Raw genomic sequence first — 118,101 nt, 5'->3', positions numbered from 1 at the left:
AAGTCTGTCCTGGTTAATTCTCCTAATTTTTGATGTCTTATTAGCAAGGATGAGATTCGGTTTTCGAGTTGCGGTGTCAGCTCTATCACCACGTGCTGGTAAGTGTTGGTTTCTGCAAGTGGATTATTTGCCTTTTTACCAGAAGATGGTGGTAGTCTCACTCTAATGGTCTCCTTTGATGTTACACCACCCACTTCACATTCAGTCGAAAAACCTACAAACAAATCAATGGAACACCCATGGGATCACCAATATCAGGACTCATAGCGGAAGCAGTAATGCAGAGACGAGAACAAGCTGCCCTTCCATCTATCCAACCCAAACTTTGGGTCCACTACGTGGATGACACCTTTGTCATCACAAAACAGAACAAATCAGAGGAAACATACAACACCATCGACAACATCCTGACAGGCATAAAATTCATAAAAGTGGAGGAAAATGAAAACAGACTTCAATTCCTAGATGTGACAGTTGAATGTACAATTGATGTACAAAAGCTTTTAACCAGCGTCACCAGAAAAACAACAAAAACAGGCCGAATACTTTAGAAGCAATCATCTCAACATCCACAAACAGAGCTGCATCAAGACAGTATTTCATCGAGCGACGTCACACTGCAGCACCCATGAACCACAAACAGCAGAAGAAAAATACCTATACAATGTTTTCAGAAAACAATGGGTACCTAATAAACACAATCCTCCAATACCTCAGAAACAAACCCAAACAAGCAGGCAATGCAACCAAAACTACAGCCACATTACTTTATATCAAAGACAGATCAGAAATGACTTCCAGACTACTTATATCCCTTGGCATCATGGTAGCCCACAAACCTACCAACACACACATCAGAGGACAAGTGAAACAAGAACACACATGAGAGTTCCTAGAGGCATGGCATTCTAACCAGAACTCCACTAATAAACACATTGATTTAGATCCTATCTACCTTTCCTTGAAAAAAAGAACCAGAAATGACATCATCTACCTTAAGAAACCAAGACCTATAAGTAGAGAGGCAGGACATACTACCAACGCTTCACTGGAGGCTCTCACTGATGATGTTACCTAGTCATGGTGACCAAACATCTGAAAATAAACCTTCCAGCTCAGTGAGCTAATTTACATCCAAGAATATATCATTCTTGGGAGTTTTGTTAGGGCAGATATGGAGAAGTTGCACCCCCATATGGGGAGAGTCTAGGACCAGAGGACAGATTCTCAGAGTAAGGGATCACCTGCTTAAAACAGAGATGAGGAGTTTTTTTTTCTCTCAAAGGGAAATGAATCTGTGAAATTCTTTAGGACACAGGGTTGTCGAGATTGGGTCATTAAGTATATTCAAGAATGAGTTAGATTTTTAATCAGTAAGGGAATCAAGTGTATGAGGAAAAGGCAGAGAAGTGGATTTGAGAATTATGACATCAGCCGTGATCTCATTGAATGGCTTGGTAGGCTCGATGGTATGAATGGCCTACTATTGCTCCTACATCTTATGGCCTTATGGAATTAACCTGCCTTGCAGCTTCAAAAACTAATGCAAATATACACTTAGATTCTGCTCCTCCTGTATCTCTTTTCAATTTGTAGATTTATTTATTATTGTCTCTCCATGTTCTTCTGACCAAAAAGAATCACTTTACATTTCTAAATATTGAATTTCATCTGCTACTTGTCCACTAATTCTCCCAACTTCTCCATGTCTTACTATTCACAATGCTTTCACAGTTTGCATCATCTACATCTCATTGAGGAAAAACCCTTTCACCCCAAGGCTAGAACGAATGACATTTTTCTGACTTGCTTCCTTCAAGGCAAAAGCTACACACTATATTATAGATGTGATCTCACCAAAGCCCCATGTAATTATAACGTAACTTAATTATTTCTGAATTTCAAACATCTTCCAATGTGTCAATATGTCATTTGTTTTCCTATAAAAACAAAATGCTGTAGATGCTAGAAATATGAAACTAACTCAGAAAGTGTTACAGAAACTCAGTAGGTCTGGCAATATTCTCTTAAATCCTTGGAGAGAGAAATAGAGTTAATAAAACAAATGCAGTATGGTTCAAATTCAAAACTTCAACTTTTGACAGCACTTTCAGATAGAAAGAGGAGAAGAAATGTGTTCTCTGATAGGATTATTAGTGTTTAGAATTCTCTTCTACAGAGTCAGTGCAGAAGATGTCAATGAATATATTTGAGACTGAATGAAACAGTTTTTTTGAGTGACAAGCGAGTTAAGGGTTATGGGATGTTGGTTAGAATGTGGAGTTACAGCTGCAATAGCTCAGCAATGATCTTACTGAATTGTACAGCACGTTCAACATGCCAATAGCCTTCTTCTGCTCAGATTTCTGATATTTTATTTTCTTGAGGTACAAACAGTCCATCATAAACAGGCCCATCCTGATTCCAACTGGTCCCAATGACCCTGAAATCTGAAACTAATTCTTTAACTATACCCAATAGAAAGTAGCAGTAAGAGTAATCAAAGGTTGATGCATTTGAGATAATAATTATTAAAGTTTGCTTTGCTCTTAAAACTCTGACTTCAAGCTCTGAATTCTTTTTCTATCAGACATTATTGATATGTACAAAGATCACAACTTAAGGTTGCTCAGTTTCCTTCTCAAATGTTCAACATTCTCTCATTGATTACCTTTGCCCTGTACAAAGTAGGCATCATGTCAGTGGTTGCTTCTGTGTCTTTCTATTGAACCCCATATGACCACTCCATTTTTACAGACATCAGTAGTCTCATGCAGTCATTTGCCCTACATTTTCTTAGATGACTGTAGACTGCAAACTCCCAATGCATCCTCACTGATACACAAATTGACAGCATGTTTGAAAGTGTTGCATCTACTGGATAATTCCTGCACTGTCTTCCTCTTCCAAATCTGTCAGATGGCCATCCATTTTTTTTATTGCATTCATGAGACATGGATGTTGCTGGCTGCTCAGTAGTTATTGCCTGTCCCAAGTTGCCCTTGAGACGGTGGGAGTGAGCTGCCTTCTTGAACCATTTTAGTCCATGTTCTATGGGTTGAGCCACAATGGCCCTAGGGAGGAATTTCAGGATTTTGACCCAGCGGCATTGAAGGAGCGCCAATATATTGCCAAATTTGGATGGCGAATGACTTGGAGGGGATATTGCAGGTGATGGTATTCCCATGTACCTGCTGCCCTTGTCCTTCTAAGTGGATGTGGTAATGGGTTTGGAAGGTGTTACCTAAGGATCTTTGGGGAATTTCTGCAGTGCATCTTGCAGGTAGCACACACTGCTCCGACGAGGAGAAAGTAAGGACTGCAGATGCTGGAGATTAGAGTCAAAAAGTGTGGTGCTGAAAAAGTACAGCCAGTCAGGCAGCATCCAAGGAACAGGAGAGTAGATGTTGATAAGCTCGTCATCAGGAATGTTATTGGGACTACACTCATCCAGGCAAGAGGGGAGTATTCGATACTTGTGCCTTGTAGTTGGTGGAGTCAGGAGGTGAGTTACTTGCTGCAATATTCCTAGACTCTGATCTGCTCTTATGTGGCAAGTACAGTTGATTTTTTGATCAACAGCACCCTCAAGACATTGATAGTCGGGGATTCAGTGATCGCAACATCATTAAATATCAAAGGGCAGTGGTTAGATTGCCTCTCATTGGAGATGGTCAATGTTTGCCATTTCCATGGTGCAAATGTTACTTGCCACTTGTCAGTCCAAGCCTGGATATTAACCAGATCTTGTTGCATTTGAACACGGATTGCTTCAGTACATGAGGAGTTGTGAATGGCGCTGGACATTTTGCAGTTTTATCAGTGACGATCTCCACTTATGATGGAGGGAAAGTCATTGATGAAGCAGCAACCTGGTTCAGCGGAGAATTGAGCTGAGAACACTTCCCTGAGGAACTCCTGCAGAGATGTTCGAGAGCTGAGATGACTGATCTCCAACAACCACAACCATCTTTCCTATGTGCCAGGTATGACTCCAACAATGGGGAGTTTGCCCCCGATATCCATTGAATTCAGTTTTACAAGAACTTCTTGATATCAGACTTGGTAAATGTGGCCTTAATGTCAAGGCTATCACGCTCATTTCACTTCTAAAATTCAGCTCTTTCGTCCATGTTTGAACCAAAGCTGTAATGAGGTCAGGAGCCAAAGCTGGGCATCTGTAAGGAGGTTATTGCTGAGCAGGTTTTAGTGCTATTTAGGATACCTTCCATCACTTTATGAATGATCGAAAGTAGAGTTATGGGTCAGTAATTGGCTGAGTCAGATTTCTCTTGCTTTTTGTGTCCAGAATATACCTAGGCGATTTTACACATTGTCGGGTAGATGTCAGTGTTGTAACTGATCTCACTTCATCCCACCTTATCCTGGATCCAACCTCCAACGCGGCACCACCATTTTGAACTGTCCTATCTGTCCATCTTATTTCCCACCTATCCGCTCCACCCTCCACTCTGACCTATCATCATCCTCCTCCACCTTCCCAACTTCATCTACCTATCGCATTCCCAGCTACCTTTCCGCCAACCTCACTTCCTCCCATTTATCTCTCAGCCCCCTTGTCCCCTCCCCCACCCACCTTCCTGATGAAGGGCTTATGCTCGAAATGTCAACTCTCCTGCTCCTTGGATGCTGCCTGACTGGCTGTGCTTTTCCAGCACCACACTTTTTGACTCTGACTTCCAGCATCTGCAATCCTCACTTTCTCCTTAGATTTGATCTGTTAGTTGTGGGATTGCTTAGCTCTATCACTTGCTGCTTTGGTTCTTTGGCACAGAAGTAGTCCTTTTTGATGGCTTCACCAAGTTGACACCTCATCTTCAGGTATACCTGGTGCTGCTCCTGGCAAGACCTCCTGCACTCTCCATTGAACCAGTTTTGATCCCCTGGCTTGATAATAATCATTGAGTGGCCGATATGCCAGGCTATGAGGTTACAAATTGTGCTGGTGTACAATTCTGCTGTTGTTGATGGCCTCATGGACATCCTCATGAATATTCAATCTTAAGTCACTAGATCTGTTCACAGTCTCTCCCATTTAGCACAGTGATATTGCCATCCAACACGGAGGTTATTCTCCATGTGAAGGTGGTACTTTGTTTCCACATGGGCAGTATGGTGTTCACTTTTACCAATACTATCGTGCACAAGTGCATCTGCAGCCATCAGATTGGTAAGGTTGAGGGCAAGTAGGATTTCCCCTCTTGGTTCCCTCACCACCTGTTGCAGACCCATTTAATATGCACCTTCACAGTTGACAATTCAAGAAATTTCGAGAGTCCTTGATACCTTGTCACGACTCTCGAATCTTGAGTTTGACCAATTGGAGCTCATTTCTGTATATATGCTTTCCTAGGACACATGAAACATCCTGGAGTTCTCACATAGCATAGGAACCACAGGCTCTTAGCTGTCTCTTCAGTGCATGGAAAATTGAATTCATTTCCCTGATTATATCAAATTTAGTGTTTTCTCTTGGTTTATCTTGCTTAGTATCTCCTTCTTCAGCCATGAAGGATCAAAATTCTGTGTTACTTGAAAGGTTTAAGTATTCATTTTCGCTAAGCTAGAAGAAGTATAATTTAAGGAGCATCTTGAAAACAGTGGTATTTTTCTCTGAAAGGGCAAATTTACAATTTAAACATGCAGTTTTGAAAATGTGTCCAATGTACATTTTAAGGATCCATTTTCCATCACAGTATTGATGGTTTCAGTGTCAACTGTGAAACGATCTTCCAATTTTGAAAGGGAGAGAAAGGGATAACCTATCCATCGACCTGAGCTGATGAAGGAAGTCACAATCCATATAAATTATTGACATGATAAATACAATCACCATGAATCGCAATTTAGTTTATTGGTCTAGATTGCTGTTTCGGCAGTGTTGGGCTCATTCTGTTCCTCCTGTAAATTAGCACCATCTTCAGGAGAGGATTTTGGTTGGTAAAAGAAGGCAAGAGATAAAAGAATTAGCTTTAATGATCCTTTCCATGTGAAGTGTGAATTCTGTTTTTAGATATTGTATGAAGTGTGCAGATTATTTTTAGACAAAGGCAGCAAATAACAAAGGACAAATGTGAGATGAGAAGGACTGCCTTTCATATCCAGGTTATACGTGACCCTGTATAGATGAGGAAAAAGGCTCTGGACAGGCCTCTAATCCACTCTAATCCAATTCTTTGCCATTCTGTACTGATCCAGGCCTCTAATGCAGACTCATCCAGCTCTCAGCCATTCTGTACTGACACAGGCCTCAAATCCTGCCCCACCCAGCTCTCAGCCATTCTGTACTGATACAGGCCTCTAATCCACTCCAATCCAACTTTCAGCCATTCTGTACTGATATAGGCCTCTAATTCTGTACTGATCCAGGCCTCTAATCCTGTCCCATCCAGCTCTCAGCCATTCTGTACTGATCCATTCTGTACTGATCCAGGCCTCGAATGCAGACTCATGCAGCTTTCAGCCATTCTGTACTGACACAGGCCTCTAATCTGCTCCAATCCAGCTCTCAGTCATCCTGTGCTAATCCGGGCCTCGAATCAGCTCCAATCCAGCTCTCAGCCATTCGAGACTGTTGCATCTCTCCATCGGCTCCTCTTCAGCTCTCAGCTGCTCCGCACTGATCCAGGCCTCTGGCTCACTGTGTTCTGCCTCACATCTGCTCCATACTGATCCAGGCCTCCAGCCCACTCTGATCTGCCTCTCAGCCTCTCCACACCACACTAGGCCTCCAGCCCACTCTGATCTGCCTCTCAGCCTCTCCACACCACACTAGGCCTCCAGTCCACTGTGTGCTGGGTCACAGCAGCCCCGCACTGATCCAGGTCTCCAGCCCACTTTGTTCTGCCTCATGGTTGCTCTGCACTGATCCAGGCCTCTGGCTCACTCTGTCCTTCCTCATAACTGCTCCACACTAATCCAGGCCTCCAGCCTACTCTGTTCTGCCTCTCAGCCTCACCACACCACTCTAGGCCTCCAGCCCAATGTGTGCTGGCTCACAGCTGCCCTGCACTGATCCAGGTCTCCAGCCCACTTTGTTCTGCTGCACAGCTGCTCCGCAGTAATCCAGGTATCCTAATTTAATCTTGTCCCATTTGTCAGCACTTGGCCCTTATCCCTCTGAACCCTTCCTATTCAGATGCCTTTCGCATGTTGTAATTGTACCAACCTCCATCATTGCGTCCACGCAGCACCCCTCTGTGTGAAATAGTTGCCCCCTAGATCCCTTTGAAATCTTTCCCTTCTCACCCGAAACCTATGCCCTCTAAATTTGGAATCCTTTGCCCCAGGGAAAGCAGCAGGTAAATCAGACATTTTAATCACAGGCCAGTTTATTTTACACAGAGGGTGGTGAGTGCTCGGAATGTGCAGCCAGACGAGGCGGTGGTCTCAGTTTCGTGTCTCATCCAACATAATGTTGAGAAATATGTTTCCCTGGCACCCTTAATCTTGCATGTGATTTCAAACTGAAGTCACTAATCTGATTGAAGAGAGATTTGCAAAGCTGCAGCTAGACATTGTAGAAAGTCGAGGTAAATTGGTTTTAAAAACTGCTTCCAGTTTCACAATCAAAGATTGGAAGTTGCTTTTATTCGCGTTGACATCAAATTCGGACGAGTGTTTGAAAAGAAAGTTGGAACTTTCCCTCCTCTTTTTCCGCGAATCAGGAGGCAGCCTGAAGGAAACAGGGGCGGGGCGCGTCCTTTGAAGGGATACATGCAGATAAGCAGTGCAGGCGCAGCCGTGGGTGGTATTTGAGTAAAACGGGAGTCCTGGAGACATTCGGTGATCCATTTGAAGAATGAAGCTGATCGACAGGCAGGGCAGGTTGAGTAAGTGAATGTCCGATGTTGCAAAAGTGAGTGAGTGTGAGAGTGAGAGGGAGCGGCTGTTGTGGGGTGTGAGCAAGTGTGAGCGCTGAGTATACTTACCTGGCAGGGGAGCTGACATGATCAGTGAGGTGGCGTGACGCGGGACTCCGTGCTCTACGGCCTGTTCCCCGGGACTCACACCGAGACGAACATTAACTGCGCCTGGAGGATCATCAACTCGGTGAAGGACGCTCTCTGGGCGGTCCGAAACCTGTTGATCTTCCAGCTGAAGGAGTTGACCCCGACCGAGTGTTGCAGACTGGCACATTCCAAGGTCCAAGACTACGTGTTGAGGGACGCGCTGAAGCTTGGGGCAGCTGCCGCCAAGGCGCGGTGGGGAAAGACCACTGTGTAAGATCGGCCTGCCGAAAGAAGAACAGGGGGCCCATACAGACGTTTTTTTGGGCTCTGCTGATGCCTCAGCCAAATATATGTATATATACAAGATTGAAAAAATGCACAGGATTGTAAAGGACAAGAATAAAGTCGAATCTGTGTTTGTAAATATGGACATATGTATGGCATGATCCAATGTACAGACCATCAAATCATTTATGAATAAAGTATATTTTTGAAATAAAAAAAAAAGTGGCGCTGTGTCACTACGTACTGAGGTTCTACCTGTCCCCGGTGTTGCGAAGGATGGGCCTGGCCTCGCTGCCGCGGAACGCTCCGAGTAGTTGGACCGTTCCGTATCACCTGTCCTTCGTGGAGATATTTATGAGGAAAAACACCTTTGACCACAAGTCCATCAGGAAGTGGTCAGCACGTAGCGTCCTTGAGACCCTTCGGGAAAAGGAGAGGGCGGATCCTGTCGAGCGGTTCCCTGAGCAGACTGTCAAAGCCATTTGGCAGAATGCCTCATCGCCAGAACTTTCCAACAAGCACCAAGACGTGGCTTGGCTGGTGGTGAGAAGGGCTCTGCCTGTGAGATCCTTTATGCACGCCCGGACTCTCTGCCGCACCGCACGCTGCCCTCGAAGTGGCTGCGGGGGGGACGAGACTGTCACACACCTCCTTCTGGAATGTGCCTATGCAGAGGAAGTCTGGAGAGGAATGCAGTGGTGCTTGTCGAGGTTCGTCCCGAGCAGCGCCGTGACGCGGGACTCCGTGCTCTACGGCCTGTTCCCCGGGACTCACACCGAGACGAACATTAACTGCGCCTGGAGGATCATCAACTCGGTGAAGGACGCTCTCTGGGCGGTCCGAAACCTGTTGATCTTCCAGCTGAAGGAGTTGACCCCGACCGAGTGTTGCAGACTGGCACATTCCAAGGTCCAAGACTACGTGTTGAGGGACGCGCTGAAGCTTGGGGCAGCTGCCGCCAAGGCGCGGTGGGGAAAGACCACTGTGTAAGATCGGCCTGCCGAAAGAAGAACAGGGGGCCCATACAGACGTTTTTTTGGGCTCTGCTGATGCCTCAGCCAAATATATGTATATATACAAGATTGAAAAAATGCACAGGATTGTAAAGGACAAGAATAAAGTCGAATCTGTGTTTGTAAATATGGACATATGTATGGCATGATCCAATGTACAGACCATCAAATCATTTATGAATAAAGTATATTTTTGAAATAAAAAAAAAATGAGGCTATCCCATTGCACTTTGGGTGTGCTGACGCCTGCGATGTCCCCAAATGCGGGATACTCGACTGCAAAATTTGTGGTAGTGGGGGACTGCGTTCGCGCTCTCCCCTGATTTACAAACTAACGACAGAACGTGAATTGCAATTTTTCTGTAGGCAGTGGTGTTATACTGCAACTTGCCTTCTCACGGCTCTGTTCACGCCCAAGTTTGCCCGGGCAGTCTTTGGTATACCTTTCTTCCCACTCCAAGCAAGAGCCGTCCTAACTTTAAAACCGTTAAGTCTACCAAACTTCTGCTGCATATGTGACCATTTCCGTCTATTTCCTCACGATATCTCTCGACATGCTGCTTAAACACCTTCCCTCTTAACTGCTCTCAGTCACCATCTGCTCCATGTCATACCACCGTTTGCTTCTTCTCCAACCTATCAAGCAAGGGCACCAACACCCTGAGCTACAAAGTGCAAAATCCAGCCCACCTCACGCCTGGGGGGAGCAATGCCTCATCTTCCGCCTTCGGACCCTCCAACCACACAGCATCAATGTTGACTTCAACCGTTTCCTCATCTTCCAAACCCCATCTCATTTCAGACCCGACCCTCCACTTGACTTGTCCCACCTGTCCATTTTCTTTCCACCAATCCACTCCCCATCAATGCTCCTCAACCCCCACCCACTTGCATGTACCTCTCACCTTCACAGCAAGCTTTCCCCAGCTCCACAACCACCTCCAGTCCAATTACCGCTTTCGCTCTGCTCCAAGTCTCCAGTCTGCTCCAATTCAGCTCTCAGCCATTCTGTCCTGATACAGGCCTCTAATCCGCCCCCCAACCCCCCCATCCAGCTGTCACCCATTCTGTAGTGATCCAGGCCTGAAATCCGCTCCAATCCAGCTCTCAGCCATCCTGTACTGATCCAGCCCTCTAATCTGCTCCAATCCAGCTCTCAGTCATCCTGTGCTAATCCGGGCCTCGAATCAGCTCCAATCCAGCTCTCAGCCATTCGAGACTGTTGCATCTCTCCATCGGCACCTCCTCAGCTCTCAGCTGCTCCGCACTGATCCAGGCCTCTGGCTCACTGTGTTCTGCCTCACATCTGCTCCACACTGATCCAGGTCTCCAGCCTACCCTGTTGTGCCTCCCAGCCTCTCCACACCACACTAGGCCTCCAGCCCACTGTGTGCTGGGTCACAGCAGCCCCGCACTGATCCAGGTCTCCAGCCCACTTTGTTCTGCCTCATAGTTGCTCTGCACTGATCCAGGCCTCTGGCTCACTCTGTCCTTCCTCATAACTGCTCCACACTAATCCAGGCCTCCAGCCTACTCTGTTCTGCCTCTCAGCGTCACCACACCACACTAGGCCTCCAGCCCACTGTGTGCTGGCTCACAGCTGCCCTGCACTGATCCAGGTCTCCAGCCCACTTTGTTCTGCTGCACAGCTGCTTCGCAGTAATCCAGGTATCCTAATTTAATCTTGTCCCATTTGTCAGCACTTGGCCCTTATCCCTCTGAACCCTTCCTATTCAGATGCCTTTCGCATGTTGTAATTGTACCAACCTCCATCATTGCGTCCACGCAGCACCCCTCTGTGTGAAATAGTTGCCCCCTAGATCCCTTTGAAATCTTTCCCTTCTCACCCGAAACCTATGCCCTCTAAATTTGGAATCCTTTGCCCCAGGGAAAGCAGCAGGTAAATCAGACATTTTAATCACAGGCCAGTTTATTTTACACAGAGGGTGGTGAGTGCTCGGAATGTGCAGCCAGACGAGGCGGTGGTCTCAGTTTCGTGTCTCATCCAACATAATGTTGAGAAATATGTTTCCCTGGCACCCTTAATCTTGCATGTGATTTCAAACTGAAGTCACTAATCTGATTGAAGAGAGATTTGCAAAGCTGCAGCTAAACATTGTAGAAAGTCGAGGTAAATTGGTTTTAAAAACTGCTTCCAGTTTCACAATCAAAGATTGGAAGTTGCTTTTATTCGCGTTGACATCAAATTCGGACGAGTGTTTGAAAAGAAAGTTGGAACTTTCCCTCCTCTTTTTCCGCGAATCAGGAGGCAGCCTGAAGGAAACAGGGGCGGGGCGCGTCCTTTGAAGGGATACATGCAGATAAGCAGTGCAGGCGCAGCCGTGGGTGGTATTTGAGTAAAACGGGAGTCCTGGAGACATTCGGTGATCCATTTGAAGAATGAAGCTGATCGACAGGCAGGGCAGGTTGAGTAAGTGAATGTCCGATGTTGCAAAAGTGAGTGAGTGTGAGAGTGAGAGGGAGCGGCTGTTGTGGGGTGTGAGCGAGTGTGAGCGCTGAGTATACTTACCTGGCAGGGGAGCTGACATGATCAGTGAGGTGGCGCTCCCAGGATGAGGCTATCCCATTGCACTTTGGGTGTGCTGACGCCTGCGATGTCCCCAAATGCGGGATACTCGACTGCAAAATTTGTGGTAGTGGGGGACTGCGTTCGCGCTCTCCCCTGATTTACAAACTAACGACAGAACGTGAATTGCAATTTTTCTGTAGGCAGTGGTGTTATACTGCAACTTGCCTTCTCACGGCTCTGTTTACGCCCAAGTTTGCCCGGGCAGTCTTTGGTACACCTTTCTTCCCACTCCAAGCAAGAGCCGTCCTAACTTTAAAACCGTTAAGTCTACCAAACTTCTGCTGCATATGTGACCATTTCCGTCTATTTCCTCACGATATCTCTCGACATGCTGCTTAAACACCTTCCCTCTTAACTGCTCTCAGTCACCATCTGCTCCATGTCTTACCACCGTTTGCTTCTTCTCCAACCTACCAAGCAAGGGCACCAACACCCTGAGCTACAAAGTGCAAAATTCAGCCCACCTCACGCCTGGGGGGAGCAATGCCTCATCTTCCGCCTTCGGACCCTCCAACCACACAGCATCAATGTTGACTTCAACCGTTTCCTCATCTTCCAAACTCCATCTCATTTCAGACCCGACCCTCCACTTGACTTGTCCCACCTGTCCATTTTCTTTCCACCAATCCACTCCCCATCAATGCTCCTCAACCCCCACCCACTTGCATGTACCTCTCACCTTCACAGCAAGCTTTCCCCAGCTCCACAACCACCTCCAGTCCAATTACCGCTTTCGCTCTGCTCCAAGTCTCCAGTCTGCTCCAATTCAGCTCTCAGCCATTCTGTCCTGATACAGGCCTCTAATCCGCCCCCCAACCCCCCCATCCAGCTGTCACCCATTCTGTAGTGATCCAGGCCTGAAATCCGCTCCAATCCAGCTCTCAGCCATCCTGTACTGATCCAGCCCTCTAATCTGCTCCAATCCAGCTCTCAGTCATCCTGTGCTAATCCGGGCCTCGAATCAGCTCCAATCCAGCTCTCAGCCATTCGAGACTGTTGCATCTCTCCATCGGCACCTCCTCAGCTCTCAGCTGCTCCGCACTGATCCAGGCCTCTGGCTCACTGTGTTCTGCCTCACATCTGCTCCACACTGATCCAGGCCTCCAGCCTACCCTGTTGTGCCTCCCAGCCTCTCCACACCACACTAGGCCTCCAGCCCACTGTGTGCTGGGTCACAGCAGCCCCGCACTGATCCAGGTCTCCAGCCCACTTTGTTCTGCCTCATAGTTGCTCTGCACTGATCCAGGCCTCTGGCTCACTCTGTCCTTCCTCATAACTGCTCCACACTAATCCAGGCCTCCAGCCTACTCTGTTCTGCCTCTCAGCGTCACCACACCACACTAGGCCTCCAGCCCACTGTGTGCTGGCTCACAGCTGCCCTGCACTGATCCAGGTCTCCAGCCCACTTTGTTCTGCTGCACAGCTGCTTCGCAGTAATCCAGGTATCCTAATTTAATCTTGTCCCATTTGTCAGCACTTGGCCCTTATCCCTCTGAACCCTTCCTATTCAGATGCCTTTCGCATGTTGTAATTGTACCAACCTCCATCATTGCGTCCACGCAGCACCCCTCTGTGTGAAATAGTTGCCCCCTAGATCCCTTTGAAATCTTTCCCTTCTCACCCGAAACCTATGCCCTCTAAATTTGGAATCCTTTGCCCCAGGGAAAGCAGCAGGTAAATCAGACATTTTAATCACAGGCCAGTTTATTTTACACAGAGGGTGGTGAGTGCTCGGAATGTGCAGCCAGACGAGGCGGTGGTCTCAGTTTCGTGTCTCATCCAACATAATGTTGAGAAATATGTTTCCCTGGCACCCTTAATCTTGCATGTGATTTCAAACTGAAGTCACTAATCTGATTGAAGAGAGATTTGCAAAGCTGCAGCTAAACATTGTAGAAAGTCGAGGTAAATTGGTTTTAAAAACTGCTTCCAGTTTCACAATCAAAGATTGGAAGTTGCTTTTATTCGCGTTGACATCAAATTCGGACGAGTGTTTGAAAAGAAAGTTGGAACTTTCCCTCCTCTTTTTCCGCGAATCAGGAGGCAGCCTGAAGGAAACAGGGGCGGGGCGCGTCCTTTGAAGGGATACATGCAGATAAGCAGTGCAGGCGCAGCCGTGGGTGGTATTTGAGTAAAACGGGAGTCCTGGAGACATTCGGTGATCCATTTGAAGAATGAAGCTGATCGACAGGCAGGGCAGGTTGAGTAAGTGAATGTCCGATGTTGCAAAAGTGAGTGAGTGTGAGAGTGAGAGGGAGCGGCTGTTGTGGGGTGTGAGCGAGTGTGAGCGCTGAGTATACTTACCTGGCAGGGGAGCTGACATGATCAGTGAGGTGGCGCTCCCAGGATGAGGCTATCCCATTGCACTTTGGGTGTGCTGACGCCTGCGATGTCCCCAAATGCGGGATACTCGACTGCAAAATTTGTGGTAGTGGGGGACTGCGTTCGCGCTCTCCCCTGATTTACAAACTAACGACAGAACGTGAATTGCAATTTTTCTGTAGGCAGTGGTGTTATACTGCAACTTGCCTTCTCACGGCTCTGTTTACGCCCAAGTTTGCCCGGGCAGTCTTTGGTATACCTTTCTTCCCACTCCAAGCAAGAGCCGTCCTAACTTTAAAACCGTAAAGTCTACCAAACTTCTGCTGCATATGTGACCATTTCCGTCTATTTCCTCACGATATCTCTCGACATGCTGCTTAAACACCTTCCCTCTTAACTGCTCTCAGTCACCATCTGCTCCATGTCTTACCACCGTTTGCTTCTTCTCCAACCTATCAAGCAAGGGCACCAACACCCTGAGCTACAAAGTGCAAAATCCAGCCCACCTCAGGCCTGGGGGGAGCAATGCCTCATCTTCCGCCTTCGGACCCTCCAACCACACAGCATCAATGTTGACTTCAACCGTTTCCTCATCTTCCAAACCCCATCTCATTTCAGACCCGACCCTCCACTTGACTTGTCCCACCTGTCCATTTTCTTTCCACCAATCCACTCCCCATCAATGCTCCTCAACCCCCACCCACTTGCATGTACCTCTCACCTTCACAGCAAGCTTTCCCCAGCTCCACAACCACCTCCAGTCCAATTACCGCTTTCGCTCTGCTCCAAGTCTCCAGTCTGCTCCAATTCAGCTCTCAGCCATTCTGTCCTGATACAGGCCTCTAATCCGCCCCCCAACCCCCCCATCCAGCTGTCACCCATTCTGTAGTGATCCAGGCCTGAAATCCGCTCCAATCCAGCTCTCAGCCATCCTGTACTGATCCAGCCCTCTAATCTGCTCCAATCCAGCTCTCAGTCATCCTGTGCTAATCCGGGCCTCGAATCAGCTCCAATCCAGCTCTCAGCCATTCGAGACTGTTGCATCTCTCCATCGGCACCTCCTCAGCTCTCAGCTGCTCCGCACTGATCCAGGCCTCTGGCTCACTGTGTTCTGCCTCACATCTGCTCCATACTGATCCAGGCCTCCAGCCCACTCTGATCTGCCTCTCAGCCTCTCCACACCACACTAGGCCTCCAGCCCACTGTGTGCTGGGTCACAGCAGCCCCGCACTGATCCAGGTCTCCAGCCCACTTTGTTCTGCCTCATAGTTGCTCTGCACTGATCCAGGCCTCTGGCTCACTCTGTCCTTCCTCATAACTGCTCCACACTAATCCAGGCCTCCAGCCTACTCTGTTCTGCCTCTCAGCGTCACCACACCACACTAGGCCTCCAGCCCACTGTGTGCTGGCTCACAGCTGCCCTGCACTGATCCAGGTCTCCAGCCCACTTTGTTCTGCTGCACAGCTGCTTCGCAGTAATCCAGGTATCCTAATTTAATCTTGTCCCATTTGTCAGCACTTGGCCCTTATCCCTCTGAACCCTTCCTATTCAGATGCCTTTCGCATGTTGTAATTGTACCAACCTCCATCATTGCGTCCACGCAGCACCCCTCTGTGTGAAATAGTTGCCCCCTAGATCCCTTTGAAATCTTTCCCTTCTCACCCGAAACCTATGCCCTCTAAATTTGGAATCCTTTGCCCCAGGGAAAGCAGCAGGTAAATCAGACATTTTAATCACAGGCCAGTTTATTTTACACAGAGGGTGGTGAGTGCTCGGAATGTGCAGCCAGACGAGGCGGTGGTCTCAGTTTCGTGTCTCATCCAACATAATGTTGAGAAATATGTTTCCCTGGCACCCTTAATCTTGCATGTGATTTCAAACTGAAGTCACTAATCTGATTGAAGAGAGATTTGCAAAGCTGCAGCTAAACATTGTAGAAAGTCGAGGTAAATTGGTTTTAAAAACTGCTTCCAGTTTCACAATCAAAGATTGGAAGTTGCTTTTATTCGCGTTGACATCAAATTCGGACGAGTGTTTGAAAAGAAAGTTGGAACTTTCCCTCCTCTTTTTCCGCGAATCAGGAGGCAGCCTGAAGGAAACAGGGGCGGGGCGCGTCCTTTGAAGGGATACATGCAGATAAGCAGTGCAGGCGCAGCCGTGGGTGGTATTTGAGTAAAACGGGAGTCCTGGAGACATTCGGTGATCCATTTGAAGAATGAAGCTGATCGACAGGCAGGGCAGGTTGAGTAAGTGAATGTCCGATGTTGCAAAAGTGAGTGAGTGTGAGAGTGAGAGGGAGCGGCTGTTGTGGGGTGTGAGCGAGTGTGAGCGCTGAGTATACTTACCTGGCAGGGGAGCTGACATGATCAGTGAGGTGGCGCTCCCAGGATGAGGCTATCCCATTGCACTTTGGGTGTGCTGACGCCTGCGATGTCCCCAAATGCGGGATACTCGACTGCAAAATTTGTGGTAGTGGGGGACTGCGTTCGCGCTCTCCCCTGATTTACAAACTAACGACAGAACGTGAATTGCAATTTTTCTGTAGGCAGTGGTGTTATACTGCAACTTGCCTTCTCACGGCTCTGTTTACGCCCAAGTTTGCCCGGGCAGTCTTTGGTACACCTTTCTTCCCACTCCAAGCAAGAGCCGTCCTAACTTTAAAACCGTTAAGTCTACCAAACTTCTGCTGCATATGTGACCATTTCCGTCTATTTCCTCACGATATCTCTCGACATGCTGCTTAAACACCTTCCCTCTTAACTGCTCTCAGTCACCATCTGCTCCATGTCTTACCACCGTTTGCTTCTTCTCCAACCTACCAAGCAAGGGCACCAACACCCTGAGCTACAAAGTGCAAAATTCAGCCCACCTCACGCCTGGGGGGAGCAATGCCTCATCTTCCGCCTTCGGACCCTCCAACCACACAGCATCAATGTTGACTTCAACCGTTTCCTCATCTTCCAAACTCCATCTCATTTCAGACCCGACCCTCCACTTGACTTGTCCCACCTGTCCATTTTCTTTCCACCAATCCACTCCCCATCAATGCTCCTCAACCCCCACCCACTTGCATGTACCTCTCACCTTCACAGCAAGCTTTCCCCAGCTCCACAACCACCTCCAGTCCAATTACCGCTTTCGCTCTGCTCCAAGTCTCCAGTCTGCTCCAATTCAGCTCTCAGCCATTCTGTCCTGATACAGGCCTCTAATCCGCCCCCCAACCCCCCCATCCAGCTGTCACCCATTCTGTAGTGATCCAGGCCTGAAATCCGCTCCAATCCAGCTCTCAGCCATCCTGTACTGATCCAGCCCTCTAATCTGCTCCAATCCAGCTCTCAGTCATCCTGTGCTAATCCGGGCCTCGAATCAGCTCCAATCCAGCTCTCAGCCATTCGAGACTGTTGCATCTCTCCATCGGCACCTCCTCAGCTCTCAGCTGCTCCGCACTGATCCAGGCCTCTGGCTCACTGTGTTCTGCCTCACATCTGCTCCACACTGATCCAGGCCTCCAGCCTACCCTGTTGTGCCTCCCAGCCTCTCCACACCACACTAGGCCTCCAGCCCACTGTGTGCTGGGTCACAGCAGCCCCGCACTGATCCAGGTCTCCAGCCCACTTTGTTCTGCCTCATAGTTGCTCTGCACTGATCCAGGCCTCTGGCTCACTCTGTCCTTCCTCATAACTGCTCCACACTAATCCAGGCCTCCAGCCTACTCTGTTCTGCCTCTCAGCGTCACCACACCACACTAGGCCTCCAGCCCACTGTGTGCTGGCTCACAGCTGCCCTGCACTGATCCAGGTCTCCAGCCCACTTTGTTCTGCTGCACAGCTGCTTCGCAGTAATCCAGGTATCCTAATTTAATCTTGTCCCATTTGTCAGCACTTGGCCCTTATCCCTCTGAACCCTTCCTATTCAGATGCCTTTCGCATGTTGTAATTGTACCAACCTCCATCATTGCGTCCACGCAGCACCCCTCTGTGTGAAATAGTTGCCCCCTAGATCCCTTTGAAATCTTTCCCTTCTCACCCGAAACCTATGCCCTCTAAATTTGGAATCCTTTGCCCCAGGGAAAGCAGCAGGTAAATCAGACATTTTAATCACAGGCCAGTTTATTTTACACAGAGGGTGGTGAGTGCTCGGAATGTGCAGCCAGACGAGGCGGTGGTCTCAGTTTCGTGTCTCATCCAACATAATGTTGAGAAATATGTTTCCCTGGCACCCTTAATCTTGCATGTGATTTCAAACTGAAGTCACTAATCTGATTGAAGAGAGATTTGCAAAGCTGCAGCTAAACATTGTAGAAAGTCGAGGTAAATTGGTTTTAAAAACTGCTTCCAGTTTCACAATCAAAGATTGGAAGTTGCTTTTATTCGCGTTGACATCAAATTCGGACGAGTGTTTGAAAAGAAAGTTGGAACTTTCCCTCCTCTTTTTCCGCGAATCAGGAGGCAGCCTGAAGGAAACAGGGGCGGGGCGCGTCCTTTGAAGGGATACATGCAGATAAGCAGTGCAGGCGCAGCCGTGGGTGGTATTTGAGTAAAACGGGAGTCCTGGAGACATTCGGTGATCCATTTGAAGAATGAAGCTGATCGACAGGCAGGGCAGGTTGAGTAAGTGAATGTCCGATGTTGCAAAAGTGAGTGAGTGTGAGAGTGAGAGGGAGCGGCTGTTGTGGGGTGTGAGCGAGTGTGAGCGCTGAGTATACTTACCTGGCAGGGGAGCTGACATGATCAGTGAGGTGGCGCTCCCAGGATGAGGCTATCCCATTGCACTTTGGGTGTGCTGACGCCTGCGATGTCCCCAAATGCGGGATACTCGACTGCAAAATTTGTGGTAGGGGGGGACTGCGTTCGCGCTCTCCCCTGATTTACAAACTAACGACAGAACGTGAATTGCAATTTTTCTGTAGGCAGTGGTGTTATACTGCAACTTGCCTTCTCACGACTCTGTTCACGCCCAAGTTTGCCCGGGCAGTCTTTGGTATACCTTTCTTCCCACTCCAAGCAAGAGCCGTCCTAACTTTAAAACCGTTAAGCCTACCAAACTTCTGCTGCATATGTGACCATTTCCCTCTATTTCCTCACGATATCTCTCGACATGCTGCTTAAACACCTTCCCTCTTAACTGCTCTCAGTCACCATCTGCTCCATGTCTTACCACCGTTTGCTTCTTCTCCAACCTATCAAGCAAGGGCACCAACACCCTGAGCTACAAAGTGCAAAATCCAGCCCACCTCAGGCCTGGGGGGAGCAATGCCTCATCTTCCGCCTTCGGACCCTCCAACCACACAGCATCAATGTTGACTTCAACCGTTTCCTCATCTTCCAAACCCCATCTCATTTCAGACCCGACCCTCCACTTGACTTGTCCCACCTGTCCATTTTCTTTCCACCAATCCACTCCCCATCAATGCTCCTCAACCCCCACCCACTTGCATGTACCTCTCACCTTCACAGCAAGCTTTCCCCAGCTCCACAACCACCTCCAGTCCAATTACCGCTTTCGCTCTGCTCCAAGTCTCCAGTCTGCTCCAATTCAGCTCTCAGCCATTCTGTCCTGATACAGGCCTCTAATCCGCCCCCCAACCCCCCCATCCAGCTGTCACCCATTCTGTAGTGATCCAGGCCTGAAATCCGCTCCAATCCAGCTCTCAGCCATCCTGTACTGATCCAGCCCTCTAATCTGCTCCAATCCAGCTCTCAGTCATCCTGTGCTAATCCGGGCCTCGAATCAGCTCCAATCCAGCTCTCAGCCATTCGAGACTGTTGCATCTCTCCATCGGCACCTCCTCAGCTCTCAGCTGCTCCGCACTGATCCAGGCCTCTGGCTCACTGTGTTCTGCCTCACATCTGCTCCATACTGATCCAGGCCTCCAGCCCACTCTGATCTGCCTCTCAGCCTCTCCACACCACACTAGGCCTCCAGCCCACTGTGTGCTGGGTCACAGCAGCCCCGCACTGATCCAGGTCTCCAGCCCACTTTGTTCTGCCTCATAGTTGCTCTGCACTGATCCAGGCCTCTGGCTCACTCTGTCCTTCCTCATAACTGCTCCACACTAATCCAGGCCTCCAGCCTACTCTGTTCTGCCTCTCAGCGTCACCACACCACACTAGGCCTCCAGCCCACTGTGTGCTGGCTCACAGCTGCCCTGCACTGATCCAGGTCTCCAGCCCACTTTGTTCTGCTGCACAGCTGCTTCGCAGTAATCCAGGTATCCTAATTTAATCTTGTCCCATTTGTCTGCACTTGGCCCTTATCCCTCTGAACCCTTCCTATTCAGATGCCTTTCGCATGTTGTAATTGTACCAACCTCCATCATTGCGTCCACGCAGCACCCCTCTGTGTGAAATAGTTGCCCCCTAGATCCCTTTGAAATCTTTCCCTTCTCACCCGAAACCTATGCCCTCTAAATTTGGAATCCTTTGCCCCAGGGAAAGCAGCAGGTAAATCAGACATTTTAATCACAGGCCAGTTTATTTTACACAGAGGGTGGTGAGTGCTCGGAATGTGCAGCCAGACGAGGCGGTGGTCTCAGTTTCGTGTCTCATCCAACATAATGTTGAGAAATATGTTTCCCTGGCACCCTTAATCTTGCATGTGATTTCAAACTGAAGTCACTAATCTGATTGAAGAGAGATTTGCAAAGCTGCAGCTAAACATTGTAGAAAGTCGAGGTAAATTGGTTTTAAAAACTGCTTCCAGTTTCACAATCAAAGATTGGAAGTTGCTTTTATTCGCGTTGACATCAAATTCGGACGAGTGTTTGAAAAGAAAGTTGGAACTTTCCCTCCTCTTTTTCCGCGAATCAGGAGGCAGCCTGAAGGAAACAGGGGCGGGGCGCGTCCTTTGAAGGGATACATGCAGATAAGCAGTGCAGGCGCAGCCGTGGGTGGTATTTGAGTAAAACGGGAGTCCTGGAGACATTCGGTGATCCATTTGAAGAATGAAGCTGATCGACAGGCAGGGCAGGTTGAGTAAGTGAATGTCCGATGTTGCAAAAGTGAGTGAGTGTGAGAGTGAGAGGGAGCGGCTGTTGTGGGGTGTGAGCGAGTGTGAGCGCTGAGTATACTTACCTGGCAGGGGAGCTGACATGATCAGTGAGGTGGCGCTCCCAGGATGAGGCTATCCCATTGCACTTTGGGTGTGCTGACGCCTGCGATGTCCCCAAATGCGGGATACTCGACTGCAAAATTTGTGGTAGTGGGGGACTGCGTTCGCGCTCTCCCCTGATTTACAAACTAACGACAGAACGTGAATTGCAATTTTTCTGTAGGCAGTGGTGTTATACTGCAACTTGCCTTCTCACGGCTCTGTTTACGCCCAAGTTTGCCCGGGCAGTCTTTGGTATACCTTTCTTCCCACTCCAAGCAAGAGCCGTCCTAACTTTAAAACCGTTAAGTCTACCAAACTTCTGCTGCATATGTGACCATTTCCGTCTATTTCCTCACGATATCTCTCGACATGCTGCTTAAACACCTTCCCTCTTAACTGCTCTCAGTCACCATCTGCTCCATGTCTTACCACCGTTTGCTTCTTCTCCAACCTATCAAGCAAGGGCACCAACACCCTGAGCTACAAAGTGCAAAATCCAGCCCACCTCAGGCCTGGGGGGAGCAATGCCTCATCTTCCGCCTTCGGACCCTCCAACCACACAGCATCAATGTTGACTTCAACCGTTTCCTCATCTTCCAAACCCCATCTCATTTCAGACCCGACCCTCCACTTGACTTGTCCCACCTGTCCATTTTCTTTCCACCAATCCACTCCCCATCAATGCTCCTCAACCCCCACCCACTTGCATGTACCTCTCACCTTCACAGCAAGCTTTCCCCAGCTCCACAACCACCTCCAGTCCAATTACCGCTTTCGCTCTGCTCCAAGTCTCCAGTCTGCTCCAATTCAGCTCTCAGCCATTCTGTCCTGATACAGGCCTCTAATCCGCCCCCCAACCCCCCCATCCAGCTGTCACCCATTCTGTAGTGATCCAGGCCTGAAATCCGCTCCAATCCAGCTCTCAGCCATCCTGTACTGATCCAGCCCTCTAATCTGCTCCAATCCAGCTCTCAGTCATCCTGTGCTAATCCGGGCCTCGAATCAGCTCCAATCCAGCTCTCAGCCATTCGAGACTGTTGCATCTCTCCATCGGCACCTCCTCAGCTCTCAGCTGCTCCGCACTGATCCAGGCCTCTGGCTCACTGTGTTCTGCCTCACATCTGCTCCATACTGATCCAGGCCTCCAGCCCACTCTGATCTGCCTCTCAGCCTCTCCACACCACACTAGGCCTCCAGCCCACTGTGTGCTGGGTCACAGCAGCCCCGCACTGATCCAGGTCTCCAGCCCACTTTGTTCTGCCTCATAGTTGCTCTGCACTGATCCAGGCCTCTGGCTCACTCTGTCCTTCCTCATAACTGCTCCACACTAATCCAGGCCTCCAGCCTACTCTGTTCTGCCTCTCAGCGTCACCACACCACACTAGGCCTCCAGCCCACTGTGTGCTGGCTCACAGCTGCCCTGCACTGATCCAGGTCTCCAGCCCACTTTGTTCTGCTGCACAGCTGCTTCGCAGTAATCCAGGTATCCTAATTTAATCTTGTCCCATTTGTCAGCACTTGGCCCTTATCCCTCTGAACCCTTCCTATTCAGATGCCTTTCGCATGTTGTAATTGTACCAACCTCCATCATTGCGTCCACGCAGCACCCCTCTGTGTGAAATAGTTGCCCCCTAGATCCCTTTGAAATCTTTCCCTTCTCACCCGAAACCTATGCCCTCTAAATTTGGAATCCTTTGCCCCAGGGAAAGCAGCAGGTAAATCAGACATTTTAATCACAGGCCAGTTTATTTTACACAGAGGGTGGTGAGTGCTCGGAATGTGCAGCCAGACGAGGCGGTGGTCTCAGTTTCGTGTCTCATCCAACATAATGTTGAGAAATATGTTTCCCTGGCACCCTTAATCTTGCATGTGATTTCAAACTGAAGTCACTAATCTGATTGAAGAGAGATTTGCAAAGCTGCAGCTAAACATTGTAGAAAGTCGAGGTAAATTGGTTTTAAAAACTGCTTCCAGTTTCACAATCAAAGATTGGAAGTTGCTTTTATTCGCGTTGACATCAAATTCGGACGAGTGTTTGAAAAGAAAGTTGGAACTTTCCCTCCTCTTTTTCCGCGAATCAGGAGGCAGCCTGAAGGAAACAGGGGCGGGGCGCGTCCTTTGAAGGGATACATGCAGATAAGCAGTGCAGGCGCAGCCGTGGGTGGTATTTGAGTAAAACGGGAGTCCTGGAGACATTCGGTGATCCATTTGAAGAATGAAGCTGATCGACAGGCAGGGCAGGTTGAGTAAGTGAATGTCCGATGTTGCAAAAGTGAGTGAGTGTGAGAGTGAGAGGGAGCGGCTGTTGTGGGGTGTGAGCGAGTGTGAGCGCTGAGTATACTTACCTGGCAGGGGAGCTGACATGATCAGTGAGGTGGCGCTCCCAGGATGAGGCTATCCCATTGCACTTTGGGTGTGCTGACGCCTGCGATGTCCCCAAATGCGGGATACTCGACTGCAAAATTTGTGGTAGTGGGGGACTGCGTTCGCGCTCTCCCCTGATTTACAAACTAACGACAGAACGTGAATTGCAATTTTTCTGTAGGCAGTGGTGTTATACTGCAACTTGCCTTCTCACGGCTCTGTTTACGCCCAAGTTTGCCCGGGCAGTCTTTGGTACACCTTTCTTCCCACTCCAAGCAAGAGCCGTCCTAACTTTAAAACCGTTAAGTCTACCAAACTTCTGCTGCATATGTGACCATTTCCGTCTATTTCCTCACGATATCTCTCGACATGCTGCTTAAACACCTTCCCTCTTAACTGCTCTCAGTCACCATCTGCTCCATGTCATATCACCGTTTGCTTCTTCTCCAACCTATCAAGCAAGGGCACCAACACCCTGAGCTACAAAGTGCAAAATCCAGCCCACCTCAGGCCTGGGGGGAGCAATGCCTCATCTTCCGCCTTCGGACCCTCCAACCACACAGCATCAATGTTGACTTCAACCGTTTCCTCATCTTCCAAACCCCATCTCATTTCAGACCCGACCCTCCACTTGACTTGTCCCACCTGTCCATTTTCTTTCCACCAATCCACTCCCCATCAATGCTCCTCAACCCCCACCCACTTGCATGTACCTCTCACCTTCACAGCAAGCTTTCCCCAGCTCCACAACCACCTCCAGTCCAATTACCGCTTTCGCTCTGCTCCAAGTCTCCAGTCTGCTCCAATTCAGCTCTCAGCCATTCTGTCCTGATACAGGCCTCTAATCCGCCCCCCAACCCCCCCATCCAGCTGTCACCCATTCTGTAGTGATCCAGGCCTGAAATCCGCTCCAATCCAGCTCTCAGCCATCCTGTACTGATCCAGCCCTCTAATCTGCTCCAATCCAGCTCTCAGTCATCCTGTGCTAATCCGGGCCTCGAATCAGCTCCAATCCAGCTCTCAGCCATTCGAGACTGTTGCATCTCTCCATCGGCACCTCCTCAGCTCTCAGCTGCTCCGCACTGATCCAGGCCTCTGGCTCACTGTGTTCTGCCTCACATCTGCTCCATACTGATCCAGGCCTCCAGCCCACTCTGATCTGCCTCTCAGCCTCTCCACACCACACTAGGCCTCCAGCCCACTGTGTGCTGGGTCACAGCAGCCCCGCACTGATCCAGGTCTCCAGCCCACTTTGTTCTGCCTCATAGTTGCTCTGCACTGATCCAGGCCTCTGGCTCACTCTGTCCTTCCTCATAACTGCTCCACACTAATCCAGGCCTCCAGCCTACTCTGTTCTGCCTCTCAGCGTCACCACACCACACTAGGCCTCCAGCCCACTGTGTGCTGGCTCACAGCTGCCCTGCACTGATCCAGGTCTCCAGCCCACTTTGTTCTGCTGCACAGCTGCTTCGCAGTAATCCAGGTATCCTAATTTAATCTTGTCCCATTTGTCAGCACTTGGCCCTTATCCCTCTGAACCCTTCCTATTCAGATGCCTTTCGCATGTTGTAATTGTACCAACCTCCATCATTGCGTCCACGCAGCACCCCTCTGTGTGAAATAGTTGCCCCCTAGATCCCTTTGAAATCTTTCCCTTCTCACCCGAAACCTATGCCCTCTAAATTTGGAATCCTTTGCCCCAGGGAAAGCAGCAGGTAAATCAGACATTTTAATCACAGGCCAGTTTATTTTACACAGAGGGTGGTGAGTGCTCGGAATGTGCAGCCAGACGAGGCGGTGGTCTCAGTTTCGTGTCTCATCCAACATAATGTTGAGAAATATGTTTCCCTGGCACCCTTAATCTTGCATGTGATTTCAAACTGAAGTCACTAATCTGATTGAAGAGAGATTTGCAAAGCTGCAGCTAAACATTGTAGAAAGTCGAGGTAAATTGGTTTTAAAAACTGCTTCCAGTTTCACAATCAAAGATTGGAAGTTGCTTTTATTCGCGTTGACATCAAATTCGGACGAGTGTTTGAAAAGAAAGTTGGAACTTTCCCTCCTCTTTTTCCGCGAATCAGGAGGCAGCCTGAAGGAAACAGGGGCGGGGCGCGTCCTTTGAAGGGATACATGCAGATAAGCAGTGCAGGCGCAGCCGTGGGTGGTATTTGAGTAAAACGGGAGTCCTGGAGACATTCGGTGATCCATTTGAAGAATGAAGCTGATCGACAGGCAGGGCAGGTTGAGTAAGTGAATGTCCGATGTTGCAAAAGTGAGTGAGTGTGAGAGTGAGAGGGAGCGGCTGTTGTGGGGTGTGAGCGAGTGTGAGCGCTGAGTATACTTACCTGGCAGGGGAGATGACATGATCAGTGAGGTGGCGCTCCCAGGATGAGGCTATCCCATTGCACTTTGGGTGTGCTGACGCCTGCGATGTCCCCAAATGCGGGATACTCGACTGCAAAATTTGTGGTAGGGGGGGACTGCGTTCGCGCTCTCCCCTGATTTACAAACTAACGACAGAACGTGAATTGCAATTTTTCTGTAGGCAGTGGTGTTATACTGCAACTTGCCTTCTCACGACTCTGTTCACGCCCAAGTTTGCCCGGGCAGTCTTTGGTATACCTTTCTTCCCACTCCAAGCAAGAGCCGTCCTAACTTTAAAACCGTTAAGCCTACCAAACTTCTGCTGCATATGTGACCATTTCCCTCTATTTCCTCACGATATCTCTCGACATGCTGCTTAAACACCTTCCCTCTTAACTGCTCTCAGTCACCATCTGCTCCATGTCTTACCACCGTTTGCTTCTTCTCCAACCTATCAAGCAAGGGCACCAACACCCTGAGCTACAAAGTGCAAAATCCAGCCCACCTCAGGCCTGGGGGGAGCAATGCCTCATCTTCCGCCTTCGGACCCTCCAACCACACAGCATCAATGTTGACTTCAACCGTTTCCTCATCTTCCAAACCCCATCTCATTTCAGACCCGACCCTCCACTTGACTTGTCCCACCTGTCCATTTTCTTTCCACCAATCCACTCCCCATCAATGCTCCTCAACCCCCACCCACTTGCATGTACCTCTCACCTTCACAGCAAGCTTTCCCCAGCTCCACAACCACCTCCAGTCCAATTACCGCTTTCGCTCTGCTCCAAGTCTCCAGTCTGCTCCAATTCAGCTCTCAGCCATTCTGTCCTGATACAGGCCTCTAATCCGCCCCCCAACCCCCCCATCCAGCTGTCACCCATTCTGTAGTGATCCAGGCCTGAAATCCGCTCCAATCCAGCTCTCAGCCATCCTGTACTGATCCAGCCCTCTAATCTGCTCCAATCCAGCTCTCAGTCATCCTGTGCTAATCCGGGCCTCGAATCAGCTCCAATCCAGCTCTCAGCCATTCGAGACTGTTGCATCTCTCCATCGGCACCTCCTCAGCTCTCAGCTGCTCCGCACTGATCCAGGCCTCTGGCTCACTGTGTTCTGCCTCACATCTGCTCCATACTGATCCAGGCCTCCAGCCCACTCTGATCTGCCTCTCAGCCTCTCCACACCACACTAGGCCTCCAGCCCACTGTGTGCTGGGTCACAGCAGCCCCGCACTGATCCAGGTCTCCAGCCCACTTTGTTCTGCCTCATAGTTGCTCTGCACTGATCCAGGCCTCTGGCTCACTCTGTCCTTCCTCATAACTGCTCCACACTAATCCAGGCCTCCAGCCTACTCTGTTCTGCCTCTCAGCGTCACCACACCACACTAGGCCTCCAGCCCACTGTGTGCTGGCTCACAGCTGCCCTGCACTGATCCAGGTCTCCAGCCCACTTTGTTCTGCTGCACAGCTGCTTCGCAGTAATCCAGGTATCCTAATTTAATCTTGTCCCATTTGTCAGCACTTGGCCCTTATCCCTCTGAACCCTTCCTATTCAGATGCCTTTCGCATGTTGTAATTGTACCAACCTCCATCATTGCGTCCACGCAGCACCCCTCTGTGTGAAATAGTTGCCCCCTAGATCCCTTTGAAATCTTTCCCTTCTCACCCGAAACCTATGCCCTCTAAATTTGGAATCCTTTGCCCCAGGGAAAGCAGCAGGTAAATCAGACATTTTAATCACAGGCCAGTTTATTTTACACAGAGGGTGGTGAGTGCTCGGAATGTGCAGCCAGACGAGGCGGTGGTCTCAGTTTCGTGTCTCATCCAACATAATGTTGAGAAATATGTTTCCCTGGCACCCTTAATCTTGCATGTGATTTCAAACTGAAGTCACTAATCTGATTGAAGAGAGATTTGCAAAGCTGCAGCTAAACATTGTAGAAAGTCGAGGTAAATTGGTTTTAAAAACTGCTTCCAGTTTCACAATCAAAGATTGGAAGTTGCTTTTATTCGCGTTGACATCAAATTCGGACGAGTGTTTGAAAAGAAAGTTGGAACTTTCCCTCCTCTTTTTCCGCGAATCAGGAGGCAGCCTGAAGGAAACAGGGGCGGGGCGCGTCCTTTGAAGGGATACATGCAGATAAGCAGTGCAGGCGCAGCCGTGGGTGGTATTTGAGTAAAACGGGAGTCCTGGAGACATTCGGTGATCCATTTGAAGAATGAAGCTGATCGACAGGCAGGGCAGGTTGAGTAAGTGAATGTCCGATGTTGCAAAAGTGAGTGAGTGTGAGAGTGAGAGGGAGCGGCTGTTGTGGGGTGTGAGCGAGTGTGAGCGCTGAGTATACTTACCTGGCAGGGGAGCTGACATGATCAGTGAGGTGGCGCTCCCAGGATGAGGCTATCCCATTGCACTTTGGGTGTGCTGACGCCTGCGATGTCCCCAAATGCGGGATACTCGACTGCAAAATTTGTGGTAGTGGGGGACTGCGTTCGCGCTCTCCCCTGATTTACAAACTAACGACAGAACGTGAATTGCAATTTTTCTGTAGGCAGTGGTGTTATACTGCAACTTGCCTTCTCACGGCTCTGTTTACGCCCAAGTTTGCCCGGGCAGTCTTTGGTATACCTTTCTTCCCACTCCAAGCAAGAGCCGTCCTAACTTTAAAACCGTAAAGTCTACCAAACTTCTGCTGCATATGTGACCATTTCCGTCTATTTCCTCACGATATCTCTCGACATGCTGCTTAAACACCTTCCCTCTTAACTGCTCTCAGTCACCATCTGCTCCATGTCTTACCACCGTTTGCTTCTTCTCCAACCTATCAAGCAAGGGCACCAACACCCTGAGCTACAAAGTGCAAAATCCAGCCCACCTCAGGCCTGGGGGGAGCAATGCCTCATCTTCCGCCTTCGGACCCTCCAACCACACAGCATCAATGTTGACTTCAACCGTTTCCTCATCTTCCAAACCCCATCTCATTTCAGACCCGACCCTCCACTTGACTTGTCCCACCTGTCCATTTTCTTTCCACCAATCCACTCCCCATCAATGCTCCTCAACCCCCACCCACTTGCATGTACCTCTCACCTTCACAGCAAGCTTTCCCCAGCTCCACAACCACCTCCAGTCCAATTACCGCTTTCGCTCTGCTCCAAGTCTCCAGTCTGCTCCAATTCAGCTCTCAGCCATTCTGTCCTGATACAGGCCTCTAATCCGCCCCCCAACCCCCCCATCCAGCTGTCACCCATTCTGTAGTGATCCAGGCCTGAAATCCGCTCCAATCCAGCTCTCAGCCATCCTGTACTGATCCAGCCCTCTAATCTGCTCCAATCCAGCTCTCAGTCATCCTGTGCTAATCCGGGCCTCGAATCAGCTCCAATCCAGCTCTCAGCCATTCGAGACTGTTGCATCTCTCCATCGGCACCTCCTCAGCTCTCAGCTGCTCCGCACTGATCCAGGCCTCTGGCTCACTGTGTTCTGCCTCACATCTGCTCCATACTGATCCAGGCCTCCAGCCCACTCTGATCTGCCTCTCAGCCTCTCCACACCACACTAGGCCTCCAGCCCACTGTGTGCTGGGTCACAGCAGCCCCGCACTGATCCAGGTCTCCAGCCCACTTTGTTCTGCCTCATAGTTGCTCTGCACTGATCCAGGCCTCTGGCTCACTCTGTCCTTCCTCATAACTGCTCCACACTAATCCAGGCCTCCAGCCTACTCTGTTCTGCCTCTCAGCGTCACCACACCACACTAGGCCTCCAGCCCACTGTGTGCTGGCTCACAGCTGCCCTGCACTGATCCAGGTCTCCAGCCCACTTTGTTCTGCTGCACAGCTGCTTCGCAGTAATCCAGGTATCCTAATTTAATCTTGTCCCATTTGTCAGCACTTGGCCCTTATCCCTCTGAACCCTTCCTATTCAGATGCCTTTCGCATGTTGTAATTGTACCAACCTCCATCATTGCGTCCACGCAGCACCCCTCTGTGTGAAATAGTTGCCCCCTAGATCCCTTTGAAATCTTTCCCTTCTCACCCGAAACCTATGCCCTCTAAATTTGGAATCCTTTGCCCCAGGGAAAGCAGCAGGTAAATCAGACATTTTAATCACAGGCCAGTTTATTTTACACAGAGGGTGGTGAGTGCTCGGAATGTGCAGCCAGACGAGGCGGTGGTCTCAGTTTCGTGTCTCATCCAACATAATGTTGAGAAATATGTTTCCCTGGCACCCTTAATCTTGCATGTGATTTCAAACTGAAGTCACTAATCTGATTGAAGAGAGATTTGCAAAGCTGCAGCTAAACATTGTAGAAAGTCGAGGTAAATTGGTTTTAAAAACTGCTTCCAGTTTCACAATCAAAGATTGGAAGTTGCTTTTATTCGCGTTGACATCAAATTCGGACGAGTGTTTGAAAAGAAAGTTGGAACTTTCCCTCCTCTTTTTCCGCGAATCAGGAGGCAGCCTGAAGGAAACAGGGGCGGGGCGCGTCCTTTGAAGGGATACATGCAGATAAGCAGTGCAGGCGCAGCCGTGGGTGGTATTTGAGTAAAACGGGAGTCCTGGAGACATTCGGTGATCCATTTGAAGAATGAAGCTGATCGACAGGCAGGGCAGGTTGAGTAAGTGAATGTCCGATGTTGCAAAAGTGAGTGAGTGTGAGAGTGAGAGGGAGCGGCTGTTGTGGGGTGTGAGCGAGTGTGAGCGCTGAGTATACTTACCTGGCAGGGGAGCTGACATGATCAGTGAGGAATGTACAGACCATCAAATCATTTATGAATAAAGTATATTTTTGAAATAAAAAAAAAAAAAAAAGGCGCTCCCAGGATGAGGCTATCCCATTGCACTTTGGGTGTGCTGACGCCTGCGATGTCCCCAAATGCGGGATACTCGACTGCAAAATTTGTGGTAGTGGGGGACTGCGTTCGCGCTCTCCCCTGATTTACAAACTAACGACAGAACGTGAATTGCAATTTTTCTGTAGGCAGTGGTGTTATACTGCAACTTGCCTTCTCACGGCTCTGTTTACGCCCAAGTTTGCCCGGGCAGTCTTTGGTACACCTTTCTTCCCACTCCAAGCAAGAGCCGTCCTAACTTTAAAACCGTTAAGTCTACCAAACTTCTGCTGCATATGTGACCATTTCCGTCTATTTCCTCACGATATCTCTCGACATGCTGCTTAAACACCTTCCCTCTTAACTGCTCTCAGTCACCATCTGCTCCATGTCATATCACCGTTTGCTTCTTCTCCAACCTATCAAGCAAGGGCACCAACACCCTGAGCTACAAAGTGCAAAATCCAGCCCACCTCACGCCTGGGGGGAGCAATGCCTCATCTTCCGCCTTCGGACCCTCCAACCACACAGCATCAATGTTGACTTCAACCGTTTCCTCATCTTCCAAACCCCATCTCATTTCAGACCCGACCCTCCACTTGACTTGTCCCACCTGTCCATTTTCTTTCCACCAATCCACTCCCCATCAATGCTCCTCAACCCCCACCCACTTGCATGTACCTCTCACCTTCACAGCAAGCTTTCCCCAGCTCCACAACCACCTCCAGTCCAATTACCGCTTTCGCTCTGCTCCAAGTCTCCAGTCTGCTCCAATTCAGCTCTCAGCCATTCTGTCCTGATACAGGCCTCTAATCCGCCCCCCAACCCCCCCATCCAGCTGTCACCCATTCTGTAGTGATCCAGGCCTGAAATCCGCTCCAATCCAGCTCTCAGCCATCCTGTACTGATCCAGCCCTCTAATCTGCTCCAATCCAGCTCTCAGTCATCCTGTGCTAATCCGGGCCTCGAATCAGCTCCAATCCAGCTCTCAGCCATTCGAGACTGTTGCATCTCTCCATCGGCACCTCCTCAGCTCTCAGCTGCTCCGCACTGATCCAGGCCTCTGGCTCACTGTGTTCTGCCTCACATCTGCTCCATACTGATCCAGGCCTCCAGCCCACTCTGATCTGCCTCTCAGCCTCTCCACACCACACTAGGCCTCCAGCCCACTGTGTGCTGGGTCACAGCAGCCCCGCACTGATCCAGGTCTCCAGCCCACTTTGTTCTGCCTCATAGTTGCTCTGCACTGATCCAGGCCTCTGGCTCACTCTGTCCTTCCTCATAACTGCTCCACACTAATCCAGGCCTCCAGCCTACTCTGTTCTGCCTCTCAGCGTCACCACACCACACTAGGCCTCCAGCCCACTGTGTGCTGGCTCACAGCTGCCCTGCACTGATCCAGGTCTCCAGCCCACTTTGTTCTGCTGCACAGCTGCTTCGCAGTAATCCAGGTATCCTAATTTAATCTTGTCCCATTTGTCAGCACTTGGCCCTTATCCCTCTGAACCCTTCCTATTCAGATGCCTTTCGCATGTTGTAATTGTACCAACCTCCATCATTGCGTCCACGCAGCACCCCTCTGTGTGAAATAGTTGCCCCCTAGATCCCTTTGAAATCTTTCCCTTCTCACCCGAAACCTATGCCCTCTAAATTTGGAATCCTTTGCCCCAGGGAAAGCAGCAGGTAAATCAGACATTTTAATCACAGGCCAGTTTATTTTACACAGAGGGTGGTGAGTGCTCGGAATGTGCAGCCAGACGAGGCGGTGGTCTCAGTTTCGTGTCTCATCCAACATAATGTTGAGAAATATGTTTCCCTGGCACCCTTAATCTTGCATGTGATTTCAAACTGAAGTCACTAATCTGATTGAAGAGAGATTTGCAAAGCTGCAGCTAAACATTGTAGAAAGTCGAGGTAAATTGGTTTTAAAAACTGCTTCCAGTTTCACAATCAAAGATTGGAAGTTGCTTTTATTCGCGTTGACATCAAATTCGGACGAGTGTTTGAAAAGAAAGTTGGAACTTTCCCTCCTCTTTTTCCGCGAATCAGGAGGCAGCCTGAAGGAAACAGGGGCGGGGCGCGTCCTTTGAAGGGATACATGCAGATAAGCAGTGCAGGCGCAGCCGTGGGTGGTATTTGAGTAAAACGGGAGTCCTGGAGACATTCGGTGATCCATTTGAAGAATGAAGCTGATCGACAGGCAGGGCAGGTTGAGTAAGTGAATGTCCGATGTTGCAAAAGTGAGTGAGTGTGAGAGTGAGAGGGAGCGGCTGTTGTGGGGTGTGAGCGAGTGTGAGCGCTGAGTATACTTACCTGGCAGGGGAGCTGACATGATCAGTGAGGTGGCGCTCCCAGGATGAGGCTATCCCATTGCACTTTGGGTGTGCTGACGCCTGCGATGTCCCCAAATGCGGGATACTCGACTGCAAAATTTGTGGTAGTGGGGGACTGCGTTCGCGCTCTCCCCTGATTTACAAACTAACGACAGAACGTGAATTGCAATTTTTCTGTAGGCAGTGGTGTTATACTGCAACTTGCCTTCTCACGGCTCTGTTTACGCCCAAGTTTGCCCGGGCAGTCTTTGGTATACCTTTCTTCCCACTCCAAGCAAGAGCCGTCCTAACTTTAAAACCGTAAAGTCTACCAAACTTCTGCTGCATATGTGACCATTTCCGTCTATTTCCTCACGATATCTCTCGACATGCTGCTTAAACACCTTCCCTCTTAACTGCTCTCAGTCACCATCTGCTCCATGTCTTACCACCGTTTGCTTCTTCTCCAACCTATCAAGCAAGGGCACCAACACCCTGAGCTACAAAGTGCAAAATCCAGCCCACCTCAGGCCTGGGGGGAGCAATGCCTCATCTTCCGCCTTCGGACCCTCCAACCACACAGCATCAATGTTGACTTCAACCGTTTCCTCATCTTCCAAACCCCATCTCATTTCAGACCCGACCCTCCACTTGACTTGTCCCACCTGTCCATTTTCTTTCCACCAATCCACTCCCCATCAATGCTCCTCAACCCCCACCCACTTGCATGTACCTCTCACCTTCACAGCAAGCTTTCCCCAGCTCCACAACCACCTCCAGTCCAATTACCGCTTTCGCTCTGCTCCAAGTCTCCAGTCTGCTCCAATTCAGCTCTCAGCCATTCTGTCCTGATACAGGCCTCTAATCCGCCCCCCAACCCCCCCATCCAGCTGTCACCCATTCTGTAGTGATCCAGGCCTGAAATCCGCTCCAATCCAGCTCTCAGCCATCCTGTACTGATCCAGCCCTCTAATCTGCTCCAATCCAGCTCTCAGTCATCCTGTGCTAATCCGGGCCTCGAATCAGCTCCAATCCAGCTCTCAGCCATTCGAGACTGTTGCATCTCTCCATCGGCACCTCCTCAGCTCTCAGCTGCTCCGCACTGATCCAGGCCTCTGGCTCACTGTGTTCTGCCTCACATCTGCTCCACACTGATCCAGGTCTCCAGCCTACCCTGTTGTGCCTCCCAGCCTCTCCACACCACACTAGGCCTCCAGCCCACTGTGTGCTGGGTCACAGCAGCCCCGCACTGATCCAGGTCTCCAGCCCACTTTGTTCTGCCTCATAGTTGCTCTGCACTGATCCAGGCCTCTGGCTCACTCTGTCCTTCCTCATAACTGCTCCACACTAATCCAGGCCTCCAGCCTACTCTGTTCTGCCTCTCAGCGTCACCACACCACACTAGGCCTCCAGCCCACTGTGTGCTGGCTCACAGCTGCCCTGCACTGATCCAGGTCTCCAGCCCACTTTGTTCTGCTGCACAGCTGCTTCGCAGTAATCCAGGTATCCTAATTTAATCTTGTCCCATTTGTCAGCACTTGGCCCTTATCCCTCTGAACCCTTCCTATTCAGATGCCTTTCGCATGTTGTAATTGTACCAACCTCCATCATTGCGTCCACGCAGCACCCCTCTGTGTGAAATAGTTGCCCCCTAGATCCCTTTGAAATCTTTCCCTTCTCACCCGAAACCTATGCCCTCTAAATTTGGAATCCTTTGCCCCAGGGAAAGTAGCAGGTAAATCAGACATTTTAATCACAGGCCAGTTTATTTTACACAGAGGGTGGTGAGTGCTCGGAATGTGCAGCCAGACGAGGCGGTGGTCTCAGTTTCGTGTCTCATCCAACATAATGTTGAGAAATATGTTTCCCTGGCACCCTTAATCTTGCATGTGATTTCAAACTGAAGTCACTAATCTGATTGAAGAGAGATTTGCAAAGCTGCAGCTAAACATTGTAGAAAGTCGAGGTAAATTGGTTTTAAAAACTGCTTCCAGTTTCACAATCAAAGATTGGAAGTTGCTTTTATTCGCGTTGACATCAAATTCGGACGAGTGTTTGAAAAGAAAGTTGGAACTTTCCCTCCTCTTTTTCCGCGAATCAGGAGGCAGCCTGAAGGAAACAGGGGCGGGGCGCGTCCTTTGAAGGGATACATGCAGATAAGCAGTGCAGGCGCAGCCGTGGGTGGTATTTGAGTAAAACGGGAGTCCTGGAGACATTCGGTGATCCATTTGAAGAATGAAGCTGATCGACAGGCAGGGCAGGTTGAGTAAGTGAATGTCCGATGTTGCAAAAGTGAGTGAGTGTGAGAGTGAGAGGGAGCGGCTGTTGTGGGGTGTGAGCGAGTGTGAGCGCTGAGTATACTTACCTGGCAGGGGAGATGACATGATCAGTGAGGTGGCGCTCCCAGGATGAGGCTATCCCATTGCACTTTGGGTGTGCTGACGCCTGCGATGTCCCCAAATGCGGGATACTCGACTGCAAAATTTGTGGTAGTGGGGGACTGCGTTCGCGCTCTCCCCTGATTTACAAACTAACGACAGAACGTGAATTGCAATTTTTCTGTAGGCAGTGGTGTTATACTGCAACTTGCCTTCTCACGGCTCTGTTTACGCCCAAGTTTGCCCGGGCAGTCTTTGGTATACCTTTCTTCCCACTCCAAGCAAGAGCCGTCCTAACTTTAAAACCGTAAAGTCTACCAAACTTCTGCTGCATATGTGACCATTTCCGTCTATTTCCTCACGATATCTCTCGACATGCTGCTTAAACACCTTCCCTCTTAACTGCTCTCAGTCACCATCTGCTCCATGTCTTACCACCGTTTGCTTCTTCTCCAACCTATCAAGCAAGGGCACCAACACCCTGAGCTACAAAGTGCAAAATCCAGCCCACCTCAGGCCTGGGGGGAGCAATGCCTCATCTTCCGCCTTCGGACCCTCCAACCACACAGCATCAATGTTGACTTCAACCGTTTCCTCATCTTCCAAACCCCATCTCATTTCAGACCCGACCCTCCACTTGACTTGTCCCACCTGTCCATTTTCTTTCCACCAATCCACTCCCCATCAATGCTCCTCAACCCCCACCCACTTGCATGTACCTCTCACCTTCACAGCAAGCTTTCCCCAGCTCCACAACCACCTCCAGTCCAATTACCGCTTTCGCTCTGCTCCAAGTCTCCAGTCTGCTCCAATTCAGCTCTCAGCCATTCTGTCCTGATACAGGCCTCTAATCCGCCCCCCAACCCCCCCATCCAGCTGTCACCCATTCTGTAGTGATCCAGGCCTGAAATCCGCTCCAATCCAGCTCTCAGCCATCCTGTACTGATCCAGCCCTCTAATCTGCTCCAATCCAGCTCTCAGTCATCCTGTGCTAATCCGGGCCTCGAATCAGCTCCAATCCAGCTCTCAGCCATTCGAGACTGTTGCATCTCTCCATCGGCACCTCCTCAGCTCTCAGCTGCTCCGCACTGATCCAGGCCTCTGGCTCACTGTGTTCTGCCTCACATCTGCTCCATACTGATCCAGGCCTCCAGCCCACTCTGATCTGCCTCTCAGCCTCTCCACACCACACTAGGCCTCCAGCCCACTGTGTGCTGGGTCACAGCAGCCCCGCACTGATCCAGGTCTCCAGCCCACTTTGTTCTGCCTCATAGTTGCTCTGCACTGATCCAGGCCTCTGGCTCACTCTGTCCTTCCTCATAACTGCTCCACACTAATCCAGGCCTCCAGCCTACTCTGTTCTGCCTCTCAGCGTCACCACACCACACTAGGCCTCCAGCCCACTGTGTGCTGGCTCACAGCTGCCCTGCACTGATCCAGGTCTCCAGCCCACTTTGTTCTGCTGCACAGCTGCTTCGCAGTAATCCAGGTATCCTAATTTAATCTTGTCCCATTTGTCAGCACTTGGCCCTTATCCCTCTGAACCCTTCCTATTCAGATGCCTTTCGCATGTTGTAATTGTACCAACCTCCATCATTGCGTCCACGCAGCACCCCTCTGTGTGAAATAGTTGCCCCCTAGATCCCTTTGAAATCTTTCCCTTCTCACCCGAAACCTATGCCCTCTAAATTTGGAATCCTTTGCCCCAGGGAAAGCAGCAGGTAAATCAGACATTTTAATCACAGGCCAGTTTATTTTACACAGAGGGTGGTGAGTGCTCGGAATGTGCAGCCAGACGAGGCGGTGGTCTCAGTTTCGTGTCTCATCCAACATAATGTTGAGAAATATGTTTCCCTGGCACCCTTAATCTTGCATGTGATTTCAAACTGAAGTCACTAATCTGATTGAAGAGAGATTTGCAAAGCTGCAGCTAAACATTGTAGAAAGTCGAGGTAAATTGGTTTTAAAAACTGCTTCCAGTTTCACAATCAAAGATTGGAAGTTGCTTTTATTCGCGTTGACATCAAATTCGGACGAGTGTTTGAAAAGAAAGTTGGAACTTTCCCTCCTCTTTTTCCGCGAATCAGGAGGCAGCCTGAAGGAAACAGGGGCGGGGCGCGTCCTTTGAAGGGATACATGCAGATAAGCAGTGCAGGCGCAGCCGTGGGTGGTATTTGAGTAAAACGGGAGTCCTGGAGACATTCGGTGATCCATTTGAAGAATGAAGCTGATCGACAGGCAGGGCAGGTTGAGTAAGTGAATGTCCGATGTTGCAAAAGTGAGTGAGTGTGAGAGTGAGAGGGAGCGGCTGTTGTGGGGTGTGAGCGAGTGTGAGCGCTGAGTATACTTACCTGGCAGGGGAGCTGACATGATCAGTGAGGTGGCGCTCCCAGGATGAGGCTATCCCATTGCACTTTGGGTGTGCTGACGCCTGCGATGTCCCCAAATGCGGGATACTCGACTGCAAAATTTGTGGTAGTGGGGGACTGCGTTCGCGCTCTCCCCTGATTTACAAACTAACGACAGAACGTGAATTGCAATTTTTCTGTAGGCAGTGGTGTTATACTGCAACTTGCCTTCTCACGGCTCTGTTTACGCCCAAGTTTGCCCGGGCAGTCTTTGGTATACCTTTCTTCCCACTCCAAGCAAGAGCCGTCCTAACTTTAAAACCGTAAAGTCTACCAAACTTCTGCTGCATATGTGACCATTTCCGTCTATTTCCTCACGATATCTCTCGACATGCTGCTTAAACACCTTCCCTCTTAACTGCTCTCAGTCACCATCTGCTCCATGTCTTACCACCGTTTGCTTCTTCTCCAACCTATCAAGCAAGGGCACCAACACCCTGAGCTACAAAGTGCAAAATCCAGCCCACCTCAGGCCTGGGGGGAGCAATGCCTCATCTTCCGCCTTCGGACCCTCCAACCACACAGCATCAATGTTGACTTCAACCGTTTCCTCATCTTCCAAACCCCATCTCATTTCAGACCCGACCCTCCACTTGACTTGTCCCACCTGTCCATTTTCTTTCCACCAATCCACTCCCCATCAATGCTCCTCAACCCCCACCCACTTGCATGTACCTCTCACCTTCACAGCAAGCTTTCCCCAGCTCCACAACCACCTCCAGTCCAATTACCGCTTTCGCTCTGCTCCAAGTCTCCAGTCTGCTCCAATTCAGCTCTCAGCCATTCTGTCCTGATACAGGCCTCTAATCCGCCCCCCAACCCCCCCATCCAGCTGTCACCCATTCTGTAGTGATCCAGGCCTGAAATCCGCTCCAATCCAGCTCTCAGCCATCCTGTACTGATCCAGCCCTCTAATCTGCTCCAATCCAGCTCTCAGTCATCCTGTGCTAATCCGGGCCTCGAATCAGCTCCAATCCAGCTCTCAGCCATTCGAGACTGTTGCATCTCTCCATCGGCACCTCCTCAGCTCTCAGCTGCTCCGCACTGATCCAGGCCTCTGGCTCACTGTGTTCTGCCTCACATCTGCTCCATACTGATCCAGGCCTCCAGCCCACTCTGATCTGCCTCTCAGCCTCTCCACACCACACTAGGCCTCCAGCCCACTGTGTGCTGGGTCACAGCAGCCCCGCACTGATCCAGGTCTCCAGCCCACTTTGTTCTGCCTCATAGTTGCTCTGCACTGATCCAGGCCTCTGGCTCACTCTGTCCTTCCTCATAACTGCTCCACACTAATCCAGGCCTCCAGCCTACTCTGTTCTGCCTCTCAGCGTCACCACACCACACTAGGCCTCCAGCCCACTGTGTGCTGGCTCACAGCTGCCCTGCACTGATCCAGGTCTCCAGCCCACTTTGTTCTGCTGCACAGCTGCTTCGCAGTAATCCAGGTATCCTAATTTAATCTTGTCCCATTTGTCAGCACTTGGCCCTTATCCCTCTGAACCCTTCCTATTCAGATGCCTTTCGCATGTTGTAATTGTACCAACCTCCATCATTGCGTCCACGCAGCACCCCTCTGTGTGAAATAGTTGCCCCCTAGATCCCTTTGAAATCTTTCCCTTCTCACCCGAAACCTATGCCCTCTAAATTTGGAATCCTTTGCCCCAGGGAAAGCAGCAGGTAAATCAGACATTTTAATCACAGGCCAGTTTATTTTACACAGAGGGTGGTGAGTGCTCGGAATGTGCAGCCAGACGAGGCGGTGGTCTCAGTTTCGTGTCTCATCCAACATAATGTTGAGAAATATGTTTCCCTGGCACCCTTAATCTTGCATGTGATTTCAAACTGAAGTCACTAATCTGATTGAAGAGAGATTTGCAAAGCTGCAGCTAAACATTGTAGAAAGTCGAGGTAAATTGGTTTTAAAAACTGCTTCCAGTTTCACAATCAAAGATTGGAAGTTGCTTTTATTCGCGTTGACATCAAATTCGGACGAGTGTTTGAAAAGAAAGTTGGAACTTTCCCTCCTCTTTTTCCGCGAATCAGGAGGCAGCCTGAAGGAAACAGGGGCGGGGCGCGTCCTTTGAAGGGATACATGCAGATAAGCAGTGCAGGCGCAGCCGTGGGTGGTATTTGAGTAAAACGGGAGTCCTGGAGACATTCGGTGATCCATTTGAAGAATGAAGCTGATCGACAGGCAGGGCAGGTTGAGTAAGTGAATGTCCGATGTTGCAAAAGTGAGTGAGTGTGAGAGTGAGAGGGAGCGGCTGTTGTGGGGTGTGAGCGAGTGTGAGCGCTGAGTATACTTACCTGGCAGGGGAGCTGACATGATCAGTGAGGTGGCGCTCCCAGGATGAGGCTATCCCATTGCACTTTGGGTGTGCTGACGCCTGCGATGTCCCCAAATGCGGGATACTCGACTGCAAAATTTGTGGTAGTGGGGGACTGCGTTCGCGCTCTCCCCTGATTTACAAACTAACGACAGAACGTGAATTGCAATTTTTCTGTAGGCAGTGGTGTTATACTGCAACTTGCCTTCTCACGGCTCTGTTTACGCCCAAGTTTGCCCGGGCAGTCTTTGGTATACCTTTCTTCCCACTCCAAGCAAGAGCCGTCCTAACTTTAAAACCGTAAAGTCTACCAAACTTCTGCTGCATATGTGACCATTTCCGTCTATTTCCTCACGATATCTCTCGACATGCTGCTTAAACACCTTCCCTCTTAACTGCTCTCAGTCACCATCTGCTCCATGTCTTACCACCGTTTGCTTCTTCTCCAACCTATCAAGCAAGGGCACCAACACCCTGAGCTACAAAGTGCAAAATCCAGCCCACCTCAGGCCTGGGGGGAGCAATGCCTCATCTTCCGCCTTCGGACCCTCCAACCACACAGCATCAATGTTGACTTCAACCGTTTCCTCATCTTCCAAACCCCATCTCATTTCAGACCCGACCCTCCACTTGACTTGTCCCACCTGTCCATTTTCTTTCCACCAATCCACTCCCCATCAATGCTCCTCAACCCCCACCCACTTGCATGTACCTCTCACCTTCACAGCAAGCTTTCCCCAGCTCCACAACCACCTCCAGTCCAATTACCGCTTTCGCTCTGCTCCAAGTCTCCAGTCTGCTCCAATTCAGCTCTCAGCCATTCTGTCCTGATACAGGCCTCTAATCCGCCCCCCAACCCCCCCATCCAGCTGTCACCCATTCTGTAGTGATCCAGGCCTGAAATCCGCTCCAATCCAGCTCTCAGCCATCCTGTACTGATCCAGCCCTCTAATCTGCTCCAATCCAGCTCTCAGTCATCCTGTGCTAATCCGGGCCTCGAATCAGCTCCAATCCAGCTCTCAGCCATTCGAGACTGTTGCATCTCTCCATCGGCACCTCCTCAGCTCTCAGCTGCTCCGCACTGATCCAGGCCTCTGGCTCACTGTGTTCTGCCTCACATCTGCTCCATACTGATCCAGGCCTCCAGCCCACTCTGATCTGCCTCTCAGCCTCTCCACACCACACTAGGCCTCCAGCCCACTGTGTGCTGGGTCACAGCAGCCCCGCACTGATCCAGGTCTCCAGCCCACTTTGTTCTGCCTCATAGTTGCTCTGCACTGATCCAGGCCTCTGGCTCACTCTGTCCTTCCTCATAACTGCTCCACACTAATCCAGGCCTCCAGCCTACTCTGTTCTGCCTCTCAGCGTCACCACACCACACTAGGCCTCCAGCCCACTGTGTGCTGGCTCACAGCTGCCCTGCACTGATCCAGGTCTCCAGCCCACTTTGTTCTGCTGCACAGCTGCTTCGCAGTAATCCAGGTATCCTAATTTAATCTTGTCCCATTTGTCAGCACTTGGCCCTTATCCCTCTGAACCCTTCCTATTCAGATGCCTTTCGCATGTTGTAATTGTACCAACCTCCATCATTGCGTCCACGCAGCACCCCTCTGTGTGAAATAGTTGCCCCCTAGATCCCTTTGAAATCTTTCCCTTCTCACCCGAAACCTATGCCCTCTAAATTTGGAATCCTTTGCCCCAGGGAAAGCAGCAGGTAAATCAGACATTTTAATCACAGGCCAGTTTATTTTACACAGAGGGTGGTGAGTGCTCGGAATGTGCAGCCAGACGAGGCGGTGGTCTCAGTTTCGTGTCTCATCCAACATAATGTTGAGAAATATGTTTCCCTGGCACCCTTAATCTTGCATGTGATTTCAAACTGAAGTCACTAATCTGATTGAAGAGAGATTTGCAAAGCTGCAGCTAAACATTGTAGAAAGTCGAGGTAAATTGGTTTTAAAAACTGCTTCCAGTTTCACAATCAAAGATTGGAAGTTGCTTTTATTCGCGTTGACATCAAATTCGGACGAGTGTTTGAAAAGAAAGTTGGAACTTTCCCTCCTCTTTTTCCGCGAATCAGGAGGCAGCCTGAAGGAAACAGGGGCGGGGCGCGTCCTTTGAAGGGATACATGCAGATAAGCAGTGCAGGCGCAGCCGTGGGTGGTATTTGAGTAAAACGGGAGTCCTGGAGACATTCGGTGATCCATTTGAAGAATGAAGCTGATCGACAGGCAGGGCAGGTTGAGTAAGTGAATGTCCGATGTTGCAAAAGTGAGTGAGTGTGAGAGTGAGAGGGAGCGGCTGTTGTGGGGTGTGAGCGAGTGTGAGCGCTGAGTATACTTACCTGGCAGGGGAGCTGACATGATCAGTGAGGTGGCGCTCCCAGGATGAGGCTATCCCATTGCACTTTGGGTGTGCTGACGCCTGCGATGTCCCCAAATGCGGGATACTCGACTGCAAAATTTGTGGTAGTGGGGGACTGCGTTCGCGCTCTCCCCTGATTTACAAACTAACGACAGAACGTGAATTGCAATTTTTCTGTAGGCAGTGGTGTTATACTGCAACTTGCCTTCTCACGGCTCTGTTTACGCCCAAGTTTGCCCGGGCAGTCTTTGGTATACCTTTCTTCCCACTCCAAGCAAGAGCCGTCCTAACTTTAAAACCGTAAAGTCTACCAAACTTCTGCTGCATATGTGACCATTTCCGTCTATTTCCTCACGATATCTCTCGACATGCTGCTTAAACACCTTCCCTCTTAACTGCTCTCAGTCACCATCTGCTCCATGTCTTACCACCGTTTGCTTCTTCTCCAACCTATCAAGCAAGGGCACCAACACCCTGAGCTACAAAGTGCAAAATCCAGCCCACCTCAGGCCTGGGGGGAGCAATGCCTCATCTTCCGCCTTCGGACCCTCCAACCACACAGCATCAATGTTGACTTCAACCGTTTCCTCATCTTCCAAACCCCATCTCATTTCAGACCCGACCCTCCACTTGACTTGTCCCACCTGTCCATTTTCTTTCCACCAATCCACTCCCCATCAATGCTCCTCAACCCCCACCCACTTGCATGTACCTCTCACCTTCACAGCAAGCTTTCCCCAGCTCCACAACCACCTCCAGTCCAATTACCGCTTTCGCTCTGCTCCAAGTCTCCAGTCTGCTCCAATTCAGCTCTCAGCCATTCTGTCCTGATACAGGCCTCTAATCCGCCCCCCAACCCCCCCATCCAGCTGTCACCCATTCTGTAGTGATCCAGGCCTGAAATCCGCTCCAATCCAGCTCTCAGCCATCCTGTACTGATCCAGCCCTCTAATCTGCTCCAATCCAGCTCTCAGTCATCCTGTGCTAATCCGGGCCTCGAATCAGCTCCAATCCAGCTCTCAGCCATTCGAGACTGTTGCATCTCTCCATCGGCACCTCCTCAGCTCTCAGCTGCTCCGCACTGATCCAGGCCTCTGGCTCACTGTGTTCTGCCTCACATCTGCTCCATACTGATCCAGGCCTCCAGCCCACTCTGATCTGCCTCTCAGCCTCTCCACACCACACTAGGCCTCCAGCCCACTGTGTGCTGGGTCACAGCAGCCCCGTACTGATCCAGGTCTCCAGCCCACTTTGTTCTGCCTCATAGTTGCTCTGCACTGATCCAGGCCTCTGGCTCACTCTGTCCTTCCTCATAACTGCTCCACACTAATCCAGGCCTCCAGCCTACTCTGTTCTGCCTCTCAGCGTCACCACACCACACTAGGCCTCCAGCCCACTGTGTGCTGGCTCACAGCTGCCCTGCACTGATCCAGGTCTCCAGCCCACTTTGTTCTGCTGCACAGCTGCTTCGCAGTAATCCAGGTATCCTAATTTAATCTTGTCCCATTTGTCAGCACTTGGCCCTTATCCCTCTGAACCCTTCCTATTCAGATGCCTTTCGCATGTTGTAATTGTACCAACCTCCATCATTGCGTCCACGCAGCACCCCTCTGTGTGAAATAGTTGCCCCCTAGATCCCTTTGAAATCTTTCCCTTCTCACCCGAAACCTATGCCCTCTAAATTTGGAATCCTTTGCCCCAGGGAAAGCAGCAGGTAAATCAGACATTTTAATCACAGGCCAGTTTATTTTACACAGAGGGTGGTGAGTGCTCGGAATGTGCAGCCAGACGAGGCGGTGGTCTCAGTTTCGTGTCTCATCCAACATAATGTTGAGAAATATGTTTCCCTGGCACCCTTAATCTTGCATGTGATTTCAAACTGAAGTCACTAATCTGATTGAAGAGAGATTTGCAAAGCTGCAGCTAAACATTGTAGAAAGTCGAGGTAAATTGGTTTTAAAAACTGCTTCCAGTTTCACAATCAAAGATTGGAAGTTGCTTTTATTCGCGTTGACATCAAATTCGGACGAGTGTTTGAAAAGAAAGTTGGAACTTTCCCTCCTCTTTTTCCGCGAATCAGGAGGCAGCCTGAAGGAAACAGGGGCGGGGCGCGTCCTTTGAAGGGATACATGCAGATAAGCAGTGCAGGCGCAGCCGTGGGTGGTATTTGAGTAAAACGGGAGTCCTGGAGACATTCGGTGATCCATTTGAAGAATGAAGCTGATCGACAGGCAGGGCAGGTTGAGTAAGTGAATGTCCGATGTTGCAAAAGTGAGTGAGTGTGAGAGTGAGAGGGAGCGGCTGTTGTGGGGTGTGAGCGAGTGTGAGCGCTGAGTATACTTACCTGGCAGGGGAGCTGACATGATCAGTGAGGTGGCGCTCCCAGGATGAGGCTATCCCATTGCACTTTGGGTGTGCTGACGCCTGCGATGTCCCCAAATGCGGGATACTCGACTGCAAAATTTGTGGTAGTGGGGGACTGCGTTCGCGCTCTCCCCTGATTTACAAACTAACGACAGAACGTGAATTGCAATTTTTCTGTAGGCAGTGGTGTTATACTGCAACTTGCCTTCTCACGGCTCTGTTTACGCCCAAGTTTGCCCGGGCAGTCTTTGGTACACCTTTCTTCCCACTCCAAGCAAGAGCCGTCCTAACTTTAAAACCGTTAAGTCTACCAAACTTCTGCTGCATATGTGACCATTTCCGTCTATTTCCTCACGATATCTCTCGACATGCTGCTTAAACACCTTCCCTCTTAACTGCTCTCAGTCACCATCTGCTCCATGTCATATCACCGTTTGCTTCTTCTCCAACCTATCAAGCAAGGGCACCAACACCCTGAGCTACAAAGTGCAAAATCCAGCCCACCTCACGCCTGGGGGGAGCAATGCCTCATCTTCCGCCTTCGGACCCTCCAACCACACAGCATCAATGTTGACTTCAACCGTTTCCTCATCTTCCAAACCCCATCTCATTTCAGACCCGACCCTCCACTTGACTTGTCCCACCTGTCCATTTTCTTTCCACCAATCCACTCCCCATCAATGCTCCTCAACCCCCACCCACTTGCATGTACCTCTCACCTTCACAGCAAGCTTTCCCCAGCTCCACAACCACCTCCAGTCCAATTACCGCTTTCGCTCTGCTCCAAGTCTCCAGTCTGCTCCAATTCAGCTCTCAGCCATTCTGTCCTGATACAGGCCTCTAATCCGCCCCCCAACCCCCCCATCCAGCTGTCACCCATTCTGTAGTGATCCAGGCCTGAAATCCGCTCCAATCCAGCTCTCAGCCATCCTGTACTGATCCAGCCCTCTAATCTGCTCCAATCCAGCTCTCAGTCATCCTGTGCTAATCCGGGCCTCGAATCAGCTCCAATCCAGCTCTCAGCCATTCGAGACTGTTGCATCTCTCCATCGGCACCTCCTCAGCTCTCAGCTGCTCCGCACTGATCCAGGCCTCTGGCTCACTGTGTTCTGCCTCACATCTGCTCCATACTGATCCAGGCCTCCAGCCCACTCTGATCTGCCTCTCAGCCTCTCCACACCACACTAGGCCTCCAGCCCACTGTGTGCTGGGTCACAGCAGCCCCGCACTGATCCAGGTCTCCAGCCCACTTTGTTCTGCCTCATAGTTGCTCTGCACTGATCCAGGCCTCTGGCTCACTCTGTCCTTCCTCATAACTGCTCCACACTAATCCAGGCCTCCAGCCTACTCTGTTCTGCCTCTCAGCGTCACCACACCACACTAGGCCTCCAGCCCACTGTGTGCTGGCTCACAGCTGCCCTGCACTGATCCAGGTCTCCAGCCCACTTTGTTCTGCTGCACAGCTGCTTCGCAGTAATCCAGGTATCCTAATTTAATCTTGTCCCATTTGTCAGCACTTGGCCCTTATCCCTCTGAACCCTTCCTATTCAGATGCCTTTCGCATGTTGTAATTGTACCAACCTCCATCATTGCGTCCACGCAGCACCCCTCTGTGTGAAATAGTTGCCCCCTAGATCCCTTTGAAATCTTTCCCTTCTCACCCGAAACCTATGCCCTCTAAATTTGGAATCCTTTGCCCCAGGGAAAGCAGCAGGTAAATCAGACATTTTAATCACAGGCCAGTTTATTTTACACAGAGGGTGGTGAGTGCTCGGAATGTGCAGCCAGACGAGGCGGTGGTCTCAGTTTCGTGTCTCATCCAACATAATGTTGAGAAATATGTTTCCCTGGCACCCTTAATCTTGCATGTGATTTCAAACTGAAGTCACTAATCTGATTGAAGAGAGATTTGCAAAGCTGCAGCTAAACATTGTAGAAAGTCGAGGTAAATTGGTTTTAAAAACTGCTTCCAGTTTCACAATCAAAGATTGGAAGTTGCTTTTATTCGCGTTGACATCAAATTCGGACGAGTGTTTGAAAAGAAAGTTGGAACTTTCCCTCCTCTTTTTCCGCGAATCAGGAGGCAGCCTGAAGGAAACAGGGGCGGGGCGCGTCCTTTGAAGGGATACATGCAGATAAGCAGTGCAGGCGCAGCCGTGGGTGGTATTTGAGTAAAACGGGAGTCCTGGAGACATTCGGTGATCCATTTGAAGAATGAAGCTGATCGACAGGCAGGGCAGGTTGAGTAAGTGAATGTCCGATGTTGCAAAAGTGAGTGAGTGTGAGAGTGAGAGGGAGCGGCTGTTGTGGGGTGTGAGCGAGTGTGAGCGCTGAGTATACTTACCTGGCAGGGGAGCTGACATGATCAGTGAGGTGGCGCTCCCAGGATGAGGCTATCCCATTGCACTTTGGGTGTGCTGACGCCTGCGATGTCCCCAAATGCGGGATACTCGACTGCAAAATTTGTGGTAGTGGGGGACTGCGTTCGCGCTCTCCCCTGATTTACAAACTAACGACAGAACGTGAATTGCAATTTTTCTGTAGGCAGTGGTGTTATACTGCAACTTGCCTTCTCACGGCTCTGTTTACGCCCAAGTTTGCCCGGGCAGTCTTTGGTATACCTTTCTTCCCACTCCAAGCAAGAGCCGTCCTAACTTTAAAACCGTAAAGTCTACCAAACTTCTGCTGCATATGTGACCATTTCCGTCTATTTCCTCACGATATCTCTCGACATGCTGCTTAAACACCTTCCCTCTTAACTGCTCTCAGTCACCATCTGCTCCATGTCTTACCACCGTTTGCTTCTTCTCCAACCTATCAAGCAAGGGCACCAACACCCTGAGCTACAAAGTGCAAAATCCAGCCCACCTCAGGCCTGGGGGGAGCAATGCCTCATCTTCCGCCTTCGGACCCTCCAACCACACAGCATCAATGTTGACTTCAACCGTTTCCTCATCTTCCAAACCCCATCTCATTTCAGACCCGACCCTCCACTTGACTTGTCCCACCTGTCCATTTTCTTTCCACCAATCCACTCCCCATCAATGCTCCTCAACCCCCACCCACTTGCATGTACCTCTCACCTTCACAGCAAGCTTTCCCCAGCTCCACAACCACCTCCAGTCCAATTACCGCTTTCGCTCTGCTCCAAGTCTCCAGTCTGCTCCAATTCAGCTCTCAGCCATTCTGTCCTGATACAGGCCTCTAATCCGCCCCCCAACCCCCCCATCCAGCTGTCACCCATTCTGTAGTGATCCAGGCCTGAAATCCGCTCCAATCCAGCTCTCAGCCATCCTGTACTGATCCAGCCCTCTAATCTGCTCCAATCCAGCTCTCAGTCATCCTGTGCTAATCCGGGCCTCGAATCAGCTCCAATCCAGCTCTCAGCCATTCGAGACTGTTGCATCTCTCCATCGGCACCTCCTCAGCTCTCAGCTGCTCCGCACTGATCCAGGCCTCTGGCTCACTGTGTTCTGCCTCACATCTGCTCCACACTGATCCAGGTCTCCAGCCTACCCTGTTGTGCCTCCCAGCCTCTCCACACCACACTAGGCCTCCAGCCCACTGTGTGCTGGGTCACAGCAGCCCCGCACTGATCCAGGTCTCCAGCCCACTTTGTTCTGCCTCATAGTTGCTCTGCACTGATCCAGGCCTCTGGCTCACTCTGTCCTTCCTCATAACTGCTCCACACTAATCCAGGCCTCCAGCCTACTCTGTTCTGCCTCTCAGCGTCACCACACCACACTAGGCCTCCAGCCCACTGTGTGCTGGCTCACAGCTGCCCTGCACTGATCCAGGTCTCCAGCCCACTTTGTTCTGCTGCACAGCTGCTTCGCAGTAATCCAGGTATCCTAATTTAATCTTGTCCCATTTGTCAGCACTTGGCCCTTATCCCTCTGAACCCTTCCTATTCAGATGCCTTTCGCATGTTGTAATTGTACCAACCTCCATCATTGCGTCCACGCAGCACCCCTCTGTGTGAAATAGTTGCCCCCTAGATCCCTTTGAAATCTTTCCCTTCTCACCCGAAACCTATGCCCTCTAAATTTGGAATCCTTTGCCCCAGGGAAAGTAGCAGGTAAATCAGACATTTTAATCACAGGCCAGTTTATTTTACACAGAGGGTGGTGAGTGCTCGGAATGTGCAGCCAGACGAGGCGGTGGTCTCAGTTTCGTGTCTCATCCAACATAATGTTGAGAAATATGTTTCCCTGGCACCCTTAATCTTGCATGTGATTTCAAACTGAAGTCACTAATCTGATTGAAGAGAGATTTGCAAAGCTGCAGCTAAACATTGTAGAAAGTCGAGGTAAATTGGTTTTAAAAACTGCTTCCAGTTTCACAATCAAAGATTGGAAGTTGCTTTTATTCGCGTTGACATCAAATTCGGACGAGTGTTTGAAAAGAAAGTTGGAACTTTCCCTCCTCTTTTTCCGCGAATCAGGAGGCAGCCTGAAGGAAACAGGGGCGGGGCGCGTCCTTTGAAGGGATACATGCAGATAAGCAGTGCAGGCGCAGCCGTGGGTGGTATTTGAGTAAAACGGGAGTCCTGGAGACATTCGGTGATCCATTTGAAGAATGAAGCTGATCGACAGGCAGGGCAGGTTGAGTAAGTGAATGTCCGATGTTGCAAAAGTGAGTGAGTGTGAGAGTGAGAGGGAGCGGCTGTTGTGGGGTGTGAGCGAGTGTGAGCGCTGAGTATACTTACCTGGCAGGGGAGCTGACATGATCAGTGAGGTGGCGCTCCCAGGATGAGGCTATCCCATTGCACTTTGGGTGTGCTGACGCCTGCGATGTCCCCAAATGCGGGATACTCGACTGCAAAATTTGTGGTAGTGGGGGACTGCGTTCGCGCTCTCCCCTGATTTACAAACTAACGACAGAACGTGAATTGCAATTTTTCTGTAGGCAGTGGTGTTATACTGCAACTTGCCTTCTCACGGCTCTGTTTACGCCCAAGTTTGCCCGGGCAGTCTTTGGTATACCTTTCTTCCCACTCCAAGCAAGAGCCGTCCTAACTTTAAAACCGTAAAGTCTACCAAACTTCTGCTGCATATGTGACCATTTCCGTCTATTTCCTCACGATATCTCTCGACATGCTGCTTAAACACCTTCCCTCTTAACTGCTCTCAGTCACCATCTGCTCCATGTCTTACCACCGTTTGCTTCTTCTCCAACCTATCAAGCAAGGGCACCAACACCCTGAGCTACAAAGTGCAAAATCCAGCCCACCTCAGGCCTGGGGGGAGCAATGCCTCATCTTCCGCCTTCGGACCCTCCAACCACACAGCATCAATGTTGACTTCAACCGTTTCCTCATCTTCCAAACCCCATCTCATTTCAGACCCGACCCTCCACTTGACTTGTCCCACCTGTCCATTTTCTTTCCACCAATCCACTCCCCATCAATGCTCCTCAACCCCCACCCACTTGCATGTACCTCTCACCTTCACAGCAAGCTTTCCCCAGCTCCACAACCACCTCCAGTCCAATTACCGCTTTCGCTCTGCTCCAAGTCTCCAGTCTGCTCCAATTCAGCTCTCAGCCATTCTGTCCTGATACAGGCCTCTAATCCGCCCCCCAACCCCCCCATCCAGCTGTCACCCATTCTGTAGTGATCCAGGCCTGAAATCCGCTCCAATCCAGCTCTCAGCCATCCTGTACTGATCCAGCCCTCTAATCTGCTCCAATCCAGCTCTCAGTCATCCTGTGCTAATCCGGGCCTCGAATCAGCTCCAATCCAGCTCTCAGCCATTCGAGACTGTTGCATCTCTCCATCGGCACCTCCTCAGCTCTCAGCTGCTCCGCACTGATCCAGGCCTCTGGCTCACTGTGTTCTGCCTCACATCTGCTCCATACTGATCCAGGCCTCCAGCCCACTCTGATCTGCCTCTCAGCCTCTCCACACCACACTAGGCCTCCAGCCCACTGTGTGCTGGGTCACAGCAGCCCCGCACTGATCCAGGTCTCCAGCCCACTTTGTTCTGCCTCATAGTTGCTCTGCACTGATCCAGGCCTCTGGCTCACTCTGTCCTTCCTCATAACTGCTCCACACTAATCCAGGCCTCCAGCCTACTCTGTTCTGCCTCTCAGCGTCACCACACCACACTAGGCCTCCAGCCCACTGTGTGCTGGCTCACAGCTGCCCTGCACTGATCCAGGTCTCCAGCCCACTTTGTTCTGCTGCACAGCTGCTTCGCAGTAATCCAGGTATCCTAATTTAATCTTGTCCCATTTGTCAGCACTTGGCCCTTATCCCTCTGAACCCTTCCTATTCAGATGCCTTTCGCATGTTGTAATTGTACCAACCTCCATCATTGCGTCCACGCAGCACCCCTCTGTGTGAAATAGTTGCCCCCTAGATCCCTTTGAAATCTTTCCCTTCTCACCCGAAACCTATGCCCTCTAAATTTGGAATCCTTTGCCCCAGGGAAAGCAGCAGGTAAATCAGACATTTTAATCACAGGCCAGTTTATTTTACACAGAGGGTGGTGAGTGCTCGGAATGTGCAGCCAGACGAGGCGGTGGTCTCAGTTTCGTGTCTCATCCAACATAATGTTGAGAAATATGTTTCCCTGGCACCCTTAATCTTGCATGTGATTTCAAACTGAAGTCACTAATCTGATTGAAGAGAGATTTGCAAAGCTGCAGCTAAACATTGTAGAAAGTCGAGGTAAATTGGTTTTAAAAACTGCTTCCAGTTTCACAATCAAAGATTGGAAGTTGCTTTTATTCGCGTTGACATCAAATTCGGACGAGTGTTTGAAAAGAAAGTTGGAACTTTCCCTCCTCTTTTTCCGCGAATCAGGAGGCAGCCTGAAGGAAACAGGGGCGGGGCGCGTCCTTTGAAGGGATACATGCAGATAAGCAGTGCAGGCGCAGCCGTGGGTGGTATTTGAGTAAAACGGGAGTCCTGGAGACATTCGGTGATCCATTTGAAGAATGAAGCTGATCGACAGGCAGGGCAGGTTGAGTAAGTGAATGTCCGATGTTGCAAAAGTGAGTGAGTGTGAGAGTGAGAGGGAGCGGCTGTTGTGGGGTGTGAGCGAGTGTGAGCGCTGAGTATACTTACCTGGCAGGGGAGCTGACATGATCAGTGAGGTGGCGCTCCCAGGATGAGGCTATCCCATTGCACTTTGGGTGTGCTGACGCCTGCGATGTCCCCAAATGCGGGATACTCGACTGCAAAATTTGTGGTAGTGGGGGACTGCGTTCGCGCTCTCCCCTGATTTACAAACTAACGACAGAACGTGAATTGCAATTTTTCTGTAGGCAGTGGTGTTATACTGCAACTTGCCTTCTCACGGCTCTGTTTACGCCCAAGTTTGCCCGGGCAGTCTTTGGTATACCTTTCTTCCCACTCCAAGCAAGAGCCGTCCTAACTTTAAAACCGTAAAGTCTACCAAACTTCTGCTGCATATGTGACCATTTCCGTCTATTTCCTCACGATATCTCTCGACATGCTGCTTAAACACCTTCCCTCTTAACTGCTCTCAGTCACCATCTGCTCCATGTCTTACCACCGTTTGCTTCTTCTCCAACCTATCAAGCAAGGGCACCAACACCCTGAGCTACAAAGTGCAAAATCCAGCCCACCTCAGGCCTGGGGGGAGCAATGCCTCATCTTCCGCCTTCGGACCCTCCAACCACACAGCATCAATGTTGACTTCAACCGTTTCCTCATCTTCCAAACCCCATCTCATTTCAGACCCGACCCTCCACTTGACTTGTCCCACCTGTCCATTTTCTTTCCACCAATCCACTCCCCATCAATGCTCCTCAACCCCCACCCACTTGCATGTACCTCTCACCTTCACAGCAAGCTTTCCCCAGCTCCACAACCACCTCCAGTCCAATTACCGCTTTCGCTCTGCTCCAAGTCTCCAGTCTGCTCCAATTCAGCTCTCAGCCATTCTGTCCTGATACAGGCCTCTAATCCGCCCCCCAACCCCCCCATCCAGCTGTCACCCATTCTGTAGTGATCCAGGCCTGAAATCCGCTCCAATCCAGCTCTCAGCCATCCTGTACTGATCCAGCCCTCTAATCTGCTCCAATCCAGCTCTCAGTCATCCTGTGCTAATCCGGGCCTCGAATCAGCTCCAATCCAGCTCTCAGCCATTCGAGACTGTTGCATCTCTCCATCGGCACCTCCTCAGCTCTCAGCTGCTCCGCACTGATCCAGGCCTCTGGCTCACTGTGTTCTGCCTCACATCTGCTCCATACTGATCCAGGCCTCCAGCCCACTCTGATCTGCCTCTCAGCCTCTCCACACCACACTAGGCCTCCAGCCCACTGTGTGCTGGGTCACAGCAGCCCCGCACTGATCCAGGTCTCCAGCCCACTTTGTTCTGCCTCATAGTTGCTCTGCACTGATCCAGGCCTCTGGCTCACTCTGTCCTTCCTCATAACTGCTCCACACTAATCCAGGCCTCCAGCCTACTCTGTTCTGCCTCTCAGCGTCACCACACCACACTAGGCCTCCAGCCCACTGTGTGCTGGCTCACAGCTGCCCTGCACTGATCCAGGTCTCCAGCCCACTTTGTTCTGCTGCACAGCTGCTTCGCAGTAATCCAGGTATCCTAATTTAATCTTGTCCCATTTGTCAGCACTTGGCCCTTATCCCTCTGAACCCTTCCTATTCAGATGCCTTTCGCATGTTGTAATTGTACCAACCTCCATCATTGCGTCCACGCAGCACCCCTCTGTGTGAAATAGTTGCCCCCTAGATCCCTTTGAAATCTTTCCCTTCTCACCCGAAACCTATGCCCTCTAAATTTGGAATCCTTTGCCCCAGGGAAAGCAGCAGGTAAATCAGACATTTTAATCACAGGCCAGTTTATTTTACACAGAGGGTGGTGAGTGCTCGGAATGTGCAGCCAGACGAGGCGGTGGTCTCAGTTTCGTGTCTCATCCAACATAATGTTGAGAAATATGTTTCCCTGGCACCCTTAATCTTGCATGTGATTTCAAACTGAAGTCACTAATCTGATTGAAGAGAGATTTGCAAAGCTGCAGCTAAACATTGTAGAAAGTCGAGGTAAATTGGTTTTAAAAACTGCTTCCAGTTTCACAATCAAAGATTGGAAGTTGCTTTTATTCGCGTTGACATCAAATTCGGACGAGTGTTTGAAAAGAAAGTTGGAACTTTCCCTCCTCTTTTTCCGCGAATCAGGAGGCAGCCTGAAGGAAACAGGGGCGGGGCGCGTCCTTTGAAGGGATACATGCAGATAAGCAGTGCAGGCGCAGCCGTGGGTGGTATTTGAGTAAAACGGGAGTCCTGGAGACATTCGGTGATCCATTTGAAGAATGAAGCTGATCGACAGGCAGGGCAGGTTGAGTAAGTGAATGTCCGATGTTGCAAAAGTGAGTGAGTGTGAGAGTGAGAGGGAGCGGCTGTTGTGGGGTGTGAGCGAGTGTGAGCGCTGAGTATACTTACCTGGCAGGGGAGCTGACATGATCAGTGAGGTGGCGCTCCCAGGATGAGGCTATCCCATTGCACTTTGGGTGTGCTGACGCCTGCGATGTCCCCAAATGCGGGATACTCGACTGCAAAATTTGTGGTAGGGGGGGACTGCGTTCGCGCTCTCCCCTGATTTACAAACTAACGACAGAACGTGAATTGCAATTTTTCTGTAGGCAGTGGTGTTATACTGCAACTTGCCTTCTCACGGCTCTGTTTACGCCCAAGTTTGCCCGGGCAGTCTTTGGTATACCTTTCTTCCCACTCCAAGCAAGAGCCGTCCTAACTTTAAAACCGTAAAGTCTACCAAACTTCTGCTGCATATGTGACCATTTCCGTCTATTTCCTCACGATATCTCTCGACATGCTGCTTAAACACCTTCCCTCTTAACTGCTCTCAGTCACCATCTGCTCCATGTCTTACCACCGTTTGCTTCTTCTCCAACCTATCAAGCAAGGGCACCAACACCCTGAGCTACAAAGTGCAAAATCCAGCCCACCTCAGGCCTGGGGGGAGCAATGCCTCATCTTCCGCCTTCGGACCCTCCAACCACACAGCATCAATGTTGACTTCAACCGTTTCCTCATCTTCCAAACCCCATCTCATTTCAGACCCGACCCTCCACTTGACTTGTCCCACCTGTCCATTTTCTTTCCACCAATCCACTCCCCATCAATGCTCCTCAACCCCCACCCACTTGCATGTACCTCTCACCTTCACAGCAAGCTTTCCCCAGCTCCACAACCACCTCCAGTCCAATTACCGCTTTCGCTCTGCTCCAAGTCTCCAGTCTGCTCCAATTCAGCTCTCAGCCATTCTGTCCTGATACAGGCCTCTAATCCGCCCCCCAACCCCCCCATCCAGCTGTCACCCATTCTGTAGTGATCCAGGCCTGAAATCCGCTCCAATCCAGCTCTCAGCCATCCTGTACTGATCCAGCCCTCTAATCTGCTCCAATCCAGCTCTCAGTCATCCTGTGCTAATCCGGGCCTCGAATCAGCTCCAATCCAGCTCTCAGCCATTCGAGACTGTTGCATCTCTCCATCGGCACCTCCTCAGCTCTCAGCTGCTCCGCACTGATCCAGGCCTCTGGCTCACTGTGTTCTGCCTCACATCTGCTCCATACTGATCCAGGCCTCCAGCCCACTCTGATCTGCCTCTCAGCCTCTCCACACCACACTAGGCCTCCAGCCCACTGTGTGCTGGGTCACAGCAGCCCCGCACTGATCCAGGTCTCCAGCCCACTTTGTTCTGCCTCATAGTTGCTCTGCACTGATCCAGGCCTCTGGCTCACTCTGTCCTTCCTCATAACTGCTCCACACTAATCCAGGCCTCCAGCCTACTCTGTTCTGCCTCTCAGCGTCACCACACCACACTAGGCCTCCAGCCCACTGTGTGCTGGCTCACAGCTGCCCTGCACTGATCCAGGTCTCCAGCCCACTTTGTTCTGCTGCACAGCTGCTTCGCAGTAATCCAGGTATCCTAATTTAATCTTGTCCCATTTGTCAGCACTTGGCCCTTATCCCTCTGAACCCTTCCTATTCAGATGCCTTTCGCATGTTGTAATTGTACCAACCTCCATCATTGCGTCCACGCAGCACCCCTCTGTGTGAAATAGTTGCCCCCTAGATCCCTTTGAAATCTTTCCCTTCTCACCCGAAACCTATGCCCTCTAAATTTGGAATCCTTTGCCCCAGGGAAAGCAGCAGGTAAATCAGACATTTTAATCACAGGCCAGTTTATTTTACACAGAGGGTGGTGAGTGCTCGGAATGTGCAGCCAGACGAGGCGGTGGTCTCAGTTTCGTGTCTCATCCAACATAATGTTGAGAAATATGTTTCCCTGGCACCCTTAATCTTGCATGTGATTTCAAACTGAAGTCACTAATCTGATTGAAGAGAGATTTGCAAAGCTGCAGCTAAACATTGTAGAAAGTCGAGGTAAATTGGTTTTAAAAACTGCTTCCAGTTTCACAATCAAAGATTGGAAGTTGCTTTTATTCGCGTTGACATCAAATTCGGACGAGTGTTTGAAAAGAAAGTTGGAACTTTCCCTCCTCTTTTTCCGCGAATCAGGAGGCAGCCTGAAGGAAACAGGGGCGGGGCGCGTCCTTTGAAGGGATACATGCAGATAAGCAGTGCAGGCGCAGCCGTGGGTGGTATTTGAGTAAAACGGGAGTCCTGGAGACATTCGGTGATCCATTTGAAGAATGAAGCTGATCGACAGGCAGGGCAGGTTGAGTAAGTGAATGTCCGATGTTGCAAAAGTGAGTGAGTGTGAGAGTGAGAGGGAGCGGCTGTTGTGGGGTGTGAGCGAGTGTGAGCGCTGAGTATACTTACCTGGCAGGGGAGCTGACATGATCAGTGAGGTGGCGCTCCCAGGATGAGGCTATCCCATTGCACTTTGGGTGTGCTGACGCCTGCGATGTCCCCAAATGCGGGATACTCGACTGCAAAATTTGTGGTAGTGGGGGACTGCGTTCGCGCTCTCCCCTGATTTACAAACTAACGACAGAACGTGAATTGCAATTTTTCTGTAGGCAGTGGTGTTATACTGCAACTTGCCTTCTCACGGCTCTGTTTACGCCCAAGTTTGCCCGGGCAGTCTTTGGTATACCTTTCTTCCCACTCCAAGCAAGAGCCGTCCTAACTTTAAAACCGTAAAGTCTACCAAACTTCTGCTGCATATGTGACCATTTCCGTCTATTTCCTCACGATATCTCTCGACATGCTGCTTAAACACCTTCCCTCTTAACTGCTCTCAGTCACCATCTGCTCCATGTCTTACCACCGTTTGCTTCTTCTCCAACCTATCAAGCAAGGGCACCAACACCCTGAGCTACAAAGTGCAAAATCCAGCCCACCTCAGGCCTGGGGGGAGCAATGCCTCATCTTCCGCCTTCGGACCCTCCAACCACACAGCATCAATGTTGACTTCAACCGTTTCCTCATCTTCCAAACCCCATCTCATTTCAGACCCGACCCTCCACTTGACTTGTCCCACCTGTCCATTTTCTTTCCACCAATCCACTCCCCATCAATGCTCCTCAACCCCCACCCACTTGCATGTACCTCTCACCTTCACAGCAAGCTTTCCCCAGCTCCACAACCACCTCCAGTCCAATTACCGCTTTCGCTCTGCTCCAAGTCTCCAGTCTGCTCCAATTCAGCTCTCAGCCATTCTGTCCTGATACAGGCCTCTAATCCGCCCCCCAACCCCCCCATCCAGCTGTCACCCATTCTGTAGTGATCCAGGCCTGAAATCCGCTCCAATCCAGCTCTCAGCCATCCTGTACTGATCCAGCCCTCTAATCTGCTCCAATCCAGCTCTCAGTCATCCTGTGCTAATCCGGGCCTCGAATCAGCTCCAATCCAGCTCTCAGCCATTCGAGACTGTTGCATCTCTCCATCGGCACCTCCTCAGCTCTCAGCTGCTCCGCACTGATCCAGGCCTCTGGCTCACTGTGTTCTGCCTCACATCTGCTCCATACTGATCCAGGCCTCCAGCCCACTCTGATCTGCCTCTCAGCCTCTCCACACCACACTAGGCCTCCAGCCCACTGTGTGCTGGGTCACAGCAGCCCCGCACTGATCCAGGTCTCCAGCCCACTTTGTTCTGCCTCATAGTTGCTCTGCACTGATCCAGGCCTCTGGCTCACTCTGTCCTTCCTCATAACTGCTCCACACTAATCCAGGCCTCCAGCCTACTCTGTTCTGCCTCTCAGCGTCACCACACCACACTAGGCCTCCAGCCCACTGTGTGCTGGCTCACAGCTGCCCTGCACTGATCCAGGTCTCCAGCCCACTTTGTTCTGCTGCACAGCTGCTTCGCAGTAATCCAGGTATCCTAATTTAATCTTGTCCCATTTGTCAGCACTTGGCCCTTATCCCTCTGAACCCTTCCTATTCAGATGCCTTTCGCATGTTGTAATTGTACCAACCTCCATCATTGCGTCCACGCAGCACCCCTCTGTGTGAAATAGTTGCCCCCTAGATCCCTTTGAAATCTTTCCCTTCTCACCCGAAACCTATGCCCTCTAAATTTGGAATCCTTTGCCCCAGGGAAAGCAGCAGGTAAATCAGACATTTTAATCACAGGCCAGTTTATTTTACACAGAGGGTGGTGAGTGCTCGGAATGTGCAGCCAGACGAGGCGGTGGTCTCAGTTTCGTGTCTCATCCAACATAATGTTGAGAAATATGTTTCCCTGGCACCCTTAATCTTGCATGTGATTTCAAACTGAAGTCACTAATCTGATTGAAGAGAGATTTGCAAAGCTGCAGCTAAACATTGTAGAAAGTCGAGGTAAATTGGTTTTAAAAACTGCTTCCAGTTTCACAATCAAAGATTGGAAGTTGCTTTTATTCGCGTTGACATCAAATTCGGACGAGTGTTTGAAAAGAAAGTTGGAACTTTCCCTCCTCTTTTTCCGCGAATCAGGAGGCAGCCTGAAGGAAACAGGGGCGGGGCGCGTCCTTTGAAGGGATACATGCAGATAAGCAGTGCAGGCGCAGCCGTGGGTGGTATTTGAGTAAAACGGGAGTCCTGGAGACATTCGGTGATCCATTTGAAGAATGAAGCTGATCGACAGGCAGGGCAGGTTGAGTAAGTGAATGTCCGATGTTGCAAAAGTGAGTGAGTGTGAGAGTGAGAGGGAGCGGCTGTTGTGGGGTGTGAGCGAGTGTGAGCGCTGAGTATACTTACCTGGCAGGGGAGCTGACATGATCAGTGAGGTGGCGCTCCCAGGATGAGGCTATCCCATTGCACTTTGGGTGTGCTGACGCCTGCGATGTCCCCAAATGCGGGATACTCGACTGCAAAATTTGTGGTAGTGGGGGACTGCGTTCGCGCTCTCCCCTGATTTACAAACTAACGACAGAACGTGAATTGCAATTTTTCTGTAGGCAGTGGTGTTATACTGCAACTTGCCTTCTCACGGCTCTGTTTACGCCCAAGTTTGCCCGGGCAGTCTTTGGTATACCTTTCTTCCCACTCCAAGCAAGAGCCGTCCTAACTTTAAAACCGTAAAGTCTACCAAACTTCTGCTGCATATGTGACCATTTCCGTCTATTTCCTCACGATATCTCTCGACATGCTGCTTAAACACCTTCCCTCTTAACTGCTCTCAGTCACCATCTGCTCCATGTCTTACCACCGTTTGCTTCTTCTCCAACCTATCAAGCAAGGGCACCAACACCCTGAGCTACAAAGTGCAAAATCCAGCCCACCTCAGGCCTGGGGGGAGCAATGCCTCATCTTCCGCCTTCGGACCCTCCAACCACACAGCATCAATGTTGACTTCAACCGTTTCCTCATCTTCCAAACCCCATCTCATTTCAGACCCGACCCTCCACTTGACTTGTCCCACCTGTCCATTTTCTTTCCACCAATCCACTCCCCATCAATGCTCCTCAACCCCCACCCACTTGCATGTACCTCTCACCTTCACAGCAAGCTTTCCCCAGCTCCACAACCACCTCCAGTCCAATTACCGCTTTCGCTCTGCTCCAAGTCTCCAGTCTGCTCCAATTCAGCTCTCAGCCATTCTGTCCTGATACAGGCCTCTAATCCGCCCCCCAACCCCCCCATCCAGCTGTCACCCATTCTGTAGTGATCCAGGCCTGAAATCCGCTCCAATCCAGCTCTCAGCCATCCTGTACTGATCCAGCCCTCTAATCTGCTCCAATCCAGCTCTCAGTCATCCTGTGCTAATCCGGGCCTCGAATCAGCTCCAATCCAGCTCTCAGCCATTCGAGACTGTTGCATCTCTCCATCGGCACCTCCTCAGCTCTCAGCTGCTCCGCACTGATCCAGGCCTCTGGCTCACTGTGTTCTGCCTCACATCTGCTCCATACTGATCCAGGCCTCCAGCCCACTCTGATCTGCCTCTCAGCCTCTCCACACCACACTAGGCCTCCAGCCCACTGTGTGCTGGGTCACAGCAGCCCCGCACTGATCCAGGTCTCCAGCCCACTTTGTTCTGCCTCATAGTTGCTCTGCACTGATCCAGGCCTCTGGCTCACTCTGTCCTTCCTCATAACTGCTCCACACTAATCCAGGCCTCCAGCCTACTCTGTTCTGCCTCTCAGCGTCACCACACCACACTAGGCCTCCAGCCCACTGTGTGCTGGCTCACAGCTGCCCTGCACTGATCCAGGTCTCCAGCCCACTTTGTTCTGCTGCACAGCTGCTTCGCAGTAATCCAGGTATCCTAATTTAATCTTGTCCCATTTGTCAGCACTTGGCCCTTATCCCTCTGAACCCTTCCTATTCAGATGCCTTTCGCATGTTGTAATTGTACCAACCTCCATCATTGCGTCCACGCAGCACCCCTCTGTGTGAAATAGTTGCCCCCTAGATCCCTTTGAAATCTTTCCCTTCTCACCCGAAACCTATGCCCTCTAAATTTGGAATCCTTTGCCCCAGGGAAAGCAGCAGGTAAATCAGACATTTTAATCACAGGCCAGTTTATTTTACACAGAGGGTGGTGAGTGCTCGGAATGTGCAGCCAGACGAGGCGGTGGTCTCAGTTTCGTGTCTCATCCAACATAATGTTGAGAAATATGTTTCCCTGGCACCCTTAATCTTGCATGTGATTTCAAACTGAAGTCACTAATCTGATTGAAGAGAGATTTGCAAAGCTGCAGCTAAACATTGTAGAAAGTCGAGGTAAATTGGTTTTAAAAACTGCTTCCAGTTTCACAATCAAAGATTGGAAGTTGCTTTTATTCGCGTTGACATCAAATTCGGACGAGTGTTTGAAAAGAAAGTTGGAACTTTCCCTCCTCTTTTTCCGCGAATCAGGAGGCAGCCTGAAGGAAACAGGGGCGGGGCGCGTCCTTTGAAGGGATACATGCAGATAAGCAGTGCAGGCGCAGCCGTGGGTGGTATTTGAGTAAAACGGGAGTCCTGGAGACATTCGGTGATCCATTTGAAGAATGAAGCTGATCGACAGGCAGGGCAGGTTGAGTAAGTGAATGTCCGATGTTGCAAAAGTGAGTGAGTGTGAGAGTGAGAGGGAGCGGCTGTTGTGGGGTGTGAGCGAGTGTGAGCGCTGAGTATACTTACCTGGCAGGGGAGCTGACATGATCAGTGAGGTGGCGCTCCCAGGATGAGGCTATCCCATTGCACTTTGGGTGTGCTGACGCCTGCGATGTCCCCAAATGCGGGATACTCGACTGCAAAATTTGTGGTAGTGGGGGACTGCGTTCGCGCTCTCCCCTGATTTACAAACTAACGACAGAACGTGAATTGCAATTTTTCTGTAGGCAGTGGTGTTATACTGCAACTTGCCTTCTCACGGCTCTGTTCACGCCCAAGTTTGCCCGGGCAGTCTTTGGTATACCTTTCTTCCCACTCCAAGCAAGAGCCGTCCTAACTTTAAAACCGTTAAGTCTACCAAACTTCTGCTGCATATGTGACCATTTCCGTCTATTTCCTCACGATATCTCTCGACATGCTGCTTAAACACCTTCCCTCTTAACTGCTCTCAGTCACCATCTGCTCCATGTCATACCACCGTTTGCTTCTTCTCCAACCTATCAAGCAAGGGCACCAACACCCTGAGCTACAAAGTGCAAAATCCAGCCCACCTCACGCCTGGGGGGAGCAATGCCTCATCTTCCGCCTTCGGACCCTCCAACCACACAGCATCAATGTTGACTTCAACCGTTTCCTCATCTTCCAAACCCCATCTCATTTCAGACCCGACCCTCCACTTGACTTGTCCCACCTGTCCATTTTCTTTCCACCAATCCACTCCCCATCAATGCTCCTCAACCCCCACCCACTTGCATGTACCTCTCACCTTCACAGCAAGCTTTCCCCAGCTCCACAACCACCTCCAGTCCAATTACCGCTTTCGCTCTGCTCCAAGTCTCCAGTCTGCTCCAATTCAGCTCTCAGCCATTCTGTCCTGATACAGGCCTCTAATCCGCCCCCCAACCCCCCCATCCAGCTGTCACCCATTCTGTAGTGATCCAGGCCTGAAATCCGCTCCAATCCAGCTCTCAGCCATCCTGTACTGATCCAGCCCTCTAATCTGCTCCAATCCAGCTCTCAGTCATCCTGTGCTAATCCGGGCCTCGAATCAGCTCCAATCCAGCTCTCAGCCATTCGAGACTGTTGCATCTCTCCATCGGCACCTCCTCAGCTCTCAGCTGCTCCGCACTGATCCAGGCCTCTGGCTCACTGTGTTCTGCCTCACATCTGCTCCACACTGATCCAGGTCTCCAGCCTACCCTGTTGTGCCTCCCAGCCTCTCCACACCACACTAGGCCTCCAGCCCACTGTGTGCTGGGTCACAGCAGCCCCGCACTGATCCAGGTCTCCAGCCCACTTTGTTCTGCCTCATAGTTGCTCTGCACTGATCCAGGCCTCTGGCTCACTCTGTCCTTCCTCATAACTGCTCCACACTAATCCAGGCCTCCAGCCTACTCTGTTCTGCCTCTCAGCGTCACCACACCACACTAGGCCTCCAGCCCACTGTGTGCTGGCTCACAGCTGCCCTGCACTGATCCAGGTCTCCAGCCCACTTTGTTCTGCTGCACAGCTGCTTCGCAGTAATCCAGGTATCCTAATTTAATCTTGTCCCATTTGTCAGCACTTGGCCCTTATCCCTCTGAACCCTTCCTATTCAGATGCCTTTCGCATGTTGTAATTGTACCAACCTCCATCATTGCGTCCACGCAGCACCCCTCTGTGTGAAATAGTTGCCCCCTAGATCCCTTTGAAATCTTTCCCTTCTCACCCGAAACCTATGCCCTCTAAATTTGGAATCCTTTGCCCCAGGGAAAGTAGCAGGTAAATCAGACATTTTAATCACAGGCCAGTTTATTTTACACAGAGGGTGGTGAGTGCTCGGAATGTGCAGCCAGACGAGGCGGTGGTCTCAGTTTCGTGTCTCATCCAACATAATGTTGAGAAATATGTTTCCCTGGCACCCTTAATCTTGCATGTGATTTCAAACTGAAGTCACTAATCTGATTGAAGAGAGATTTGCAAAGCTGCAGCTAAACATTGTAGAAAGTCGAGGTAAATTGGTTTTAAAAACTGCTTCCAGTTTCACAATCAAAGATTGGAAGTTGCTTTTATTCGCGTTGACATCAAATTCGGACGAGTGTTTGAAAAGAAAGTTGGAACTTTCCCTCCTCTTTTTCCGCGAATCAGGAGGCAGCCTGAAGGAAACAGGGGCGGGGCGCGTCCTTTGAAGGGATACATGCAGATAAGCAGTGCAGGCGCAGCCGTGGGTGGTATTTGAGTAAAACGGGAGTCCTGGAGACATTCGGTGATCCATTTGAAGAATGAAGCTGATCGACAGGCAGGGCAGGTTGAGTAAGTGAATGTCCGATGTTGCAAAAGTGAGTGAGTGTGAGAGTGAGAGGGAGCGGCTGTTGTGGGGTGTGAGCGAGTGTGAGCGCTGAGTATACTTACCTGGCAGGGGAGCTGACATGATCAGTGAGGTGGCGCTCCCAGGATGAGGCTATCCCATTGCACTTTGGGTGTGCTGACGCCTGCGATGTCCCCAAATGCGGGATACTCGACTGCAAAATTTGTGGTAGTGGGGGACTGCGTTCGCGCTCTCCCCTGATTTACAAACTAACGACAGAACGTGAATTGCAATTTTTCTGTAGGCAGTGGTGTTATACTGCAACTTGCCTTCTCACGGCTCTGTTTACGCCCAAGTTTGCCCGGGCAGTCTTTGGTATACCTTTCTTCCCACTCCAAGCAAGAGCCGTCCTAACTTTAAAACCGTAAAGTCTACCAAACTTCTGCTGCATATGTGACCATTTCCGTCTATTTCCTCACGATATCTCTCGACATGCTGCTTAAACACCTTCCCTCTTAACTGCTCTCAGTCACCATCTGCTCCATGTCTTACCACCGTTTGCTTCTTCTCCAACCTATCAAGCAAGGGCACCAACACCCTGAGCTACAAAGTGCAAAATCCAGCCCACCTCAGGCCTGGGGGGAGCAATGCCTCATCTTCCGCCTTCGGACCCTCCAACCACACAGCATCAATGTTGACTTCAACCGTTTCCTCATCTTCCAAACCCCATCTCATTTCAGACCCGACCCTCCACTTGACTTGTCCCACCTGTCCATTTTCTTTCCACCAATCCACTCCCCATCAATGCTCCTCAACCCCCACCCACTTGCATGTACCTCTCACCTTCACAGCAAGCTTTCCCCAGCTCCACAACCACCTCCAGTCCAATTACCGCTTTCGCTCTGCTCCAAGTCTCCAGTCTGCTCCAATTCAGCTCTCAGCCATTCTGTCCTGATACAGGCCTCTAATCCGCCCCCCAACCCCCCCATCCAGCTGTCACCCATTCTGTAGTGATCCAGGCCTGAAATCCGCTCCAATCCAGCTCTCAGCCATCCTGTACTGATCCAGCCCTCTAATCTGCTCCAATCCAGCTCTCAGTCATCCTGTGCTAATCCGGGCCTCGAATCAGCTCCAATCCAGCTCTCAGCCATTCGAGACTGTTGCATCTCTCCATCGGCACCTCCTCAGCTCTCAGCTGCTCCGCACTGATCCAGGCCTCTGGCTCACTGTGTTCTGCCTCACATCTGCTCCATACTGATCCAGGCCTCCAGCCCACTCTGATCTGCCTCTCAGCCTCTCCACACCACACTAGGCCTCCAGCCCACTGTGTGCTGGGTCACAGCAGCCCCGCACTGATCCAGGTCTCCAGCCCACTTTGTTCTGCCTCATAGTTGCTCTGCACTGATCCAGGCCTCTGGCTCACTCTGTCCTTCCTCATAACTGCTCCACACTAATCCAGGCCTCCAGCCTACTCTGTTCTGCCTCTCAGCGTCACCACACCACACTAGGCCTCCAGTCCACTGTGTGCTGGCTCACAGCTGCCCTGCACTGATCCAGGTCTCCAGCCCACTTTGTTCTGCTGCACAGCTGCTTCGCAGTAATCCAGGTATCCTAATTTAATCTTGTCCCATTTGTCAGCACTTGGCCCTTATCCCTCTGAACCCTTCCTATTCAGATGCCTTTCGCATGTTGTAATTGTACCAACCTCCATCATTGCGTCCACGCAGCACCCCTCTGTGTGAAATAGTTGCCCCCTAGATCCCTTTGAAATCTTTCCCTTCTCACCCGAAACCTATGCCCTCTAAATTTGGAATCCTTTGCCCCAGGGAAAGCAGCAGGTAAATCAGACATTTTAATCACAGGCCAGTTTATTTTACACAGAGGGTGGTGAGTGCTCGGAATGTGCAGCCAGACGAGGCGGTGGTCTCAGTTTCGTGTCTCATCCAACATAATGTTGAGAAATATGTTTCCCTGGCACCCTTAATCTTGCATGTGATTTCAAACTGAAGTCACTAATCTGATTGAAGAGAGATTTGCAAAGCTGCAGCTAAACATTGTAGAAAGTCGAGGTAAATTGGTTTTAAAAACTGCTTCCAGTTTCACAATCAAAGATTGGAAGTTGCTTTTATTCGCGTTGACATCAAATTCGGACGAGTGTTTGAAAAGAAAGTTGGAACTTTCCCTCCTCTTTTTCCGCGAATCAGGAGGCAGCCTGAAGGAAACAGGGGCGGGGCGCGTCCTTTGAAGGGATACATGCAGATAAGCAGTGCAGGCGCAGCCGTGGGTGGTATTTGAGTAAAACGGGAGTCCTGGAGACATTCGGTGATCCATTTGAAGAATGAAGCTGATCGACAGGCAGGGCAGGTTGAGTAAGTGAATGTCCGATGTTGCAAAAGTGAGTGAGTGTGAGAGTGAGAGGGAGCGGCTGTTGTGGGGTGTGAGCGAGTGTGAGCGCTGAGTATACTTACCTGGCAGGGGAGCTGACATGATCAGTGAGGTGGCGCTCCCAGGATGAGGCTATCCCATTGCACTTTGGGTGTGCTGACGCCTGCGATGTCCCCAAATGCGGGATACTCGACTGCAAAATTTGTGGTAGTGGGGGACTGCGTTCGCGCTCTCCCCTGATTTACAAACTAACGACAGAACGTGAATTGCAATTTTTCTGTAGGCAGTGGTGTTATACTGCAACTTGCCTTCTCACGGCTCTGTTTACGCCCAAGTTTGCCCGGGCAGTCTTTGGTACACCTTTCTTCCCACTCCAAGCAAGAGCCGTCCTAACTTTAAAACCGTTAAGTCTACCAAACTTCTGCTGCATATGTGACCATTTCCGTCTATTTCCTCACGATATCTCTCGACATGCTGCTTAAACACCTTCCCTCTTAACTGCTCTCAGTCACCATCTGCTCCATGTCATATCACCGTTTGCTTCTTCTCCAACCTATCAAGCAAGGGCACCAACACCCTGAGCTACAAAGTGCAAAATCCAGCCCACCTCACGCCTGGGGGGAGCAATGCCTCATCTTCCGCCTTCGGACCCTCCAACCACACAGCATCAATGTTGACTTCAACCGTTTCCTCATCTTCCAAACCCCATCTCATTTCAGACCCGACCCTCCACTTGACTTGTCCCACCTGTCCATTTTCTTTCCACCAATCCACTCCCCATCAATGCTCCTCAACCCCCACCCACTTGCATGTACCTCTCACCTTCACAGCAAGCTTTCCCCAGCTCCACAACCACCTCCAGTCCAATTACCGCTTTCGCTCTGCTCCAAGTCTCCAGTCTGCTCCAATTCAGCTCTCAGCCATTCTGTCCTGATACAGGCCTCTAATCCGCCCCCCAACCCCCCCATCCAGCTGTCACCCATTCTGTAGTGATCCAGGCCTGAAATCCGCTCCAATCCAGCTCTCAGCCATCCTGTACTGATCCAGCCCTCTAATCTGCTCCAATCCAGCTCTCAGTCATCCTGTGCTAATCCGGGCCTCGAATCAGCTCCAATCCAGCTCTCAGCCATTCGAGACTGTTGCATCTCTCCATCGGCACCTCCTCAGCTCTCAGCTGCTCCGCACTGATCCAGGCCTCTGGCTCACTGTGTTCTGCCTCACATCTGCTCCATACTGATCCAGGCCTCCAGCCCACTCTGATCTGCCTCTCAGCCTCTCCACACCACACTAGGCCTCCAGCCCACTGTGTGCTGGGTCACAGCAGCCCCGCACTGATCCAGGTCTCCAGCCCACTTTGTTCTGCCTCATAGTTGCTCTGCACTGATCCAGGCCTCTGGCTCACTCTGTCCTTCCTCATAACTGCTCCACACTAATCCAGGCCTCCAGCCTACTCTGTTCTGCCTCTCAGCGTCACCACACCACACTAGGCCTCCAGCCCACTGTGTGCTGGCTCACAGCTGCCCTGCACTGATCCAGGTCTCCAGCCCACTTTGTTCTGCTGCACAGCTGCTTCGCAGTAATCCAGGTATCCTAATTTAATCTTGTCCCATTTGTCAGCACTTGGCCCTTATCCCTCTGAACCCTTCCTATTCAGATGCCTTTCGCATGTTGTAATTGTACCAACCTCCATCATTGCGTCCACGCAGCACCCCTCTGTGTGAAATAGTTGCCCCCTAGATCCCTTTGAAATCTTTCCCTTCTCACCCGAAACCTATGCCCTCTAAATTTGGAATCCTTTGCCCCAGGGAAAGCAGCAGGTAAATCAGACATTTTAATCACAGGCCAGTTTATTTTACACAGAGGGTGGTGAGTGCTCGGAATGTGCAGCCAGACGAGGCGGTGGTCTCAGTTTCGTGTCTCATCCAACATAATGTTGAGAAATATGTTTCCCTGGCACCCTTAATCTTGCATGTGATTTCAAACTGAAGTCACTAATCTGATTGAAGAGAGATTTGCAAAGCTGCAGCTAAACATTGTAGAAAGTCGAGGTAAATTGGTTTTAAAAACTGCTTCCAGTTTCACAATCAAAGATTGGAAGTTGCTTTTATTCGCGTTGACATCAAATTCGGACGAGTGTTTGAAAAGAAAGTTGGAACTTTCCCTCCTCTTTTTCCGCGAATCAGGAGGCAGCCTGAAGGAAACAGGGGCGGGGCGCGTCCTTTGAAGGGATACATGCAGATAAGCAGTGCAGGCGCAGCCGTGGGTGGTATTTGAGTAAAACGGGAGTCCTGGAGACATTCGGTGATCCATTTGAAGAATGAAGCTGATCGACAGGCAGGGCAGGTTGAGTAAGTGAATGTCCGATGTTGCAAAAGTGAGTGAGTGTGAGAGTGAGAGGGAGCGGCTGTTGTGGGGTGTGAGCGAGTGTGAGCGCTGAGTATACTTACCTGGCAGGGGAGCTGACATGATCAGTGAGGTGGCGCTCCCAGGATGAGGCTATCCCATTGCACTTTGGGTGTGCTGACGCCTGCGATGTCCCCAAATGCGGGATACTCGACTGCAAAATTTGTGGTAGTGGGGGACTGCGTTCGCGCTCTCCCCTGATTTACAAACTAACGACAGAACGTGAATTGCAATTTTTCTGTAGGCAGTGGTGTTATACTGCAACTTGCCTTCTCACGGCTCTGTTTACGCCCAAGTTTGCCCGGGCAGTCTTTGGTACACCTTTCTTCCCACTCCAAGCAAGAGCCGTCCTAACTTTAAAACCGTTAAGTCTACCAAACTTCTGCTGCATATGTGACCATTTCCGTCTATTTCCTCACGATATCTCTCGACATGCTGCTTAAACACCTTCCCTCTTAACTGCTCTCAGTCACCATCTGCTCCATGTCATACCACCGTTTGCTTCTTCTCCAACCTATCAAGCAAGGGCACCAACACCCTGAGCTACAAAGTGCAAAATCCAGCCCACCTCACGCCTGGGGGGAGCAATGCCTCATCTTCCGCCTTCGGACCCTCCAACCACACAGCATCAATGTTGACTTCAACCGTTTCCTCATCTTCCAAACCCCATCTCATTTCAGACCCGACCCTCCACTTGACTTGTCCCACCTGTCCATTTTCTTTCCACCAATCCACTCCCCATCAATGCTCCTCAACCCCCACCCACTTGCATGTACCTCTCACCTTCACAGCAAGCTTTCCCCAGCTCCACAACCACCTCCAGTCCAATTACCGCTTTCGCTCTGCTCCAAGTCTCCAGTCTGCTCCAATTCAGCTCTCAGCCATTCTGTCCTGATACAGGCCTCTAATCCGCCCCCCAACCCCCCCCATCCAGCTGTCACCCATTCTGTAGTGATCCAGGCCTGAAATCCGCTCCAATCCAGCTCTCAGCCATCCTGTACTGATCCAGCCCTCTAATCTGCTCCAATCCAGCTCTCAGTCATCCTGTGCTAATCCGGGCCTCGAATCAGCTCCAATCCAGCTCTCAGCCATTCGAGACTGTTGCATCTCTCCATCGGCACCTCCTCAGCTCTCAGCTGCTCCGCACTGATCCAGGCCTCTGGCTCACTGTGTTCTGCCTCACATCTGCTCCATACTGATCCAGGCCTCCAGCCCACTCTGATCTGCCTCTCAGCCTCTCCACACCACACTAGGCCTCCAGCCAACTGTGTGCTGGGTCACAGCAGCCCCGCACTGATCCAGGTCTCCAGCCCACTTTGTTCTGCCTCATAGTTGCTCTGCACTGATCCAGGCCTCTGGCTCACTCTGTCCTTCCTCATAACTGCTCCACACTAATCCAGGCCTCCAGCCTACTCTGTTCTGCCTCTCAGCGTCACCACACCACACTAGGCCTCCAGTCCACTGTGTGCTGGCTCACAGCTGCCCTGCACTGATCCAGGTCTCCAGCCCACTTTGTTCTGCTGCACAGCTGCTTCGCAGTAATCCAGGTATCCTAATTTAATCTTGTCCCATTTGTCAGCACTTGGCCCTTATCCCTCTGAACCCTTCCTATTCAGATGCCTTTCGCATGTTGTAATTGTACCAACCTCCATCATTGCGTCCACGCAGCACCCCTCTGTGTGAAATAGTTGCCCCCTAGATCCCTTTGAAATCTTTCCCTTCTCACCCGAAACCTATGCCCTCTAAATTTGGAATCCTTTGCCCCAGGGAAAGCAGCAGGTAAATCAGACATTTTAATCACAGGCCAGTTTATTTTACACAGAGGGTGGTGAGTGCTCGGAATGTGCAGCCAGACGAGGCGGTGGTCTCAGTTTCGTGTCTCATCCAACATAATGTTGAGAAATATGTTTCCCTGGCACCCTTAATCTTGCATGTGATTTCAAACTGAAGTCACTAATCTGATTGAAGAGAGATTTGCAAAGCTGCAGCTAAACATTGTAGAAAGTCGAGGTAAATTGGTTTTAAAAACTGCTTCCAGTTTCACAATCAAAGATTGGAAGTTGCTTTTATTCGCGTTGACATCAAATTCGGACGAGTGTTTGAAAAGAAAGTTGGAACTTTCCCTCCTCTTTTTCCGCGAATCAGGAGGCAGCCTGAAGGAAACAGGGGCGGGGCGCGTCCTTTGAAGGGATACATGCAGATAAGCAGTGCAGGCGCAGCCGTGGGTGGTATTTGAGTAAAACGGGAGTCCTGGAGACATTCGGTGATCCATTTGAAGAATGAAGCTGATCGACAGGCAGGGCAGGTTGAGTAAGTGAATGTCCGATGTTGCAAAAGTGAGTGAGTGTGAGAGTGAGAGGGAGCGGCTGTTGTGGGGTGTGAGCGAGTGTGAGCGCTGAGTATACTTACCTGGCAGGGGAGCTGACATGATCAGTGAGGTGGCGCTCCCAGGATGAGGCTATCCCATTGCACTTTGGGTGTGCTGACGCCTGCGATGTCCCCAAATGCGGGATACTCGACTGCAAAATTTGTGGTAGTGGGGGACTGCGTTCGCGCTCTCCCCTGATTTACAAACTAACGACAGAACGTAAATTGCATTTTTTCTGTAGGCAGTGGTGTTATACTGCAACTTGCCTTCTCACGGCTCTGTTCACGCCCAAGTTTGCCCGGGCAGTCTTTGGTATACCTTTCTTCCCACTCCAAGCAAGAGCCGTCCTAACTTTAAAACCGTTAAGTCTACCAAACTTCTGCTGCATATGTGACCATTTCCGTCTATTTCCTCACGATATCTCTCGACATGCTGCTTAAACACCTTCCCTCTTAACTGCTCTCAGTCACCATCTGCTCCATGTCATACCACCGTTTGCTTCTTCTCCAACCTATCAAGCAAGGGCACCAACACCCTGAGCTACAAAGTGCAAAATCCAGCCCACCTCACGCCTGGGGGGAGCAATGCCTCATCTTCCGCCTTCGGACCCTCCAACCACACAGCATCAATGTTAACTTCAACCGTTTCCTCATCTTCCAAACCCCATCTCATTTCAGACCCGACCCTCCACTTGACTTGTCCCACCTGTCCATTTTCTTTCCACCAATCCACTCCCCATCAATGCTCCTCAACCCCCACCCACTTGCATGTACCTCTCACCTTCACAGCAAGCTTTCCCCAGCTCCACAACCACCTCCAGTCCAATTACCGCTTTCGCTCTGCTCCAAGTCTCCAGTCTGCTCCAATTCAGCTCTCAGCCATTCTGTCCTGATACAGGCCTCTAATCCGCCCCCCAACCCCCCCATCCAGCTGTCACCCATTCTGTAGTGATCCAGGCCTGAAATCCGCTCCAATCCAGCTCTCAGCCATCCTGTACTGATCCAGCCCTCTAATCTGCTCCAATCCAGCTCTCAGTCATCCTGTGCTAATCCGGGCCTCGAATCAGCTCCAATCCAGCTCTCAGCCATTCGAGACTGTTGCATCTCTCCATCGGCACCTCCTCAGCTCTCAGCTGCTCCGCACTGATCCAGGCCTCTGGCTCACTGTGTTCTGCCTCACATCTGCTCCACACTGATCCAGGTCTCCAGCCTACCCTGTTGTGCCTCCCAGCCTCTCCACACCACACTAGGCCTCCAGCCCACTGTGTGCTGGGTCACAGCAGCCCCGCACTGATCCAGGTCTCCAGCCCACTTTGTTCTGCCTCATAGTTGCTCTGCACTGATCCAGGCCTCTGGCTCACTCTGTCCTTCCTCATAACTGCTCCACACTAATCCAGGCCTCCAGCCTACTCTGTTCTGCCTCTCAGCGTCACCACACCACACTAGGCCTCCAGTCCACTGTGTGCTGGCTCACAGCTGCCCTGCACTGATCCAGGTCTCCAGCCCACTTTGTTCTGCTGCACAACTGCTTCGCAGTAATCCAGGTATCCTAATTTAATCTTGTCCCATTTGTCAGCACTTGGCCCTTATCCCTCTGAACCCTTCCTATTCAGATGCCTTTCGCATGTTGTAATTGTACCAACCTCCATCATTGCGTCCACGCAGCACCCCTCTGTGTGAAATAGTTGCCCCCTAGATCCCTTTGAAATCTTTCCCTTCTCACCCGAAACCTATGCCCTCTAAATTTGGAATCCTTTGCCCCAGGGAAAGCAGCAGGTAAATCAGACATTTTAATCACAGGCCAGTTTATTTTACACAGAGGGTGGTGAGTGCTCGGAATGTGCAGCCAGACGAGGCGGTGGTCTCAGTTTCGTGTCTCATCCAACATAATGTTGAGAAATATGTTTCCCTGGCACCCTTAATCTTGCATGTGATTTCAAACTGAAGTCACTAATCTGATTGAAGAGAGATTTGCAAAGCTGCAGCTAAACATTGTAGAAAGTCGAGGTAAATTGGTTTTAAAAACTGCTTCCAGTTTCACAATCAAAGATTGGAAGTTGCTTTTATTCGCGTTGACATCAAATTCGGACGAGTGTTTGAAAAGAAAGTTGGAACTTTCCCTCCTCTTTTTCCGCGAATCAGGAGGCAGCCTGACGGAAACAGGGGCGGGGCGCGTCCTTTGAAGGGATACATGCAGATAAGTAGTGCAGGCGCAGCCGTGGGTGGTATTTGAGTAAAACGGGAGTCCTGGAGACATTCGGTGATCCATTTGAAGAATGAAGCTGATCGACAGGCAGGGCAGGTTGAGTAAGTGAATGTCCGATGTTGCAAAAGTGAGTGAGTGTGAGAGTGAGAGGGAGCGGCTGTTGTGGGGTGTGAGCGAGTGTGAGCGCTGAGTATACTTACCTGGCAGGGGAGCTGACATGATCAGTGAGGTGGCGCTCCCAGGATGAGGCTATCCCATTGCACTTTGGGTGTGCTGACGCCTGCGATGTCCCCAAATGCGGGATACTCGACTGCAAAATTTGTGGTAGTGGGGGACTGCGTTCGCGCTCTCCCCTGATTTACAAACTAACGACAGAACGTGAATTGCAATTTTTCTGTAGGCAGTGGTGTTATACTGCAACTTGCCTTCTCACGGCTCTGTTTACGCCCAAGTTTGCCCGGGCAGTCTTTGGTACACCTTTCTTCCCACTCCAAGCAAGAGCCGTCCTAACTTTAAAACCGTTAAGTCTACCAAACTTCTGCTGCATATGTGACCATTTCCGTCTATTTCCTCACGATATCTCTCGACATGCTGCTTAAACACCTTCCCTCTTAACTGCTCTCAGTCACCATCTGCTCCATGTCATACCACCGTTTGCTTCTTCTCCAACCTATCAAGCAAGGGCACCAACACCCTGAGCTACAAAGTGCAAAATCCAGCCCACCTCACGCCTGGGGGGAGCAATGCCTCATCTTCCGCCTTCGGACCCTCCAACCACACAGCATCAATGTTGACTTCAACCGTTTCCTCATCTTCCAAACCCCATCTCATTTCAGACCCGACCCTCCACTTGACTTGTCCCACCTGTCCATTTTCTTTCCACCAATCCACTCCCCATCAATGCTCCTCAACCCCCACCCACTTGCATGTACCTCTCACCTTCACAGCAAGCTTTCCCCAGCTCCACAACCACCTCCAGTCCAATTACCGCTTTCGCTCTGCTCCAAGTCTCCAGTCTGCTCCAATTCAGCTCTCAGCCATTCTGTCCTGATACAGGCCTCTAATCCGCCCCCCAACCCCCCCATCCAGCTGTCACCCATTCTGTAGTGATCCAGGCCTGAAATCCGCTCCAATCCAGCTCTCAGCCATCCTGTACTGATCCAGCCCTCTAATCTGCTCCAATCCAGCTCTCAGTCATCCTGTGCTAATCCGGGCCTCGAATCAGCTCCAATCCAGCTCTCAGCCATTCGAGACTGTTGCATCTCTCCATCGGCACCTCCTCAGCTCTCAGCTGCTCCGCACTGATCCAGGCCTCTGGCTCACTGTGTTCTGCCTCACATCTGCTCCACACTGATCCAGGTCTCCAGCCTACCCTGTTGTGCCTCCCAGCCTCTCCACACCACACTAGGCCTCCAGCCCACTGTGTGCTGGGTCACAGCAGCCCCGCACTGATCCAGGTCTCCAGCCCACTTTGTTCTGCCTCATAGTTGCTCTGCACTGATCCAGGCCTCTGGCTCACTCTGTCCTTCCTCATAACTGCTCCACACTAATCCAGGCCTCCAGCCTACTCTGTTCTGCCTCTCAGCGTCACCACACCACACTAGGCCTCCAGCCCACTGTGTGCTGGCTCACAGCTGCCCTGCACTGATCCAGGTCTCCAGCCCACTTTGTTCTGCTGCACAGCTGCTCCGCAGTAATCCAGGTATCCTAATTTAATCTTGTCCCATTTGTCAGCACTTGGCCCTTATCCCTCTGAACCCTTCCTATTCAGATGCCTTTCGCATGTTGTAATTGTACCAACCTCCATCATTGCGTCCACGCAGCACCCCTCTGTGTGAAATAGTTGCCCCCTAGATCCCTTTGAAATCTTTCCCTTCTCACCCGAAACCTATGCCCTCTAAATTTGGAATCCTTTGCCCCAGGGAAAGCAGCAGGTAAATCAGACATTTTAATCACAGGCCAGTTTATTTTACACAGAGGGTGGTGAGTGCTCGGAATGTGCAGCCAGACGAGGCGGTGGTCTCAGTTTCGTGTCTCATCCAACATAATGTTGAGAAATATGTTTCCCTGGCACCCTTAATCTTGCATGTGATTTCAAACTGAAGTCACTAATCTGATTGAAGAGAGATTTGCAAAGCTGCAGCTAAACATTGTAGAAAGTCGAGGTAAATTGGTTTTAAAAACTGCTTCCAGTTTCACAATCAAAGATTGGAAGTTGCTTTTATTCGCGTTGACATCAAATTCGGACGAGTGTTTGAAAAGAAAGTTGGAACTTTCCCTCCTCTTTTTCCGCGAATCAGGAGGCAGCCTGAAGGAAACAGGGGCGGGGCGCGTCCTTTGAAGGGATACATGCAGATAAGCAGTGCAGGCGCAGCCGTGGGTGGTATTTGAGTAAAACGGGAGTCCTGGAGACATTCGGTGATCCATTTGAAGAATGAAGCTGATCGACAGGCAGGGCAGGTTGAGTAAGTGAATGTCCGATGTTGCAAAAGTGAGTGAGTGTGAGAGTGAGAGGGAGCGGCTGTTGTGGGGTGTGAGCGAGTGTGAGCGCTGAGTATACTTACCTGGCAGGGGAGCTGACATGATCAGTGAGGTGGCGCTCCCAGGATGAGGCTATCCCATTGCACTTTGGGTGTGCTGACGCCTGCGATGTCCCCAAATGCGGGATACTCGACTGCAAAATTTGTGGTAGTGGGGGACTGCGTTCGCGCTCTCCCCTGATTTACAAACTAACGACAGAACGTGAATTGCAATTTTTCTGTAGGCAGTGGTGTTATACTGCAACTTGCCTTCTCACGGCTCTGTTTACGCCCAAGTTTGCCCGGGCAGTCTTTGGTACACCTTTCTTCCCACTCCAAGCAAGAGCCGTCCTAACTTTAAAACCGTTAAGTCTACCAAACTTCTGCTGCATATGTGACCATTTCCGTCTATTTCCTCACGATATCTCTCGACATGCTGCTTAAACACCTTCCCTCTTAACTGCTCTCAGTCACCATCTGCTCCATGTCATACCACCGTTTGCTTCTTCTCCAACCTATCCACCCTGAGCTACAAAGTGCAAAATCCAGCCCACCTCACGCCTGGGGGGAGCAATGCCTCATCTTCCGCCTTCGGACCCTCCAACCACACAGCATCAATGTTGACTTCAACCGTTTCCTCATCTTCCAAACCCCATCTCATTTCAGACCCGACCCTCCACTTGACTTGTCCCACCTGTCCATTTTCTTTCCACCAATCCACTCCCCATCAATGCTCCTCAACCCCCACCCACTTGCATGTACCTCTCACCTTCACAGCAAGCTTTCCCCAGCTCCACAACCACCTCCAGTCCAATTACCGCTTTCGCTCTGCTCCAAGTCTCCAGTCTGCTCCAATTCAGCTCTCAGCCATTCTGTCCTGATACAGGCCTCTAATCCGCCCCCCAACCCCCCCATCCAGCTGTCACCCATTCTGTAGTGATCCAGGCCTGAAATCCGCTCCAATCCAGCTCTCAGCCATCCTGTACTGATCCAGCCCTCTAATCTGCTCCAATCCAGCTCTCAGTCATCCTGTGCTAATCCGGGCCTCGAATCAGCTCCAATCCAGCTCTCAGCCATTCGAGACTGTTGCATCTCTCCATCGGCACCTCCTCAGCTCTCAGCTGCTCCGCACTGATCCAGGCCTCTGGCTCACTGTGTTCTGCCTCACATCTGCTCCACACTGATCCAGGTCTCCAGCCTACCCTGTTGTGCCTCCCAGCCTCTCCACACCACACTAGGCCTCCAGCCCACTGTGTGCTGGGTCACAGCAGCCCCGCACTGATCCAGGTCTCCAGCCCACTTTGTTCTGCCTCATAGTTGCTCTGCACTGATCCAGGCCTCTGGCTCACTCTGTCCTTCCTCATAACTGCTCCACACTAATCCAGGCCTCCAGCCTACTCTGTTCTGCCTCTCAGCGTCACCACACCACACTAGGCCTCCAGCCCACTGTGTGCTGGCTCACAGCTGCCCTGCACTGATCCAGGTCTCCAGCCCACTTTGTTCTGCTGCACAGCTGCTCCGCAGTAATCCAGGTATCCTAATTTAATCTTGTCCCATTTGTCAGCACTTGGCCCTTATCCCTCTGAACCCTTCCTATTCAGATGCCTTTCGCATGTTGTAATTGTACCAACCTCCATCATTGCGTCCACGCAGCACCCCTCTGTGTGAAATAGTTGCCCCCTAGATCCCTTTGAAATCTTTCCCTTCTCACCCGAAACCTATGCCCTCTAAATTTGGAATCCTTTGCCCCAGGGAAAGCAGCAGGTAAATCAGACATTTTAATCACAGGCCAGTTTATTTTACACAGAGGGTGGTGAGTGCTCGGAATGTGCAGCCAGACGAGGCGGTGGTCTCAGTTTCGTGTCTCATCCAACATAATGTTGAGAAATATGTTTCCCTGGCACCCTTAATCTTGCATGTGATTTCAAACTGAAGTCACTAATCTGATTGAAGAGAGATTTGCAAAGCTGCAGCTAAACATTGTAGAAAGTCGAGGTAAATTGGTTTTAAAAACTGCTTCCAGTTTCACAATCAAAGATTGGAAGTTGCTTTTATTCGCGTTGACATCAAATTCGGACGAGTGTTTGAAAAGAAAGTTGGAACTTTCCCTCCTCTTTTTCCGCGAATCAGGAGGCAGCCTGAAGGAAACAGGGGCGGGGCGCGTCCTTTGAAGGGATACATGCAGATAAGCAGTGCAGGCGCAGCCGTGGGTGGTATTTGAGTAAAACGGGAGTCCTGGAGACATTCGGTGATCCATTTGAAGAATGAAGCTGATCGACAGGCAGGGCAGGTTGAGTAAGTGAATGTCCGATGTTGCAAAAGTGAGTGAGTGTGAGAGTGAGAGGGAGCGGCTGTTGTGGGGTGTGAGCGAGTGTGAGCGCTGAGTATACTTACCTGGCAGGGGAGCTGACATGATCAGTGAGGTGGCGCTCCCAGGATGAGGCTATCCCATTGCACTTTGGGTGTGCTGACGCCTGCGATGTCCCCAAATGCGGGATACTCGACTGCAAAATTTGTGGTAGTGGGCGACTGCGTTCGCGCTCTCCCTTGATTTACAAACTAACGACAGAACGTGAATTGCAATTTTTCTGTAGGCAGTGGTGTTATACTGCAACTTGCCTTCTCACGGCTCTGTTTACGCCCAAGTTTGCCCGGGCAGTCTTTGGTACACCTTTCTTCCCACTCCAAGCAAGAGCCGTCCTAACTTTAAAACCGTTAAGTCTACCAAACTTCTGCTGCATATGTGACCATTTCCGTCTATTTCCTCACGATATCTCTCGACATGCTGCTTAAACACCTTCCCTCTTAACTGCTCTCAGTCACCATCTGCTCCATGTCTTACCACCGTTTGCTTCTTCTCCAACCTACCAAGCAAGGGCACCAACACCCTGAGCTACAAAGTGCAAAATCCAGCCCACCTCACGCCTGGGGGGAGCAATGCCTCATCTTCCGCCTTCGGACCCTCCAACCACACAGCATCAATGTTGACTTCAACCGTTTCCTCATCTTCCAAACCCCATCTCATTTCAGACCCGACCCTCCACTTGACTTGTCCCACCTGTCCATTTTCTTTCCACCAATCCACTCCCCATCAATGCTCCTCAACCCCCACCCACTTGCATGTACCTCTCACCTTCACAGCAAGCTTTCCCCAGCTCCACAACCACCTCCAGTCCAATTACCGCTTTCGCTCTGCTCCAAGTCTCCAGTCTGCTCCAATTCAGCTCTCAGCCATTCTGTCCTGATACAGGCCTCTAATCCGCCCCCCAACCCCCCCATCCAGCTGTCACCCATTCTGTAGTGATCCAGGCCTGAAATCCGCTCCAATCCAGCTCTCAGCCATCCTGTACTGATCCAGCCCTCTAATCTGCTCCAATCCAGCTCTCAGTCATCCTGTGCTAATCCGGGCCTCGAATCAGCTCCAATCCAGCTCTCAGCCATTCGAGACTGTTGCATCTCTCCATCGGCACCTCCTCAGCTCTCAGCTGCTCCGCACTGATCCAGGCCTCTGGCTCACTGTGTTCTGCCTCACATCTGCTCCACACTGATCCAGGTCTCCAGCCTACCCTGTTGTGCCTCCCAGCCTCTCCACACCACACTAGGCCTCCAGCCCACTGTGTGCTGGGTCACAGCAGCCCCGCACTGATCCAGGTCTCCAGCCCACTTTGTTCTGCCTCATAGTTGCTCTGCACTGATCCAGGCCTCTGGCTCACTCTGTCCTTCCTCATAACTGCTCCACACTAATCCAGGCCTCCAGCCTACTCTGTTCTGCCTCTCAGCGTCACCACACCACACTAGGCCTCCAGCCCACTGTGTGCTGGCTCACAGCTGCCCTGCACTGATCCAGGTCTCCAGCCCACTTTGTTCTGCTGCACAGCTGCTTCGCAGTAATCCAGGTATCCTAATTTAATCTTGTCCCATTTGTCAGCACTTGGCCCTTATCCCTCTGAACCCTTCCTATTCAGATGCCTTTCGCATGTTGTAATTGTACCAACCTCCATCATTGCGTCCACGCAGCACCCCTCTGTGTGAAATAGTTGCCCCCTAGATCCCTTTGAAATCTTTCCCTTCTCACCCGAAACCTATGCCCTCTAAATTTGGAATCCTTTGCCCCAGGGAAAGCAGCAGGTAAATCAGACATTTTAATCACAGGCCAGTTTATTTTACACAGAGGGTGGTGAGTGCTCGGAATGTGCAGCCAGACGAGGCGGTGGTCTCAGTTTCGTGTCTCATCCAACATAATGTTGAGAAATATGTTTCCCTGGCACCCTTAATCTTGCATGTGATTTCAAACTGAAGTCACTAATCTGATTGAAGAGAGATTTGCAAAGCTGCAGCTAAACATTGTAGAAAGTCGAGGTAAATTGGTTTTAAAAACTGCTTCCAGTTTCACAATCAAAGATTGGAAGTTGCTTTTATTCGCGTTGACATCAAATTCGGACGAGTGTTTGAAAAGAAAGTTGGAACTTTCCCTCCTCTTTTTCCGCGAATCAGGAGGCAGCCTGAAGGAAACAGGGGCGGGGCGCGTCCTTTGAAGGGATACATGCAGATAAGCAGTGCAGGCGCAGCCGTGGGTGGTATTTGAGTAAAACGGGAGTCCTGGAGACATTCGGTGATCCATTTGAAGAATGAAGCTGATCGACAGGCAGGGCAGGTTGAGTAAGTGAATGTCCGATGTTGCAAAAGTGAGTGAGTGTGAGAGTGAGAGGGAGCGGCTGTTGTGGGGTGTGAGCGAGTGTGAGCGCTGAGTATACTTACCTGGCAGGGGAGCTGACATGATCAGTGAGGTGGCGCTCCCAGGATGAGGCTATCCCATTGCACTTTGGGTGTGCTGACGCCTGCGATGTCCCCAAATGCGGGATACTCGACTGCAAAATTTGTGGTAGTGGGGGACTGCGTTCGCGCTCTCCCCTGATTTACAAACTAACGACAGAACGTGAATTGCAATTTTTCTGTAGGCAGTGGTGTTATACTGCAACTTGCCTTCTCACGGCTCTGTTTACGCCCAAGTTTGCCCGGGCAGTCTTTGGTACACCTTTCTTCCCACTCCAAGCAAGAGCCGTCCTAACTTTAAAACCGTTAAGTCTACCAAACTTCTGCTGCATATGTGACCATTTCCGTCTATTTCCTCACGATATCTCTCGACATGCTGCTTAAACACCTTCCCTCTTAACTGCTCTCAGTCACCATCTGCTCCATGTCATACCACCGTTTGCTTCTTCTCCAACCTATCCACCCTGAGCTACAAAGTGCAAAATCCAGCCCACCTCACGCCTGGGGGGAGCAATGCCTCATCTTCCGCCTTCGGACCCTCCAACCACACAGCATCAATGTTGACTTCAACCGTTTCCTCATCTTCCAAACCCCATCTCATTTCAGACCCGACCCTCCACTTGACTTGTCCCACCTGTCCATTTTCTTTCCACCAATCCACTCCCCATCAATGCTCCTCAACCCCCACCCACTTGCATGTACCTCTCACCTTCACAGCAAGCTTTCCCCAGCTCCACAACCACCTCCAGTCCAATTACCGCTTTCGCTCTGCTCCAAGTCTCCAGTCTGCTCCAATTCAGCTCTCAGCCATTCTGTCCTGATACAGGCCTCTAATCCGCCCCCCAACCCCCCCATCCAGCTGTCACCCATTCTGTAGTGATCCAGGCCTGAAATCCGCTCCAATCCAGCTCTCAGCCATCCTGTACTGATCCAGCCCTCTAATCTGCTCCAATCCAGCTCTCAGTCATCCTGTGCTAATCCGGGCCTCGAATCAGCTCCAATCCAGCTCTCAGCCATTCGAGACTGTTGCATCTCTCCATCGGCACCTCCTCAGCTCTCAGCTGCTCCGCACTGATCCAGGCCTCTGGCTCACTGTGTTCTGCCTCACATCTGCTCCACACTGATCCAGGTCTCCAGCCTACCCTGTTGTGCCTCCCAGCCTCTCCACACCACACTAGGCCTCCAGCCCACTGTGTGCTGGGTCACAGCAGCCCCGCACTGATCCAGGTCTCCAGCCCACTTTGTTCTGCCTCATAGTTGCTCTGCACTGATCCAGGCCTCTGGCTCACTCTGTCCTTCCTCATAACTGCTCCACACTAATCCAGGCCTCCAGCCTACTCTGTTCTGCCTCTCAGCGTCACCACACCACACTAGGCCTCCAGCCCACTGTGTGCTGGCTCACAGCTGCCCTGCACTGATCCAGGTCTCCAGCCCACTTTGTTCTGCTGCACAGCTGCTCCGCAGTAATCCAGGTATCCTAATTTAATCTTGTCCCATTTGTCAGCACTTGGCCCTTATCCCTCTGAACCCTTCCTATTCAGATGCCTTTCGCATGTTGTAATTGTACCAACCTCCATCATTGCGTCCACGCAGCACCCCTCTGTGTGAAATAGTTGCCCCCTAGATCCCTTTGAAATCTTTCCCTTCTCACCCGAAACCTATGCCCTCTAAATTTGGAATCCTTTGCCCCAGGGAAAGCAGCAGGTAAATCAGACATTTTAATCACAGGCCAGTTTATTTTACACAGAGGGTGGTGAGTGCTCGGAATGTGCAGCCAGACGAGGCGGTGGTCTCAGTTTCGTGTCTCATCCAACATAATGTTGAGAAATATGTTTCCCTGGCACCCTTAATCTTGCATGTGATTTCAAACTGAAGTCACTAATCTGATTGAAGAGAGATTTGCAAAGCTGCAGCTAAACATTGTAGAAAGTCGAGGTAAATTGGTTTTAAAAACTGCTTCCAGTTTCACAATCAAAGATTGGAAGTTGCTTTTATTCGCGTTGACATCAAATTCGGACGAGTGTTTGAAAAGAAAGTTGGAACTTTCCCTCCTCTTTTTCCGCGAATCAGGAGGCAGCCTGAAGGAAACAGGGGCGGGGCGCGTCCTTTGAAGGGATACATGCAGATAAGCAGTGCAGGCGCAGCCGTGGGTGGTATTTGAGTAAAACGGGAGTCCTGGAGACATTCGGTGATCCATTTGAAGAATGAAGCTGATCGACAGGCAGGGCAGGTTGAGTAAGTGAATGTCCGATGTTGCAAAAGTGAGTGAGTGTGAGAGTGAGAGGGAGCGGCTGTTGTGGGGTGTGAGCGAGTGTGAGCGCTGAGTATACTTACCTGGCAGGGGAGCTGACATGATCAGTGAGGTGGCGCTCCCAGGATGAGGCTATCCCATTGCACTTTGGGTGTGCTGACGCCTGCGATGTCCCCAAATGCGGGATACTCGACTGCAAAATTTGTGGTAGTGGGCGACTGCGTTCGCGCTCTCCCTTGATTTACAAACTAACGACAGAACGTGAATTGCAATTTTTCTGTAGGCAGTGGTGTTATACTGCAACTTGCCTTCTCACGGCTCTGTTTACGCCCAAGTTTGCCCGGGCAGTCTTTGGTACACCTTTCTTCCCACTCCAAGCAAGAGCCGTCCTAACTTTAAAACCGTTAAGTCTACCAAACTTCTGCTGCATATGTGACCATTTCCGTCTATTTCCTCACGATATCTCTCGACATGCTGCTTAAACACCTTCCCTCTTAACTGCTCTCAGTCACCATCTGCTCCATGTCTTACCACCGTTTGCTTCTTCTCCAACCTACCAAGCAAGGGCACCAACACCCTGAGCTACAAAGTGCAAAATCCAGCCCACCTCACGCCTGGGGGGAGCAATGCCTCATCTTCCGCCTTCGGACCCTCCAACCACACAGCATCAATGTTGACTTCAACCGTTTCCTCATCTTCCAAACCCCATCTCATTTCAGACCCGACCCTCCACTTGACTTGTCCCACCTGTCCATTTTCTTTCCACCAATCCACTCCCCATCAATGCTCCTCAACCCCCACCCACTTGCATGTACCTCTCACCTTCACAGCAAGCTTTCCCCAGCTCCACAACCACCTCCAGTCCAATTACCGCTTTCGCTCTGCTCCAAGTCTCCAGTCTGCTCCAATTCAGCTCTCAGCCATTCTGTCCTGATACAGGCCTCTAATCCGCCCCCCAACCCCCCCATCCAGCTGTCACCCATTCTGTAGTGATCCAGGCCTGAAATCCGCTCCAATCCAGCTCTCAGCCATCCTGTACTGATCCAGCCCTCTAATCTGCTCCAATCCAGCTCTCAGTCATCCTGTGCTAATCCGGGCCTCGAATCAGCTCCAATCCAGCTCTCAGCCATTCGAGACTGTTGCATCTCTCCATCGGCACCTCCTCAGCTCTCAGCTGCTCCGCACTGATCCAGGCCTCTGGCTCACTGTGTTCTGCCTCACATCTGCTCCACACTGATCCAGGTCTCCAGCCTACCCTGTTGTGCCTCCCAGCCTCTCCACACCACACTAGGCCTCCAGCCCACTGTGTGCTGGGTCACAGCAGCCCCGCACTGATCCAGGTCTCCAGCCCACTTTGTTCTGCCTCATAGTTGCTCTGCACTGATCCAGGCCTCTGGCTCACTCTGTCCTTCCTCATAACTGCTCCACACTAATCCAGGCCTCCAGCCTACTCTGTTCTGCCTCTCAGCGTCACCACACCACACTAGGCCTCCAGCCCACTGTGTGCTGGCTCACAGCTGCCCTGCACTGATCCAGGTCTCCAGCCCACTTTGTTCTGCTGCACAGCTGCTTCGCAGTAATCCAGGTATCCTAATTTAATCTTGTCCCATTTGTCAGCACTTGGCCCTTATCCCTCTGAACCCTTCCTATTCAGATGCCTTTCGCATGTTGTAATTGTACCAACCTCCATCATTGCGTCCACGCAGCACCCCTCTGTGTGAAATAGTTGCCCCCTAGATCCCTTTGAAATCTTTCCCTTCTCACCCGAAACCTATGCCCTCTAAATTTGGAATCCTTTGCCCCAGGGAAAGCAGCAGGTAAATCAGACATTTTAATCACAGGCCAGTTTATTTTACACAGAGGGTGGTGAGTGCTCGGAATGTGCAGCCAGACGAGGCGGTGGTCTCAGTTTCGTGTCTCATCCAACATAATGTTGAGAAATATGTTTCCCTGGCACCCTTAATCTTGCATGTGATTTCAAACTGAAGTCACTAATCTGATTGAAGAGAGATTTGCAAAGCTGCAGCTAAACATTGTAGAAAGTCGAGGTAAATTGGTTTTAAAAACTGCTTCCAGTTTCACAATCAAAGATTGGAAGTTGCTTTTATTCGCGTTGACATCAAATTCGGACGAGTGTTTGAAAAGAAAGTTGGAACTTTCCCTCCTCTTTTTCCGCGAATCAGGAGGCAGCCTGAAGGAAACAGGGGCGGGGCGCGTCCTTTGAAGGGATACATGCAGATAAGCAGTGCAGGCGCAGCCGTGGGTGGTATTTGAGTAAAACGGGAGTCCTGGAGACATTCGGTGATCCATTTGAAGAATGAAGCTGATCGACAGGCAGGGCAGGTTGAGTAAGTGAATGTCCGATGTTGCAAAAGTGAGTGAGTGTGAGAGTGAGAGGGAGCGGCTGTTGTGGGGTGTGAGCGAGTGTGAGCGCTGAGTATACTTACCTGGCAGGGGAGCTGACATGATCAGTGAGGTGGCGCTCCCAGGATGAGGCTATCCCATTGCACTTTGGGTGTGCTGACGCCTGCGATGTCCCCAAATGCGGGATACTCGACTGCAAAATTTGTGGTAGTGGGGGACTGCGTTCGCGCTCTCCCCTGATTTACAAACTAACGACAGAACGTGAATTGCAATTTTTCTGTAGGCAGTGGTGTTATACTGCAACTTGCCTTCTCACGGCTCTGTTTACGCCCAAGTTTGCCCGGGCAGTCTTTGGTACACCTTTCTTCCCACTCCAAGCAAGAGCCGTCCTAACTTTAAAACCGTTAAGTCTACCAAACTTCTGCTGCATATGTGACCATTTCCGTCTATTTCCTCACGATATCTCTCGACATGCTGCTTAAACACCTTCCCTCTTAACTGCTCTCAGTCACCATCTGCTCCATGTCTTACCACCGTTTGCTTCTTCTCCAACCTACCAAGCAAGGGCACCAACACCCTGAGCTACAAAGTGCAAAATCCAGCCCACCTCACGCCTGGGGGGAGCAATGCCTCATCTTCCGCCTTCGGACCCTCCAACCACACAGCATCAATGTTGACTTCAACCGTTTCCTCATCTTCCAAACTCCATCTCATTTCAGACCCGACCCTCCACTTGACTTGTCCCACCTGTCCATTTTCTTTCCACCAATCCACTCCCCATCAATGCTCCTCAACCCCCACCCACTTGCATGTACCTCTCACCTTCACAGCAAGCTTTCCCCAGCTCCACAACCACCTCCAGTCCAATTACCGCTTTCGCTCTGCTCCAAGTCTCCAGTCTGCTCCAATTCAGCTCTCAGCCATTCTGTCCTGATACAGGCCTCTAATCCGCCCCCCAACCCCCCCATCCAGCTGTCACCCATTCTGTAGTGATCCAGGCCTGAAATCCGCTCCAATCCAGCTCTCAGCCATCCTGTACTGATCCAGCCCTCTAATCTGCTCCAATCCAGCTCTCAGTCATCCTGTGCTAATCCGGGCCTCGAATCAGCTCCAATCCAGCTCTCAGCCATTCGAGACTGTTGCATCTCTCCATCGGCACCTCCTCAGCTCTCAGCTGCTCCGCACTGATCCAGGCCTCTGGCTCACTGTGTTCTGCCTCACATCTGCTCCACACTGATCCAGGTCTCCAGCCTACCCTGTTGTGCCTCCCAGCCTCTCCACACCACACTAGGCCTCCAGCCCACTGTGTGCTGGGTCACAGCAGCCCCGCACTGATCCAGGTCTCCAGCCCACTTTGTTCTGCCTCATAGTTGCTCTGCACTGATCCAGGCCTCTGGCTCACTCTGTCCTTCCTCATAACTGCTCCACACTAATCCAGGCCTCCAGCCTACTCTGTTCTGCCTCTCAGCGTCACCACACCACACTAGGCCTCCAGCCCACTGTGTGCTGGCTCACAGCTGCCCTGCACTGATCCAGGTCTCCAGCCCACTTTGTTCTGCTGCACAGCTGCTTCGCAGTAATCCAGGTATCCTAATTTAATCTTGTCCCATTTGTCAGCACTTGGCCCTTATCCCTCTGAACCCTTCCTATTCAGATGCCTTTCGCATGTTGTAATTGTACCAACCTCCATCATTGCGTCCACGCAGCACCCCTCTGTGTGAAATAGTTGCCCCCTAGATCCCTTTGAAATCTTTCCCTTCTCACCCGAAACCTATGCCCTCTAAATTTGGAATCCTTTGCCCCAGGGAAAGCAGCAGGTAAATCAGACATTTTAATCACAGGCCAGTTTATTTTACACAGAGGGTGGTGAGTGCTCGGAATGTGCAGCCAGACGAGGCGGTGGTCTCAGTTTCGTGTCTCATCCAACATAATGTTGAGAAATATGTTTCCCTGGCACCCTTAATCTTGCATGTGATTTCAAACTGAAATCACTAATCTGATTGAAGAGAGATTTGCAAAGCTGCAGCTAAACATTGTAGAAAGTCGAGGTAAATTGGTTTTAAAAACTGCTTCCAGTTTCACAATCAAAGATTGGAAGTTGCTTTTATTCGCGTTGACATCAAATTCGGACGAGTGTTTGAAAAGAAAGTTGGAACTTTCCCTCCTCTTTTTCCGCGAATCAGGAGGCAGCCTGAAGGAAACAGGGGCGGGGCGCGTCCTTTGAAGGGATACATGCAGATAAGCAGTGCAGGCGCAGCCGTGGGTGGTATTTGAGTAAAACGGGAGTCCTGGAGACATTCGGTGATCCATTTGAAGAATGAAGCTGATCGACAGGCAGGGCAGGTTGAGTAAGTGAATGTCCGATGTTGCAAAAGTGAGTGAGTGTGAGAGTGAGAGGGAGCGGCTGTTGTGGGGTGTGAGCGAGTGTGAGCGCTGAGTATACTTACCTGGCAGGGGAGCTGACATGATCAGTGAGGTGGCGCTCCCAGGATGAGGCTATCCCATTGCACTTTGGGTGTGCTGACGCCTGCGATGTCCCCAAATGCGGGATACTCGACTGCAAAATTTGTGGTAGTGGGCGACTGCGTTCGCGCTCTCCCTTGATTTACAAACTAACGACAGAACGTGAATTGCAATTTTTCTGTAGGCAGTGGTGTTATACTGCAACTTGCCTTCTCACGGCTCTGTTTACGCCCAAGTTTGCCCGGGCAGTCTTTGGTACACCTTTCTTCCCACTCCAAGCAAGAGCCGTCCTAACTTTAAAACCGTTAAGTCTACCAAACTTCTGCTGCATATGTGACCATTTCCGTCTATTTCCTCACGATATCTCTCGACATGCTGCTTAAACACCTTCCCTCTTAACTGCTCTCAGTCACCATCTGCTCCATGTCTTACCACCGTTTGCTTCTTCTCCAACCTACCAAGCAAGGGCACCAACACCCTGAGCTACAAAGTGCAAAATCCAGCCCACCTCACGCCTGGGGGGAGCAATGCCTCATCTTCCGCCTTCGGACCCTCCAACCACACAGCATCAATGTTGACTTCAACCGTTTCCTCATCTTCCAAACCCCATCTCATTTCAGACCCGACCCTCCACTTGACTTGTCCCACCTGTCCATTTTCTTTCCACCAATCCACTCCCCATCAATGCTCCTCAACCCCCACCCACTTGCATGTACCTCTCACCTTCACAGCAAGCTTTCCCCAGCTCCACAACCACCTCCAGTCCAATTACCGCTTTCGCTCTGCTCCAAGTCTCCAGTCTGCTCCAATTCAGCTCTCAGCCATTCTGTCCTGATACAGGCCTCTAATCCGCCCCCCAACCCCCCCATCCAGCTGTCACCCATTCTGTAGTGATCCAGGCCTGAAATCCGCTCCAATCCAGCTCTCAGCCATCCTGTACTGATCCAGCCCTCTAATCTGCTCCAATCCAGCTCTCAGTCATCCTGTGCTAATCCGGGCCTCGAATCAGCTCCAATCCAGCTCTCAGCCATTCGAGACTGTTGCATCTCTCCATCGGCACCTCCTCAGCTCTCAGCTGCTCCGCACTGATCCAGGCCTCTGGCTCACTGTGTTCTGCCTCACATCTGCTCCACACTGATCCAGGTCTCCAGCCTACCCTGTTGTGCCTCCCAGCCTCTCCACACCACACTAGGCCTCCAGCCCACTGTGTGCTGGGTCACAGCAGCCCCGCACTGATCCAGGTCTCCAGCCCACTTTGTTCTGCCTCATAGTTGCTCTGCACTGATCCAGGCCTCTGGCTCACTCTGTCCTTCCTCATAACTGCTCCACACTAATCCAGGCCTCCAGCCTACTCTGTTCTGCCTCTCAGCGTCACCACACCACACTAGGCCTCCAGCCCACTGTGTGCTGGCTCACAGCTGCCCTGCACTGATCCAGGTCTCCAGCCCACTTTGTTCTGCTGCACAGCTGCTTCGCAGTAATCCAGGTATCCTAATTTAATCTTGTCCCATTTGTCAGCACTTGGCCCTTATCCCTCTGAACCCTTCCTATTCAGATGCCTTTCGCATGTTGTAATTGTACCAACCTCCATCATTGCGTCCACGCAGCACCCCTCTGTGTGAAATAGTTGCCCCCTAGATCCCTTTGAAATCTTTCCCTTCTCACCCGAAACCTATGCCCTCTAAATTTGGAATCCTTTGCCCCAGGGAAAGCAGCAGGTAAATCAGACATTTTAATCACAGGCCAGTTTATTTTACACAGAGGGTGGTGAGTGCTCGGAATGTGCAGCCAGACGAGGCGGTGGTCTCAGTTTCGTGTCTCATCCAACATAATGTTGAGAAATATGTTTCCCTGGCACCCTTAATCTTGCATGTGATTTCAAACTGAAGTCACTAATCTGATTGAAGAGAGATTTGCAAAGCTGCAGCTAAACATTGTAGAAAGTCGAGGTAAATTGGTTTTAAAAACTGCTTCCAGTTTCACAATCAAAGATTGGAAGTTGCTTTTATTCGCGTTGACATCAAATTCGGACGAGTGTTTGAAAAGAAAGTTGGAACTTTCCCTCCTCTTTTTCCGCGAATCAGGAGGCAGCCTGAAGGAAACAGGGGCGGGGCGCGTCCTTTGAAGGGATACATGCAGATAAGCAGTGCAGGCGCAGCCGTGGGTGGTATTTGAGTAAAACGGGAGTCCTGGAGACATTCGGTGATCCATTTGAAGAATGAAGCTGATCGACAGGCAGGGCAGGTTGAGTAAGTGAATGTCCGATGTTGCAAAAGTGAGTGAGTGTGAGAGTGAGAGGGAGCGGCTGTTGTGGGGTGTGAGCGAGTGTGAGCGCTGAGTATACTTACCTGGCAGGGGAGCTGACATGATCAGTGAGGTGGCGCTCCCAGGATGAGGCTATCCCATTGCACTTTGGGTGTGCTGACGCCTGCGATGTCCCCAAATGCGGGATACTCGACTGCAAAATTTGTGGTAGTGGGGGACTGCGTTCGCGCTCTCCCCTGATTTACAAACTAACGACAGAACGTGAATTGCAATTTTTCTGTAGGCAGTGGTGTTATACTGCAACTTGCCTTCTCACGGCTCTGTTTACGCCCAAGTTTGCCCGGGCAGTCTTTGGTACACCTTTCTTCCCACTCCAAGCAAGAGCCGTCCTAACTTTAAAACCGTTAAGTCTACCAAACTTCTGCTGCATATGTGACCATTTCCGTCTATTTCCTCACGATATCTCTCGACATGCTGCTTAAACACCTTCCCTCTTAACTGCTCTCAGTCACCATCTGCTCCATGTCTTACCACCGTTTGCTTCTTCTCCAACCTACCAAGCAAGGGCACCAACACCCTGAGCTACAAAGTGCAAAATTCAGCCCACCTCACGCCTGGGGGGAGCAATGCCTCATCTTCCGCCTTCGGACCCTCCAACCACACAGCATCAATGTTGACTTCAACCGTTTCCTCATCTTCCAAACTCCATCTCATTTCAGACCCGACCCTCCACTTGACTTGTCCCACCTGTCCATTTTCTTTCCACCAATCCACTCCCCATCAATGCTCCTCAACCCCCACCCACTTGCATGTACCTCTCACCTTCACAGCAAGCTTTCCCCAGCTCCACAACCACCTCCAGTCCAATTACCGCTTTCGCTCTGCTCCAAGTCTCCAGTCTGCTCCAATTCAGCTCTCAGCCATTCTGTCCTGATACAGGCCTCTAATCCGCCCCCCAACCCCCCCATCCAGCTGTCACCCATTCTGTAGTGATCCAGGCCTGAAATCCGCTCCAATCCAGCTCTCAGCCATCCTGTACTGATCCAGCCCTCTAATCTGCTCCAATCCAGCTCTCAGTCATCCTGTGCTAATCCGGGCCTCGAATCAGCTCCAATCCAGCTCTCAGCCATTCGAGACTGTTGCATCTCTCCATCGGCACCTCCTCAGCTCTCAGCTGCTCCGCACTGATCCAGGCCTCTGGCTCACTGTGTTCTGCCTCACATCTGCTCCACACTGATCCAGGCCTCCAGCCTACCCTGTTGTGCCTCCCAGCCTCTCCACACCACACTAGGCCTCCAGCCCACTGTGTGCTGGGTCACAGCAGCCCCGCACTGATCCAGGTCTCCAGCCCACTTTGTTCTGCCTCATAGTTGCTCTGCACTGATCCAGGCCTCTGGCTCACTCTGTCCTTCCTCATAACTGCTCCACACTAATCCAGGCCTCCAGCCTACTCTGTTCTGCCTCTCAGCGTCACCACACCACACTAGGCCTCCAGCCCACTGTGTGCTGGCTCACAGCTGCCCTGCACTGATCCAGGTCTCCAGCCCACTTTGTTCTGCTGCACAGCTGCTTCGCAGTAATCCAGGTATCCTAATTTAATCTTGTCCCATTTGTCAGCACTTGGCCCTTATCCCTCTGAACCCTTCCTATTCAGATGCCTTTCGCATGTTGTAATTGTACCAACCTCCATCATTGCGTCCACGCAGCACCCCTCTGTGTGAAATAGTTGCCCCCTAGATCCCTTTGAAATCTTTCCCTTCTCACCCGAAACCTATGCCCTCTAAATTTGGAATCCTTTGCCCCAGGGAAAGCAGCAGGTAAATCAGACATTTTAATCACAGGCCAGTTTATTTTACACAGAGGGTGGTGAGTGCTCGGAATGTGCAGCCAGACGAGGCGGTGGTCTCAGTTTCGTGTCTCATCCAACATAATGTTGAGAAATATGTTTCCCTGGCACCCTTAATCTTGCATGTGATTTCAAACTGAAGTCACTAATCTGATTGAAGAGAGATTTGCAAAGCTGCAGCTAAACATTGTAGAAAGTCGAGGTAAATTGGTTTTAAAAACTGCTTCCAGTTTCACAATCAAAGATTGGAAGTTGCTTTTATTCGCGTTGACATCAAATTCGGACGAGTGTTTGAAAAGAAAGTTGGAACTTTCCCTCCTCTTTTTCCGCGAATCAGGAGGCAGCCTGAAGGAAACAGGGGCGGGGCGCGTCCTTTGAAGGGATACATGCAGATAAGCAGTGCAGGCGCAGCCGTGGGTGGTATTTGAGTAAAACGGGAGTCCTGGAGACATTCGGTGATCCATTTGAAGAATGAAGCTGATCGACAGGCAGGGCAGGTTGAGTAAGTGAATGTCCGATGTTGCAAAAGTGAGTGAGTGTGAGAGTGAGAGGGAGCGGCTGTTGTGGGGTGTGAGCGAGTGTGAGCGCTGAGTATACTTACCTGGCAGGGGAGATGACATGATCAGTGAGGTGGCGCTCCCAGGATGAGGCTATCCCATTGCACTTTGGGTGTGCTGACGCCTGCGATGTCCCCAAATGCGGGATACTCGACTGCAAAATTTGTGGTAGTGGGGGACTGCGTTCGCGCTCTCCCCTGATTTACAAACTAACGACAGAACGTGAATTGCAATTTTTCTGTAGGCAGTGGTGTTATACTGCAACTTGCCTTCTCACGGCTCTGTTTACGCCCAAGTTTGCCCGGGCAGTCTTTGGTATACCTTTCTTCCCACTCCAAGCAAGAGCCGTCCTAACTTTAAAACCGTAAAGTCTACCAAACTTCTGCTGCATATGTGACCATTTCCGTCTATTTCCTCACGATATCTCTCGACATGCTGCTTAAACACCTTCCCTCTTAACTGCTCTCAGTCACCATCTGCTCCATGTCTTACCACCGTTTGCTTCTTCTCCAACCTATCAAGCAAGGGCACCAACACCCTGAGCTACAAAGTGCAAAATCCAGCCCACCTCAGGCCTGGGGGGAGCAATGCCTCATCTTCCGCCTTCGGACCCTCCAACCACACAGCATCAATGTTGACTTCAACCGTTTCCTCATCTTCCAAACCCCATCTCATTTCAGACCCGACCCTCCACTTGACTTGTCCCACCTGTCCATTTTCTTTCCACCAATCCACTCCCCATCAATGCTCCTCAACCCCCACCCACTTGCATGTACCTCTCACCTTCACAGCAAGCTTTCCCCAGCTCCACAACCACCTCCAGTCCAATTACCGCTTTCGCTCTGCTCCAAGTCTCCAGTCTGCTCCAATTCAGCTCTCAGCCATTCTGTCCTGATACAGGCCTCTAATCCGCCCCCCAACCCCCCCATCCAGCTGTCACCCATTCTGTAGTGATCCAGGCCTGAAATCCGCTCCAATCCAGCTCTCAGCCATCCTGTACTGATCCAGCCCTCTAATCTGCTCCAATCCAGCTCTCAGTCATCCTGTGCTAATCCGGGCCTCGAATCAGCTCCAATCCAGCTCTCAGCCATTCGAGACTGTTGCATCTCTCCATCGGCACCTCCTCAGCTCTCAGCTGCTCCGCACTGATCCAGGCCTCTGGCTCACTGTGTTCTGCCTCACATCTGCTCCATACTGATCCAGGCCTCCAGCCCACTCTGATCTGCCTCTCAGCCTCTCCACACCACACTAGGCCTCCAGCCCACTGTGTGCTGGGTCACAGCAGCCCCGCACTGATCCAGGTCTCCAGCCCACTTTGTTCTGCCTCATAGTTGCTCTGCACTGATCCAGGCCTCTGGCTCACTCTGTCCTTCCTCATAACTGCTCCACACTAATCCAGGCCTCCAGCCTACTCTGTTCTGCCTCTCAGCGTCACCACACCACACTAGGCCTCCAGCCCACTGTGTGCTGGCTCACAGCTGCCCTGCACTGATCCAGGTCTCCAGCCCACTTTGTTCTGCTGCACAGCTGCTTCGCAGTAATCCAGGTATCCTAATTTAATCTTGTCCCATTTGTCAGCACTTGGCCCTTATCCCTCTGAACCCTTCCTATTCAGATGCCTTTCGCATGTTGTAATTGTACCAACCTCCATCATTGCGTCCACGCAGCACCCCTCTGTGTGAAATAGTTGCCCCCTAGATCCCTTTGAAATCTTTCCCTTCTCACCCGAAACCTATGCCCTCTAAATTTGGAATCCTTTGCCCCAGGGAAAGCAGCAGGTAAATCAGACATTTTAATCACAGGCCAGTTTATTTTACACAGAGGGTGGTGAGTGCTCGGAATGTGCAGCCAGACGAGGCGGTGGTCTCAGTTTCGTGTCTCATCCAACATAATGTTGAGAAATATGTTTCCCTGGCACCCTTAATCTTGCATGTGATTTCAAACTGAAGTCACTAATCTGATTGAAGAGAGATTTGCAAAGCTGCAGCTAAACATTGTAGAAAGTCGAGGTAAATTGGTTTTAAAAACTGCTTCCAGTTTCACAATCAAAGATTGGAAGTTGCTTTTATTCGCGTTGACATCAAATTCGGACGAGTGTTTGAAAAGAAAGTTGGAACTTTCCCTCCTCTTTTTCCGCGAATCAGGAGGCAGCCTGAAGGAAACAGGGGCGGGGCGCGTCCTTTGAAGGGATACATGCAGATAAGCAGTGCAGGCGCAGCCGTGGGTGGTATTTGAGTAAAACGGGAGTCCTGGAGACATTCGGTGATCCATTTGAAGAATGAAGCTGATCGACAGGCAGGGCAGGTTGAGTAAGTGAATGTCCGATGTTGCAAAAGTGAGTGAGTGTGAGAGTGAGAGGGAGCGGCTGTTGTGGGGTGTGAGCGAGTGTGAGCGCTGAGTATACTTACCTGGCAGGGGAGCTGACATGATCAGTGAGGTGGCGCTCCCAGGATGAGGCTATCCCATTGCACTTTGGGTGTGCTGACGCCTGCGATGTCCCCAAATGCGGGATACTCGACTGCAAAATTTGTGGTAGTGGGGGACTGCGTTCGCGCTCTCCCCTGATTTACAAACTAACGACAGAACGTGAATTGCAATTTTTCTGTAGGCAGTGGTGTTATACTGCAACTTGCCTTCTCACGGCTCTGTTTACGCCCAAGTTTGCCCGGGCAGTCTTTGGTATACCTTTCTTCCCACTCCAAGCAAGAGCCGTCCTAACTTTAAAACCGTAAAGTCTACCAAACTTCTGCTGCATATGTGACCATTTCCGTCTATTTCCTCACGATATCTCTCGACATGCTGCTTAAACACCTTCCCTCTTAACTGCTCTCAGTCACCATCTGCTCCATGTCTTACCACCGTTTGCTTCTTCTCCAACCTATCAAGCAAGGGCACCAACACCCTGAGCTACAAAGTGCAAAATCCAGCCCACCTCAGGCCTGGGGGGAGCAATGCCTCATCTTCCGCCTTCGGACCCTCCAACCACACAGCATCAATGTTGACTTCAACCGTTTCCTCATCTTCCAAACCCCATCTCATTTCAGACCCGACCCTCCACTTGACTTGTCCCACCTGTCCATTTTCTTTCCACCAATCCACTCCCCATCAATGCTCCTCAACCCCCACCCACTTGCATGTACCTCTCACCTTCACAGCAAGCTTTCCCCAGCTCCACAACCACCTCCAGTCCAATTACCGCTTTCGCTCTGCTCCAAGTCTCCAGTCTGCTCCAATTCAGCTCTCAGCCATTCTGTCCTGATACAGGCCTCTAATCCGCCCCCCAACCCCCCCATCCAGCTGTCACCCATTCTGTAGTGATCCAGGCCTGAAATCCGCTCCAATCCAGCTCTCAGCCATCCTGTACTGATCCAGCCCTCTAATCTGCTCCAATCCAGCTCTCAGTCATCCTGTGCTAATCCGGGCCTCGAATCAGCTCCAATCCAGCTCTCAGCCATTCGAGACTGTTGCATCTCTCCATCGGCACCTCCTCAGCTCTCAGCTGCTCCGCACTGATCCAGGCCTCTGGCTCACTGTGTTCTGCCTCACATCTGCTCCATACTGATCCAGGCCTCCAGCCCACTCTGATCTGCCTCTCAGCCTCTCCACACCACACTAGGCCTCCAGCCCACTGTGTGCTGGGTCACAGCAGCCCCGCACTGATCCAGGTCTCCAGCCCACTTTGTTCTGCCTCATAGTTGCTCTGCACTGATCCAGGCCTCTGGCTCACTCTGTCCTTCCTCATAACTGCTCCACACTAATCCAGGCCTCCAGCCTACTCTGTTCTGCCTCTCAGCGTCACCACACCACACTAGGCCTCCAGCCCACTGTGTGCTGGCTCACAGCTGCCCTGCACTGATCCAGGTCTCCAGCCCACTTTGTTCTGCTGCACAGCTGCTTCGCAGTAATCCAGGTATCCTAATTTAATCTTGTCCCATTTGTCAGCACTTGGCCCTTATCCCTCTGAACCCTTCCTATTCAGATGCCTTTCGCATGTTGTAATTGTACCAACCTCCATCATTGCGTCCACGCAGCACCCCTCTGTGTGAAATAGTTGCCCCCTAGATCCCTTTGAAATCTTTCCCTTCTCACCCGAAACCTATGCCCTCTAAATTTGGAATCCTTTGCCCCAGGGAAAGCAGCAGGTAAATCAGACATTTTAATCACAGGCCAGTTTATTTTACACAGAGGGTGGTGAGTGCTCGGAATGTGCAGCCAGACGAGGCGGTGGTCTCAGTTTCGTGTCTCATCCAACATAATGTTGAGAAATATGTTTCCCTGGCACCCTTAATCTTGCATGTGATTTCAAACTGAAGTCACTAATCTGATTGAAGAGAGATTTGCAAAGCTGCAGCTAAACATTGTAGAAAGTCGAGGTAAATTGGTTTTAAAAACTGCTTCCAGTTTCACAATCAAAGATTGGAAGTTGCTTTTATTCGCGTTGACATCAAATTCGGACGAGTGTTTGAAAAGAAAGTTGGAACTTTCCCTCCTCTTTTTCCGCGAATCAGGAGGCAGCCTGAAGGAAACAGGGGCGGGGCGCGTCCTTTGAAGGGATACATGCAGATAAGCAGTGCAGGCGCAGCCGTGGGTGGTATTTGAGTAAAACGGGAGTCCTGGAGACATTCGGTGATCCATTTGAAGAATGAAGCTGATCGACAGGCAGGGCAGGTTGAGTAAGTGAATGTCCGATGTTGCAAAAGTGAGTGAGTGTGAGAGTGAGAGGGAGCGGCTGTTGTGGGGTGTGAGCGAGTGTGAGCGCTGAGTATACTTACCTGGCAGGGGAGATGACATGATCAGTGAGGTGGCGCTCCCAGGATGAGGCTATCCCATTGCACTTTGGGTGTGCTGACGCCTGCGATGTCCCCAAATGCGGGATACTCGACTGCAAAATTTGTGGTAGGGGGGGACTGCGTTCGCGCTCTCCCCTGATTTACAAACTAACGACAGAACGTGAATTGCCATTTTTCTGTAGGCAGTGGTGTTATACTGCAACTTGCCTTCTCACGACTCTGTTCACGCCCAAGTTTGCCCGGGCAGTCTTTGGTATACCTTTCTTCCCACTCCAAGCAAGAGCCGTCCTAACTTTAAAACCGTTAAGCCTACCAAACTTCTGCTGCATATGTGACCATTTCCCTCTATTTTCTCACGATATCTCTCAACACCTTCCCTCTTAACTGCTCTCAGTCACCATCTGCTCCATGTCTTACCACCACTTGCTGCTTGTCAACCTTCATGCTTTTTAAATAAAGGCCCCCAACTCCACCTCTTGTTTAATGTTGAAATGCCCGGAGTACCAATATACCTGTCCCTAAACTCCCCACCCACCATCCCCTTCTGCTTTGTGAATACTGGTGCAAAGTATTCGCCACCAGCTCCACACAGATTTTTTTCTACTGTGTCACGTGTACTCAAGTACAGGAGTACGGTGGATAGTATATAATGTCGCCACACACAGGGTCACCTTCCAAATAAACTGTAGTACTAACTATTAAAAGTTTAAACGAAAAACACCACCCAACACCAGGTTATAGTCCAACAGGGTTTATTTGGAAACACAAGCTTTCGGAGCAGAGATAGAGGACACAGAATTTGTACCAAAAACACCGGCGTCTCCAAATCATCACCGAACATAGTTCGAGGCTGGGGATCAGGCCTTGATCGCGGATGGAGATAAGTCCTTGATCGCGGATGGAGATAAGTCCTTGATCGCGGATGGAGATCAGCCGTTGATTGGAGAGTTGAGTCTTTCACACCCAGAGCTAGATACCAGGCAGGGATCAGCAAACAATCTGGCGCCTTCGGTGACCTGTGGGGAAAGGAAACAAAGTGGTTAAGGTTTCAACTTGTATCTGGACAGCATTATCACGGCCGCACTGCTCGAGTAACTAACGTAACTAACTCAGTCATAACAGAAAAGTCAACCTTCCCCCAGCACCGCCTCCATCAGACACACTTGGGAAAGGGACAGCACCTGGTTAAGGAAAAGGAAAGTAAAAGGAAACATCCATTAATCTCGAATTGAAGTCAAAGTTGTAGTGACTCTGAAATAACCAAATAAGATAGCTTACCTCGAACTCTGTCCCCACCAACCACGAGTAGCCAGACCTGTGGAAAACATTCGGCCCCTCGCTGAGCTCCAACATGTCCTGCTGGAACGAAGAACTGCAGCCGCTGGAAACCTGAAACAGAAAAGACTGGAGAAGGGAAAAAGTGTAGTTCAGTTGGAGACTCCCAACTCGAAACCGGTTACTTTCTGAGCTAACCTTTCAAAAAAAAAGAGGAAGTAAGATGGAAGAGAATGGCAGAAGATAGGGTAGAAGTAGAGGGAAAGAATGAAGGTAATCCATACAGGCTGGATCCCAGCTGAGACTAGCAGAGGAGGGATTTCGGTTGGAAAGCCACAGCAAATCCTCCTGAGCTGAGTCTCCAGCTGCAGATGCAGATATTGACGTGTTGAGCAGCTGGATTTCGTCCAAGTGAAGTGAAGAGAGCGCTGAGCTTGGGTAAAGCCTTTGCTTGATGCAGCCGCCCGAGTGGTTGGTGTCCTCGAAGAGTCCCAGCAGGCAAAGTCTGGCTGGCTTCTTGCAGGACCATGAGGGCCGAGCTCTGGAAGCGCAGGTGGGTCTTGAAGCCCTGGGCGATGTCCCGTCGCAGGCGCTGGAAGGGCAGCTTGCGGATCAGCAGCTCGGTGGGGTTCTGGTAGCGGCGGATCTCTGGCAGTCCCACGGTCCTTTCCCCTCCCAGTGAACTTCAGCGCCGTCTGCTTCGTCCTCGCCACACACTCTCTCCCATCCCCACCCAGTCTCTCTCAACCCCTCCCACTCTCTCCCAACACCCCCCCCCAACTCTCTCCCAACCCCCCCCCACTCTCTCCCATCCCCCCCCCCACTCTCTCCCATCCCCTCCCACTCTCTGTCGTTTTCCCGCCCAGTCGCTCTCGTTTTCCCGCTGAGTCTCTCCCATCCCCTCCCAGTCGCTCCCGTTTTCCCGCTGAGTCTCTTCCATCCCCTCCCAGTCGCTCCGGTTTTCCCGCCGAGTCTCTCCTCTTCCCGCTCAGTGTCTCACTCACACCGCCCCTCCTTTTATATTAGGCTGAGCCGCTGGCGGCTGGCGCCCGGCGTTTTGTGATTGGTCCAGTAAAGCCCGCGTCTGATTGGCGCATAAAGCACCCCCGCTGATCTCATTGATTTGTGATTGGACGGTTTGACAATCCGGGAACAATCACCCCCATATTTGGGAAACTCTGTGTTGCTGGACAGAATTGCATCAGGCTGCCTTATTAGGTTATGATGCTCGTGTTCAGCACAGGGTGCTGTTGTTTTGAGCGCAAAACTTTGTTTCTATTTTGTATACTTTGTTCATACAAATCTTTGTGAGATTCACAGCTGATGGTGCCATTCACATTCAGAGAACAGGTTCAGTCGTGGATATCACTGGATTAAATGCCCATCCTCTTGGCTTCAGGTTGGGTCACTCAGCACATCGTCCTGGACCTTGGAATGTGCCAGTCTGCAACACTCAGTCAGGGACTGGGAGATTTGTCAGAACCAAAGCAGTTATTTTGTCACATACTAAAAGCCTGGAAACCATTTTGAATCTTATGTTAGTGTCTGTCTGTCATACACTGTTCCCTGGCTCAGTGAGGTGGTTGAACTTGCAGCTGCACAAATACCTAACAGTGAAGTCTTTCCCAGCTCTTCCTTTACAAGAACCTCTTGTGTACAGACACTTGCTTATCAGCAACTAACCAACACTGTCCAGACACTATGTGACTGAGGCTAGTGACTGGGCAAAGTGCCTGAACTCGCCTTATCCTGCAATTAACAGTTGATGCTGCTAGATTAGCAGGACGCATGATGTGGTGGGGGAGGTCTTGGGCTGGGATGAACAAAGTTAAATATCACACAACATCAGGTTCTGCTGCAAGAGGTTTACTTAGATCACTAGCTTTCAGAGTGCTGCTCCATCATCAGGTTGCTGTGGAGAGTAGGACCAAGACACATAATTTATCGTGAAAGATTACAGTGTCATGCAACTGAAATGATATATTGAACAAACCTGGATTGTTGTTAAGTCTTTCATCATTTAGAATATTTTGATTCATTAATATGTAAATCCCAGAACTTCTTTTAAGTCACCTTTTCAAGATAACTTAAGGTTTCATAACAAATGGTGACAACTCAACTCAGACAATGCATTCAAGGTGTGAGGTTAGAGTCTGTCTGTATCCCAACCTTTCCTGAAGAAAGGCTTATGCCCGAAATGTCGATTCTCCTGCTCCTCGGATGCTGCCTGACTTGCTGTGCTTTTTCAGCACCACACTCTCGACTCTGATCTCCAGCATCTGCAGTCCTCACTTTCTCCCACATTTCCTAATTTTGAGTCAGACTGGTTCTATTTCCAAAGTGGAATTTACAAAATGTTACATATATTGACTGCCTACAGATTATGCATTTTGTGAGCAAAATAGAATGTGAGAGGGTGTGAATATGGGAGGTGTATGTTTGTGTGTATGTATGAGAGAGAGCTTGTGTATAAGAGAGGATCTGCATGACTGTGTGAGTATGTAAGAGTGTTTGTGTAAATGTGAGAGAGTGTGTATCGTGTAGTGGGGTCACCTGTGGTCCAGGTTGAAGCCATTCCCATGGGTACCGAACTTAGTTATCAGCCTCTGCGAGGCCACTCTGAGTTGTTGTATATCCCAAAGTCCTCCTTGGAGGATGTTCACCCGATGATCTGAGGCCAAATTTCCCTGACTGCTGAAGTGTTCCCCAATTGGGAGCGAACACCCCTGCCTGGTGATTGCTGTGTGGTGTCATCTGTTGTTGTAGTGTCTGCTTGGTCTCACCAATGAACCATACCTCGGGGCATCCTTGCCTGCAGTGTATGAGGTAGACAGCGCTGGTCGAGACAAAGATTGGGATACAGCCAGACCTGCTGCGTACACGATGCATGATGTCCCCACGTATAATGGTGGTATCTGACATGTCTTGCAGGGTTGCCATGAAAGGGCTGTACAGTATTGTGGTCGATGTTATCCTGCATGCTGGGCAGTTTGCTGTGAATAATGGTCTGTTTAAGGTTTGGCAGTTGTCTAAAGGTGAGAAGTGGAGGCGTAGGGAAGGTCTTGGCGATAACGTGTTGCTTTTACCAGCCTGAAAAAGAAGTCCTTAACTCCACTCCTTGTTTCTTGCCCAATAGTCAATTCTGTAGCCAGGTCAAAATGCGTCAATGTGCACATCCTAACCAAACCCAACCCCTACCTACCCTATAACCCTGCATTTCCCGAGGGTGGAACCGAACCTGGATTCCTGGCGCTGTGAGGCTGCAGTGCTAACCACTGAGCCACTGTACCACCCATGTTTCCATATCATTGATTCAGGTTAAGGAGCTGCCACAGACAGGAAATGATGTCAAGCTCGGAGTTTTTAACAAATGGGCATCTTTAAATTTGGGAGGAACTGGGCGTACAGAAACCATTCCTGTTTTTCGGATAACTCCAGAGGAAACCCTGACAATTATTGCTTGGGAAAGAGCATGGAACTTTGGAGGATTTGTTTCCATGTCGTGTTGCAGGTAGGGAATTCCCCACAGAATGGAGCGTTTGAAGCAGTCTCCATCCATCATTTTGACAGAAAGTTTGATCCATTCGTGGCATAAAAGGGAAAAAGAGCGTGGCTTTTTGGGGAGGCGATGGGATATTGGGACTAACCACAGCTCAGGAGATGTTCTGAGGCGGAGGTTCCAATCCCCTTGTGACAGATGCTGGAATTTGAATCCTCAAAAAAAAATCAGGAATTAGATGTCCTTAAAGGTTAGATTTTGAAGTATCACTGGTAAAAGGGATTATGGTGGTAGTGCGAGTAAATGGGAACTGTTCAATCAGCCATGGCTACGTTAAATGGCGGGATAAATGGTCTGCTATCCCTGTGTTCCTGGGGATGGGAGGTGGTAATCAAAACAGGAGCAGGTTTGTGAGGTGTACTGATAATAACATAGGAGAATGTGAGGACTGCAGATGCTGAAGAGTCAGAGTTGAAGAGTGTGGTGCTGGAAAAGTACAGCCGGTCAGGCAGCATCCGAGGGGCAGGAGAGTGGACGTTTCAGGCATAAGCCCTTCATGAGGAAGGGCTTTTCACTTGTTTTGGGGCTGGAACTTCAACTGGCCCTAATGTGCAGTGCAGGGGCTACTCCAGCAGAGGGAGGCAGTGGTCCATCTGCTGCGGTCTGTGGAGCTGACTGTGTCTGGAGCTGACCGTTTTCCAGCGTTAAGGAAGATATTCACCCCAGCTGCCTGCACAGTTACAATGCTCCCCTCACAAGATAGCAACAGGAGTAGAATGGCATTAAGAAAGATGAATCCATGAGATGGGCACAAGGTTTAAACTGCTTGTCAGTGTGAGGGGACGGGGGGGAGGGGGGTGGGTGGTTAATATGGATAACTAGCAAGTGCTGACAAATAATGGAGAGGCTGAGGCAGACACCAGGAGGCAGTGGATCGACTGGCAAATTCTGGAGACTCCCAACTGGCTGAGGCCTTGACCTGCTGGATTTCCCGGGAGGTTTGTGCATCACGTTTCCCGAACCAACGTTCGAGCTCTGGCGAGGTGTGCCCCGTTCCCCCTTCCCCCTTCCCCCAAACCCGTTACAGTTTCACGTGGCACAGTTTGAGGGGCTCGGAGTTCCTGGCGTTTAACCAGGGGTTGAAGAAGGGGAATAGTTTGCCGTTGAAGGTGTCGGTGAAAGTGTAGAGGTGGGTCATGCTGTCGGCATCGTAAAAGGAGATTTGCCCTCCCTCGTAATCCAGGTAGACCCCTACCTTCTTGGGCTTGGCGCCCAGTTTGAGGAGGGTGGAGGGAGCAGTCAGGGTCCTGTAGATGTGCTCTCGCCTCTGACATATGGTCCAATAGCCAACCGAGGGCATCAGTGTGATCTGGCCCTTCCTTTGGGCATTCTCCCGGGCCAAGCCCAAGTCCCAGTCGGTCTTGTTGGCCCAGTAGTGCCGGCCGGAGCTGAAGCCCTGGCTGCTCAGCACGCAGGTGCAGGGCTCGAACCTCTCCCTGTTGTTCGGTAGGTTTCTCCTCTCATCGCCAGCGTGGACCGTGGTCAGGTCCTCGGACAGCAGGAGCCTGGCCTGCGCTGTGCTGGGATCCAGGGTGAGCGGCGCCGGCACTTTGTGAGAATAACAAGAAGGTTAGAAACGCACGACACGGGAACAATCAAAACCAGACACCATCAAGAGAAGAGCTGTCAACTGTTGTGGTGACAGGGTGGCTCAGTGATCAGCACTGCTGCCTCACAGCCCCAGGGACCCGGGTTCAATTCCCACCTCGGGCAACTGTCTGTGTGGCGTTTGCACATTCTCCCCGAGTCTGTGTGGGTTTCTACCGGGTGCTCTGGTTTCTTCCCACAGGCTAAACATGCGCGGGTTCAGTGAACTGGCCATGCTAAATTGTCCCATAGTGTTCAGGAATGTGTAGGCTAGGTACATTAGTCAGGGTAAGTATAGGGGAATGGACAATGGGTTTGGGTGGGATACTCTTCAGAGGGTCAGTGTGGACTTGTTGGGCCAAAGGGCCTGTTTCCACACTGTAGGGATTATTTAAAATCCAGGGAAATCAACTGGTTGGCAAGTTTAGATTTCATGGAATACACAGGGGAACTAGCCAGAACTGGCTTAAAGGTAGAAGACAGAGGGTGGTGGTGGAGGGTTGTTTTTCAGACTGGAGGCCTGTGACCAGTGGAGTGTCACAAGGATCAGTGCTGGGTCCTCTACTTTTCGTCATATTTATAAATGATTTGGATGCAAGCATAAGAGGTACAGTTTGTAAGTTTGCAGATGACACCAAAATTGGAGGTGTAGTGGACAGCGAAGAGGGTTACCTCAGATTACAACAGGATCTTGACCAGATGGGCCAATGGGCTGAGAAGTGGCAGATGGAGTTTAATTCAGATAAATGCGAGATGCTGCATTTTTGGGAAACAAATCTTAGCAGGACTTATACACTTAATGGTAAGGTCCTAGGGAGTGTTGCTGAACAAAGAGACCTTGGAGTGCAGGTTCATAGCTCCTTGAAAGTGGAGTCGCAGGTAGATAGGATAGTGAAGAAGGCGTTTGGTATGCTTTCCTTTATTGGTCAGAGTATTGAGGACAGGAGTTGGGAGGTCATGTTGTGGCTGTACAGGACATTGGTTAGGCCACTATTGGAATATTGCGTGCAATTCTGGTCTCCTTCCTATCGGAAAGATGATGTGAAACTTGAAAGGGTTCAGAAAAGATTTACAAGGATGTTGCCAGGGTTGGAGGATCTGAGCTATAGGGAGAGACTGACAGGCTGGGACTGGAGCATCGGAGGCTGAGGGGTGATGTTATAGAGGTTTACAAATTTATGAGGGGCATGGATAGGGTAGAGAGGCAAAGTCTTTTCACGGGGGTGGGGGAGTCCAGAACGAGAGGTTTTGGGTGAGAGGGGAAAGATATAAAAGAGAACTAAGGGGCAACATTGTGGGCGTCACGGTGGCACAGTGGTTAGCACAGCGCCTGAGACCCGGGTTCAATTCCCGCCTCAGGCGACTCTCTGTGTGGAGTTTGCACGTTCTCCCTGTGTCTGCATGGGTTTCCTCCGGGTGCTCCGGTTTCCTCCCACAATCCAAAAATGTGCAGGTTAGGTGAATTGGCCATAGTGTTAGGTGAATGGGTAAATGTAGGCGAATGGGTCTGGGTGGGTTACGGGTCGGTGTGGACTTATTGGGCCGAAGGGCCTGTATCCACACTGTAATTAATCTAAATCTAAGCTCATTTTCATGCAGACGTGGTACCTGAATGGAATGAGCTGCCAGAGGAAGTGGCGTCAGGGAGTCCAGAACTAGATGTCATAGGTTTGGGGTGAGAGGGGACAGGTATAAAATACACCTAAGGGCAACGTTTTCACACAGAGGGTGGTACGTGTATGGAATGAGCTGCCAGAGGATGTGGTGGAGGCTGGTACAATTGCAACATTTAAGAGGAATTTGGATGGGTATATGAATAGGAAGGGTTTGGAGGGATATGGGCCGGGTGCTGGCAGGTGGGACTAGATTGGGTTGGGATACCTGGTTCGCATGGACGGGTTGGACCGAAGGGTCAGTTTCCATGCTGTACATCTCTATGACTCTATAATAGAAACATCTTTTGAATAGAATCCCTACAGTGTGGAAACAGGCCCTTTGGCCCAACAAATCCACATCGAACCTCCAAAGAGTATCCGACCCAAATCCATTCCTCTACCCCTGACTAATGCACCTAACCTGCACATCCCTGAACACTATGGGGCAATTTCGCATGGCGTATACACCCTAACCCGCACATCTTTGGGCTGTGGGAGGTAGCCAGAACAAACCCACGCAGAGACGGAGAGAATGTGCAAACCCCAGTCGCCCGAGGCTGGAATCGAACCCAGGTTCCTGGCGCTGCGAGACTGCAGTGCTAACCACTGAGCCACCGTACAGGAGAGGACAAAACATGCAGCTTGCTGCCATAGGGAGTGTTTGGAGTAGAGAGTGTGCGCATTTCAGGGGAAGCTGGATAAGTGAATGAGGAAACATCAATAGAGGGTCACAGCGGGAGGGGGTAGGCTGTAGTGGAGTGTAAAACTTCATGGAGTTGGGCAGGAAGCTCAGACGGGTACTGTGTGAGTTACATGACTCTAAGGTCCGAGGTTTGGTCCCCAAACTGGTTAAGCCTGTTGGCTTCACGCCAGGAATGCAATAATCCACGTGTTTATCTGAACCATGTCTTTGTGCCGATGTTAGATATCTGGAATGTGGCCCAGTGTTCCGAGGTGCTAGGTTACAACCTCTCAGGGGGCGTTAGTTCAAATCCCAATGCTACCTGAGTTTCAGTGTAGTGGTAGTGTCCCTACCTTTGGAAGCAGTGGTGTAATGGTAGTGTCACTGAGTTAGTAATGCAGCATCTCAAGCTAACATTCTGTTCAAACCCCCCAATGGCAGATGTTGACATCTTACTTGAAAAAAAAAATGTGATGAAAAGCTGACCTAATGGCGACCATGTCACAACTGGAAAAAACCTCATGCGGTTTATTAACGTCCTTGACATAAGCATTGCCCCTTTCGGGCTTTGCTTATCACTGGTTCCCAGCCACATTGAAGTTTTTCCTGATGAAAGAGTATTGAATACAATTATTTCTGCGATTGGTATCTTTGCTGAGTCCCTGCATAACATGGGTGATGTGAGGAAAAATAAGCACTATTGCGGGGGAGAAGAAAGATAAAAAAAAGAAAAATATAACCAGGAGATCTGGAATCTCCTCAGTTCAGGGGGACTGACTCTGAGCTTGCTGGCCACCGCCAGTGAACTGTGAGGGCAGTTCCTGTGATGGTGACTCTCTTGGCTGTGAAAGAAAAACACAGCGTGGACTGACATAAACTTTGAGACAGAGGGGGAGATTTGTTACAAGTGTCTGAGATTATGTCAGGTTCAGACATTACGGACACGGAAAGGAAATCTCCTCATCAGCTCATGGCTCAAGCACTGGAGGGACACAGGAACACGTTTTATTCATTCATGGGGGACGTGGGTATCTCTGGGTACGCCAGCATTCATTACCCATCACTGTGGCTGTGGAGTCACATCTCAGCCAGGTAAGGATGGTAGTTTCTTTCCTTAGGAAACATTCATGAACGAATGTTGCTTTTACCAATCATCAAAATTGGCTTCATGGTCATCATTTGGTTCATAAGCTCAAATATTTTTTCATTGAATTCAAATTCCACCATCTGCCATTCCCCAGAACGTTATCTGGGTGTCTGGTTAACAGTCCAGGGATAATAGCACTAGGTCACTGTCTCCCCCATTTGGTGTTTATATGTTAGTCCATAAGGTGGTTTATATTCCACTACAGCCCATTCCTAATTCTTCCCAGTGTGGCTCTCCATTCCTTCCCCACTTCCGAATAGAAACACTAAAATTCAGTTCTACAGGGTGTGCAGGAACAGAGGAACCTGGCAGTGCATGTGTACAGCTCTTTGTTGTTGGCAGGACATGTAACGATACCATTGGGAGCAGCAGTCGGGCCATTCAGCCCCTCTAGGCTGCTCCACCATTCAGTCAGGTCAGGTCAGGTCAGGTCAGGCTGATCTGACGACTCTACATTCCTGCCTACTCCCATGCCCAACCCACCTTGTTCGTCAACAATCTATCTGTCTCTGCCTTAAAAAGATTCAAGAGCTGCTTCCTCTGCCTTTCAAGGGAAAGGTCTCCAAAGACACACAGTTTCTTCATCCCTCCCTTAAATAGGACACACTGAGAGAGAACCAGCGGCTACAAAGCTTGGGAGATGTCGGTGTTTTCCTGGACCTTGGTCAAGCTCTGATTAGGCCTCAGGTCCAGGTTACCCCACTTTAGAAAAGATGTCCTTTAGAGGGGGCAAGCCAAGGTTTCCGAGAATAGATCCAGCCAAAAGGCTGGGGTGGAAAAGCTAAATCTGTTCTCTATGCAGCACAAGTACTCGTGGGCATTTTTAAAAATTATTTGGTCAGAGTATTGAGTACAGGAGTTGGTAGGTCATGTCGCAGCTGTTCAGGACATTGGTTCAGCCACTGTTGGAATTTTGCATGCAATTCTGGTCTCCTTCCTATTGGAAAGATGTTGTGAAACTTGAAAGAGTTCAGAAAAGATTTACAAGGATGTTGCCAGGGTTGGAGATTTTGAGCTATAGGGAGAGGCTGAACAGGCTGTTTTCCCTGGAGTGTCAGAGGTTGAGGGATGACCTTATAGGGATTTACAAAATTATGAGGGGCATGGATAGGGTAAAAAGAAAAAGTATTTTCCTTGGGGTCGGGGAGTCCAGAGCTCGAGGGCATAGGTTTAGGGTGAGAGGGAAAGATATAAAAGTGACCTAAGGGGCAATCTTTTCATGCAGAGGGTGGTACTTATATGGAATGAGCTGCCGGAGGAAGTGGTGGAGGCTGGTACAATTACAACATTTAAAAGGCATTTGGATGGATATATGAATAGGAAGGGTTTGGAGGGATATGGGCTGGGTGCTGGAAGGTGGGACTAGATTGGGTTGGGATATCTGGTTGGCAGGAACAGGTTGGACCAAAGCGTCTGTTCCATACTGTACATCTCTATGACTCTATCACATACATCAGCTTCCAGGGGAAAGCAAGTTTCAAGTTTGATATCACTGTGGGAGAGTTCTGAATGAGAGTCATGTTGGATTTCAAATGAACATTTGAAGCAACAGATGCTCAAAGACCCGTTGAATATCTCCAACATGTTCTGGTTTTTGCAGTATCTGCAGTGACTCACTTTTATTCTGGTACAGGTCTCCCCCCACTATCTGAAAGTGGAGCGTTCCTGTGAAATCTTTCATAAGCTGAAATGGCGTAAAGCGAAGAAGCATTAATTTATATGGGAAAAATTTCATCTTTCTTCGTAAAAGCGAAATCCCTCCAGATTTCTTTCAGTTAGCAAAAACAGGGGCTAATGTTGAAGCAAATGTGCACAAAGCAAACTTTAAAAAAAATGGGGAATGCCTGTATTTGCTGTCCTTAATCAGCATAATACTGCTTGACACCCATTCATTCAATTTGTCATTTGTCAAACATCAGTCACATCCCGAACTACAACTCTACTTGCTAAAACAAAGCTCAAATATCCAGAAAAGTTGTTTGTGTCAGGAATGCGACACAATGAAGGTACAGGACACTTGTAAAAGGTGGCTCCAGATCATCAACAACAGAGTGTTATTTAAATGGAGAAGGGCTGCAGAGTGCTGCAACACGAAGGGATTTGTGCAGGAAACACAAAATGTGAGGACACGGGTACAGCAGATAATCAGGAATGTTGTGGAAGGTTGGCCCTTATTTGAAGGGGTTGGAGGATAACAGTAGGGAAGTCCTAATGCAACTGTGCAAGGTGCCGGTGAGACCACATGTGGAATACTGCGGACAGTTTTGGTCCACCTATTTAAGGAACGACATTATTTCATGGGTACTGTTCAGACAAGGTTCACCAGGATGATCGCTGGTATGGAGGGACTGTCTTATGAGGAAAGGCTCAACAGGTTGGGACTCTACTCACTGGAGTTTAGGAGAATGGGAGGCGATCTCTTTGAAACAGATAGGATTCTTAAGGGGCTTGGCAGGGTAAAGGATGTTTCCTCTCATGAGGCAGTCTCAAACCAGACAGCATAGTCTCAAAATAAAGGGGGGGCCAATTTAAGACTGAGAAGAGGTGGGATTTCTTGTCTCAGTGGGTTGAGAGTCTTTAAACAACTTGTCACAGAAAGCTGTGGGAGCAAGATCCTTGTGTATATTGAAGGCGGAGATAGATAGATTCTTGATCAGTAAGCAAATCAAGAGTTAGAGGGAAAGATATACAGAATGTTGGATCAGCCATGATCCTATTAATGGAGAACCAGGCTCGAGCAGCTGAATGGCCAACTCCGATTTCATAGGATCTTGTGGCCCTAACAATTATTTATATACACACAGAACACCTTCCAGGGAATGGAACATCCCAATGTTCACTTTGGCATCACAAAACACAGTGTGACACTGAGCCACACAGGAGATATTAGGTCACAAGAACAAAAGCTTTGACAACAGGTATGTTTTAATATCTTAGGGCAGAAGGAAAAGAGTGAAGGAATGACACAGAGGGGTTTAGGAAGGAAATTTGAGTGTTTGAGGCCTAGGCGACTGGGAATTTTGTTAAACGGATAGTTTGGCAAGGTTGGGACTGTTCTCCTTGGAGAGAAGCAGGCTAAATGGAGAACACATTGAAGACATGAGGGGCAACTCTTTTAAACAGCGACTGTTTCATGTGTGGAATGAACTCCAACAGAAAGTGGTGGATGTGGGTACAGTTACAACGTTTAAAAGAGATTTGGATAAGTACACGAATAGGAAAGGTTTGGATGGCAGTGGGCCAAGCGCAGGCAGGTGGGACTAGTTTAGTTTGAGATTATAGTAGGCATGGGCCATTTGGGCCGAAGGGTCAGCTTTCGTGCTCTATGTCTCTCCGTAAGTATTCAAAGTCATGAGAGGTATGGACAGAGGGAGAAATTGTTCCCAATTCAGAAAAGGATTGAGAACAAGAGGGCAGAGATTTCAAGTGATTTGCAAAATTGGTGTGAGAAAATACAGAGTGGTACATGTCTATAATGCATTGCATTGTTGAAGATTGATTCACAAGGACATTTGATGATTAGTTTGAAACAATGAGCAATGGTATGGGAGGAGAGAAAAACAAGAAATTGGCAGTAAGTGAGTTGTCATTTGGAGAGCCAGTACAGACTCGAGAGGCCAAATGGCCTCCATCTGTGTGGTAACACTTCAGTGATTCTGCAAACTGATGGCACCATCTCCAGTGGTGGAGCTGGAGAATCAGAGCTCAAGAGGCCAGAATTAGAAGAGTACAGATCCCTCAGAGAGTCGAGAGGTCGGGGTAGATTGCAGAGTCAGGGAAGGGGCAAGGATAAGGATCTTCCATCACAACCAGTGAGAAATGGAGCAAATGGTTCCAATTCTCCAGAATTTTCATCCATCTCCCCACCTGAAGGACAGAATAAATATCACTCACGGTTAGACTCAGTGGTTAGCACTGCTGCTTCACAGAGCCAGGGACCCGGGTTCGATACCAGCGTCAGGCGACTGTCTATGTGGAGTTTGCACTTTCTCCCCTGTGTCTGTGTGAATTTCCTCCCACCATCCAAAGATGTGCAGGTTAGGTGAATTGGCCATGCTAGATTGCCCATAGTGTTAATGGATGTGTAGGTTAGGGGCATTAGTTAGGGGTAAATATAGATTAATAGGGTAGGGGAATGGGTCTGGGTGGGTTACTCTGGGTCAGTGAGGACTTGTTGGGCCAAAGGGCCTACAGGTTTTCACACTGTAGGATTTCTATGGTTGATAACGGTGGACCAGCCATGGGACGAAATGGGTAAGAAATGGACTAATGCCAGGTTAAGATCTTGTTAAATTCCAGGCTGTTTTTCTTCATATTTACAGTGTATTGGGAGCCCTGTACACACCTTGAGAAACTGGCAGTCAGCTTGCTGAGTGATTCTGGCTCGGAGCTGGGAAAGATCATGCTCTGTGACTGACCAGACCGTCTCAATCACAGTCAGATTCTCCTCCATCGTTTGCAGGTACTGCTCCTTCTCTCGCTCAAGCTCTTCATTTAAATGCTGCTCCTTCTCCATGAGGAATTGGTGCATCTTCGAGAATTCCGAGGAGAGGTGATGCAAGAGCTCCCCAGAGGTTTCCTGTGGAAGAGATACAGGATCATTCTTCCCTCAGCCCTAGCTCCTGGTCAAAGCCACACAGCATGGCTGAACATACAGTACATTCAGTGACAGTCCAAAGGAAACAATGAGTCAGGGAATGAAATATGGAAAAGATTGGAAATGTGATTGTGAATGAAATATCCATCTGAATTTTGCAATGGAAAACTGAATGCATTATTCCAAATTTAAGTGTACTGTAAATGGGAATTTTATTCCTTTAATGATAAGAACAAAGAACAAAGAAAATTTACAGCCCAGGAACAGGCCCTTCAGCCCTCCAAGCCTGAGCCAATCCAAATGTACTGTCTAAACCTGTCGGTCAATTCCTCAGCATCTGGATCCCTCTACTCCCCACCTCCTCATGTATCTGTCTAGACGCATCTTAAATGAATCTACCGTGCCTGCCTCTACCACCTCTGCTGGCAACGCATTCCAAGTGCCCACCACCCACTGTGTGAAGTACTTGTCACATGTATCCCCCTTAAACATTCCACCTCTCACCTTGAAAGCGTGACCTCTCGTTATTGAATCCTTCACCCTGGGAAAAAGCTTGTGTCTATCCACCCTGTCTATACCCTTCATGATTTTATAAACCTCAATCAGGTCCCCCCTCAATCTCCTTTTTTCTATTGAAAAGAAACCTAACCTACTCAACCTTTCTTCATAGCTCGCACCTTCCATACCAGGCAACATCCTCGTAAACCTTTTCTGCACCCTCTCCAAAGCGTCCACATCCTTTTGGTAATGTGGCGACCAGAACTGTACACAGTATTCTAAATGTAGCCGAACCAATGCCTTGTACAATGTTAACATGACTTGCCAGCTCTAATACCCCATCCAATGAAGACAAGCATACTGTGTGCCTTCTTGACCACTGTATCCACCTGTGCAGCAACCTTCAGGGTACAATAGGCCTGCACTCCCAGATCTCTCTCTGCCCATAAACATTTCTCGAGGCTCTTCCGTTCATTGTGTAATTCGCTCTAGAATTAGACTGGCCTAAGTGCATCACCTCACATTTGTCTGGATTGAAATCCATCTGCCACTTTTCCACCCAACTCTCCAGTCTATCTATATCCTCCTGTATTCTCTGATAGTCCCTTATGCTTTCTGCTACTCCACTAATCTTTGCATCATCTGCAAACTTGCTGATCATACCAACAGTGCCCTCTTCCAGATCATTTATGTATATTACAAACAACAGTGACCCCAACACTGACCCCTGTGGAACATCACTGATCACCTTTCTCCATTTCGAGAAACTCCCTCCAACTACTACTCTCTGTCTCCTGTTGCTCAACCAGTTCTTTATACACCTAGTTAAAACACCCTGCACACCATGTGACTTCACCTTCTCCATTAGTCTACCATGGGGAACCTTATCAAACGCCTTACTAAAGTCCATGTATATGACATCAACAGCCCTTCCTTCATCTCTCAACTTAGTCACTTCCTGGTAAGGCATGATCTCCCCCGTACAAAACCATGTTGCCTATCACTGATACGCCCATTCTTTTCTAAGTATAAATAGATCCTATTCCTCAGTACCTTCTCCAGCAACTTTCCCACCACTGTCAGGCTCACTGGTCTGTAGTTACCCTGAATATCCCTACTACCCTTCTTGTACAGGGGGACAACATGAGCAACCTTCCAGTCCTCCAGCACCTCATCTGTATTTAAGGATGCCACAAAGATTTCTGTCAGCTATTTCCTCCCTCGCCTCCCTCCGCAACCTGGGATGGATCCCATCTGGTCCTGGGGATTTGTCCACCTTAATAACCTCTAGCCTACCCAACACATCTTCCCAACATGATCCAGACTAATCAAACTTCTGTCTCTAATCTCAACATTCATCATGTTCACTGAGGAGAGGAACACCAATGCAGAGTAATCATTCAGAATCTCACCCATGCTCTCAGGTCCGGCACACAGTCTTCCTTCGTTATCTTTTAGTGGACCAATCTTTTCTCTAGTTACCCGCTTGCTTCTTATATAAAAATAAAATGCTTTGGGATTCTCCTTAATTCTGCTTGCGAAAGCTATTTCATGACCCCTTTTAGCCCGCTTGATTCCTCGTTTAAGACTTGTCCTACTCTTCCGATATTCTTCAGGGCCCAGTCTGTTTCTTAGCTGCCAAGACTTTATGTATGCTTCCCTTTTCCTCTTGGCTAGTCGTACAATTTCTCCTGTCATCCACAGTTCATGAACCTTACCCTTCCAATCCTTTGCCTTCAAAAGGACATGCCTATCCTGCACTATCTTTGAAAACCTCCCACTTCTGAAATGTGAACTTCTCTTCAAATAGCTGTGTCCAATCCACATTAGGCTCCTGCCTAATTTTGATATAATTGGCCTTGGCCCAGTTTAGTACTCTTCCCTTAGGACCACTCTCTTCTTTATCTATGAGTATTCTAAGACTTACAGAGTTGTGATCACTGTTCCCAAAGAAATCCCCCACCGCAACTTCTACCACCTGTCCTGGCTCGTTCCCCAATACTAGGTCCAATATGGCCCCTCCCCTCATCGGACTATTAACATACTGCTCTAGAAAACTCTTCTGGACACTTCTTACAAATTCTACCCCATCCAGACCTCTGACGTTAAGTGTATCCCAGTCAATGTTGGGAAAATGAAAATCTCCCATCACCACTACCCTATTGCCTCTACATCTTTCCATAATAATTTCCATAGGTTAGGTGAATTGGCCATGCTAAATTGCCCGTAGTGTTAGGTGAAGGGGTAAATGTAGGGGAATGGGTCTGAGCGGGTTGTTGTTCGGAGGGACGGTGTGGACTTGTTGGGCTGAACGGCCTGTTTCCACACTAAGTAATCTAATCTAATCTGTTTACCTATTTGTTCTTCTACCTCACGCTCACTGTTGGGAGGCCTGTAATACAGCCCCAACATTAACAACACTAAAAGTGGTCACTGGTTAGGCTACTTTTGGAACACTATTCAATCTGGTATCGCTGCGATAGGAAGGATGTTACTAGACATGAAAGGATGAATGCAGAAAAGATTTACAAGGACGTTGCTGGGGTTGGAAGGTTTGAGCTGCAGGGAGGTGCTGAATAGGCTGGGGCTGTTTTCCCTGGAACATTGAAGGCTGAGGGGTGACCTTACAGAGGTTTAAAAAATCATGAGGGCCATAGATAGTGTAAAAGGCAAGGTGTCTTTCTCCCAGAGTCCAGAACTAGAAGGCATGGTTTTAAAGTGAGAGGGGAAAGATAGAAACAGGACCTAAGTGGTGACTTTTTCACACAGAGGGTGATGTGTGTACTGAATGAGCTGCCAGAGGAAGTGCTGGAGGCTGGTAAAAATACAACATTTATAAGGCACCTGGATGAATAGAAAGGGTTCAGAGGCATATGGACCAAATACTGGCAAATGGGACAAGATTAACTTAGGATATCTGGTCGGCAATGATGAGTTGGACCAAAGGGTCTATTTTCATACTGTACAATTCTCTGACTTTAATTAATATAGTAACTTCCATTTAATGAGTAACCCAATGCACTTCACAGGGACATTATAAACAAAGTATGATAACAAACCACAGAAGGCAATGTTTGATTATACGATCAGAAGCTTGATCAGAGAGTTTTAAGAAATGCTTTAAAGGAGGAAAATGAGGTATAGATGTGGAGAGGTGTTGTAAGGGAACTACTAGCTGTGGTGCTTCGGCAAGTGAAGGTATAGACATCAATAGAATAAGGTTGGCAGAGCACAGGAGGCCAGCATTCAAGATGTGCAGATATCGCTGGAGGTAATTACTGAGATAGTAAGGGCTTTTTAAAAAATGAATTTTATAATGAAGATAGACCCCTGACTGGAAGATGAACTACATCAATGGGAGGAGTAAGCAATCGGAACATTGTGAGCATTAAAACATGGACTGGAAAGTTTGAGATGACTCTACTGAGGATAGGATAAGGGTGAGCAGTCAGGAAGATATTGAGGAGGTGTGCATGAAGATTGTTAATGTAATGGACAGTACAAAAACCACTGTCCTGATGGAAATAAAGATTTGGAAATATCAGCAGCAAAGGAAAATGGAATTGCAGAGGCATTGACTACAATTTATGCTCCACCCGGAGGGAAGTGTTTAAATTGATTTTAAATTGAGATATTATAGGAGCGGCTCAGAGGATATTCGTGCAAGGTCAAAGAAGAGGGAACACAATGAGCTGAAGTAAGAAATAAGACACATTTTATCAAAGCTTTTCATCTTGCATTGAACAGGACCAATTAAAAGGGAAAGCAGTATTTATGCTGTGTGGAATCTGCCTGGGTTTAAAATTTAAACAACATCCGACTGAAAACTGTCAATCAGCATTAATTATTGCATTTTTCATGGCAATGTTGTTACCAATCGGGATATCAATCAATCAGCATTCTCCTTTCAAGTGGAATAAATGATAAACCCACCTGGAATTGGTATTCTTGCACATTGTCCTAATGAGTCCAAGATGAAAATTTTCACAAAATGTTTTTTTTTAGCAAGATTACCAGATTTCTATGTTTACTATTAGGAGTAAGAAGATGAAACCAGGATGAATTTGAGTTGTTAAATAACCATGGTTTTCTGGATACGAAACCAGGAATGAGTTCTCTAGCCCCATGAGCAGGATGTACAGTATAATGGATATCTGTGCCTGTTCCATTATCGCCTGTTATCCACTCCCCCAGCAGGAGTTAGAACTCCCCTCTTGCCCAAGAAGGTGACACAGTGGAGCTGAACATACCTCCAGCTCAGCAATCTTCTCCTGTTGCTGGGTGATGAGGAGACTCCTCTTCCTCTGTTTCCGTTCTTCCACTGCGAGAAGCTCATTGAACTCATTCTGAAGAAGGTCAAAACACACAGTTAAACAATCTCCATATACACTGAAGGTCAAAATACAGTATGGCCCCAAAGATTATCCGAATGTGAGGGTTAAGGCAGTCAATGTTAGAGAGCTGCGGGCGCAGATTTACCTTCATTCTATTTCATTCCTCAGCACTGACTGTTTCACTCTTAAACACTTAATCTGGTTCACTCACATTCTTTCAGCGATGACCACATGTGACTGCAGAGCCACGCCAAAGTGAATAACTGTTAGCTGCCTTCTCGCACGACCAGAGAGCTAACTGGTAATCCCGAGGATTAGTTTTACAGAAAAGGATCCAGAGGGGGAGAATCGTGTTTAAAAAGAACAGAAATATTTCAGACTAAGTGTACTGGTCATGCTGGAACTTCATTTGGAGGAGGTACATGCTATCGGTCACCAGTTGTACTGTATTTTCTCCTCAGTTGTAACATTTGCTCCTATCCCTCTCTTGCCCCATCAAGGAGGTGCTTGCCCTCATTGGTCAGTGCACTAAGCAATGGAGTTGGGAAATCATGTTACAGCTGCACAATGGTAACATTGGTTAGGCCATCTTTGGAATACTGCACAAAATTCTGGTCACCCTTCTATAGGAAAGATGCTATGAAACTAGAAAAGGTACAGAAAAGATTTATAAGGATGTTACTGGGACTGGAGGGTTTGAGTTATATACAGTTACAACATTTAAAATCCATTTGGACAAGGACATGAATAGCAAAGGTTTAGGTGCTCTATGACCTTAAGGCAGGTTGGAAAGCCGAAACCTTTTGTCCCTGGAGCACTGGATGCTGAGGGGTGATCTTGTAGAGGCTATAAAATCATGGGAGCCAGAGATCAGGTGAATAGCTTTTTTCAAGGATGATGGAGTCCAAAACTAGAGGGCATAGGTTTAAGGTGAGAGGGGAAAGATTCGAAAGTGAGGTCAACTTTTTCACACAGAGGTTGTGTGTATGGAGAGAACTGCCAGAGGAAGTGATCAAGGTGGGTACATTTACAATGTTGAAAAGACATTTGGACATAAACAGGAAAGGTTTAGAGGGATATGCAGGCAAATGAGACTAGCTCAGTTTGGGTTACATGTTGGGCCGAAGGGTCTGTTCCTGTACTGTATGATTTTCTGACTCCATATCAATCTCATTAAAAAAAACCAATGTTAATTGAAAAGCCAGCCCACCCCACTATTACATTATTAATATTCTGACCCACCTCTGGAACAGGTGTCCAGGTCTCCTGGTTCAGAGACAGAGACATTGCCCTTGTACAACAAAAGTCCCTCAATTCCACCAATGGGATTTGAACCTATGTTCTGAGGATATGAGCCTGGGTCCCTGCACTCCTGGTCTAGTAACATCACCACGATACCAGTATCTGCCATAAGCACATCACATTGTAAATATCTTCAATATGTATCAATCTGTTCACAGATGTTAACACACACCTCTGAGGCAGGTGGGAATTGAACCCTGGTCCCTTGGCTGAAAGGTAGGGATATTACCCCTGCACCAAGAGCGCCCCTTAACAAAAGCCTCAGACTGGCACTTTCACTGCAAAGTGGGCAGACCCTTGAAAACTGCCCAGTGTTTCGGTCAGCTGCCAGCTTTTGCAAACTCAGTGGCGCCAGAGATCTTTAGTGGCCATCACTGGGACTGCAGGCGGTCACTCAGCGATGAGAGCAATGCATTCAAGGGGTTGGGGGTAAATAAATGACAAAGGGTCAAATTAGCATGGCAGAGCGTCAGCTGGCCTTGATATTATGGCCCAGGCCATAAGACCA

The 118,101-nt window shown here is 50.0% G+C and overlaps 1 protein-coding gene, 2 long non-coding RNA genes, 36 other non-coding genes and 2 pseudogenes across 39 annotated transcripts; 39 read left to right on the top strand and 2 right to left on the bottom strand.

The window, feature by feature from the left end:
- Positions 1–9,445: 9,445 nt before the first annotated feature.
- LOC140455855 (U1 spliceosomal RNA) lies at positions 9,446–9,593 on the top strand (annotated as a pseudogene).
- Positions 9,594–11,793: 2,200 nt separating this feature from the next.
- LOC140455902 (U1 spliceosomal RNA) lies at positions 11,794–11,957 on the top strand. The gene has a single exon (XR_011953118.1). It is a non-coding gene; the product is annotated as a U1 spliceosomal RNA (small nuclear RNA).
- A 2,200-nt stretch (positions 11,958–14,157) lies between these two features.
- Positions 14,158–14,321, top strand: LOC140455901 (U1 spliceosomal RNA). Its single transcript, XR_011953117.1, has one exon. It is a non-coding gene; the product is annotated as a U1 spliceosomal RNA (small nuclear RNA).
- A 2,200-nt stretch (positions 14,322–16,521) lies between these two features.
- On the top strand, positions 16,522–16,685 carry LOC140455900 (U1 spliceosomal RNA). The gene has a single exon (XR_011953116.1). It is a non-coding gene; the product is annotated as a U1 spliceosomal RNA (small nuclear RNA).
- A 2,200-nt stretch (positions 16,686–18,885) lies between these two features.
- LOC140455694 (U1 spliceosomal RNA) lies at positions 18,886–19,049 on the top strand. Its single transcript, XR_011952958.1, has one exon. It is a non-coding gene; the product is annotated as a U1 spliceosomal RNA (small nuclear RNA).
- A 2,200-nt stretch (positions 19,050–21,249) lies between these two features.
- LOC140455899 (U1 spliceosomal RNA) lies at positions 21,250–21,413 on the top strand. The gene has a single exon (XR_011953115.1). It is a non-coding gene; the product is annotated as a U1 spliceosomal RNA (small nuclear RNA).
- A 2,200-nt stretch (positions 21,414–23,613) lies between these two features.
- LOC140455897 (U1 spliceosomal RNA) lies at positions 23,614–23,777 on the top strand. Its single transcript, XR_011953113.1, has one exon. It is a non-coding gene; the product is annotated as a U1 spliceosomal RNA (small nuclear RNA).
- A 2,200-nt stretch (positions 23,778–25,977) lies between these two features.
- LOC140455718 (U1 spliceosomal RNA) lies at positions 25,978–26,141 on the top strand. The gene has a single exon (XR_011952982.1). It is a non-coding gene; the product is annotated as a U1 spliceosomal RNA (small nuclear RNA).
- A 2,200-nt stretch (positions 26,142–28,341) lies between these two features.
- Positions 28,342–28,505, top strand: LOC140455896 (U1 spliceosomal RNA). The gene has a single exon (XR_011953112.1). It is a non-coding gene; the product is annotated as a U1 spliceosomal RNA (small nuclear RNA).
- Positions 28,506–30,705: 2,200 nt separating this feature from the next.
- LOC140455749 (U1 spliceosomal RNA) lies at positions 30,706–30,932 on the top strand (annotated as a pseudogene).
- Positions 30,933–33,132: 2,200 nt separating this feature from the next.
- Positions 33,133–33,296, top strand: LOC140455895 (U1 spliceosomal RNA). Its single transcript, XR_011953111.1, has one exon. It is a non-coding gene; the product is annotated as a U1 spliceosomal RNA (small nuclear RNA).
- Positions 33,297–35,496: 2,200 nt separating this feature from the next.
- On the top strand, positions 35,497–35,660 carry LOC140455696 (U1 spliceosomal RNA). The gene has a single exon (XR_011952960.1). It is a non-coding gene; the product is annotated as a U1 spliceosomal RNA (small nuclear RNA).
- A 2,200-nt stretch (positions 35,661–37,860) lies between these two features.
- Positions 37,861–38,024, top strand: LOC140455893 (U1 spliceosomal RNA). Its single transcript, XR_011953110.1, has one exon. It is a non-coding gene; the product is annotated as a U1 spliceosomal RNA (small nuclear RNA).
- Positions 38,025–40,224: 2,200 nt separating this feature from the next.
- LOC140455892 (U1 spliceosomal RNA) lies at positions 40,225–40,388 on the top strand. Its single transcript, XR_011953109.1, has one exon. It is a non-coding gene; the product is annotated as a U1 spliceosomal RNA (small nuclear RNA).
- Positions 40,389–42,588: 2,200 nt separating this feature from the next.
- Positions 42,589–42,752, top strand: LOC140455891 (U1 spliceosomal RNA). Its single transcript, XR_011953108.1, has one exon. It is a non-coding gene; the product is annotated as a U1 spliceosomal RNA (small nuclear RNA).
- A 2,200-nt stretch (positions 42,753–44,952) lies between these two features.
- LOC140455890 (U1 spliceosomal RNA) lies at positions 44,953–45,116 on the top strand. Its single transcript, XR_011953107.1, has one exon. It is a non-coding gene; the product is annotated as a U1 spliceosomal RNA (small nuclear RNA).
- Positions 45,117–47,316: 2,200 nt separating this feature from the next.
- On the top strand, positions 47,317–47,480 carry LOC140455889 (U1 spliceosomal RNA). The gene has a single exon (XR_011953106.1). It is a non-coding gene; the product is annotated as a U1 spliceosomal RNA (small nuclear RNA).
- A 2,200-nt stretch (positions 47,481–49,680) lies between these two features.
- On the top strand, positions 49,681–49,844 carry LOC140455888 (U1 spliceosomal RNA). The gene has a single exon (XR_011953105.1). It is a non-coding gene; the product is annotated as a U1 spliceosomal RNA (small nuclear RNA).
- Positions 49,845–52,044: 2,200 nt separating this feature from the next.
- Positions 52,045–52,208, top strand: LOC140455887 (U1 spliceosomal RNA). The gene has a single exon (XR_011953104.1). It is a non-coding gene; the product is annotated as a U1 spliceosomal RNA (small nuclear RNA).
- A 2,200-nt stretch (positions 52,209–54,408) lies between these two features.
- On the top strand, positions 54,409–54,572 carry LOC140455903 (U1 spliceosomal RNA). Its single transcript, XR_011953119.1, has one exon. It is a non-coding gene; the product is annotated as a U1 spliceosomal RNA (small nuclear RNA).
- Positions 54,573–56,772: 2,200 nt separating this feature from the next.
- Positions 56,773–56,936, top strand: LOC140455886 (U1 spliceosomal RNA). The gene has a single exon (XR_011953103.1). It is a non-coding gene; the product is annotated as a U1 spliceosomal RNA (small nuclear RNA).
- A 2,200-nt stretch (positions 56,937–59,136) lies between these two features.
- On the top strand, positions 59,137–59,300 carry LOC140455885 (U1 spliceosomal RNA). The gene has a single exon (XR_011953102.1). It is a non-coding gene; the product is annotated as a U1 spliceosomal RNA (small nuclear RNA).
- Positions 59,301–61,500: 2,200 nt separating this feature from the next.
- LOC140455884 (U1 spliceosomal RNA) lies at positions 61,501–61,664 on the top strand. The gene has a single exon (XR_011953101.1). It is a non-coding gene; the product is annotated as a U1 spliceosomal RNA (small nuclear RNA).
- A 2,200-nt stretch (positions 61,665–63,864) lies between these two features.
- LOC140455882 (U1 spliceosomal RNA) lies at positions 63,865–64,028 on the top strand. The gene has a single exon (XR_011953100.1). It is a non-coding gene; the product is annotated as a U1 spliceosomal RNA (small nuclear RNA).
- A 2,200-nt stretch (positions 64,029–66,228) lies between these two features.
- On the top strand, positions 66,229–66,392 carry LOC140455881 (U1 spliceosomal RNA). The gene has a single exon (XR_011953099.1). It is a non-coding gene; the product is annotated as a U1 spliceosomal RNA (small nuclear RNA).
- Positions 66,393–68,592: 2,200 nt separating this feature from the next.
- Positions 68,593–68,756, top strand: LOC140455880 (U1 spliceosomal RNA). Its single transcript, XR_011953098.1, has one exon. It is a non-coding gene; the product is annotated as a U1 spliceosomal RNA (small nuclear RNA).
- A 2,201-nt stretch (positions 68,757–70,957) lies between these two features.
- LOC140455879 (U1 spliceosomal RNA) lies at positions 70,958–71,121 on the top strand. Its single transcript, XR_011953097.1, has one exon. It is a non-coding gene; the product is annotated as a U1 spliceosomal RNA (small nuclear RNA).
- A 2,200-nt stretch (positions 71,122–73,321) lies between these two features.
- Positions 73,322–73,485, top strand: LOC140455878 (U1 spliceosomal RNA). The gene has a single exon (XR_011953096.1). It is a non-coding gene; the product is annotated as a U1 spliceosomal RNA (small nuclear RNA).
- A 2,200-nt stretch (positions 73,486–75,685) lies between these two features.
- LOC140455877 (U1 spliceosomal RNA) lies at positions 75,686–75,849 on the top strand. The gene has a single exon (XR_011953095.1). It is a non-coding gene; the product is annotated as a U1 spliceosomal RNA (small nuclear RNA).
- Positions 75,850–78,034: 2,185 nt separating this feature from the next.
- LOC140455739 (U1 spliceosomal RNA) lies at positions 78,035–78,198 on the top strand. The gene has a single exon (XR_011953002.1). It is a non-coding gene; the product is annotated as a U1 spliceosomal RNA (small nuclear RNA).
- A 2,200-nt stretch (positions 78,199–80,398) lies between these two features.
- LOC140455876 (U1 spliceosomal RNA) lies at positions 80,399–80,562 on the top strand. Its single transcript, XR_011953094.1, has one exon. It is a non-coding gene; the product is annotated as a U1 spliceosomal RNA (small nuclear RNA).
- Positions 80,563–82,747: 2,185 nt separating this feature from the next.
- On the top strand, positions 82,748–82,911 carry LOC140455738 (U1 spliceosomal RNA). The gene has a single exon (XR_011953001.1). It is a non-coding gene; the product is annotated as a U1 spliceosomal RNA (small nuclear RNA).
- A 2,200-nt stretch (positions 82,912–85,111) lies between these two features.
- Positions 85,112–85,275, top strand: LOC140455875 (U1 spliceosomal RNA). Its single transcript, XR_011953093.1, has one exon. It is a non-coding gene; the product is annotated as a U1 spliceosomal RNA (small nuclear RNA).
- Positions 85,276–87,475: 2,200 nt separating this feature from the next.
- Positions 87,476–87,639, top strand: LOC140455737 (U1 spliceosomal RNA). Its single transcript, XR_011953000.1, has one exon. It is a non-coding gene; the product is annotated as a U1 spliceosomal RNA (small nuclear RNA).
- Positions 87,640–89,839: 2,200 nt separating this feature from the next.
- Positions 89,840–90,003, top strand: LOC140455874 (U1 spliceosomal RNA). The gene has a single exon (XR_011953092.1). It is a non-coding gene; the product is annotated as a U1 spliceosomal RNA (small nuclear RNA).
- Positions 90,004–92,203: 2,200 nt separating this feature from the next.
- LOC140455695 (U1 spliceosomal RNA) lies at positions 92,204–92,367 on the top strand. The gene has a single exon (XR_011952959.1). It is a non-coding gene; the product is annotated as a U1 spliceosomal RNA (small nuclear RNA).
- A 2,200-nt stretch (positions 92,368–94,567) lies between these two features.
- Positions 94,568–94,731, top strand: LOC140455873 (U1 spliceosomal RNA). Its single transcript, XR_011953091.1, has one exon. It is a non-coding gene; the product is annotated as a U1 spliceosomal RNA (small nuclear RNA).
- A 2,200-nt stretch (positions 94,732–96,931) lies between these two features.
- On the top strand, positions 96,932–97,095 carry LOC140455717 (U1 spliceosomal RNA). The gene has a single exon (XR_011952981.1). It is a non-coding gene; the product is annotated as a U1 spliceosomal RNA (small nuclear RNA).
- Positions 97,096–97,692: 597 nt separating this feature from the next.
- Positions 97,693–98,950, bottom strand: LOC140455035 (uncharacterized). Its single transcript, XR_011952760.1, has 2 exons — positions 98,236–98,950; positions 97,693–97,973 (listed from the first exon to the last, which is right to left on the bottom strand). It is a non-coding gene; the product is annotated as an uncharacterized lncRNA (long non-coding RNA).
- A 3,568-nt stretch (positions 98,951–102,518) lies between these two features.
- On the bottom strand, positions 102,519–103,355 carry LOC140455051 (zinc-binding protein A33-like; the record flags this gene model as incomplete). The annotated part of the gene is made up of 1 exon (XM_072549719.1): positions 102,519–103,355. A coding segment is annotated over one exon (543 nt), but the record flags the coding sequence as incomplete, so codon positions are not given.
- Positions 102,616–112,389, top strand: LOC140455461 (uncharacterized). Its single transcript, XR_011952857.1, has 3 exons — positions 102,616–102,774; positions 109,667–109,752; positions 111,185–112,389. It is a non-coding gene; the product is annotated as an uncharacterized lncRNA (long non-coding RNA).
- The last annotated feature ends 5,712 nt before the right edge of the window (positions 112,390–118,101 follow it).

The sequence above is a fragment of the Chiloscyllium punctatum genome, chromosome 30 (genome assembly GCF_047496795.1).
Source record: "Chiloscyllium punctatum isolate Juve2018m chromosome 30, sChiPun1.3, whole genome shotgun sequence".
NCBI lineage: Eukaryota > Metazoa > Chordata > Chondrichthyes > Orectolobiformes > Hemiscylliidae > Chiloscyllium > Chiloscyllium punctatum.
This window is presented reverse-complemented; position numbering and strand designations above follow the sequence as displayed.